General features: G+C 40.2%; 4 protein-coding genes across 10 annotated transcripts; 2 read left to right on the top strand and 2 right to left on the bottom strand.

Moving 5' to 3' along the window:
• Nucleotides 1–6518: 6518 nt before the first annotated feature.
• On the bottom strand, nucleotides 6519–42029 carry LOC124150649 (organic cation transporter protein-like). Of its 5 annotated transcripts, none has more exons than XM_046522613.2 (12): nucleotides 41870–42029; nucleotides 22782–22933; nucleotides 21465–21717; nucleotides 19511–19614; nucleotides 18702–18856; nucleotides 18022–18187; nucleotides 17156–17371; nucleotides 15848–16074; nucleotides 9547–9728; nucleotides 9033–9184; nucleotides 8570–8662; nucleotides 6519–6747 (listed from the first exon to the last, which is right to left on the bottom strand). In XM_046522613.2, the coding sequence occupies exons 2-12, from the start codon at nucleotides 22925–22927 to the stop codon at nucleotides 6660–6662; spliced, it is 1782 nt and encodes a 593-aa protein (XP_046378569.2). In that variant the 5' UTR covers nucleotides 22928–22933; nucleotides 41870–42029; the 3' UTR covers nucleotides 6519–6659. The 5 variants fall into 5 exon arrangements, with proteins under 5 accessions (XP_046378569.2, XP_048239734.1, XP_046378568.2 ...); XM_048383777.1 differs by lacking the exon at nucleotides 41870–42029 and adding an exon at nucleotides 40088–40162; XM_046522612.2 differs by lacking the exon at nucleotides 41870–42029 and adding an exon at nucleotides 23672–23995.
• Nucleotides 42030–47051: 5022 nt separating this feature from the next.
• LOC124150650 (methyltransferase-like protein 27) lies at nucleotides 47052–60199 on the top strand. Of its 3 annotated transcripts, none has more exons than XM_048384600.1 (8): nucleotides 47052–47232; nucleotides 49201–49289; nucleotides 50195–50248; nucleotides 53808–54751; nucleotides 55199–55327; nucleotides 56688–56823; nucleotides 58341–58439; nucleotides 59245–60199. In XM_048384600.1, the coding sequence occupies exons 4-8, from the start codon at nucleotides 54602–54604 to the stop codon at nucleotides 59433–59435; spliced, it is 705 nt and encodes a 234-aa protein (XP_048240557.1). In that variant the 5' UTR covers nucleotides 47052–47232; nucleotides 49201–49289; nucleotides 50195–50248; nucleotides 53808–54601; the 3' UTR covers nucleotides 59436–60199. The 3 variants fall into 3 exon arrangements, with proteins under 3 accessions (XP_048240557.1, XP_048240558.1, XP_048240556.1); XM_048384601.1 differs by lacking the exons at nucleotides 47052–47232; nucleotides 49201–49289 and adding an exon at nucleotides 49460–49585 and having other exon boundaries at nucleotides 53808–53963; nucleotides 54589–54751; XM_048384599.1 differs by lacking the exons at nucleotides 47052–47232; nucleotides 49201–49289 and adding an exon at nucleotides 49460–49585.
• Nucleotides 60200–65937: 5738 nt separating this feature from the next.
• LOC124150651 (beta-1,4-N-acetylgalactosaminyltransferase bre-4-like) lies at nucleotides 65938–100672 on the bottom strand. Its single transcript, XM_046522621.2, has 7 exons — nucleotides 100370–100672; nucleotides 87776–88008; nucleotides 75996–76183; nucleotides 74893–75015; nucleotides 69390–69494; nucleotides 67796–67934; nucleotides 65938–67660 (listed from the first exon to the last, which is right to left on the bottom strand). Exons 1-7 carry the CDS (start codon nucleotides 100632–100634, stop codon nucleotides 67649–67651), a joined length of 1065 nt encoding a protein of 354 aa, XP_046378577.2. The 5' UTR covers nucleotides 100635–100672; the 3' UTR covers nucleotides 65938–67648.
• Nucleotides 100673–108419: 7747 nt separating this feature from the next.
• On the top strand, nucleotides 108420–118634 carry LOC124150654 (glucose dehydrogenase [FAD, quinone]-like). The gene is made up of 11 exons (XM_048384212.1): nucleotides 108420–108560; nucleotides 108977–109185; nucleotides 110490–110679; nucleotides 111235–111363; nucleotides 111683–111804; nucleotides 112567–112734; nucleotides 113469–113619; nucleotides 114230–114372; nucleotides 115299–115470; nucleotides 116680–116902; nucleotides 117365–118634. Exons 1-11 carry the CDS (start codon nucleotides 108425–108427, stop codon nucleotides 117492–117494), a joined length of 1773 nt encoding a protein of 590 aa, XP_048240169.1. The 5' UTR covers nucleotides 108420–108424; the 3' UTR covers nucleotides 117495–118634.
• The last annotated feature ends 25545 nt before the right edge of the window (nucleotides 118635–144179 follow it).

Below are 144179 nucleotides of genomic sequence, written 5' to 3'. Positions count from 1 at the left end.
TCACGCCAAGATTGGCGTTTATTATGTTTAAAAGTACGCCTGGCTTTAGCATTTGAAATTTTAAAATGATTCAAATTATGGACCATCGGATGGCGACGGAAATAACGCTCAGCCTTTTTCCGTGCCTTCCTAGCTTGCCTGCAGTCATTGTTAAACCATGGTTTACGGATGTGTGGATTTACAGAGGACTTTGGAATACAATCATCAGCTATTTTGTACAGTTCATCAGTGAACACCGTAATAGAATCAGGAACATCAACAAAAAGATCAGTATGTAATTTGCTCGTACAAAGTAATTTGAACAAAGGCCAGTTAGCCTTTGTTAAGTTCCATCGTGATGATGGAGGAACATCAGTTGGAATTATTGTTTGAAGAATAGTCGGGAAATGGTCACTTCCACAAAGGTCGTCGTGGACTGACCATTCGAATTCATTCAACAGATCGGAGTTGGTAAGTGATAAATCAAGAGAAGAATAAGTGCCTGTTCCAGGATGTAAATAAGTTTTAGAGTTATCATTAAAGATGCATAAATCGTTGTTCGAAATGAAATCTTCTAATAGCTTACCTTTACTGTTCGTGTCAGCACTACCCCAAAGTGAATTATGCCCATTCAAATCGCCCATAATGATACAGGGCTTGGGGAGCTGGTCATAGAGTGCCTGAAGATCAGTTTGGTGAAGAGTAGAAGATGGAGGTACATAAAGCGAACACAATGTGAAAACAATGTTGAGGCTTAAACGGACTGCAACAGCTTGAAGTGGAGTATTAAGTGGAACAGGGCTATGTATGACACCCTGCCTCACCAACACTGACGATCCTCCAGTAGCCCTAGGTCCTGGAGGAGAAAAGAAGTTATATGCATCATATTGCCTCAAGTTGATTTGATCATTATCTTTAAAATACGTTTCTTGTAAACAAAATGCTGATGGTTTAAAATCCTGTATCAATAACTGTAAATCATTAAAATTATTCTTTAGTCCCCTGCAATTCCACTGAATAAGAGTATTGGAGCCATTCATGGAGGCTCAACTGGAGTTCTTGAGTGAGAGGGAGGTCAACTCCCATGAACCGGGAGTGAGGGACTGACCTCCATCGCTAGAGGCTCAAATGGATTATGAACCTCTACTGTGGTGTCAGCAAGAGAAGGCAAATCCAAGTGCTGGAGAGCCCTTATATTTTTTAACTTCTTTTTTTCCGTTTTAGTCAGATGGGCTTAGCCCTGAATGTTTTTGGTGACTTTCACATGGCTGGGTTCTGATGGAGGTACCGTTTTCTGAGTTTGCAGAAGCTGAGGTGCTGATGTTAAATGGTCTGTCTGGGAAGCTGAAGTAGACTTCATAGATTGAGATGTCTGTGCATCGTCGATGGTAAACTGGTCATCTTTTACCCAAGAGATCAAAGTCTGGCAGGATGTAGAGGCTGTAGTAATTTTGAGAACTGGCGGCGGAGAAGAGACTGCAGCTGAATAAGTGATATTTGCGGGTGATTTTGATGGAAGTTGTACCAATTGTTTGGCAGCAGAATAAGAAATATTTTGCGTGTGCTTCAGTTTTAAGATCTGTGATTCTGATACGAACACTGGACATGATTTGGATGAGGCCACATGCTCCCCATCGCAGTTGGCACACTTGACATCATCTGTGCACTCGGAACCTTCGTGAATTCCACTGCAACGGAAGCATCTGGCCTTGCGAGTGCAAGTTTTTGCCCCGTGTCCAAACTGTTGACACTTGTAACACCGGAGAGGATTTGGAACATAAACCTCCACTCCGATGTTAAAGTAACCGGCTTTAATAGAATTTGGTATTTTAGCAAGACAAAAAGTAAAAAGATATGTGTTAGTTGGGATAAATTTTCCATCTTCTGATTTTCTACTGAACCGCTTAACAGCAGTGACCCCTTGATGTTTCAATTCAGCAGCAATCTCTTCTTCTGCCATGTCAGAAAGACAGCGTGCGCGGTCCCTGACAATGCCTCTACTTGAAACACCGAAACAACAACCTGGGTGTTAACAAACTGCTGTAGACCCAGCAGATTGACAGATTGTTGTCTCCGTGCACATTCCACAAGGATGGAACCAGAACGAAGACGTGTAACATTGGTAACTTCTCCACAGGCACTTTGAATGCCTTTCGAGATAGCGAAAGGATTTAGTTTTAAAGGATTGCCATCAGCAGATGCGATGACAATGAATCTCGGCCAAGAATCTGCAATCTCAGTTGATGTTTCTTCTTCGTCAGACGTTAAAGAATCGACATGACGACGTTTATTTGTTTTGAAAGAACCAGATAGATTGTGGTGAGCCATGGTGTTATGTAGTGATTCAGCACCCCTGCTCCCCACCCGCCATCGAGTGTCAACAAGGACGATGTCACAGTGGAAGCCAACCTGCAACACCAGGGATACAGAGGTGCTATACTCCAGAAAATATAGACTTGAAAAGCTATGAGATCAAAAAGAATAAGCGTCAGGCTGGTTCGGCCCATAACACTTTCCCCAAGAAACACAGAATTCAGAGGTCTCTATCTCCAGATTGGCCCATGAGCCACCGCCTTCTGGCATACGACTCTAGGCAAACAGGAACAAAACAATGATTTTGACAACAAAGTTTAGCGTGCAATTATATTCTTAATAATATAGCCATGTATTTCATGCTAGGGCATGACGTGACCAGCCGATTGATAGAATCGGGCCAATTCTACCACCCGTCTAGGCGAAGTAAGGGTCGAAGTGGTGTGTTGGGCAAAAGGAACACTTGTTCCTGGCTCCAATGCCCTCAACCACCAGAATCCCGTCCTCCGCCGACACAGGGGCGCAACCCACGGCAAACGGGTTGCCCAATTTGGTCGCCTTTTACGACCAGCAATGGGGTGCTGTGGACAAATTCTACCCCGAGTCCACACGGGGGAAGAGCTATTAGCGTTACCCAGCACTCACCACGGGGAGGTTGCTCTTCACGAGTGCCTAATGGTGTTAGAACCTACACCGAAACCATCGCTCCTAATTGTAATAAAGAAGTTGTTCGTCCATATGTCTCATCCTTACTCATTACAAATTCAGTAACATATTCTATCATAAACTGCAGATGGAAAAACAACTACAGTAATAACTTTTTTTAGTGCTGCAATTAGGCCATTTACAAAAAGGCCCAGTGAACATAGTTCACAGGAGCTAATGCATTGCACACACCCGACATGTCATATTGGCGGGGGATGTGAGTATTTCATGCTTGTTTGAATTGTTTTGAAGTGTTAACTATATTCATGTTATCTTCATTTAAGCATTTTCTCACGGTTATGATGTTATCTATTCATTGAACCTGAACGATAATTATTTACCGTATTAATATTTTCTTTGTACATTTCTCCATCAGGTGAGCTCGAGGTGAGGTGAAATTGGGTTTAACGTCGCGTCCAAGATTATTGCATTTATATAGCGACGTGCATGCACGTGTCTGTGTGGCTGCTTGTACCAGTCCAGACTGATGCCGATTTATAGTGCTAGCACACTGAGATACCATGCCGCAGTTTAGCATGAATACTCCACTCAGACACAGTATACTGACTCCGAGCCGATCAGTCCTTGTTTTAGGTCCTTAATGCCGAGCGCCAGACATGGTAACAACAAGTACCATCTTTTAATGTCTTTTGGTATGACGCGGCCAGGTATCGATCCCCGGACCTTCCGCTCTCCGGGCGGACGCTCTACCACATGACCACGGAGGCGGTCATTTCTCAATCAGAATTAAAAAAAACCGCAACAGTTCACATTTGAAACATAGGTTTAAAATCATCCCTTAAGACATCGAAACAATATTGATAATTTCTTTTTTAAATAAATAAGAAGGTGACACAAATAAGAAAATAAACAAAAATAAATAACATAAGAGTCATAATTTTGACACCCTCTGTGATATTCTTTTGTCAAGCGATTCCCACATCGAATGGAATTAACATTGTTTGTCGACATATAAGTTGTGAACCGATCTTAATGAAGCATTGTTTTTTTACATAGAAGTTGTGAACCGATCTTATTGTAACTTTGTTTGTCGACATGTAAGTTGTGAACCGATCTTAATGTAACATTGTTTGTCAACATAGAAGTTGTGAACCGATCTTAATGTAACATTGTTTGTTGACATAGAAGTTGTGAACCGATCTTAATGTAACATTGTTTGTCGACATAGAAGTTGTGAACCGATCTTAATGTAACATTGTTTGTCGACATAGAAGTTGTGAACCGATCTTAATGCAACATTGTTTGTCGACATAGAAGTTGTGAACCGATCTTAATGTAACATTGTTTGTTGACATAGAAGTTGTGAAACGATCTTAATGTAACATTGTTTGTCGACATAGAAGTTGTGAACCGATCTTAATGTAACATTGTTTGTCGACATAGGAATTGTGAACCAATCTTAATGTAACATTGTTTGTTGACATAGAAGTTGTGAACCGATCTTAATGTAACATTGTTTTCTCACAAATTACAATTCACCCGACAACTGCTCGCAAGTTAAACTTTTCCATACTGGTCTCTCGCACATTGTCCAATGGAACCTGATAATCGAGTCTTATTTTATGTATTTATATATCTACACAGGTATTTCAGACAACCTCATTGCAGTGCATGGGGTGTTGTCTTGTCCTCGGCCTGTTGTTTTCGGTGGGACAGGACACGCTCTTACGCTCTTTGCCCTTATCAGAAGTGTTTATGCTTGCTTTTGCATCTCGAGGCTTCATCAGGGCAAGTTCAAATTATTCAGGATGTTATCTTTCTGGTCACTGTTTTACATGGAGGAACAGATATCGTGAGGTTCCTTAACAAATATGTTAGAAAACATTGTGGACGTTATCATATCTGTGAATGTGAATGAATTTGCTTGTTTAAGACTCGATGCACTTTGGTGATTGCATGTCATCTTGGTATGGGGGGAAGCCCACTTCAACATACACCTCATTCCAGCATCATAACAATAATTGTTTAAAGCAGAATAGTTATACATTAACCTTCATGTCTCATGTTTATGTAACATGCATGTTGTTCATTATTTCGCCATTGAACACGTGCGCTTTATGACTTTATAGAGATTTGCATCAATAGGTAGGTATACTACAAAAATTCTTTCCGCCGTGTTAATCCTCTGGATCAAAGTGATCGTGTCTCTGAATATAGAGTAAATAATGATCGTCTCCCCTTTACAATTGCGCTATTCCAGAACTAGCAAACAACACTTACCAAATCCAGAACGAAGACAATGAACGGCCTTTTTTTCATCCATTCCGGGTAAGTCACACCATAAGAACAGCAAAGAGTATTACAAAGACGAGCTGTATGCTTCCATTTTGATTATATTACTTCGTTGCGTCATTAATTATGATCATAACCCATGATCATGACATCACTCATCTTCCAGAGGCAAGGGAGTTAACTGACTGTAAAAGTCCAATTTCCACCCTTGCCGAACTAGATTGGAATTTCTGGGTTCGATCGTAGCGCCACCAGTGGCTATCACGAGTTATGTCTCTTCTGTGTCACTCCTATTGACCAATCAAATTCCACCTCTAAAATCACTTGTATTTGCTTCAAACAAAATGGCGGCTTCCATGACAGTACATGATGCCAGACATCCAGGTCACACCTTGCCAGCTTCGCCCGTCGACTCTCATGCTGCACATTCCTAGGGGAACTGGGAATCGAAGCACCAAACAGTGATCACAAGTTGTCATTCCCTTGACACATACATAACGATCATTCGAAAGCATATTGAACAAACGGAAATGTTTAGTTGTCTCAGAATTGCCTCTTTAATGATCCTTTGGCACAATTTCCGGGCTGATTTGTTTCTGCAAAATGTGGTGGTAGTCATCCCTGTTGACTTTCCACCCACATTTGGCTGTCAGATGATACTAAAGCAGATCAAGAAGAAACACTTTCTCTCGATATTGTTGACCTAGTGAGTTTACACATATGATATTCAAATGGAATTTTCACGATATTATTAACAAAACAAGTCTTAACCGTTCGTGCATTATACTGTTTGGATACAAAAGGATATTTGTTGAATGTTATTTGCTTATTTAGAGGCTCTCTACAACAGGCCGTCTTGCCAGCCAACACCTGCCGATGTTGATATATGGAGGTATGGTGACCTTTTTCTGGTAATTTGACGCTGATACTGCCAGAAACACTCCGAAAAACACTTCCAGAAACCATAAAAGCGCCGAGATGCTCGGCATGTGAGTATTAGCCTATAATCTACAGTTTCATGGCTGTGTGTGGTCAATATGTATAACAAATCTCAGTCCAGGATTTCATCACAATTCGATGGCAATTATAAGATCGTTGAAAGTCTGCTACAACAGTGCAACTGCTAGCAACACTTTGATATCAGTTATGGTAATTGGGTAAACTTTTAATAATATTGTAAAACCTTACAAAGAAGGCTGATCACTGACAACTGCAGTACTCTCCAATCTTGAATCAGACCAACAGCAGGAAAAGACAACAAACAAGAATGACAATGAAAATGATATAATATGAATAGTCGGCAAAGATGGAAAGTCCATTCATCAAATAGTTTAATGTATATAGTTTAAATATGAACAGTTATATTCAAATGATAAGTATTCATACATCTACAATCTGTGTGTATGCCTTCATAAGAAAACATCCGGTTCCATTTCGCGTGGTCTCTTGTCCTTAAAACGAAGACTATGTGCGTCCCTGTCGGTTGTATCTCCACATCTGATGAATAAAGAATAAGGCATAAAACGTGTTCTTCCACGTGTACTTTACGGCAGAAGCTCAGGCTATATTATTAGCTTTGCAATATATTGAACAGTCTTCTAAAAGCAGTTTTCTCATATTATCTGATAGTTTGTCCTGTTTACAGGCCATCAAAAATCGAAAAGTGGATCATCCATTTTTAGCTGACATTTTAAGATGTCATCTCAATTTATCCGTAGCTGGAAAAGATATAATTTTTTGTTGGCTGCCCAGTCATGTTGGCATCAGTGGTAACTGTAAAGCAGATTCTTCGGCAAAAGCCGCTCTAAATAAACAAATTTCAAACACAAACTTCCCTTATTCTGATCTAAAACCTTCCATCAGACAATATGTGAATGACCATTGGCAAAAAAGTTGGAATACCAAGACTATGAACAAACTTCATGCTATCAAACCACAGATTGGAGGTCACGCATGTTCTGGTTTACATCGTCATGATGAGGTTGTTTTACAGCGGTGCCGAATTGGCCATAGTTATTATACACATTCGTTTTTATTGAAGGGTGAAGATCCACCTTTTTGTATACCTTGCCATAGCCCTCTTACTATGAAACACATTCTGCTGGAATGTGTTGATTTTGCACTTGTCAGGCAACGTTTTTATGATAATGTTCGTACCTTATCTGAACTTTTTACCACAGTTTCTAATCACTTGATTTTAGCGTATTTAAAGGAAATCAAGCTCTATGATAAAATATAGATTTTTACCTGAACAGTCAGTTTTTTACCTCTGAATGTGATATATGACTGAGATTTTAGTGATTTTCAACATCACTTTTATTCTATTGGTTGATATCTGATTATGAAAAGACATTTCTCGCCGCGAATAGCTGCAAAATTGCTGATGCGGCGTTAAGCAATATTCACTCACTCACTCACTTCCACGTGTACTATTCTTGGCTAGGTTTCTCAGACTGGTGTTTGTCAAAGTTTAGATTGAAGCACTGCGACCTTTACGCCGATGGGAATTACATTCACTAGTCATTGATGTAATGTAATCAGGGCCATCAGACAGTTCCATGTAAATGTAAAGGTTCTGACTAACTGAACAACCACAGAACCACTTGGATTTTAAAACCACACAGCGTGTGGACATGCAGGGGATAACATGTCATGCATACCTTTATAATATATGTGGGATTAATGTTCTGACACATTGATCAGTTATCTGAGGGTCATCCCCGAGGTCCAAGAAAAAATGTTCGTTTAAACGATAACACAAGATTTATCTATAATATTTCCATGACACTTTAACATTCGTGAGACAGGGCTGCGATCTGACGTGGTTGTGAGTGACCTATGTATAACGTCAAGGCTATTCTAAAAGTATGCTTGCCGTTTTCAATGGTCAGCATTTATCTATACATTAAATCTTATGTATGTAGTGGTTATATATTTTGAAGTATGACGATGATGACTGGCTAATGATTTCAGTGGAAAATCACTGTGACCTTCTGTCAAACAGCCAGTGCATATATCTTTCTCTCTAAGGTAGCTGGATGGACCTTATCTTTAAAGGATGTTTTGCATTATACATGTTTCTTTCCAAACCAGGAAATAAAGCTATTAAACTAGAAGTGAATTCAACTCTTGTTAATATAGCTGTTCAAGTCGCACTGCACATGGCAAGTCTTTTCTTTAACAGGATGTAAGGTCATTGAACCGGTGTATTGAACGTTCTGATGAAGATAGAGGCATTGGGTTTTCTTTATTTCTTTAAACATTCCTTAACATAGCAAAACGTAAGAGGCGAATTTGCTTGTCGTAAGAGGCGACTAACCGGATCGGGTGGTCAGCTCGCTGACTTGGTCGATGCGTTTCATCGTATCCCAACTCCGTGGATCGATGCACATGTAGCCAATCACTGGATTGTCTGGTCCAGACAAAAATAACATGGCAATAATTTGCATAGAGTACCACTTGAAGTATCAAGTATCAAATTATTCACAAGGTGGCCCAGTCGGGTAGCTCAGTCGTCTAAGGCGCCGAGATTCGCTGTGCAGAGTTGCTAGAAACCTATGATGTCTGGGTTCGAATCTCGTTCGCCCCGATTATGTTTCTAGGTTTGTCAGCAACATACCCGTACTCGTTGGTTTCACCGAAGTGGTAAACGTCTGAGACCTGCATCACTTCGGGCTTTTCTCTCACATTAAGTTGACACGCCGCGATATAACTGGAATACAGTTAAAGCGGCGTTTTACCCAATTCACTCACTCACAAGGGGTAAAGATTTTGCAACTTACGTCACTATGTTTTCAGCGTCCTGTATTGTTTCCGGAAGCTTTCTATTGAGTGTTTCCGGGAGTCGCAATGCGAGAACACCAGCCAAGGCAGTGATGCTCCCAAAGATGAGCAAAGGAACAATGTTCTTGTATCTGCCATCAATATGCAGTACCTGTCGAGGTATAAATATAGGAAAGTCGACATTCAGTTGAAGATTGGATTGGAGACGTTGAAAGCGTTGGTCCTTCACCGAATCCTAAAACTATTTTTAGCTTATTAAATACCATATTTGGGATACGAGTTTATTGTTCACATTGTCCACAATGATATCCCTTGTTGTTTTATGATATTAGAGAATTTAACTATTATAACAATACCGTAATTATATATAACCAACTAAATATTTCCAATCAATGATTTCAAGATTTCCGAATTATCAACCAAGACGAAATTAATATTAAATTGGCGCATTGGTGACATTCCGGAAGAACAAACAGATTTATGTTCAATGGAAAAAGGGTAAAGTTAATTCACCAAGTCATTGATGTAAGGTGACACCAAGCTTCCAACGCGGCAGCACATGGAACAGAGGCCAATGCCAGAGTTCCTGGATGTCGTTGGCAGCAACTCCGCCGTGAAAACGTACAACGCCGCAAACCCTGCTGACACGCACGTATTACCCAGGCAGGCCAGCATGTTGATAATCCATTGCTCAGCTGAAATTATAACAATCTATACTTAAGAACAGAACATCTAGTATTTCACTAATATTACAATTTGTCAGCTTTAACTTGGAAGCCGGATGAAGACATGACATGGGTTTGGTGCTGTGAGATCAATGTGGATTCAAATGGTTGATCAATGCACGATAAAGGGACACACCTTCCAGAGAGACCATTTAGAGTGAGTGAATGAGTGAGTGAGTTAATGCTTTACGTCACATCGGCAATATTTCAGCCATATCGTGACGAGAAGTTAGACATGAAATATACATATATTTAAACTTTATAAAAATCTGTCATCGAAGGACAGTATGATAACTAGAATATCACAGATAAGATTTAAAACTAGTTGTGGAACATTTAAAAGCATTAAGGATTAAGGAACAACACAATATAAAAATGGGCTAGAGATCGTCAGAGACCATTTAGAAGTTAATGCACTGCTTAAATATCAAATGACGTATAGGCAAAGTTCCGAGTCACACTCTCGCTGGGACCATTGGAAGGCTTTGCAGAAAGTTATGTACCTTACCAGATGTGACTGATTGGTTTATTGGCGTACAGAGACCATAAAACATTTATATTTCATTACAATCATTTCTTGACAGAACCCGAAATACTGTTGCACAACACACACCATTGTTTTGTTTATGTTAATAATAAAATATGCAGTGATAATGTCACTAACATTTAACCATTTTGAGAGATAAAACTGATTTACAGTTACGGTCATTTCTATTCTGTGATTTGAATCACAATGCTATGCAGACAATCATCGGTTACCATGACGTCACAATCAAATGAAATAACTGATCTCTTGGCCACTGAAACTTGTTAGCTATACATTGTACACTCAATACCCTAGTTAATGATGTTTCCAAACTCGAGTTCTTTGAGGTAGAATGCCTGATGACAACTGTACCCCAAAGTACTCAAATTTGGTTAGGTCTCGAGGTTTCGAGTTGCATATTCTGAACTTTTCATAATTTCTTAATTTGCCAGTATTTCGTGAAACTATCACATTACACGTATCAGTATTGATTTACAATAATAATTACTTTGTATCACTTACTACATAATAACAATATCGTCAGCAAATAATAAAATATTCTCAATGTTGACCTTCATAACTTAAAAGAACAACACCATCAATTTATGCATCGAGAACAAATTCCTCCTCTACATTCTGAAGAGTAACGCAATACGATAGACAGAATCAAACGCCAGGGAATAACTAGTCTCGATTATCTGCAGGAACAGATTTCTTTGGGCGTAAAAGGCAAAATAGTGGTGAAAATGTAATGAATGGATCACTGAAGATCAGTGATGTATCAGCTATTCGCGAAACGGGTAAGCATGTTCTGCTTTACCTGTAGCACCCAGCACTCACACAATTTGCAAAAAAGTAAGCCTTTGTTCGCTGACGCCGCACAGCTCCTGCCATACTGTGGCGGCCTGTATCGAAACAGATTATTTGATGATCCAGCAACTCCAGTCTAGATTTATTTAAACTATAAAGGATGTGTTAAGTTTGAATTACGTCTGATGTTTAATAGTGCAGAGATTCTGCTGCGTATAAGGAAAGAAAAACATTTAAGAAAAATACTGAACCGCAAAAGAAACGTCATTCCCAAGTAACATTGCATGAAAAGGGGTCATTTAAATATCAGGGTAATTTTTGTCAAAGTTTCTATAATTCAACATTACCTTGTCCGAAAAAAATGAAATTTGATGATAAAAAACAAAGCGGGTGACAATGAAACCGATCGCCCAAACGCATCACAGCAACGGCCATGGTAAGCTGATTCACGTGAGTTCCCCCATTTCTTGCCCTGTAAAAATCCACCCAGATCGGATAGCATTCATTCGTTATTGAATTGCTACCACATGCAAAGATTGACAAGAAATCAGCGACACCAAGCCCTTGAACGATTGCAAGCTGGACAAACCGCCCGGCAAGTAGCCAATGCATCAGCAACGGTACCACAACACCAACAGAACAGACGACCGACCACGTAGTTGAAGACCAAGGGTCACCACCCGACGTCAGGATCGTCAGATTGTGCGACAGCACCTTCAAGATAGCTTTGTTACTCCTGCGGAAAATGCTCGACAGACCATGGGGACATACCAGCCACACATTAGTGCGGACACCGTGCGTCAACGATTGACGAACAGACACGTCCACTGTCTAAGGCCACATCGAGGACCCATTCTGACACCACGTCATCGCCGGGGCCGTCTTCAGTGGGCAACACATCACTAGCATTGGCGCCAACAGCAGTGGAGAAGACTACTCTATTCAGACGAGAGCCGTTACTGTATCTCAACAGCAGATGGCGCGGAGAGAGAGAGAGAGAGAGAGAGAGAGAGAGAGAGAGAGAGAGAGAGAGAGAGAGAGAGACGCCGTAGGGAACGTTATTCGGATGCTTGTGTTGTTGAGAGAGACTCGTGGGGTGGTCGGAGCATCATGGTGCGGGGTGGAATTGGTCTTGCACAGAGGGTCGGCCCTGTGGTCTTACAGAACATCGGTCCAGGGAGAGGCAATGGTGCAGCTCGGTACGTTGATCAAGTCTTGAGACCACACGCTATACCTCATTTGGCACGCTGCCGCAACCACGAGTTTCAGCATGATAACGCCCGTGACCACACTGCGAGCGAAAGAAGACACTTCCTCCAGCAGAATGGCATCAGAACCATGCAGTGGTCTGTGGGACTAGATATAAAGACGGCTGAACTGCAGCTGAACAACGTCTGGCGTTCCTCAGAGTGTGGGCTCAAGTGCCCATGGCCTTCATCAACCGCATCACCCATCTCATGTATCGACGTTGCACGGCAGTAATCAACGCACAATGCGGAACTCGAGATACTGACTTGTGATGCCATTTTCTCAGAGACTGGTGTTGTGTTTCACTTTAAGAACATTTGACGCTTTAATTTCAACTTAGCTATACTTTGAAGGGATATCCCAATTTGCCTTCTTTCACACTGGGAGAATTAGGAGATAAACATACTGTGTTTTCAATGTAGAGCTAGGTTACCTGTACATTTAACCCCGCTAAATTGAATTTGGAATCGAACGCGCAGCGTGAGGTTTCAAATGTTAAATTTAGCTCGGTTAAATCTACAGGTAACCTAGCTCTACATTGAAAACACAGTATGTTTATCTCCATTCTACCATGACTAAATAAAACGCGAACTCTTTAATGTTAGCAAATATACTGAGTGAAGCGGCATGGGTTGGGTTCAGTCTTTTCAATGGGTTATCAATCTGAATAACGGAATCACCGAACAAAATATGGTGCTGTATATACTCAAGAAGTTTGCTTACACCGTAATACTTCACTCGAACATATGACAGGCATTGAAAGCATATAAGCACGGCAAATTGGTAAGCTAGTAAGCGAACATGAGGTGGGCATCCCTAAAGAAAACAAAGCAAGCTTTGCAAGGCTTTCGCTCTACATCGCGCGTCACCATTATGACGTCATATCGCTCATTGTGACGCAAAAGATATGACGTCACAGTCGTATATAGAAAAAAGCCCAAATTCCAAGCTCTCTGTTGTCTCCAAGACGTAAATACATTCCCTTTGTAGATTTCTATCGTGTTTTCTGCACGAAATGTATTACCACACATCCTTTGAATATTGTAGTAACCGGATCTGTGCATTTTGTAGATATAATTATTTAAATATGCCTACCGACAATGACTGAAAATAGTACTATTCTATGAATATTAGCTTCCGCGGTGATGCGGTCGTCAAACCAGCTGTTTCAATTTCAAAGCTGTTTTTGTGATTTAATAGCCTCTGATTGACCAATCAGAATCGAGTTAATTCCAAATTCATGGTAGAATAGTTCATAAAATCACTTTTTTAGTAAATACCTTGTATCAGTTTTGTAATGAATATTAAGCGAAAGTGGAAATGGCGTTTCAGTTACCATATGCAAAACGGGTTTACTGTCATTTTTGTGAGTTTATCAGTGAATAAGCTAACATAATGATTTCTTCGCCATGCTGCTGTGTTTAGCTGCTCGAGTTGTGAAACACGCGTAACGTAACCACCGGCGTGCATTCGCTTAACAAGTCAACAAGTTAACTACTTAGTTTGCATTATCAACCTTGAAATGTCATTAGTTGTAAACTAAAGTTATATATTACCTCAAACATGTAATATTATTATATGAACACCAGAGACCCAGCACCCGCCCACGTGGCCCAGCTTGGGGTAGCTCTTCAGGCGCAATGGCGGGTAATACCAAGGGCAACCATACGTACTGTGACTCAGCAGTGAGCCATTAAAGTGGTGGAGACATTAGATTTTGATCTACACGCCCAATTAATTTTACAGATATATATCGGCATTACACCTTCAATGTTGTTTCACCAGTGCCCTTGTATATATGTATTTCTAAATTTTGCTGATGAAAAACGTTTCGCTGTGAAGACTGGCTACAGCAGCGGCGCTGTTCGACTGTACATGGTCATTGACGATCGGGATGTAACAAGGAGTCGGATCTTTCCTACAGGACCAGAAAATACCCCTCAGAACCAATCTCATTAAAATCAGATCTTACTTTTCGCTACCGCTAAACAAAGATCTGAGGACATCCCATTACGGGTCACGTCAGAACGACCTTTCGCGAATTGTAACCGACCAATGAAATGACTGACAAGAAATCGACATTTGCCAATAAGAAGGCAGCTTTCTCGAGCTTTACGACACTAGTTTCAAACTAGCGACTACGATTCGAAACATATTTTGACGTATTCTCGATTAAAAAAAATTAAAACTGATAAGAAGAACATTCTTAAATGGCTTATAGATGGCCAAGATTGTATTAATATAATCATAAAACCCGTAACTGTCGTTCGGAATATCCCGTGTTAAATATTTCGTGGTTGCATGATTAGAAACCACATTCCGACTGTCACTTTCATGATCTGGTAAACGACGGTCTGATTGGTTGGATGAAAGGTTTTTCTGACGTGACCCTTAATGGGATGTCCTCAGATCTTTGTTCAGCGATAGCGAGAACTAAGATCAAATTTTACTGAGATTGACCTCAGAACGGACAAGTCAACTCCTTCAAGCACATCAACTTTGAACATCTGACATTTGACATCGACATCAAAGATAAATGTTGCATGTGTTTGGAGATAAGTAAAGAGTTAAAAGGGATTTAACGTCCCGTTCTTGATGATTGCACTTTTCACTTACAAGCACCTGTGTGTGTGGTTGCTTGTAAGAGTCTGGACTTTTGCCGGTTTCATGCTAGCCTACTGCTATGGACTCCCCACGAAAACACATTATACTGACTCCGCCTCGACCAGTCCTTGTTTTATCCCCATAATGCCGAACGCTAGACAGGGATGAAACAAGTACTTTTAACGTATTTTGGTATGACGCTGCCAGGGGATCGGAACACAGGGCAGACACTGTATCTACTAAACCTCGGAGGCAGTCAAATATTTGATGCAGATTTAAGAGTTTATTCTTATTTGAAAAGTAATTTCGGTCCGAGGTTTAACTGATTTAAGAGTCAAATGAAGCCCGGGTCGAAACAAAGGAGAAAAGATTTTGTGTAAATATTGGTAAGTTAACCTACTTAATGCCACTTAAAACAGCGACTAATAGATATTTTGCACAGTTACTTCTGCAAATATCTCCATGGCTTCACACACAAACAAATATTCCAAACTAAAAACGTTTAAAGGTTATCCTCGAAATGCAAATTGTTGAGTCATTTCAAGCGATACTAGGGCTGTCCGGTAACCTAGTGGTGAAAGCGTTCGCTCGTCTAGCCGAAGACCCGGATTCGATTCCCGACACGGGTACAATGTGTGAAGCCCATTTCTGGATATTGCTGGAATATTGCTAAAAGCGGCGTAAAACTATACTCACTCACTCACTCAAGCGATACTGAATCGGTAATATGATGACAACTTCAATTGATAACTGTTTATGATAAGGGAGTCAATCAAACATTGTTAAGGGCACCTTGGAATATAATATGCTGGAACATAAACTGCTTGCAATATGTACGACCTATGTATGTTAAGCTTAACGATACGACTAATTGTGAAAAGCAGGTAAGCTTCACACTCACGATTGTTTGAGAGTAGCAACGGAAAAAAGGAGAGAAGGCAAGCGACGCCCCCAGCTATCATGGAACCGCAGAGCATCCACTTCCTACCAACTCGATCCAACAAGAGCAGACACAAAACGTAGGCGCACGCCTCCACGGAGACAAACAGGAAGAAGTTGAGGTAGACGTTGCCAGAAAGGTTGGTGACGTTCATGCTAAGGCCGTAGAAGCACATTCCAACTGCAAACCTGAGTAGAAATACTATGTTAGGTATAATATTTATTGTATATAACTTCTATTTCGAATTTATTCATATATACAAATGAAACTTAATGTCAAATCCACAACATCTCAGCGACGTGAACAAATTATACATGGTAAAAGCTCCCAATATCGACAGTAAAGTAAATATCACAGTTTCGATACAAAACACACACAAGTTTACAATACAGTTGAACTACAATCAAAACATGTAATTCATTCACAAATTTAAATTAATCAATCAATATCAGAGATAGGAAGAACGGTACTGAAAAAAATTCTTCTACAAGGATTATTCTATGACATTTTAGAAACCTGTAGAGTCATTGATCCACCAGCGGTATCGAACAAACTTGACGTACAAATAGTTGGTGTGTGTATTGTTACATTCAACATTGAATCCTGCTTACACGATTTCTGGACCTTTAGTGTTTCGTTTTAGTGGTTTAAGTATTATGGAGAAAGTTATGGTTTGGATACACGAAAGCAAACAAATATGCAAATAAGCAGATATTCATGAATTCGCCCTTTCAACTTACTGATTCGGGTCAACCGATGCTACATCACTACTGATTTTCGCTATCACCAAACTGTTTGCCTTGGTATTATCATTGTGTAATGGTAGTGTAAAGTTTTCGATCTTCGCTTCAACACCTGTAATGTTTTCAACTTCGATACCTCACACTATGACGTTGGTAATTTTGAGATCATTATGTTTCTGAAAAAAAGTGTCAACTACGTGCAATATTGTGCGCTAGTCGATATTGTACAAATGGGGAATACTATAACATTCTTCTATCTTAAGGTAAATAAAAGCAACAATAAACATTTAAATTATCAAAAGAAGTCACAAAAACCAGAGTCAATTGTAAGATAGTCTGAGTACTTCATAAACATGTATCACTATCAAATAACGATGATACCAGGAGTGCGAACACAATCAAACACGAAATCATAACACAGAAACATCAAACAAATAATGTACATAACGACTGAAATTGTTTAATTAGGTTTGAGTCTTCTTGGATATGTTGAAAATGTTGAATATAGCTACTATTGGCACTTTACCAGTTATAGAATAGAATCAGCATTCTTCGTAACAAGGTTGGTGATTTAATGAGCTCCCAAAAATATTCTATCTTTGATTCTTCTTTTGTTGTGATACTCTCTAAATCGTTTTCATGGATGATAACTCCATTTGATTTTGCAATCTTCAGTAATGTTGTCTTTGCTTTTTCGGTCTTGCCCTTACTGAGAAGCCATCTGGGAGATTCTGGTATAAAACTGAAATATATAAGTAAAGATATGCATGTACAATGACGCATTCTTTGGATTCCGGTTTCTAACGCTTACATTGGATCCTGTTCTAGAACATCCCCAAAATATAGAGAATGTATGGATACTGTCCAAATATATTTTTGTTTCACGTCACTTCTTTGAAATTTATCCTTTCACATGCAGATTGCTAAGTTGTTCATTTATCATTATAACATTCCCTGCATCTTATGGATTTGAATGTGAACATTTACAGTCGTTGATCTTTCCCGTTACATTCATACCATCGTCAACAGTGTTGTAATCAATATACAGAACAGTCTTGTAGTTCCCTCATCAACGCAGCACATGTCTGTATTTCGATAAATACTGGACAACATTAAGGTACTTACAGCAAATATAGAAATAAAGAAAGATGGCACACTCAGCACCAGTTGCCTTGTTTTCAAGTCTCTCAGGATGAAGGCAGCAAGAGCAACTATCTCGAGTATTTATAATAACATTCATAGCATTTTGAATGTAGACATTTACATTCACTGAAGTTTGTCATGTTTCACCCTCAGCCTCGTCTACAGTGTTGTAACCAACATAAAAAAAGTCATGTAGTTCCCTCATGAAAGCAGCACATGTTGGTAGTAGGGCAACATTAAGGTACTTACAACAAATATAGAAAAATGAAGGATGGCACACTCAGCACGAGCTGCCTTATTTTCCAGTCTCTCAGAAGGAAGGCAGCAAGAGCAACTATCAAGTTGCCGATGCTCCAGAAAAAGTTGATGGCTACCCCCGCCAGCATTCTCTTTGAATGACCCACCAATTCCAGACCTTTCAACAATAAACAACAACAGTATTGAAAGTACATTGATTCTAGAACAAATAAGTGTAACGTTTACGAGTGCACAGCAGTCTGAAGTATTAGTAGCGATCGTCGTAGAGAGTTGGGTATTACGCCGCTTTAGCCATATTGCAGCAATAGTACGGCGGTGGAAACCCTTTCACTGATGTGGTGAATAGAACCTGGGCCGTTTTATTAACCGTCAAAATATAGTAACCTCCTGAGAAATTAAATTGAAGAAATTTGACAGACGCGTACCGAATTCTCATGTGGTGGCATATGACATGTGAGGGGGAGTGCATGGGTGCGCGATTTAGTTTTAACGCGGCTTTTCATAAGTGAGCGGTGACCCGTGATTCGATCCCAACGATCAGCAGATCCTGATACATTTACGCTACCTGAGATAAATGCACCCAAAAATCATCAAAACGCCTCAATATGCCAGAAGCTTTAGTTGTGCAAATTCAAAGTGCAGTGTTTGCAGATGTGGGAAAAGACAGTCACCGAAGACGAAGCTAGCCAGATACTGAGTGCTTGAGCACGCCGTCATCAGTATGATTACAGGGACCAAGACATTGAAACTGGTGACCCATGGCAGCAACACGCTCAAAACTGTGGTTAGAACCATACCAACGACAATGACAGTCTTGCGGCCAAATCTGTAACGAAACGAAAAGAGCTATCCAGGCCATGTTAGAACATAATGAGTATTCCTACCAGTGCTGAAGAAAATAAGGATCTGATAATTCGTCTTCACATGCTTATCATACAAGCTAAACCTAATTGACGGGACCGACCATGGGACATTTTTCGAGTATGTCTGAGAAAGGTTTGTTTGGTTTGTTTGTTGTTTAACGCCGCACTCAGCAATATTCCAGCTATATGACGGCGGCTCTGAGAAAGGAGCCGGATAATGTTCATGGTTTTGTTGGTTAATGCAGCACCCAGCTATTTTTCAGCTAAATGACGGCGGTATGTAAATAATGGAGTCTGGACCAGACAACCCGTTCCCGCTAGCCGCCTCTTACAGTCATTGGTTGCTGAAGACCAAACCTAACCAGCAGTTGTTTTTTCACAATATAATGTTTGCAGTTATATCTTATACCAAATAACTTTCCAGCAGCTCCCACCCACCGAGAATATGACATGGTCGGTCCCTGATAACACTGACCACTATATTCTGTATCAGAGTGTTATGTAGGCAGTTTATCCGTACCAAATTCGCACTCAAGCCGAACATATACTCGAGTGAAACAAAATAACATTGGCATTTCATAATGATATTTATTTCACATAAAAATGCGCTGACATACATGTCCGAGAGAACTCCACTGACGACGGCGCCAATCACTTGTCCCGCCATGTTCAGCATCTTCCCGTGCGTCACGTACGATTTCTTGTCACAAACCATATTCATCTGCAATCAATCATACTGAAAAACCTATACGTTAATGGTAAGTGATGGATAGATGATGTGCTTGTTGTTTTACGCCACAGCTCAGTTGTTCCAGCCATGTTATGGCGGCATGTAAATACAAGGAACTGAATCTTGGCCCGTCCAAATAGTGCTTCAGATCCCAACCTCCCAACCACCACCAGCTGACGGGTCTATAGAGGTTTCTGGGTACATACTCTAAAAAGCGTCCCCACTGGTGGTGATTAATTAAAGCTGCTAATACAGGGATTTCACTCATTGGGGGATATTGCTGTATCTGGAATTAAACTAAATCACCATTCACGGCAATAATTCGTGTATGTTTTGAAAATTTACTATTGGATATTATTCGGAGAGTTAGAGTACGAACATAGCACATTATCGATTATGGGGATCTGTAATTTATCACATCACTAATAACCATTCCGAAAAGTCGCCAAGAGACCGAAACGGGTTTGCGCGTTTTGGAAAAATATTTGAACACGAACGCTGAAGTGAACTTTCGGCCATATTGGATAGTGATTACAAAAGAAAACATCACGTTTCGCGTTCGCCGTTATAAGACATATATTGCATCCCATATATTTCAGTAACTCTGTTGCGATACACACATCCCGGAATTCCTCAGACATTTTAAAATCAAATGAAATGCCCGCCAATGAAACTGAAAACGCTTTACATGCTTGGAAACGTTGACAAAGCAAAATTCAGATTTACGCTTTGTAGCATGTTCTCCTATTTTGATTGGTTGGTTGGTTGGTTGGTTGCATACATTGCCTTACATTACTGAAAATATGCCTTGGGTGGTGATCATAGCAGGAATCGGGGAATCGAAAATAGATGCATTACAATAAGTTCGTAAATTTAACAGACATTGTCTGTGTTCAGTTCCGCGGGACGCCATTTCGGACACAACTGAACGCACACCGGCGGAATTTATCTGCACGTCCGATACAGTCTATTGGAAACAATGGAAACATGAAAACAATACGCAGATGTCTTTTGCGTTTATGGAGGTATAAACGTTTCAACCGAAAAAGTTGAAACACTGATTTTTGATGATAAATAGAACCTCACCCTCGTGTCTTTTCTACATGTATGTCGGATATATCAGCGGACGAATAATTAACCGATTAACACAATTTAAATGTCGAATTTCGTAAATAGTTTGCTGAAACAGTCTTCCATGATATAATATGTCTTTGTTGTTTTTCTTGTTCTTTAACGCTGTACTCAGCCATATATACCAGTTCCTGACGACGGCATGTTAATAATCGAGTCTGGACCAGACAAATCACTGACTGATCTTATTGGCATGGCGAGGCTAACTCGCAGAACCGATATGGTGCTGACAAATCACGGATCATAATCATGACTCACGACCAGTGAGTCCTGAGTGATCATGAGTGAGTGAGTGAGTTGGGTTTAACGCCGCTTTAAACAGTGTTCCAGTTATATCGCGGCGTGTCAGCTTAATGTGGGAGGAAAGCCCGAAGTGATGCAGGTCTCGGACGTTTACCACTTCGGTGAAACCCACGAGCACGGGTATGGTACTGACAAACCTAGAAACATAATCGGGGCGAACCGGGATTCGAACCCACAATCATACGTTTCTGGCGTGCCCAGGGGACGCAGCTCTGCACAGCGAATCGCGGCGCCTTAGACGACTGGGCCACCCGTGCCCCCCAGTGAGTCCTGACATGACCATAGGACGAAATTCGACATAACCAGGTGCAATATGTGCTCATTACTATGCTTGAGCAGATCGAGACTAATTATTGACCTTTATAAATGGGCTGATATATTGATGATATAAGATGGCATATACATACAGACTGTGCAATAGTCGTGTCGAAGGTACTCTTATCATACACCCAGGAATGACATGTTTCTGTGTATCTGCTGGAGCGGGTCGTGTGGTTATCATCACTATTTAAGGGCACGACGCTGGGATGAGCGTACATTGTACACGGCGAATAAGAAATGTTATCAGATGCCAGTCGAGGAATGGTGAGGTTGATTAAGTATTCATGAGCTTTGTCCTGAACTTCGTATGTATCATTTTGAACACCTGGAATTGCGCATCTGAAACATATCCGGAACATATTAAGTGAAGTGAGTGTTCTTTCAATACCGCATTCAGCATTATTATAGATATTATGATGAGACTTTATAAGACAGACCGGTGGCTAAACAACGATTCACGCCATCGGGATACAACAATACATCAGCTAAGTCACACATCATGTCCAGCCAATCCTCATTTTACGACTAGCCGGGGATCTGTTCTGGGTCGAATCCTCATTTCGTACAGGAATCACATCCATTTAATCATAAGTATGACATTACAACGTCCTTACGTTAGGGGCATACACACTTTCCTTTATTAAATGTTGAGTAAAAGAGCTTTGGATTTAGTTATTGCAGCAATTCAGGTGTTGTGTGCCAATACTCAAACCACAGCATGAAACAATAATGGAATGATCACATGTCGTTCAATAAAAGTCAGATAGTCAATTCCCTTCAGCTAGTTTACCCTTCAGCTAGTTAACCCACATGAACCAGAAATATACGGGACAAATGTAAACCGCCATATCTGTTTCTCATTAAGAGCTATGCATTCACTATCACAAGCCTGTATAACAAGACTGCATGCCCTGTGTGAGGAGCAATATTCCAGCCTTTGTTGTGCCTGCAGTTCACATTTTTTTAGATACAATAAAGCATGCTCTTTTTACGATGATTTCAAAGAACGCTATACCACACTTACTCAAACGCTGTTTGATATGGTTATAACATTCAAGAATTCAGTAAAGCTTTCAAAACGTTTTTTGGCAGACATTTCGAGGACATTTCCAAATTTTACGCATCGCCGTCCATCATGATGTCCAATGCAATTCTATATTTTGACTTGTACCATATTTTTCCATGTTAATCTTCAAGTGAACAATTGACTTGCCATTGCATGTATTTATGACGTGTGTTACCGGTCGGACAGTATATGTTTATTTTTCCATCATCACTATTTGAAAGTTATTCATAAACACATGTATATGATACAGCCGGATTTCATGTGAGTTCTTATGGAGAGAGTTGTGTAGGTTATATGTTCTTATTGAACAACAGTATTTCAAACACATGTTTCTTACCGGTGCTCGGGAACAGCAAAGAGAAACACGACCAAAGATATGCTCTGGATACCGATTGATATTGCAGGCAGGCACAACAACACATATAGACGCCTCTGATAGGGTCCAAACTCTCCAATGGTTCTCAAGAGATCATCGAACTGCATTTCCCACTGCAACAGAAACCACAGTAATTATGCATATTGATATTGGACCATTTCATTTCGAGTGATGTAACATGAAACAGTCAACTGAATGTAACAGAAAAGTTTCACTCATGAAACACCACAGTATCATCACTATTGATATAGTGATAAAGATAAACAAATACTTATCATATAGTCGGAATCGCACAATGGAATCTACTTTTAGCAGATATTTTTTATGAGCATGGAATGGGCTTTGTCACTTTTATTTTAAATTTTGACAATGAATGGTCTAGAATTTCACCACGATTTAAGACAAAACGGTTTGTGTTACCGTATGCAGAGGCGGACAAACCACTAAAAATGGTGCAAGATGCCTAATATGAATATGCCAAACAGCGTGGTGTCCATGTGAGTTACGTTCGTATGTTGAGGCACTGGGAACGCTATATTCGTACGTACATGTACACACGAAGAGTGAACATAGGCAGTAGGACAGCAGAACAAGTTACTGAGAATGAAAACTTCTGGTCGCCAAATGAAACTTGTCGGGAATTGATACCACAGTCATACAGAAACAGCAATGATTCACGCTCGTTTTACCCATCTAAATGATAACGTTGAATATTTATTTCCATGCTTAGCGTTGGCACATGGAGAATTCCCTGAGCCTTATACAACTCTAGGCATCTGAATAAGGTCGCTGACCAGTGTGATGTGCTGAGTTTAGAAGTACACTTGCTCACAGAGAACACTGCAACCTACCTGGACAAGATGAGAGACAAGCTTGACTGTCCTGTTTGGATTAGGTGAAGTAGCTATTCTAGTGAAACATTTTGCGAGAGTAGCTATGTATGCGTACGTGACGGTACATGTGATGACGTGATAGATGTGACCATATCGATATCTCAACTACAATGCCTAGACTTCTGTATAGTTTGCGCTTCACCCCCTTCAACAAATCACAATATCAGCAAATATGCAGAATGCTTGAATAGCGTATTCGAAAAAAAACACAAAAAAAACAAACACTCAGGCTGAGACTATCTTTAATACCCAGCAGTCTACAAGGATCAGTTCTGAAAATATATGAATAGTACGGAGCTTTTAAATATTTCTGACCACTATCTTGTGATACTAACGTTTCTTGGTGACATTTTCCTTACTGGTGATAAACAGTGGCTTCTACAATTGCAGTCCAACTCAAACTGTATGACACAGGAAAAGACAAACAAAAAGTTGATAAAGACGTTACATTAAATGATCACACAGAAAGTGAGTGAGAGAGCCACAAGAGCATGTGCTTAGGCGAGACGTACCATTGATTCTAATGGAAATATTGGATTAAGAGGTGTGGGGCTAAATCCACTGACAAGTATTTTAAATATGGAGTCATCTTATTCTCCTAAGCAACTTCTATGAACTATGGGCAAACATATATCCAACAGAACTCCGTGAATTAGAACTACTGCAACCCTACTTTGCCAGATCAATACAGAAGTTCCGCAACAGATCAACAAATTACTACAGAAACTCTTGGTCTCTGGACAGTGAAAGCACTGATTGACAAGACTAAATCTGCCTACCTTGGTGGACTCTACAGATGTAAAGCAGATTATTTTGTTAAAAACCCCATTTTACGTCAGACTAGGACAGTACATAAATAACTGTCTCAGACAAAATGTTATCCATGATCTAATGATCTACTAGACATTGCTAAGAAATTCAAGCTCTTTCAATCCACAGAAACGTATTTCACTGAAGACAAAATGGAAAAGAATCGACTTGAGATAGAGATAGAAATGGATGGGAAAGGTGTCAACTCGCCTAGACCATGATACATGAGGTCGATCACTTCTTCTCCCAAACGTGTCAGAACACACAATAAACTGTTTACAGGGTGTCTTACAGATCTTGTGTAATCGTGCTGCGCTTCCAATGATATCAATTATATGGAGCTGAAAGAAGCTAGAAAGGGACGTTGGGGTCGAAAGGATCAACTGTTGGTTACAAAAATTAGCCTTGAAGAGGCCAAAACTTACCATCATAACCTCTCAATGTGTTGGATAGACTACAGAAAAGATTATGATTCTGTACCTCACGAACGGATTGTAAAGTCACTGAAATGCATTGACCTCTCCGAGTGACTACTTGTTTTACTCAAGTCTTTAATGAATTGCTGGTCAACAACTAAACTTGAGATATATTCTCAGGGGCAGGTGGGGAATATTTCAGGGGGATTCTTTTTGTCCTTTCTTTTTCTGTTTGTCACAAAATCCATGAAGCGTTTTGCTCAGAGGAAGGTTGTCATCATGGATCCCCTCAGCACAGATCCCCAACACTTCTTACCCACCTCCTTTACATGGATGACCTTGAACCTCTTGTCACAGGAGAATCCACACTTTAAAAATGATTATCCTTGTCGAGTTCTTTTGTAATGATATTGGCATGTCCTTTCAGCTCGACAAATGCAACATTCTTCATCTGCAACGTGGTAATGAAGACGAGAGTGTTACTGATCATCCTGTGGCCATCTCAGGCCTATCTGTACTTAGGGATGCAGGTTAGAAGCAAACTCCAGAATGCCCATATCGGTGACAAACTTCGGGCAGAATACTAATGTGGACTTGAGCAAAACTGGAGTTCAGAGCTAAACGCTCTCAATAAAGTCAAAGCCACAAACACGTATGCTGTTCCCGTCCTTTCGTTTTCCTTTGGTGAATGGACGAAACAAGAAATTCAGCATATTGACAAACTAACACGAACAATCATGCCAGATAACACATCCCACCACCCTTGCTCTTCCTTAGTCACCTATATTTACCAGTTATAATGGGATGGCTTGGTATAAATAACGTGGCCATATATGGAGGCTCCTCGTGATAGAACCGTATTGTGCACTTTTGCACACATTTATTAGTCTGATGATCCTCTTGTGAAGCATGTCAAGACTCATGATGAAAACAAAGCATTCCACATATATAATCCCAATGTCCGTGTTTTATATTGATGATGTTTCTGTACTGCTGGACGGTACAGCAATGGGTGTCTATTAAGCGATGTGTCATATCAAATCAGCCCAGACTTAGGTTTTCAAGGAGAGGCTATCTGAACGACCATCGAGCCTGCAGAGTCCTTCGCTTGGATGGAGTCAGCTGGCGCCTGAAAAGTGAAACCAAAGGCTTTCTGTTTGTTGCTCAGGGCCATTCATTTCCCACTGGCAATCGTCAATGTGTGATTTTGCATCAAACTATAAATATGAAATGTAGATTTCAATAAGACTGTCCAACACATTATCAGTGGACGTCCCACTTCGACACAAATACAGTATCTTCAGTGACATAATGGAGTGGTTCGATCATTTTATTACCGTCTTCACCATGTTTTGGGTTTTGACACAGGTCCATCCATGGTACGACCCAGAATATGTAAATGGCGTCATGTAAAATGATATATATACAATTTTTTAGAGCAGGCCTGTATACAGCCTCAGACTTATTCAGGCCAACAAACCTGATCTTGTCCTTGTTGATACATCAGAAGACATCATTTATATCATTGAATTTTCTGTCCCTTTTGAAACTAGTGTGGTTGCCAAAATTGAGGAAAAACATGGCAAACATGCAGACCTCGCATTCCAAGTACCGACTCCCAATTGTTCTCGGTGCCTTAGGTTCTTTTTTACCTCCAAATCTGTTGACTGACATTGGGAGAGTACCCGGGTTTGCTACCAGGAATACAACCCTTCTGACAATCTGGGTAATGCAGACTCCTGCAATGTTGGGGAGTTTTCACTCCCTCCGAAAGGTTCGGGGTGGTTTCCGTTAGGCAGCGCTTCCTGGGAGAAGTCCCATTCGCTGTCTGGGCTGCGTGTAGAGGGGGCAAGGGCCCTGAGCTGATGATGAGCCTAACCAACTTGACTGTGCCAGGATCACCCAAACCCTCTTTGCTGCACTTTTTTTATATTTCAATCTGTTAATCTGTATATCCATGACATTCTTAGTATATATATATACTCTTCAAAAAAGGAAACTTGACATAGATGTAAAACCACTTTTTGCCAAATATCTAAAATAATTACATTAAATAAGAACCAAATAAGTCAAACAGAAAGATGATGTGTCTATAATTCGCGAAAACACATGCAAAGCACATAAACTTAGCGTTTGGGGATCAATTTTACAGCTTCATCCAAACGCAACCGCCTGTAAAAACGTGCAGCACAGGATCCTGCATTTATGCATGCAGGCCCCCCTGCTGAATGGGTATAAAAATCCACATCAACGGCTGTTCATACAGTCCTTATAACGGCAGTAGAGGCGGTGACAGAATGCCACGACTGAATGCAGCTCAACGGAACAACGCCATTGGGAGATTACAAGCTGGAGCAACTCAGCAAGAAGTGGCCAGGCACTTTGGCGTATCCAGACAGACAATCTCCGCACTGTGGACCCGATACAACACCAACAGAGTTGACGACAGACCAAGGTCAGGAAGACCAAGGGTGACAACCCAAGCACAAGATCGATACATCCGGCTGCGACACCTCCGAGACCGCACTACCACAGCCACGTCTACAACCACACAGATCCCTGGGGTACGCAGAATATCAGATCAAACGGTACGCAACAGACTGAGGGAGGCTGGACTTTTTTCATGAAGACCTGTCCGACGTCATGTATTGACCCCACGTCATCTGGCGGACCGTCTGCTTTGGTGCCAACAGAGGGTTAGATGGGCACGTGCAAGGTGCAGAATGGCATCAGAACCATTCAGTGGCCTGCCCTCAGTCCCTATTTAAATCCCTTTGAGCACCTTAGGGACGAGATTCGAGTGAGTGAGTGAGTGAGTTAAAATTTTAAGTCACATCGGCAATATTTCAGCCATATCGTGACTATCAAAAGTTAAATATAATACATATATTGAATCGGATGTAAAAACCTGCCAACGAGGGACAGTAAAACAACTAGACGTATCACAGCAATAAAACTTAAAACTAGTATGTAAAAATAAAATCAATAGCACTATACATATACATTACATTTTAAAAACAGGCTATAGATCGCCATCAACTGAAGGTAGATCACCATACTAGGGACCATGGGGACTTACAGTACCTTTGCTACCTGCATGGACCCTAGCAGGATTTACATCATCCCTTCAGTCGCTGGCGATTGTACATAATTATAGCCACAATTAAAATGACAGAAATTCTACGTTTAAAAGCGTAGTAAATGGAAATATTCTGTGAATGACAGGGACTTACGATACCCTCTCAGGGGGACAATAATTTTACAGTACTTTAACCCCCTTCAAGGATACTGCCACTAACAATCTCAGATATAAATTCATTCTACTAATTTTTAAAAAGTTATTATACACAAAACATATTAACAGAATTTATGATACAGTTCAATTTCTTTTAAAAAACCAATAACTAAATGAGTACTTATAGTATTAAAAAGATCCTTTATAGTTTTGACCTGGAAATATTTATCCCTTGTGATGGAAAAATCAATGCAGTCAAGCAGGACATGCTTGACTGTGATTCTTTCATCACAAGGGACACAAAACGGAGGATCCTCACCTTTTAATATAAACTCATGTGTATATCTACTGTGGCCAATACGACATCGTCGCATTATGACCTCCTCAAATCTGGACTGACAGCCCAAGTAGGTGTAACCGATTGTTGGTTTAATTTCATGTAATTTATTGATACCTACTTGAGTGTCCCACTTCTTTTGCATTAGATCACGGATGTAAGATCTAATCACGGGTTTATAATCACTGTAGGGAAGAAGAAGTGGTGTCACAGATTTGTTGAGAGCTGCTTTTGCAGCAGCATCAGCCATCGTGTTACCAGTGATTCCAACATGGCTAGGTAACCAACAGAAAACGATGTCGTATTGGCCAGTAGCAAGATCAGTAAACAATTCAACAATTTCCATTAAAAGTGGATGCGTGGAAGACATGTTTTTAATAGCTTGAATGCAAGAAAGAGAGTCTGAAAAAATAATGAACTGTTTATATTTAGTTTGGCTGTGGATGTATTTTAGAGCTGTTAAAATAGCATTTGCCTCTGCTGTGAAAATAGAACATTTAGCTGGTAAGCTGGTTGAGATAGTCCTGGATCCAATGACGGTTGCGCTGGCAACAGCGTCACCATCCTTGGATCCATCTGTAAATATAGATCTGTGAGTATCATACGTGTTACGTAATTCATTATATTGCTGTTGATAAATTAGTTGATTTGTGTCCGATTTTTTTAGTTTACTTAATGTCAGGTCCACCTCAGGCTTAACTAACTGCCAAGGCGGCGAAGTGAATAGCCGAGTGGGGGCTATGGTGTCAAGATCGATTTGGGCAGCAGAAACATCAGATTGTATTCTTATTCCAAGGGGTGGAATAAGAGATGTCTTTTTATTATAGAGATTTTTGTACAGAGGATTAAAAACACAGCCATATGCTGGATTTGATTTAGTGGAACATAATTTAGAGATATACTGTAAACATAATTTAATGCGTCGTTGTTGAAGGGATGGCTCATCAGCCTCCACATACAAACTGTGAATAGGTGAAGTTCGGAAGGCTCCAAGACAAAGCCTCAGGCCTTGGTGATGAATGGTGTCCAATAATTTTAAATTGCTCTTACAAGCCCCACCATAAATGATGGAGCCATAATCAAGTTTAGAGCGTATGAGAGCTCGGTATAGCTGGAGGAGGGTTTTCTGATCCCCTCCCCACTTGGAATTAGAGACAACTTTTAACAAATCTAGGGCTTTCAGACATTTGTTCTTTAAGTATTTGATATGAGGTAAAAAGGTTAAATGATGATCAAAAATTATACCCAAAAACTTCGCTTCTTTTACAACTTTAATGGGGGTGTTATCTAATATTAGTTCAGGGTCTTTGTGAGGTTTATATTTTCTGCAAAAGTGAATACAGTTAGTTTTAGATTTGGAAAATTTAAAGCCATTTTCTAAACACCATTTATGGATTTTATTTAAACACAGTTGCATTTGCCTCTCAATCGTATGCATGTTCCTACCACGGCATGAAACATTAAAGTCATCCACAAACAACGATCCATCAATTGAATCGTTTAAAACTTTTGCTAAACTGTTGATTTTAATACTAAACAAAGTGACAGACAAAATACTGCCTTGTGGGACACCCTGATCCTGATTATAATGATCAGACAGGGTGGAACCCACGCGGACTTGAAATTGCCTGTCAGTTAAAAACTTGGATATAAATTGAGGCAAACGGCCTCGCAATCCAAAATCATGTAAATCTTTTAAAATACCGTACTTCCATGTAGTGTCATATGCTTTTTCTAGATCGAAAAAGATAGACACTGCATGTTGTTTGTTTATAAGGGCATTCTTAACGAATGACTCCAATCGAACTAAATGGTCAATGGTACTGCGATTTTTACGGAAGCCACATTGAATATTTGTGATTAAGTTATTGGATTCCAAGTACCATGTTAATCGATTATTGACCATGCGTTCCATGGTTTTGCAAACGCAGCTAGTCAATGAAATGGGTCGATAATTGGAAGGAACTGTATGGTCACGTCCAGGTTTAGGTATTGGAACAATGATAGCTTCACGCCACGAAGAAGGAAATTCTCCTGACGTCCAGATTTTATCAAATAATATCAAAAGGGTTTCTAAACAGGATTGCGGTAAATGTTTTAACAGTTGATAATGGATAGTATCAGACCCTGCAGCAGTGTCATGAGCCTGACCAAGTGCTGTATTGAGCTCATGAATGGAAAAGACTTCATTGTAATCTTCCCCGTTATCTGAATTAAAATGTAAAGGTTTCTTTTCCTGCAGCTTTTTGAATTTTTGAAATTGAGGGACATAATTAGACGAGGAAGAATGTTGAGCCAGAGTTTCACCAAGTTTATTTGCAATATCTGATGTATCAGTTAATAATAGATCCCCATCTTTGAGATGGTGGATGCTTGATTTAGAACCCTTACCTTTTATTTTCTTAATCATGTTCCATACCTTGGACATTGGCGTCCGTGAATTTATCTTGGATACATAATTTTGCCAAGATTGACGTTTGTTTTGTTTGAAAGTGCGCCGGGTTTTAGCATTTACAATTTTAAATTTATTGAGATTATGGACCATTGGATGGCGTCGGAAATATTTTTCAGCCTTTTTCCGTGCCTTCCTAGCTTGTTTGCAATCAATGTTGAACCATGGTTTACGTATGTGAGGATTTGAGGAGGACTTCGGAATACATTCATCAGCTATTTTAGTGAGTTCATCGGAGAACAGTTGTATAGAGTCGGGAACATCAAGAAATACGTCAGGAGTTAGTTTGTTAGAACAAAGGACTTCATATAATGCCCAGTTGGCTTTAGTAAAATTCCAACGTGAAGATGGGGGAACATCAGATGGAGTCACAGATTCTAAAATGGTTGGAAAATGGTCACTTCCACAGAGGTCATCGTGGACTGACCATTCAAATTCACTTAGTAAGTTAGAATCTACAACTGATAAATCCAGACAAGAGTAAGTACCAGTTGCTGGATGTAGATAAGTGGTTGAACCGTCATTAAAAATGCATAAATCATTATTTAAGAAAAATTCCTCAAGTAATTTACCTTTTGTATTGCTGTCAGTACTACCCCAAAGTGGGTTATGGCCATTCAAATCTCCCATGAAAACACAGGGTTTAGGGAGTTGGTCATAAAGTGCCTGAAGATCGGACTGTCGCAGAGAATAAGAAGGTGGAATGTATAAAGAACACAATGTAAATACAACATTCAATGTGACACGGACTGCAACGGCCTGAAGAGGAGTATTCAGAGGAACAGGACTATGAATGACGCCCTGCCTCACCATAACAGAAGATCCTCCAGTAGCTTTATCACCCAGAGGAGAAAAGCAATGGTAGGAATCATACTGTCGTAAATTAAAATTATCTGTTGATTTGAGGAAAGTTTCTTGAAGACAAAATGCTGATGGTTTTAAATCCTGAATTAATAGCTGAAGGTCGTTAAAATTTGTCCGAAGTCCTCTACAATTCCATTGGATTAAAGTTGGAGAACAAATCATGGGGGCTCAATTGGAGATCGTGAGCGGGGGGAAGGTCCTCTACACTGTAATGGCAGCGATGGAGCAACCTCCATATCCAGAGGTTCAAAAGGGTTATGAACCTCCAGAGGAACAATCAAGGGCAAAGGCACCTCAACATGTTTAAGGGCCCTTGCTTCTTTTTTACGTTGTTTCTTTTCACTTTTCGAAAGCGGTCTATTTTTTCTCAAGTCGGGTACAGTGTCTGGTTCAGTGTCTGGTTGAATGGTAGGTTCGGGCAAGGTTACAGTTTCCGGCAGCAGTTCAGTTTGGGAAGCTGATGAAGAGGAAGTGCTGGTGTCATTAGTATCAATTTGGTACAGTATTTTTTGAACATTCGACACCCAGCTTAGAGCTGTTTGACAACCAATATCAGCTTTGATAGGAGAAGATGAGATTGCAGCAGAATAAGTCAATGAAGAGGCAGAAGTGGTAGGTTCACTGGTTACCAGTTTCTTTGCGTCTCTAAAGGAAATATCATTGGTGTACTTTATTTTCAGAATTTTGGTTTGTGTTATAAAAGATGGACATGATTTGGAAGTGGACATGTGAACACCACTGCAGTTTGCACATTTGATGGTATTTGTGCAGTCAGTGCTATCATGAGACTCACTACAGCGGGAGCAAACTTGGGTGTGATGACAGGATCTCGCTCCATGTCCAAATTGTTGACATTTAAAACAACGGAGTGGATTTGGTATATACACATCCACTCCGATGTGGAAATATCCTGCTTTTATTGAGGATGGAAGCTTTGCAAGATTGAACGTAAAAAGGTACGTACTAGTTTGGATGATGTTGTTACCATCTTTCCTGCTGAACCGTTTAACTGAAGATACACCTTGAGGTTTCAATTCTGCTACAATTTCATCTTCTGACATATCTGAGAGGCACTTCGCACGGTCACGAACAATGCCTCTACATGAATTGAGTGTTTTATGCACAGAGACAACAATCTCTGTATGTGCAAAATGATCAGCATTGAGTAGATTCAGAGACTGCTGTCTCCTTGCACACTCCACGAGCAGTGAACCGGAACGAAGACGAGTGACATTTTTCACAGTACCACAAATACCTTCGATAGATTTCGAAACTACAAAGGGATTGAGTTTGAGAGGCTCACCATCAATCCCTTCCACAACCAGAAATCGAGGCCAAGAGTCAATATTTTGTACAGAATCCTCATCAGAAGATATTGCAGGATCTGTATCAATATGCCTTCTTTTGTTTTTTTGTCGAGAACCAGTGATCTGTTGGGTAGCCATAATGGAAAGAGGATGTTCGACACCCCTGCTCCCCACCCACCGTGGAGTGTCTACAAGGACGGTGCTGCAGTGGAAACCGACTACAAGCACCAGGGTTACAGGCATGCTATACTCGAGCAATACAGACACGGGAAGCTAAGAGAGTCAAACAGAATAACGTCAGGCTGGTTCCGCCCTTGACAATTTTCTGAAGACAAATAGAACCCGGAGGTCAATAATGCCAGATTGGCCCATGAGCCACCGCCTTCAGGCATGGGACTCTAGGCAGATTTAGAACATACAGTTTTTGATGTTTTCCAAAATAATTGTGTGGAATATCAGTAAATATACAGTCAACATCAAATCGGACCATGCACAGGGCATGGCGTGACCAGCCGATTGATAAAACCGGGCCCATTCTACCACCCGTCTGGGTGAAGTTAGGGTCAAAGTGGTGTGTTGGGCAAAAGGAACACTGTTCCTGGCCCCCAGTGCCCTCAACCACCAGAATCCCTTCCTCCACCGACACAGGGACGCAACCCACGGCAAACAGGTTGCCCAATTCGGTCGCCTCGTACGACCAGCAATGGGGTGCTGTGGAAATATTCTACCCCGGTTCCACACGGGGGAAGAGCGATTAGCGTTACCCAGCACTCACCACGAGGAGGTTGCTCTTCACGAGTGCCGGACGAGATTCGAAGACAGCTGAATGACGTCTGACAAAGGCCGACAACTACAGCTGAACTGCGTCAAGCGTTCCTCAGAGTGTGGGCTCAAGTGCCTATGGCCTTCATCAACCGCCTCATCCATTCCACGTATCGACGTTTCACGGCAGTCATCAATGCACATGGCGACAACACGAGATACTGACTTGTGATGTCATTTTCTCAGGGGCTAGTGTTGTGTTTTACTTTAAGAACATTTGCCACTTTACATTCAATCTTGATGATCAGTTTTGAAAGTTCATCTTTTTAATATGTCTCAAAGTATGTTTACAGTGTTTTGACAAATGAGGTTTCTCATATCCATGGTGACGTTTCTTCTGAGGTTCAGTATATATGTCTCTATATTATTCCACAAACGCGTATAGTAGCAGTGGAGTAGCTATAACAACTATGCGATTACGAGTTTGATGTCCGGACCGGTTATACCGTTATGAAATATATCAAATGCATTGACTTTGTGCAATTTGTTAAGTTCAGATTTTTACACGACTCCCAGATATGATACCATGACTCACAGAACGTAAGCATAACTTGAACATGTTTTCATCTTGACATATTTCATAGTGTAATCTTTGCTATCCTCTTTCTACATGGAAATAATTTCATGATATATGATTGGTTGACCAAATGCAGAAAAAAAGTATATGGTACCGATATCAGTGCACTCCGTTGTTGCGTTCTTCATTTACATACATTATGTAAATCTGTAACCTGTGCATACTCTGTAGAAATATCAAATTACTTCAAAGTACATACCATAACAAACAAACTATTTGGTTCTGCTCTTCCCTGCAATACTGTTTATATAAACGTCTTGTACATAAGCTGTCACCAAATGTATACGCTGTAAAACAACAATCCCAAAATCTAAGTATGTTTTGAACGGAAATTGTATACAATATACACAGAGAATTTAAGCACCATGGCCCTCGAACAAAATTCTGGCGTCTTATCAATAATATTGGAAATAGAAATGTGATCTTTAAAAATGAGTCCCCCGAAAACCAATAACACACATTATGCTGTATATGTTCAATAGTTTCGTAGTGTAATAGCCAAATTTCCACAGTGCTGTATTTGTGTCAAAATTGGAATCAGTTGCACTGTGGATCATTAGAATAAAACTATATGTTGAAATTGACTATTTTGGTCCAAAAACATTTTATTTTTGTCTCGTGAAGGGATGTCAAATAAAAACGGCTGTGGCGTGTGTAACCCGCAACATGCCTTGATGACAACCTGTACCCTACTGTGCATTACCAAGTGAGATGCCTAATAGGATCAATAGGTAGCTACTGTCGCGCCCATTGTAACGCAAAGCTGCCATATCTTCCTCAGGTGGGTCCATTGCAAGCACATAACGCCCAATAATGTTCCAAACATGTTCCAGAGTATTCAGGTCAGACCATGACAAAGTTGGGGTGGCGCTGCTCTGCCGAAACGCTGTCACAGCACGGGAACGATGGGGTCTGGAGTTGTCATTCACAAAAACAGGTTGAGGGGAACAACAACTGTATTGGGGGTGTTGTGGATGTAGCCATCGCCGTTGAGATCTATCTGTACTCAGTCCGTGACGATGTCAAGTTTACAGTCATGGGAAATGGATCCCCACAATATGACACTGCCTTTACCATGCGGTACAGTGGGTTTGATATTCCGTTGTGTATATACAGTGGTTCTGTGCCTCAAAACCCGCAAACGCCCATCGGTGACGTGCAGAAGGAATCGACTCTCGTGAGACCAATGCATCTTTCGCCATGTTGCCGGGTTGAAGTGTTGTCGTGCCAGGTACCATGCCAAATGATGTCTCTGGTGCTGGGCACTCGTGAAGAGCAACCTCCTCGTGGTGAGTGCTGGGTAGCGCTAATAGCTCTTCCCTCGTGTGGACTCGGAGTAGAATGTGTCCACAGCACCCCATTGCTGGTCGTACGAGGCGACCGAATTGGGCAGCCTGTTTGCCGTGGGTTGCGCCCCTGTGTCGGTGGAGGAAGGGATTCTGGTGGTTGAGGGCACTGGAGCCAGGAACAGTGTTCCTTTTGCCCAACACACCACTTTGACCCTTACTTCACCTAGACGGGTGGTAGAATGGGCCCGATTCTATCAATCGGCTGGTCACGCCTTGCCCTGTGCATGGACAACATGAAGTTTGGGAAAATTATTCCTTAGAATTCTATTTCACACTGTTTATAATCAATGACTTTTGTGTTACATCCAATACCAGAAGGCGGTGGCTCATGGGCCAATCTGGGTATACGGACCTCTGAATTCTGTGTTTCTTTGGAAAAGTGTCATGGGCCGAACCAGCCTGCCATTTCTTCTTTTAGTCATCATAGCTTTTCATGTCTTTATTTCTGGAGTATATCATCCCTGTCACCCTGATGTTGTAGGATGGCTTCCACTGCAACGTCGTCCATGTTGACACTCGATGGCGGGTGGGAAGCAGGGGTGCTGAATCATATTAAATCAACCATGTCTCACATCACTTCTTCTGGTTCTTCAAAGAATAAACGTCGTCATGTGATGCTTTATCATCTGATGAAGAAGTATTTCCAAATGTCTCTGATTCTTGGCCTAGGTTTATCGTCATTGCTTCTGACGATGGTAATCCATTAAGGCTAAGGGCATCAAAGGTGCCTGTGGCGATGTTACAAATGTTACACGCCTCCGAGGTGGTACTATCCTAGTGGAATGTGCACGGAGGCAACAATCTGTCAATCTGCTGTCCTTACAGCAGTTTGCTAACACAAGGGTTGTTGTCTCAGCGCACAAGACGCTGAACTCATGTCGAGGAATTATGAGAGACCGAGCTCGTTGTCTGTCAGACATGAGCGAGGAAGAAATCACAACTGAACTAAAAAGTCAAGGAGTTATCGCTGTCAACCGATTTACCAGAAAGCAAAATGATGTTATAATCAAAACAAATACTTACCTGTTTACTTTCTGTCTTGCAGTTCTACCAAAGTCCATTAAAGCTGGGTATTTCAACATCGGAGTGGAGGTTTATGTACCAAACCCACTCCGGTGCTTTAAATGCCAGCAGTTTGGACATGGTGCCAAAACGTGCCGAAACAACACGGTATGTTCCCGTTGCGGTGGGGCTCATGAAAGCCCCGAGTGCACAAATGCCATCAAGTGTTCTAACTGTAATGGTGAACATTTGGCATCATCAAAACAATGTCCATGGTTCGACCGTGAATCAAAAGTTCTAAAAATTAAATACACTCAAAACATTTCTTTTTTGGAAGCCAAAAAACTTGTTCCTGCTCCATCTAAAACTCCTTCTACATTCACCTTTTCAGCTGTAGTTTCTTCCCCAACTCCGGTTGCTGAAGTTGCCAAAACCTCTATTGGATGTCAGACATCAATTTCTTGGGTGATTAATCAAGTCGTACTTGATGAAAAAGCCCAAATGTCACATGATCAGGCACCTACATCATTGTCTTCTACTCAGACAGTGGCCTTGTCGTTACAACCACCTTCTGTCGTGAACCCTGAGCCAACATCAGAGCCAGAATTGGCGAATGATATTGAAGAAAAAGAAATGAGACATTTGTCCAAAAGTGAAAAGAAAAAAATTTAAAAAAGGACCAGGACCCTCCAACACGTGGAGGTTCCCTCCTCCCAGTCATCCCCTGTGAAGGTTCATAATCAGTTTGAACCTTTAGAGATGGAGGTCAGTCCTTCACTCCCACTTCATGGGAGTGGACACCCATGCCGGTCCCGATCTCCAATAGAGCCACCATGAACAGCTCACACACCCTTATTCAGTGGAATTGTAGAGGACTAAAGAATAATTTTAATGATTTACAGTTGTTAATACAAGATTTTAAACCATCAGCTTTTCGTTTGCAGGAAACATATTTTAAAGGTACAGATCAACTCGATATACGACAATACAATTCGTATAATTTCTTTTCTCCTCCAGTGCCTGAAGCCACTGGAGGGTCTTCAATCTTGGTGAAGCAGGGTGTAATCCACAGCCCTGTTTCTCTGAATACTCCACTACAGGCTGTTGCTGTCCGTGTGACATTGCACATCGTTATTACTTAGTGCTCTCTCTATGTTCCTCCGTCTTCTTCTCTACAGCAGGTTGATCTCAAGGCACTTTATGACCAGCTACCTAAGCCCTGCATCACCATGGGTGATTTGAATGGCCACAACCCTCTATGGGGTAGTACACATTCTAGCAATAAAGGTAACGTACTTGAAGATTTTATTTCCAACAACAATTTATGTCTTTAAACGATAATTCAAACACTTATTTACATCCTGGTACAGGTACATACTCTTCCCTGGATTTGTCCATTACGGACTCTGATCTGCTGAAGGAGTTTGAATGGTCAGTCCATGATGACCTGTGTGGAAGTGACCATTTTCCAACCATTCTCAAAGCTGTACTTCCATCCGATGTTCCTCCATCCTCACGATGGAACTTCACTAAAGCCTTTATTTGAACTTCTTTCATCTGACAAGTTAAAACCTGATCTGTTTATCGATGTTCCTGATCCTGTACAACTGTTCTCTGCTGAACTAAACAAAATAGCTGATGCATGTATCCCTAAGTCCTCTACAGTTTCACACATACGTAAACCATGGGTTACTGCTGACTGCAAACAAGCTCGGAAGGCTCGGAAAAAGGCTGAACATTATTTCCGTCGCCATTCTATGGTACATAATTTGAATACTTTCAAAATTTTAAATGCTAAAGCCAGGCGCACCTTTAAGCAACGCAAACGCCTTGGCGGGCTTATGTTTCAAAGGTTAACTCATGTACGCCTATGTCGAAAGTATGGAACATGATCCAAAAAATCAAAGGTAAGGGTTCTAAATCTAGCATTCACCATCTTAAAAATGGGGATGAATTATTGACGGATACTTCAGATATTGAAAAAACACTTGGTGAAACTTTGGCTAAACATTCTTCCTCATCTAACCTTGTATCCCAATTTCAAAAGTATCAAAAACAGCAAGAAAAGAAATCTATTAATTTTAAATCTGATAATGGGAAGATTATAATGAAATATTTTCAATCCATGAGCTTCATACTGCCCTTGGGCAAGCTCGTGATACTGCTACAGGAGCTGATAATATACATTATCAACTTCTGAAGCACTTACCAGAAACATGTTTAGAAACCCTTCTCTTAATATTTGACGACATTTGGACATCTTGAAACTTTCCATCATCATGGCATGATGCCATAGTTGTTCCCATACCCAAACCCAAATTATAGACCTATTTCGTTGAGCAGCATGGTCAACAATAGAGTAACATGGTACTTGGAATCTAATTATCTAATTACTAATATTCAGTGTGGATTTCGGAAAAATCGAAGTACTGTTGACCATTTGGTTAGATTGGAGTCATTCGTTAAGAATGCCATTATTAACAAGCAGCATGCAGTGTCTATCTTTTTCGATCTAGAAAAAGCATACGACACTACATGGAAACATGGTATTTTAAAAGATTGAAATGATTTTGGATTGAGAGGCCGTTTGCCTCAATTTATATCCAAATTTTTATCAGACCGACAATTTCAAGTTCGTGTGGGTTCTACCCTGTCTGATCATTATAATCAGGATCAGAGTGTTCCACAAGGCAGTATTTTGTCAGTCACGTTGGTTAGTATTAAAATAAATAGCTTATCTAAGGTTGATGGATCTCTATTCGTGGATGATTTTAATATTTCATGCCGTGGTAAAAATATGAACACTGTCGAAAGGCAACTACAATTGTGTCTAAATAAAATCCATAAATGGTCATTAGAAAATGGTTTTAAATTTTCAAATCTAAAACGAACTGTATCCACTTTGCAGAAAATATAATCACATAAAGACCCAGAACTAGTTTTAGATGGCACTCCTATTAAAGTTGTAAAGGAGGCCAAATGTTTGGGCATAATTTTCGATCATCATTTGACCTTCTTACCGCACATCAAGTATTTGAAAAATAAATGTCTGAAAGCACTTGACTTGCTTAAAGTTGTTTCAAATTCCAAGTGGGGAGGAGATCAGACAACCCTCCTCCAACTGGACAGAGCACTTATCCGATCTAAACTGGATTATCGCTCCATCATCTATGGTGGAGCCTGTAAAAGTAATTTAAACTTACTGGATACAATTCATCATCAAGGTCTAAGGCGTTGCCTTGGTGCCTTCAGAACTTCACCCATTAATAGTCTGTATGTCGAGGCTGACGAGCCATCCCTAAAACATCGTCGCATTAAATTATCTTTACAGTATATCTCGAAATTACATTTTAATAACTCGAATCCAGCATATAACTGTGTTCTTAATCCCCTTTACGAAAATCTCTACAATAACAAATCATCTCTTATCCCACCACTGGGAATAAGAATACAATCTCATATTTCTGCTGCTAAAATAAATCTTCAAAATATAGCCCCCACTCGGCTTTTGTCTTCTCCACCATGGCAGTTAGTGAAACCAGAGGTGGACCTAACCTTAACTAAACTTAAGAAATCTGAAACAAACCAATTGATTTATCAACAACACTATACTGAATTAAGAAACTCATATGATACTTACAAATCAATCTTTACAGATGGATCTAAGGATGGTGACGCTGTTGCCAGCGCCACTGTCACTGGATCCAGGACTATCTCATCAAGATTACCTGATAATTGTTCTATTTTTACAGCTGAAGCCAATGCCATTCTAGTAGCTCTCAAATATATCAGTAAACAGTCAAAATATCAAAAGTTTAACTTTTTTTCTGATTCTCTTTCGTGCCTGCAGGCTATTCAAAACATGTCATATAAACATCCACTTTTAATCGAAATTATTGAATTGTTTAATGCTCTTGCTACTGGACAATACGACATCGTTGGAATAACTGGTAACACAATGGCTGATGCAGCTGCAAAAGCAGCGCTCAACAAATCTGTGACACCACTTCAAATCCCATACTGTGATATTAAACCTGTAAGGGGGTTAAAGTACTGTAAAATTATTGTCCCTCCGAGAGTGTATGTAAGACCACATCATTCGAAGTAAGTTTGTTCCTACTACCATTTTAGTCTTAGCATACTTGTTTGTTTTAATTTGGCTAAACTTGATGATAATCGCCAGCGGCTAAGGGATGACGTAAATCCTGCTGGGGAACCGTGCAGGTAGCAGAAGTATTGTAAGTCCCCACGGTTCCTAGTATGGTGGCCTACCTTTAATTGCTGGCGATCCCTAGCCCCGTTTTTATACTGTATTGTTATTTATGGTGATATCTTTTTATGGTTCAATACTAGTTTTAAAATATACATCTGTGATAATCTAGTTATTTTACTGTCCTTTGACGACAGGTTTTATAATCACATTGTATGTATTATTACTGTCTAACTTGATTTAGTCACGATATGGCTGAAATATTGCCGATGTGACTATAAATATTCACTCACTCACTCACTCACTCACTCACTCACTCACTCACTCACTCACTCACATAGTCTAGTTGTTTTACTGTCCTTCGTCGACAGAATTTTATACAGTTTACATATATATTATTAAAGTCAAATTTTGTCTCGTCACGATATGGCTGCAAATTTTGCCGATGTGACGTTAAATATTAACTCACTCACTCATTATTCAAATGCGGGTAAATAGATTGAAAGGTTGTACATTTTATCATCCTTAAAGAGGCTGTACATAATGTTAATATCTCATATAAGACATAATAACGAGTGGGTGTTGTTTTTCGTACAATCAAACACAGAATGGAGAATAAACCATAAGGGGCGCAGCCCCTCGTAGTTTATTCTACCTGCAAGTAAATAAATAAAATACTAACCTCTCACCGTGTAAAACAAATTTTATGAAACTCGTAATATTTAACCAGCTCCTGTGTAATACATATGGATGTAATATTTTCAACTTTACTTACATCAGCAATGAAAACACTTCAATCTGTTCCAAGAATAAGTCACTATGAGCTGACGGGTTGCAAAGTTGACCGAAACTCGAAAGTATTGTTCGCAGCTGTTCTTGGTTCCGCATACAATCTAAATAATGTGTTGAATCTCGTTTTGATGTACACTTGAGTACTGACACGTCTCAAATGACACTTGAATGTAATAACATTTACTATGTATAAATTGACATTTAGTCAAACCAAACAATTGAAACAGAGATATCAATGCATTTCAGTCAACCGTGTTACACCTCGTGGCGAAAAAATTAATTATATTCGGTTATTGATAAAAGCAAACTATACAGAATATTTTTTTATGTATTTGCAAACAAGTAACTAACATATAACATTTACCAATTGTAACACCTTTTAGAAATAAACTGAATACTATTTTTAAGTGGGCCACGGGGATGTCAGTGGGCGGAAGGTGGTTCGTGGATGGGAGGGGGTCAGTCGTTTGAGGCACTGGAATGATGGATAAGACAAGCGTGTTCGGGAATGAAACCCGCACTGTTGATTGAGAATTATCAGACGGTACAACCACAATCCAAAAAACATGCAAAACGCACGATCGTCGCACGAGTTGCATGTCGTATGCGTGAACGTTAGTGTGACTGGTTATCATTGACGGCAATTGTTAGAACATATGAGAAACATAATACATTGGCTGGTTGGTTGTTTTGTTGTTTAACGCCGCACTCAGCAATATTCCAGCTATATGACGGCGGTCTGTAAATAATCGAGTCTGTACCAGGCAACCCACTGATTGATATCATGAGCATCAATCCACGCAATTTGGATTGATGACATGCATCAACCAAGACAGCGGGCCTGACAACCCGATCCCGCATAATACATTGGATTTGAAGAGGTCTAGGGAAGAATTTGAATTAAATACAACTTTTATTCCAAGATTTTAAACTGTCAGAGCTTTTTGTCTCCAAGAAACATATCTAAAAAACACAGATCTATTTGATATCCGTCAGTACAGTTCTTACCACTCGTTTTCCCCTCCTGGTGATAAAGCTACAGGAGGTTCTTCTATCCTGGTGAAACGGGGCATAATCAATAGCCTTGTACCACGCAACACTACTCTACAAACTGTTGCTGTCCGTGTTACTTTGAACATAGTGTTTACACTGTGTTCACTGTATCTCCCACTTTCTCAACTATCCGTCAATCAGATCTCCAGACTTTATAAAACCTACAGGGGGCGGTCGGGTAGCCTAGTGGTTAAAGCGTTCGCTCGTCACGCCGAAGACCCGGGTTCGATTCCCGACATGGGTACAATTTGTGAAGCCCATTTCTGGTGTCCCCCGCTGTGATATTGCTGGAATATTGCTAAAAGCGGCGTAAAACCATACTCACTCACTCACTCACTCACTATAAAACCTACATGACAATTCTATGTGTGGTATGTAGCGCCTATTTGGGTTACAACGGTAAACCATTTATGGCTATTAACATTAAATGAAAATAAATACGTGGAGCATATACGGTAGTCTGCGCAAACGGTTCAGATGAGGAACATGACATGTACTTCTGAAAAAACGGTGAACATTCATATTTGTAGTTTTAGTAATAACTTTCACATCATAATAATTTCGGGAAATAAGGAAGGTAAATATTTCATCCAAATAAAGATACGAATGCACACGGTAGAATATATAGCTCGGTTTAAGTTAGTGTAATTATTAGTTTTATTAGTGATTATTTTGGTGACTATGGTAATGTATCACGACGCCGAAGTTGCTACTGACGACGCGCATTTCCTGAATATATACGGAGCTAGACGACAAGGGCTAACGGAGTGAATACGGTAATTGTATACTTAAACGGTGCGCATTTCAATGCACGTTGTTATGTAGTATAAAGGATGACCATAACTGTATTTAAATTTCTACGGTAATGAAATTGTTGTATAGGCTGTGTTGTACCGTATACAACTATATCAGGGACGGGTCTAGTTACAATATATTCAAATACTTACTTCATGAGGATAAAACTTCAGAAATATGGAATGCGTCGTTATAACCTATTCTGTAAGGGCGCATGGGCGGTAAAGCTGCTCATATAACCTTTGATCGGTGGACTGTCGGAGAGTATGGAATAACCGACCTACGTATAAAATACATCTTGCTTGAAACAGTTGTGTAAACTCAAGTAACCGTTTTGTGACTAGGCTACATGTACGCTACGCTACTGCACGGAAATATAAACTGTATATGCATCTGGCATGTTGAACAGATAATGATAGACGTAGAAGGCGACTATAATCATGGATGTCGAAATATAGGAGAGAAATATTGGTTTCTCACATTAATGACACATCAACTGGAGGAGCCCACCACGCATTACACTTCATGCATCAGTGGATAGTGCCTGAGATATCACGGTAAATAATATATAATGAGCAGTCATTAGAACTTGTACACAGTAGATAGAGGGTTACAATATGGCAGTAATGATTCCACTTAACTATAATATTTTCTAGACAATAATAACAATGAAATTAGAAGTTTAGTCATAAAATAGGAATATTTAAATGTTTCTTACATTGAAGCGAGCTGTGAGGTCCTTATCAAGGAATTGTGCCGAGGACCAACACCCAAGCAGTTACCCCCCACAGCTATACTCGTATCGCATTAACAATTACTGATCATGATGTTGTCATTTCTGTCTATGTAATCTGCCATTGGCAGTCAAATTTGACTACACAAAACAGGTGGTAATAGAACATTTCAGTTTTCCCTAACAATTGTCGATTTTAATTACAGTTTTAGATGATAGTCAAAACCTGCGCCCGCTGGTAACAAAACATTGATCAAGAGAACAAAGGCCGGGGCGGACGTACGCACTGAATTTATCTATGATTACGAAATTAACTGTTCGCGTGAACGAGCTCGCCAGGTGACAGCCGTCATAGCAGACCAGCGGCGATAAAAACGAGAAATACTGGTCTAGCGACTTTGGAATTTTCGAATTTAAGAATTTCCTAGGTTGTGAAAAATATGAAAAAGTATAATGAAATATGTGCACTGTAATAGAACTTTACAAAGTCCAATTGGTCGTTATTCCAAACACTATGTACTGCAAAATTAAAACCCGACAGTTTCAGGAATGTTCCTGATCCTATACAACTTATTTTCAGATATATTAAATGCTATTGGAGATGAAAGCATTCCTAAGTCCTCTGCAAACGTAACCATGGTTTGATGATGATTGTGAACAAGCTAGGAAAAATAGGAAGAAAGCCGAGAAATATTTCCGACGACATCCAACTGTCCACATCTTGAATAACGTTAAAACCACGGGCGCCAAAGCGAGGCATACCTCTGAACAGAATAAACGTCAATCCTGGAGGAACTATGTATCAAAAGTCAATTCCCGCACATCCATGTCCAAGGTGAGAAACATGATTCAAAAGATTAAGGGTAAAGGATCTAAATCTGGAGCTACCATCTCAAAGATATCTGGGAATCAATTATTTATATAGTAGAATAGGGATGGTTATTTTTAGGGACGTTTAATTCGAACTCTTACCGACGCCTAGGTGGCGAAATGGTCCATGGTATTTGTCATAACAGAATTGAGATATACTCTGAGTGTTGCCGACATCTTATACAAATTTAATACCAAAAATGATCTGGTATTTTCTGCATAGGTTGGGATAGATTTGTGTGGCAAAAATGAGGTACTTCAGAAATTTGGGGAAGAGATGGAACAATCGCAAAAATGTGGCAGAGTGATATTTTGTACATACAAGTTAGGTGAGTGAGTGAGTTGTGTTTAACGCCGCTTTTAACATTATTCCAGTTATATCACGGCATGTCAGCTTAATGTGGGAGGAAAGCCCGAAGTGATGCAGGTCTCAGACGTTTACCACTTCGGTGAAACCAACGAGCACGGGTATCTCGGCCCCTTAGACGACTGGGCCACCCGTGCCCCCCTATACAAGACAGGTTTTAATTCTCTTTTGGCCATAGTTTTATACACATTCTATTTCCGATTTGAATTAAGTACATAGTTTATTTACTTTGTCTTACTTTTGCCATATAATTGTATTTACGTTTAAACATTAATACCATAGCTTATCTCTTTCATTGAGTCTATTATTTATCCAGCCTTGACCAACCATACCACTGCATGCTTTTCACCCACAGCACTTAGTATCTCACCCCGCGCTTAGGCTAGTCTATTGCTCTCTGTGGTCACTCACAGCTGACCACAGGTACACCTTTGTTTTCTAGTGATCTGGGGCAGTTGCTAGATTACACTTGATGGATGTACATCATAGTCATTTTGTGTATATTTTGAATGGATCTTGTGTTCAGAATGTTATTCATGGATCCAATGGATGTGTTAATTTCATGGATTTGAAGGTTAGTTGTAGTATATTTCTTGTGTGATGCTTTATATGTATTTGTGTATTTCTAATTCTTAAAGTTAGAAAAAAGTTGTGCTATGTTTAAATTGATTATAGGGTCATAAGTATATATGTTACTGTATCATTGTGCAGATTACTTATTACATGAGTAACATAGGTTTCTCGCTTTTTCTCGCTTTTTTCAAGTTCATATAATTGAATGTCTATTACATTTAAGGCCATTATAACAATGTCAATGTTCTATGTCTTTTGTGCAGTATGTCTTATTATTTATACATTGTTTCAGGCCGTATTTATTCGCCTTTCTCTTCTGAGAGAATAAACATCCATCAGCTCACAACGTTTGTTTACCACCTCGACAACTAGGTGCTACTACAAAAACACAACCACGTTAGCGCCTTGCGCTGAAATACGGCGGAACATGACGTTGGGTTTTCATTGCATGCCATCACAATCTTACAGCAAGTGAATAGCGAAAACATGCCACGACTAACGAAAGCCCAATGCAACAACTCCATCACCCCAAAGCAAACAGGAAAATCATCTTCATCTGTCGCCAGGCTTTTCCACGTGGCATCAAGCACCATTACAAGACAAGTGGAACCATTTTCAGACACACCGGGCAACGCGGGACCTTCCCAGATCCGGTCGACCACGTATCACTAAAGGACAGATTCACAGGGCAACGTCACTTACTTGAAAGAACCACCACGCCCACATCTACTGCTTCGGCAATACCAGGATTGCGTAGGATATCAGCCCAGACAGTGAGGTACACTTTACACATTGAAAGTATTCGTGCTAGACGACCAGTTCGAGGTGTCATTTTGACGGACCTGCATCGTCGGCTGCGATGTCAATGGTGTCATAGAGTATGGCCATAACTGCGATGGAGACAAGTTGGTTAAGTGACGAGTTACAATAGTTACCACGTGGTCCTGAGCCCTGTGTAAGTGTTTAATTTGCTATATCTTTCTTATTTGTGATGGAAATTGACTTTAAACGTTGCATATTTATTGACAGTAAAGGATTTCATGTTTTCAGCTTGAAATATTGTTTGAAAAAAATTAAATGATTTTTTAAATATTGTTTTGAACGTCGGATTGTATGCATTTGTTGATATGAGTGTGTGCAAGCGCCATATTTAGTCATATGAGTTCCAGTATGGTAGAATTATGTATCACTACACCTGTTGTGCCTCGTTTTAGCTCACATGATCTTAAAATGGCCAAACTTGAAACCTTTTTAAACTAATACAGAGACAAATTTTCTGAGCATTCAGTGAGAAACGAACAAAATAGCCAGTGTAAAATCTGGTCTGAAGCATACCCCAATAGGTATGGGGTGATGAGATATCACTACTCGATATCTAACAAGTGGCATACCATAAATGCTCACCCGTGAAGATCCGGGATAGAATAGGTCTTCAGAATTGTTTTCCCTAAGAGGGTATGTAAGCCCCCAACCATTCGTAGTATTTTTATGCATACCAGACTTTTAAATCGTAGTATATTTGTTAGTTTTATTCAATGGCTAAACTTGTATATAATCGCCAGCGACTGAAGGGATGGTGTAAATCCTGCCGGGGTCCATGCAGGAAGCAAAGGCACTGTAAGTCCCCATGGTCCCTGGTGTGGTGGTCTCCCTTTAGTTACTGACGATCTCTAGCCCATTTTTATATTGTGTTGCTCCTTAATACTTAATGCTTTTAAATGTTCTGCAACTAGTTTTAAATCTTATCTGTGATATTCTAGTTCTCATACTGTCCTTTGATGACAGATTTTTATAAAGTTTAAATATATGTATATTTCATGTCTAATTTCTCGTCACGATATGGCTGAAATATTGCCGATGTGACGTAAAGCATTACCTCACTCACTCACTCACTCAGAATTGTTTATTAACTCCCATATACTCATACCAAACGGTCCTTATTCTCTCTACATGTATATGTAGACTCATCACAACCAACACGTGTCAGGTAAGCATATTTAGTCAGATTCGATAGCAAACATTCATGAGAAAATAATGTACTCGATGAAGACAACTGAGTCTGTTTGCAATAAAGCCAATACCATCCGACCGCCCGACCGCCCGACCGCCTGCGTGGTTTAGTGATAGAGCGTCCGCCCGGAGAGCGGAAGATCCGGGGTTCGATCCCCGCCCCCGTCATACCAAAAGACGATAAAAGATGGTACTTGTTGTTACCCTGTCTTGCGCTCTGCATTAAGGGGCTAAAACAAGGACTGGTCGCCTCGGAGTCCCTATACTGTGTCTGAGTGGGGTATTCATGTTAAACTGCGTCATGGTATCTCAGTGGGCTAGCACTATAAATCGGCATCAGTCCGGACTAGTACAAGCAGCCACACACACACGTGCATGCACGTCGCTATATAAGTGCAATAATCTTGGACGAGACGTTAAACCCAATTTCACCTCACCTCACCCATCCGATCGCCCAGCACATGTGTATTATGACATAAGGAATTTATGAGAAAAAATGAAATATTGTTTCCAATATATATTCCTTCATGGCCTGTACATTAAAAGGTTAATTGCACATTTTTAATTAAATTAAAGTTAATTAAATAAAACCAAAAAAAATAGTTATTGAAGGCATGGTTGTTGTGTGTGAGGCCAAATGAATGTTCCCAGCATTGTCTGGAATTAATTACTTTGCAATAGTCAACATTTCCTTTGTGTCGAGCAATATTCCTGCAGGTGCAACCTTTGGTGTGTACATTTCATATTTTTTAGATACAATCGGGCATGCTCTTTCCACACAAAAATAAAAAAACGGCTTTCCGGAACTTCATGGTATACATATGGAGGACAAATATGACGCATCGGTGTCGAAAACAATATCCGATGCATTTCCCTATTTTAACTTGTGCCATATGTTTCCGTGTTTGTTTAGGTAAACACCTGACTCGTCTTTGCATGTGACGGATGCCAACGATGGGGCAGGATAAGCTCACCTTTTCGCAAACACCTTGTGCCATCACTGTAAGATCGGAATTCATAAACGTACATGTATGCATATGATATTATGGTTGATTCGGCTGTTAGTAGAGATGTCTTAAGATAATGGAATGGGTTTTGTCGCTTTCATTTGTATTGTCCGTCATGCAGCTATATGACCAGTGTGTGTGCAATGACATTAATAGGAGAGGACACGAAGATGTTCATGCATGGTTGTACATTATTAACGTTGGTTTCGTATTGACTGGAAAACGTCTGCTACGAAAACTGTTAAATACATCAAGAAAACTGATTGTTAATATTGCAGAGCTGTGGTGAAGGTAACGTGTTACTTCAGTTACAAATGTATTTAATATGTATGGTCAAGATCTTCCACTGGCTACAAATTCCTGTGAATGCTCACACATTCTGTTAGAGTAGGTGACTGCAGCGTTAAACTCAAAGCAAACTTAACCCGGATCCTATTAATTATTTTTGAAAATAGTAAAAAAATTATTATAACATAGATTATGTGGCTGTGCATATTATCACTATTCTAGCTGTGTAACAACATATGAATAAACAATGACATTCCAACATTTGTGCAAGAACACATGTAATCCAAGGCAAAGTTATGAATGTTTTAGGGGGTGATTTCTAACGCTGTTATTTCCAATTTTTGATGAAAAAGCAGATGATTATTATGTACTATGGTTCTTTGCGTGTCACTGGATTATCTGATCCAGACTCGATCATTTACAGGCCGCATTGCTTGGCATTTTGCTATCACAGCGTTAAGCTATAAACAATGGAAACAAGCGAATGTTGTACATATCGCTTTTAGCTAACTTCAACACATGATAGAAAAGGTTGAATTACATGTGTGTGCGCGACAGATGGTGTGGTTCAATCAATTAACAGTGAATATCTGCACTCATGTTTCATTACAGTCACTGCACATCCAGTTGTTCGCTGAGTTGGCTAACACATAGAAGCAAGAACAGGTATGTGTTACACCATTTTAGCTCACGCGTCATGGCCTGCTTGTTGGGCGTCGTCGGCGTCTGCAAACCCTACTGCTCTTCAGAAACTACAAACCAATGGTGACTATATTTGTCGTATAATGCGACTAACGGGATCGGGTGGTCAGGCTCGGTGACTTGGTTGATGCATGTCATCGTATTCCAATTGCATGGATCGATGTTCATGATGTCAATGTCCGGACAGTCTGGTCCGATATCCTTCTCAAACCAGGGATGCGTCCTGCAGTCTCCGTAGCTGTGGCATTGCGATGACGTAGGTAGGACAGTCGAATGTAGCGATCCTGTTCAGGGGTAGAAACTCTTGATCGGCCGGTTCTCGGACGGTCTGCAGTGGAATTGAACTGTGTGTATCGGTCCCAAAGGCGGCAAATGGTGCTGTGGTGGACGTTGCAGTGACGTGCAACAGAAGACTGTGATTCCCTTCTTTGGATATTTCATATAGCAGGTTCCGATCGGCAGCGCTGAGCCTCGGCATTTCTGAACTTGAAAAATGTTGACAATTGAATGCCAAATGAAATGCCTTATGCTTGCCTTTTAATAGCCACGACCACGAGTTACGAATGCCAAATGGACGTGCATTTTGCTTTACTGTTTTCTCCATGACATATTTGTACAAGTGTGAAAACAATGCCGTTTAAGACATTGCAAATCGACAATGGCGGGGTTTTGACGCACCATTGGTCGAATATCAGGCCACCAACATTTTCCAATAACATATATCCAATTTATATAACGGATGTTTTGTGTAGTCAGGTTCAATGAGCTACATACTACCCGTGCGTTTCTTTTTTTTGAAGAGTGTACTTCTTTGGAATGTAATAGTCAGTATTGTAATTTCATATAAACAGGTTAATGATTTTATTTTAAAACCATAACTGAATATATTACTTTAACAAAATGGATAAGATTTTTGTTAAAATATATACACAATTTTAGAAAAATTATCTTGGTCTTGGAATTGTTTATATGACGTTATTGATATACAGAAAGGTGATACCTGAAGACTCGCCAGGTGTACCTTATTTTCACAAACGATTCATGAATTATTCCTCTCGTTTTGTATCATATAATCAATGGGTTCACCATTTTTAAAAAAACATTGTGATCACAGGATTTTGAACTATTTACTTTATTTCTCGGAGAATTGTGAAAATAATAAAAAATATAAACCGTGTCTTATACGATTATCCTGATAATTCTATATCAAAGGAACTTTCTTCGCATCTTTCACTGTATAGTTCCAAAACGAGATGAAGAGAAAAAATCACATGATAATGAACAAATACAAGTCCAATATTGAATATACTTTTGGTTGTTTTGAAATATTCTTTGGGGTTTTTGATTACGTAGAATTGATACAAAAAACAGGTGCGTGTCTTGTCCAATGAAGGTACACGGTAAAGTTTGTAATTGTTTATATATTCAAGACATTATATAGATTGTAAAAGCAGTCATTTATGTTGAGTCGAAAAAGCGTCAAATTCCATTTTATAAATCGAGATTGTCCATACCACGAATATGGCTGAAATATTGCCGATGTGACTTAAAAAACTTAACTCACTCACCATACCACGAACGAAAATGAGGGGATAAATATATATTAATCAAATTACCTGTGTCATCCTACTCCGACGTTGTCAATGCAATAAACAAATAGAATGGTGTCATGTTTTTAGTAATTCACTACATTTGGTGAATAGGCTAGTGCTCCATTAATAATGGTGCAACATCAGTCAAATTACACTTGCACAATTAGGAGAATGTTGGAATCTAAGAACTAATTTATAGATGAGATAGGGCCATCTATTCCGCTTTTACTTCCTCTTTTATGAAGTACGATTTCATCATTTCTTTATATTTTGTTTATGCCTAAACGTATAGTTTCAATATCGATATTTGTGTTAAAATAGTTTGCTTCCTCGTGAACAAATCAACACGAAAATATGTTGTCTTATCCACAGCTAATTCTAAACAAGTGACCTGAGTTTTGCCCCCTTGTCTCTGTACGTGTGTAACCATTGTCTCTGTGCGTGTGTAACCCTTGTCTCTGTACGTGTGTAACCCTTGTCTCTGTACGTGTGTCTTTTGACGTCATAGAGGAAAATCAGTTTTCATCATTTACGGCAGGCTATATTTTGTATTGAATGTATAACGTTATACATATTAAGCATATAAATCCATTTGATATATATTTATGTCGTTCAGATATAAGGCAGTATTTTGTTCCACCACAGTTTCTGTAAAACTGCTAAATAAAAAAAAATCGTCGCACAGTACTTTTGTAGGTGTACGATAAAAAGCGGCGAAATGTTCTGTTTTTCAACGCAGAATAAATTCTCGGACAGCACTTAGCAGTGTCTTTTTTCAAAACCGATTTAATATTTGTAGTTAAATTTACACCATGAGATAGGAAATTTAATATTCTACATCAATTTTATGGATCCAGTGCCGGTTGAGAGCAATTCTCGTCCAACCGTCACTTTTCAGATCTTAGGAAAATGTCCGTCAGTAAAAAAACCTCGGCATCCAGCGGGTTAAATAACCATATGAACGATGAATGATTTTTTCCAAGCGAAAGCGATTTTTCTGATACAAATTTCGTCAAAAAGGTGTGTTAATTACTTTGTAATGATGATTTTGGCGAATGCAACGAGATAAAATCAAATTCACTGACCAAACAGCAACCCCGTTCTAAATATTGATGGATATCCTTACCACCCTGATAGTGAAACCAATCGTGCCCTATAAATTGACGCTTTATTGGAATAAGTTATCACAAGTGACACTTTTGTCAATTAATAATAATTGACAAAAGTGTCCCTTGAAATTGGATGCTTTCAATGCAAACTTAATGGTCTAAAAGTGTCCCCTGTCTGTCCCTGTATTCGACTTTTCATCCAGCACATTGTATGACATAAAGTTTTTCGAAGCACAATTCATAAATCACGGACATGGAAAGTTTTTTCCTTGAGAAAGAAGCCCTAGTAAGAATCTGTTTCAGATTTTGGCTCCGTCTTTTACATTTGATAAGTTTATTTTGTGACATTTTTAGTTTTAATTCTTTACACTTATTAAAATATATGCCTTGGCGACACGCGGCAATTTGGGCATTAAGCATAAAGCCAGGATTACAACAGTTAGGGGGACGTCAATTTTTCGTGTCAGGTGAAGGCCAGTATATATGGCGAATAACTGTAAGATATTCGATTAAATAAGAACTATTCGAACAAGAACATGACAACCCTTGTCTGATTTTTTGCACTGGCCCAAGCACGGGGGAAATGAAAGATTCCGTGTATTACGGGGGTCGGATCCAGTTCGCATCTTTGTCTGTCCTTCGCACTCTATAGATACTAGATACTCTTTTCCATCAGTGTACGTTTTAATACTTATACACCCACCCACATCCGGATGCCAGCATGGATCATATTTAGCGACCAGAGGTAATATGGCTTCAGATTGCTCCTGCCCAACTGCCCCGATCACCAGATATTAACCAACCTACTTTCTCATTTTTCAGGACTGATTGGTTGGGTAAGGTGCCTTTAACATGTCTCTTTAATTGTCTGTTAAGACAGATTTCATTTGCTTGAAAACGTGGTCAGTAGAGAGGGCAAAACCCGCAAGAATTCCACGTTATGTAGCAGGGGGATATTCGTCACCATTGCTTCCTCTGGTACTTCTTTGACAGTTTTGCATTTAATTCAGTGCGATGGGTATCTTGTCTTTTCTGTCATAATGTTTGATTGTGCTCATGTAGGATGCAAAATTTAAGTTGAGATATTTTTGGCAGTGATTTCATTCTCATTTAATTAGTCAGCAATTTCTGTGCCAGCCACATCCAAATAATTGTCATTTAAACGTTCAGCTGGTACTTGCTGGGGATACATGTGTCACACTGCGAAGTGACAGTTTCTGGTATTCTCTGTAGCCTGTATCATGGAAACTGTCCAATACCATCATTAGTTTGGACAACAAAAACATTAATAATCGTGTTTTCAGGGACTGAATGCTCTTAAGAACTCTTCCTTTTTTAATTGTTCATCAATTTTAACGAGATTGTTTATGGATATTGTTTTATTTGACGGGTTCGTGAATAAGGTTTGTGTGAAAATATATCTTGTGTCATAGTTATTCCTCGATTAAGGTTTTGTTTGAAAGAAACATGATTTTTGTCTACTCTGTTATTTGCTTCCAGGTTAATTATAATTGATTTTTTGAACACTGCAGTCTAACTTCTATAATATTAAACTATTCTCTATACTAACCGTGAGCCAGTAACAGCCAAATTAAGTCTTCAGATTCAACAGAAATATGTGTGAGAAAGCAACAGCAACCACAACACGGAAAGAGATAGATTTTAAGGAAGCAAAGAATATTCTTCATTATTTGTGTGGAGACGACGAAACAAGCACGGATGACATCATTGACCGTTTTTCCCAGATTAGCCCCAAATATGACAAGGTTGGTATATCTTGAATTCATATTTCATTTTGGAAATTGATAGAAGAAAGAGTTATATATGTCAATTCACCCGCCGAAATATATATCATCTAGCGCAAATTTAAAAAAAGCAACAGCTTTAGTATATCACAATAATGATGCTGATATATGAGTATATAAGAATATTGCTGAGGGCGGCGTTAAACAACACACAAGCAATATACAACTTGCATTGGCAACCATGTTGCCAAAGGCAGTTTGAACATACATACATACATACATACATACATACATACATACATACATACATACATATCTTTCATCCGTCCGGTCCGCCGTCATATAGCTGGAATATTGCTGAGTGCGGCGATAAACAACAACACACCAAATCACCCGTCCGGTTCACCTGAAGCTGGTCATGGCGATGGGAAACACAAACTCACATTGATGGCCTTGTCTTTATTTAAGATCTTGGAAGCAGTGAGCTATGATAGCCCGATGCAGACTGCCCAGACAACTGCAGAATTGTTCCCTGGCAACAGAGAACATATTTATATTCTCGATGCGGCGGCTGGAACTGGACTTTGTGCAGAAAAGGTCAGCAGACAACAATATAAAAAATCTCACCCGAGCGTCTTTTGATGTTAAATGTTTCGACGGGTGTTAATATATTCGATGTCAAAAGACACCTGGGTCAGATTTCATTTACCATCCAAAATCGTTCTTGCGACTCATTTCCGTAAACCGTAATTACCACTGTCATGATCGTATAAATATAAGCGACAAAACACTTTCCATATTCATAAGAAATCTCAGTAAAAGAGTCGATTGTACGATACCTACTATATCATGAGCATGTGGTCATAAATCACTATCAAATAGTAATGACACCAGGTGTTCGCTAACCAGCGTCAGTGACAGCGAGAATAGTGCGGTCGTTTGATTTTGACGTTATGGGAACCAGTAACGTCACAATATTTGCAAAGGAATGTAATGCAATTTCATTTTAGCGGAGATATCACCCAAGCAACATATTCATGTCGAAACCAATTTTGGATGATCATGAAATAACTCTGTACATTACTAATGTGCACCATCCACCAGTGTAGAACGTGCACTATTAGGTAGTAATGAAATATTGTACATTTCAGACATTAACAATAAATGGTTCACAGATTGCAGACTTAAACTCATAGCAGTCGCAATCGATATATTGACCTGTGGAGATCCGGGGTAGAATGGAACCCATGCTTGCCGTAAAAGGCGACTATGCTTGTCGTAAAAGGCGACTAACGGGATCGGGTGGTCAGGCTCGTTGACTTTGTTGATGCAGGTCATCGATCCCAATTGCGTGGATCGATGCTCATGATATGAATCACTGGATTGTCTGGTCCAGACTCGATTTCTTTTACAGACCGCCGTCATATATAGCTGGAATATTGCTGAGTGCGGCGTAAAACAACAAACCAACCAACCAACACCAACCCAATCGATATATCTCTATATTACGATAAACTTAGTTTACTCATTTGTTGCACATTTCGGTATGGAAACGTGGTCTGGAAGCATTCTAACTTACTCTGATAGAAAATATTCGACACATTGTATGTGATGGATAATTCCATATTTCTTCTTGACTAAGATCTGAGGATTAATGTATTCTCAACCAATTCATGTCTCAATCGTGGTCATATCAATGAATACTCCTCAAAGTAGCGTTAAAGCCAGTGTATTTATATGTATCCATGACACAGCAGAAGTCGTTGTATGTGTTTGAGATTAATTGATGCCACCGGTGGGGCAGGATGCACTTACCTTTTCGCGAACACCTGGTATCATCACTATTTATTTGTGATAAACATAAACACCTACTTGGGATATTGTAGGAATCGTACCATAGACTCTACTAAAATTTAGAAGAGATTTATCATGGAAATTGTGTCGCTTTTATTTACAGCTTTTCTCTTACGGTTTTCGTAAAATGGATGCTCTTGAACCTTCGAGCAAAATGCTCGAGGAGGCAAAGACGAAAGGGCTCTATCGACGATACTTCATAAACGGATTAGGAGAAAATACCCTGGGAATTGACGATGGTAAGCAGTTATCCTTGTTTGCTGGTTATCATTTGACTATGTCTCTTGGACATGCTTGCATGATAGTAGTGGTCTGTTTGCTATTCTGGTGTCAACCGTGAAGATCCGGGGTAGAATAGGTCTTCGGCAACCAATGCTTGCCGTAGAAATCTACTATACTTGTCGTAATAGGCGACAAACAAGATCGGGTGGTCAGGCTCGCTGACATGGTTGATGCATGTCATCGTATCCCAATTGTGTGAATCGATGTTCATGATGTCAATTACTGGATTGTCTCGTCCAGACGTGGTTACTTACAGACCGCCTTCATATAGCTGGAATATTGGAGTGTGGCGTTAGGAAACAAACAAACAAACACACAAACAAACAAAACTGTTCTGATGCCGGGTCAAAATAAATGCCCTGTACCTGTGTCAATACAGCTGACCAATCAGGTGGTAACTAGGCTCTGTGACGAGGATGAGTGTGTGTGTCATCGTACCAAAATGGTGCATCGTTGCTTTTGTTATAGCTCAATGGTTTGATCGGTAGATACTTAATTGTTTTCACGGCGCCCTGAGATAGACTGCGGCATTACACTAGTGTTATTCACTTACTGGACCCGTGAAGATTCCGTGGTAGAATAGGTCCTCAGCAACCCATGCTTGCTGTAAAAGGCGACTATGCTTGCCGTAAGAGGCGACTAACGGGATCGGGTGGTCAGGCTCGCTGACTTTGTTGTTGCATGTCATCCATCCCAATTGCGTGGATCGATGCTCATGATATTGATCACTGGATTGTCTGGTCCAGACTCGATTATTTACAGACCGCCGTCATATAGCTGGAATATTGCTGAGTGCGGCGTTAAACAACCAACCAAACAACCAGTTATTCACTTACAGTTTATAAAATTTATGGATGTGTAATTGTATCTCTCATTTACAAGGGACAATAATATTATTTGCATCTGATGGTACAAACTACCATTTTTTTTTAAAAACACCAAAAACAACTTCCAATTATTTCTGACAATATGAACTTGATGTTCGAATGTATTACATGCAAATATATATGACACTGGATTGAATGTTGTTTTGCGCAACCAGTCAATATTTCTGCTATCTCACGACGTGTTGTATTATCGGGTCTGGGCCATGCACAAAACGCCATCCTAACCGGCCTCTTAACGTGACAAGAAACAGAATGTCGTGAATTTATGCCAATCCCGATCCCTACGTGTGACATGAATAAATATACTCTTTTAGGACACAAGCATAATTGCCATCATTATGCAGATGCATATACTCAAAGACAGCTGTTTGTGTCAATTCATAGGGTCGTCATGGACCAGCAATTTTGGAATAGAATTTCACATGAAATCTCAATAAAGATATTGGCAGGAGATTTTAATATACACAAAATATATTAAATATGTTCTCCGTCAGCGAAAGAGCACATTTAGAGATATTATTGTAACTACAAAACATTTATGGTAGCATGGTGCTGACTAGATTGGCATATATAGTTTAATATTTCAGAAACGTATGATGCCGTGACCATTTGCGCAATGAGCACAGTGGTCATGAAAAAGCTGCCTATGAAAGCATTCGAGGAGCTCATCCGCATCATCAAACCAGGTAAGTATACATCATCGATTCACTTGAAATTCTCTAAGATATAAGGAAGAAATGGCTTCTTGTCCCTCAAGACTGAGCGAAAGGGTTTCTCATTTGATGACGGATACACCAGCATACTTCACAACTAACTTCTATTCTCTAAGGGGGTCCTTTCACAATCTGTATTTAAATGTAAACATCAGACGTAGATTTCGATTGAGGGTGTGCATATTACTCAACGACACATCAATAGTTTTCATCTATGTCAAGACCCGTGAAGATTCCGGGGTAGAATAGGTCTTCAGCAACCCGTGCTTGCCGTAAAAGGCGACTATGCTTGTCGTAAAAGGCGACTAATGGGATCGGGGGGTCAGGCTCACTGACTTGGTTGATGCACGGTCATCAATCCCAATTGCGTGGGTTGATGCTCATGAGTGCGGCGTTAATCAACCAACCAACCAAGAAACGGGAACATGATTATGTAGCTGATATTTTTATCAGCTGTGGTGATGAGAACGAAAGGAAAAACACTCTTGGAGGTCTTTCATAGTGAGTGAGTGAGTGAGTGAGTTGGGTTTAACGCCGCTTTTAACAGTATTCCAGTTATATCACGGCGTGTCAGCTTAATGTGGGAGGATAGCCCTAGCTGGAATATTGCTGAGTGCGGCGTTAAACAACCAACCAACCACTGAATTCCATTGATAATTACGTTGAACATAAAGGCTGATATTTCTCCTTTAGTATGCGGGGTGCTCTGAAAATTATTCTGTCTCAGATATCCCGGATTAATTCGTGTTTCGCACATTAGTATCTAATTTTCTTTCAGGTGGTTACATTATTAATACCGCTTTCTACTGCCTGTTCCCTGAGGACGGAGATGACCACGCACGGTTGTATAGAGCAAACGTGAAGACATTGGAATGTCACGGGAGACTAAAACAGGTGGAGCTCAGACGCTTTCCTCAAATTGGCTTTGATGCAGATGGGGCCGTTTCAGTCCACAAAGTCCTTAAATGAACTCATGGAAAACTTGAGGAACTTTCCATTACCTCCCAGATGCGTGATTTGTACAAAATTGTAAAATATCGCTCTATCTGTATTAATTTAGATATGTGAAAAAATGAAACTTATACTGGAATATTTAAAGTCAAACATGGGCCAAATACGTGTGTTTGGGTTGTTCTAGTCATCCATTCACCTGTCGATCATATGGACCAATCAAAATGCTGAAATTTCCTCCGTTTTGATATCAGCCATGTCTCCTGAGAGTGCCTGCCTGCATTTATTGTCAATTAGCCAAACCATGAGAGTTAAAACTAACAAACCTTACCCCTAAATACATGTTTTGGCGATCTGTTATTGAATGTGCTTTTGCAAAACGCTGACGTCATTTGTTAGCGATAGAATGCGACCAAGGATTTATCGTTCCTTAAAGGGCCCATCGGTCTCTGGAGAGGATGTATTTGTCTTGAAACAAATTTTCATTTCGTCAGAAAGTACAAGTACATACAGTTTGTAAAAGAACTTTAAATTCGAGATAAACTGAGAGCTTCAGAAGCAGAGGAAAGAGGGAAAATTGGAATTCTTTGCGCGGCAGTACACTTTTCAAAGTTAGCAAAATTCAAGAAACGGTCCAACTTATCTGGGGGCACGTGTGGCTCAGTCGTCTAAGGCGCCGCGATTCGCTGTGCCGAGTAACGTCCTTTCGGCACGCCAGAAACCTGTGATTGTGGGTTCGAATCCCGGTTCGCCCCGATTATGTTTCTAGGTTTGTCAGCACCATACCCGTGCTCGTGTGTTTCACCGAAGTGGTAAACGTCTGAGACCTGCATCACTTCGTGCTTTTCTCCCACATTAAGCTGACACGCCGTGATATAACTAGAATACTGTTAAAAAAGCGACGTTAAACCCAACTCATGATCACTCACTCACTCCAGCTATTCTGCAGTTGAGATGTATCTCTGCCTGTAAAATTCTCCGACATTAAAGGCTAATCTTCCATTTTAAAGTCAGGGGTAGAATTTTGAAAGTCGCCAACTTTCGACAAACTGAGGGTGGTAAGGACAAAGAAAAAATATTTTCGTATGGAGGCTATAAATAGTATAGGGTGGTCAGGCTCGGAGACTTGGTTCATTTTGATCTCAAATGCGTAGATCAATGCTCACGATGTCCATCTCTTATCAAATGTTCGATTGATATCGTACTTGAAGTAATGGGCAAAGCTTGTCGTAACATTCTTGAAGCAATAGATATGCTTCTCGTAAGAGGCGATTAAATGGCTCGGGTGACCTGCTACACACGAATCTCGTCAGAGTGTTTATTGACCTAATGATATAACCAGTCTTGTGTACAGATGGATGGCACCCTAACTCGGAACATACATTCATGCATGAACGTAGATGCCCAATCTCTCTAAACAGGTGGTAGGAGCATCCTAAATTCTTTGGACAGATCTTGGTAACCTAAAAACGTCAACGCCAACGTCTCTCTCAGTTATCAGCCGAAACAGATTCCATTGGGCGTAAATGGCAAGACAGTGATGATAATTTTAATGAATGAAAATCTGAAAATCAGTTATGTATGGACTACTACATGGGACATTGTCGCGTTCTCGCATTGACACCCTTGCAAAAACAAGCAAAACGTGTAAAACGTAACGAAAGTGCGACAATGCGACATTTCAGCCATTTGTAGCACTGTCGCGTTGTCGCGCTTTGAATAATCTTCTTTATTTTAGCAAAGCGCGACAATGTGACAACACAACATTTTTCAAGGTAAACAAATGTGGCGTTGACGCATTGTCGCCCCATTAAAAATGTTTTAAAAAGGCGTTAAAATGCGCGACAATATTCGATAATGTCGCGTTGTCGTCCTTTTCGTGCGTAGTTCGTGAATTAACCTACTCATGCGCCGAAATGGTTATACTCCTTTTCCTCCCACATCAACCTGATACGCTGTGAAATAACTGAATGCTTGAAATAACTGAATAACTTCTAGCACAGCTTAGGTCGTAAATACATATACTCCTTGGATATGAGAATGACGGGGGTAATAATGTGCTTTGAGCATGATATTCAGCATGAGTAGTATAAGTAATGACAGTTCTCCCGCAAATCCACTGGAGCCAGATTTATATACGTATACTGCTACTGCAGAGGTATTTTTTTATGCAAAAATGATGATGTGATTCAACGATCGTCATGAGACTAATATTCTCTATTATTTTTACTCATATGCATGCCATTATTTTGAACAAAGTGATATTCAACATTTTTACTAAGCTCTTCGTTCATTTTACAAGGTGACCAGACTATGACCGTATTTGGTTGGTTTGACATTACTTTTATAATATATACCCTGTGATATTTCTCGCCATTTTATAATTTTGTCCCGTAGCATAAATGTTTTTGTTGACATTATTATAGACGTATGTAAGCATTCGTTTAAATGTGATCCAACGATAGGAAACAATCTATTTTTAATCTTCAACCAGTTCTTTGGTTTTGGCACGGAATAACTGACGCGCTTGTTGTCTCCCCTGTTCTATGATCTTTTTTTCTCATCTTCGCTAATACCACTGGTCTTACGAGAATTGGATCGAATCTCCTGCTTCATTGCGTTGTATTTGGTTAGTTCTAACAACAAGTAACGAAACCCCTCATCGTATATCTTACAATCAGCCAGTGTTGTTGAAATATGATCCTCAATGCTGTTCAACAATCTGCATCACCACCCGATAGTGTTCAGGCACAGACTCAGACTCCTTCTGAAGAACCAGTTGTTCTGGACCGAAAATTATCACACAAACAAAGAAAAAAGTTCAACAGAAATCAGACACCCAGTACCCCGTCTCCTTCAGATGTATCTCTCCACAACTCCTTCAATGCTTTAGACATGGAGGTGACTCCTTCGTCAGACAGTAGCGGTAGGAGGTCTTCTTCCTCACGTTCACGTGAGAGATCACCCATTGAGCCACCGTGACTCAATCATCACATTTAATACAATGAAACTGTAGAGAGCTTAAGAATAATTATAATGATTTACAACTTTTAATTCAGGATTTCAAACCATCGGCGATTTGTCTACAAGAAACATACATTGTATTACCAGGACACTGAAAATTTCGATATAAGAGGTTATACCTCCTACAATGTCTTTTCACCTCCAGGTGCAAAATCTTCAGGTTCTTCAGTATTCCTGAAACACGGAGTTATCCACAGCCCCGTTCATCTTGCTACTCCTCTTCAAGCTGTTGCCGTCCGTGTAACTTTACACATAGTTTTTACTTTGTGTTCGCTCTATATTCCACCATCTTCTTCCCTTCGACCGTCTGAACTTCAAGCTTTATGATCAACTCCCCAAGCCCTGTATCATTATGGGTGACTTAAATGGGCACAATCCACTCTGGGGTAGTGTTCAGATAAATAACAAGGGTAAAATTTTGGAAGGTTTCATTTCGAACAACGACTTGTGTATCCATAATGACGGTTCAAACACATATCTACATCCCGGTACAGGTACCTACTCTGCTCTTGATTTATCACTCACTCTGATTTATTAAACGAATTTGAATGGTCCGTCCACGAAGACTTCTGTGGCAGTGATCATTTCCCAACCATTTTAAAACCCGTATTACCTTCAGATGTTCCTCCTTTAACAAGATGGAACTTTACTAAGGTCAACTGGCCTTTATTTGAAATGCTTGCATCCAATAAATTAAAACCTGATCTGTTTCTTGACGCTACTGACACTGTACAATTATTTTCTGATGAATTAAACAAAATTGCTGATGAATGTATTCCTGAGTCCTCTACAAATCCACACATCCGTAAACCATGGTTTAACAATGACTGCAAACAGGCCAGGAAGGCACGGAAAAAGGCTGAGCACTATTTCCGTCGCCATCCCATGGTCCATAATTTGAATAAATATAAAATCTCAAATGCTAAAGCCAGGCGTACGTTTAAACAAAATAAACGCCAATCTTGGCAACATTAAGTTTCCAAAATAAACTCACGAACGCCCATGTCCAAGGGACCCGTGCAGATTCCGGGGTAGAATAGGTCTTCAGCAACCCATGCTTGCCGTAAAAGGTGATAATGCTTGTCGTTAATTATAAAGGCGACTAACTGGATCGGGTGGTCAGGCTCGCTGACTTGGTTGATGCATGTCATCGATCCGAATTGCGTGGATCGATGCTCATGATATTGATCACTGGATTGTCTGGTCCAGTCTCGACTATTTACAGACCGCCGTCATACAGCTGGAATATTGCTGAGTGCGGCGATAAACAACAAACCAAACAACCAACCAACCTTGTCCAAGGTATGGAATATGATATAGAAAATTAAAGGTAAGGGTTCTAAATCTAGCATCCGTAATCTTAAGAATAGGGATAAACTATTAACTAATAAATCGGATATTGCAAATAAACTGGATGAAACGTTAGCTTAAAATTTGTCTTCCTCAAATTATGTCCCTCAATTCCCCAAGTTTTAAAAACTGCAGGAAGGAGAATTCTATAAATTTTAGATCAGATAATGGGGAAGATTATAATGAAATATTTTCTATCCATGAACTTTATACTGCTCTTTGACAAGCTAATGATACTGCAACATGAGCTTATAATATACACTATCAACTCCTGAAACACTTACCAGAACCGTGTTTAGAAACCCTTTTGTTAATTTTTGATGATATATGACATCAGGTTAGTTTCCTTCTTCCTGGCGTGATGCCATGCATAGTTGTACCCATACCGAAACCTGGACGATAACAGTGATCCTTCAAATTATAGACCCGATTATGTTTCTAGGTTTGTAAGCACCATACCCGTGCTCGTGGGTTTCACCGAAGTGGTAAACGTCTGAGACCTGCATCACTTCGGGCTTTCCTCCCACATTAAGCTGACACGCTGTGATATAACTGGAATACTGTTAAAAGCAGCGTTAAACCCAACTCACTCACACACTCAAATTATAGACCCATTTCATTGACAAGTTGCGTTTGCAAAACCATGGAACGCATAGTCAACAATAGATTAACATGGTACTTGGAATCAAATAATTTAATTACAAATATTCAGTGTGGCTTTCGTAAGAATAGAAGTACTGTTGATCATTTAGTACGGTTAGAATCATTTGTGAAAAATGCAATAATTAATAACCAACATTCAGTGTCTATCTTTTTCGATTTAGAAAAAGCGTATGACACTACGTGGAAAAATGGGATTTTAAAGGATTTACATGATTTTGGATTGCGCGTCCGTTTGCCTCAATTTATATCCAAGTTTTTAACTGACAGACAATTTCAGGTCCACGTGGGTTCTACCCTGTCTGATCATTATCGTCAGGATCGGTAGTCCCACAAGGAAGTATTTTGTCTGTCACTTTATTTAGTATAAAAAGAAATAGTCTTTCTAAGGTTTTAAGTGATGCAGTAGATCACTTTTTGTGGATGATTTTAATGTTTCTTGTCGTGGAGAAAATATGCATACAATAGAGAGGCAACTACAAATCTGTCTCAATAAAATTCATAAATGGTCCCTTGAAAACGGGTTTAAATTTTCCAAATCAAAAACTAACTGTCTTCATTTCTGCAGAAAATATAAGCTGCATAACTATTTTTAAATGGCACCCCTATCAAAGTTGTAAAGGAGGCCAAGTTCTTGGGCCTTATTTTCGATAGCCATTTAACTTTTCTTCCACATATTAAATACCTTAAAGCTAAATGTTTGAAGGCACTCGATACATTGAAAGTAGTTTCCAATTCAATGTGGGGAGGGGATCAAACAACCCTCATACACTTGTACAGGTCACTCATCCGTTAAAAAATTGATTACGGCTCCATCGTCTATGGTGGAGCCTGCAAAAGTAATTTACAAAAACTAGATACTATCCATCATCAGGGCCTGAGGCTTTGCCTTGGAGCCTTTAGAACGTCTCCCATTCACAGTCTGTATGTAGAAGCGGATGAATCAGTCAAATCCAGCTTTTAATTGCGTCTTTAATCCTCTTTACCAAGATATTTACAATGCAAAATCATCTCTTGTTCCACCACTTGGAATCAGAATCCAGTCTACCATGTCTGCTGCTAATATTAAACTGCAAGATATAGCTCCCTCTCAGCTGTTTTCATCTCCTCCTTGGCAAATGGTAAGGCCAGAGGTAGACCTCACATTAACCAAATTAAAGAAATCAGACACCAATCAATTAATTTACAAACAAGAATACAATCAATTCAGAGACAAATATGATACTTATAAATCTATATTTACTTATGGATTCAAGGATGGTGGTGCTGTTGCTAGTGCCACTGTCATTGGATCCAGAACAATATCCTCACGATTACCTGATAATACTTCCATCTTTTCAGCAGAAGTGAACGCCATTTTTACTGCACTAAAATATATCAACAACCAATCTGAATATAAACAGTTCATTATTTTATTCATTTTTATTCATTATTATTCGTTAGGCAATTAAAAATATGTTTTCGAAATATCCACTTTTAATCCAAATTCTTGAATTAATTAATGATCTTGGTATCACTGGTAACACAATGGACGATGCTGCTGCAAAAGCAGAACTCAACAAATCTGTGACACCACTTCTGATTGTCATACTTTGGAAATTGAGAATGGACGTCATTATAAAATCCCAAGAAATTTAAGAAAATGCAAACTTTGTAAATTAGACTGTGTTGACACCGAGTACCACTTCCTGCTTATTTGCCCATCGTATGTCGGCAACTATATATCAAAGCAAAGTTCTATTGTCATCCTAACGTTCATAAATTTAATATGCTTTTGTCGTCACCAGATACATATATTATTACAAATCTAGCAAAATATCTATATTATGCAAATGAAGTAAGAAATGCGAAACTGAAACCTGTCTGTACACAAAGGCCTGTGGCCTATACGTATTGGAAATAAAGTGAATGAATGATCCCATACAGTGATTATACATGTAAGACTAGTATTAGATGTTACATCCGAGATCTAATGCAAAAGAAGTAGGACACCCAGGTAGGTATCAATAAATTACATGAAATTAAACCAAATATCGGTTACACCTACTTGGGTTGTCAGTCCAGATTTGAAGAGGTCGTTATGCGGCGATGTCGTATTGGCTATAGCAGATATACACACGACTATTTGTTGAAAGGTGTAGACCATAGCATGGGGATCTCTCTTCAGTGGCTGGCAATCTATAGCTCATTTTTATCTTGTATTGTTACATATGATGTTATATTTTTATGGCTATCTACTAGTTTTAAATAAAATCTGTGATAAATCTAGTTATTTTACTGTCCATCGTTGACAGGTTTTTATTTGGTCTAAATATATGCATTATTAATGTACTTCTCGTCACAATGTGGCTGAAATACTGCCGATGTGACGTTAAATCTTAACTCACTGATTCACTTTCGGGTGTCAAATGCGACCCTATTACAGTTACTGAAAGTATTGCCGTTCCTGGTCTTCATGGTCAGTTAAGCCATGACTTGTCAGCATCGGCTCAGCTCAGTCATTGATCTAACGACGCATACTCTGAATTATCTCCATCAGAATTTATACTCGCATAATAAAGAAACGCAACACCAGCTTTAAACTCACATTAGTTGTACTTACTCTCAGTCCATGTATCAATACACGACAGGGTCAGACCGGCCAGGATCGTCACTAAATGGAGAGAACTTAGATCGATCGGTATTCGACTTGATCGACTGCAAACCACGCTCTCTTTTCCTTATGTTGAAGGTATCGGGCCTGGCCTGTCTTTGTCACATGTCACAATACCTCAGTTTGATTCATTAAAAGTTAGATCTGACCATGAACTCATGTGTGTTGTAATCGGAAATGTACCGAAGCCTACGTGCCAGATTGATCATCTCTCTATTGATTTTGTGACTCACTCCGGATGCTACAAATGAAAAGTATCTTACCTGTTTGCTTGATTCATTAACATGGAACCAATCCAATGATAAATATGTAATGACCATTATACTCTTGTGATAAATGTGAAATGTCTTTTCTCTAGACGCATCTTGATCTTTTAACAGTAATATGAACACTTTAGGCCAAGCATACATGTAAGCACAATGAGCTTAAAACAAACTTCAACAGTTGTTTTAACTTTTATATTTGAAACATTCCTTCTCAGTGATTCCTTCTCAATAGAGATGACTAGCGTCACACGTAGATGTTAATGTTCCCCAGCATTCAGTCAATGATGACTCTGGAACAAAAAGATACAGTGTAAAGGCGACATCAGCTCATTCTAAAACAAACGTTAATCCAGACTTAAAATTGAAGAGGGTGGAACAGCTAAAATGTCAAAAAGGTATATCCTGTTTCAGTTACAGGTTCGTACCTTTGTGTCCCCTTCAACAGGTATGCGTACAAAAATGTAAGCAAATAATGGCCGATATTCCCTTTTAAGAACGTCATACTTCAGTGAATTCAATCCATCACTTTTCATCCGTGTCTTCATTCCTTTTAAGAGCTTTCCTCTGCAATGAAGATTTGTGTGGGGTTGAATTAATAGAATCCAAATCCATACATTCACCCTTGATACTTTGAGACTGAGATTATTGTATCCTTCTACAAAAATCTCTTTGGGTATAAATGTACATAATTTACACACCGAGAGCATTGGTATATTCGTTATAGGGATTGTGAAATTCTGTATGTTTAATTGTTTATTGTTTCACGCCGCAATCAGAAATATCGAGGTCCTTAATGCAAATACTGCATTTATGATTCTGTACGGACCGGTAATAGTAGCATATGTGCCTTACCAGAACACCCATATCGTAAAATCTATATTGACATACTATTCGCCCATTTCTCGAAAGTAGCATTATTTTCTTGCTCCTGTGGCACCAGGGCAAACGCGTACGAAGGCAAATCATGATTTCACCAGAACAAAGACGAGAACCTGTGGTACAAAGCCAAATAGAGAAATGCGTCGATCATTTTTTATGCATAAGAATTTCTCAATACAACATTTTAACAGCTTTACAAAGGCCCTGGATACCGTAACCCTTAATAAAGACCTTTAATTGGCCTGGAGAAGCGGGAATATTGCTCGAGATAAAGGGAAAGTTTACTATTGGACGTTTTTCATACATTCTTGTGGATACTTTATTGTTAATCTGAATCTTTATCCATAGATCTGGATATGAGACAGATGAAACGTTTTCATTGATCTCATATATTTCTGGTTCAGGTGGATAAATCAGTGGAAGGGAACTGGCTATTTGATAATGATTGAACAATATAAGGTCATCAATATACTAAGCTTACTTCTGGGCCTAATTGCTGAACACCTGGTGTCTTACCTGATTTGGACTGGGGTCTTGTGCAATTGCAAATCAAAATTGTACTTGACCCGTTTGAATATTATTTTGAAGCTTTGATGACTTTACAAACATGTAATGTGGAAATGGGGTAGTACAATTGTGCAGTTGGCTTTTGAAAAAAAGAACAAGTATGGCCTCTTTGACACAAGAAACCAATGAAGTGCGTCGGGCTTAGATAAATCATCGATGCCAGACATGCAATGATCGTGTCTAAGCTACACAGTCAGAGGACAGTTCTTCTCCAGGCAATGAAGCATTCAGCATGAAAACAGGGACAATTTGTCACCAGATGTATTGATTCTTTGTTGAATGGATAATGCCCAACATATATCGAGTTATACAAAATATCAGTTTAATTTCTAATATAACAACAACTCACAAGAGTCAACCATTTTGTAATATGAAAGATAATCACCAGATTCTGTCACACGCTGTATATATCAGCTGACATGCACAAATTGTAACTTGTTTCAAATCAGTAATCTGAATAACATTCATAAGTCCATAACAAAATTGAAAATGTTAGATTACATTTTCGGGTTGTTTTTTGACACATGATACCTGTAGAGCAGACATTTTGTTTTTTTCATTAATGCGTCTTACCTGTACTTGTTCTTTTGGTTTGTTTTATCTCGTATATGTTTTATCATCTTATATCGACCTATTTCTGCAGGCCCTCGTGACACTTTCAAACCATTTAGATGAATTCTGCGAACAGAAATATATGTTCATACATTGTGTGGATTTGATGGTTAATTGCTTCAGTTAGTGTGATGTATCGGTAAGATTATGATCAGTCTTGAGTTTTCGAAGTAACGCTAACTGAAGCAGTTAACCACATTTTACTCACTCACTGATTATTATATTGTGATGAAGCGGTTTAATTCATTTGATTTTGGAAATTATTAGAAGCAAGGAAAAATTAATGTTCTGAGATGCCCCAGTTAACAATGTTCCAGCCTTATCACGGCGGCGTCTTCATAAATGTGTCTAAAGGCAGTCACTGAAAACGCAAATTGCAACACCGTCGGGTGCTATGGCACACTAAAACATTAAGTCACCGAATGACCGACTGATTTTATTTAGTAGCCTCTTAGAATAACAATTTTGGCATGTATGGGATCCCCATGCAGGTTCAGCCTTTCAGTCCCTTTACAGTAAGAGAAGACTCAAGTTGGGATAGGCTGGTTAAATGCAGGGGTTAAGGCTCTCAAGCACTGAGACATTCATTTCAGTTTGCCTTGAGAATATACGCGATAACTCCCTTTCCATACGCACCAGAAATTTCTGCTGAAAACTAATTGTACGATTCCTACTATATCGCGAGCATGTGTTTAGTCATCACTATGAAATAATGATGGTACCAAGTGTTTGAGTAAAGGCACTCGTCACAAAGACAAATCAATAATCATTGTTCTGAAAATATAAATTGCCAATGCAAGAGAATAATCAGACTAGATTATCCGCCGAAACAGATTAAAATTTGTCATAAAGGGAACAACAGCTGGACCACTGAAAACCAGTGATGTAACTAGGTGTTCACGAAAAGGGTAAGCATGTCCTGTCCTTTGGGTAGCTCCCGCAATTCACACAATTTGCTTTAAAGAGTATTTTTGCCTGACGCCGGACATCGGTGCTCCTGCCATGCAACGTCAATCGGTACACGGATAAGTTATATAAATAAACAATTTATTGTAAAATTTACAAATTTTTAAATTGATCATATCTCACACTATGCATGTATCCCACGGTTGGAAGGTGAGGTGCAACTCCCTAGTCTATCTATAATGACAACTGAAAGATATACACGAGGACGCTGGAGCTCAGTGATACAAAACCATATTAAGTAGCACTGTCTAGTGTCATATGGCAAAGCCCGTGGATAGGGATCAAACACTCCCAAAGAGTGTTGTGACCCTGATACGTGAACAGAGGAAAGCACATGAAGTCGGGTACAATAAGTGTAAAATGTTCGCACGTGACTGAGCTAATTGTAATGCCAAACAAATCAATGTACGACTTGTAATCGATTCGGCATGTGTTTGGCCTATCGATTCTACCAGACAGGTGTATCACTTTCTCTCATGGAGGATGGAACCAACCAACTTGGCATCTCTTTAAGGCTTCGTGGAAAAACTCTATCACTGTCTCGGTGATTGAATCGAAAGGTTAAGACGAAAAGAGGAAAGATCGACGATGCCATAAAAGGATCGTCGACCCACTACCCAACAACACATGCCCAGTGCAGAGGTGAGCGGAATAGGGATCGGGGCATTGACATCTGGCCGCTTCAGATGAAGACCGCAATGCATCATCCGTTCAAATACTCAGTCTGGGAGAACGCCCCAAAATGCAACAAACTTAAAGAATCATACCAAGGTATATTTTGTCTAGAGAGAGACGTCATACAAGAAAACTGGATCGAGTGCAGGTGTCACACTCTCTGCGCATGTGTCTTAGAGACTTGTGCAAGAGCCAATAGCCCAAATTGGTGCAGACCTTGGACGTCAGTCATAGAGATGTCTTGGCTACCCTTCTAGAATAATCCTAGATGAAATCTTCTGTCTGTGAGTTGGATGAGGGTGGTGAACCAAATCCATGTTGGTCAATAGGCCGCTACCTAAAATATTGTGAAGTGACTGGTGGACGTTATCTTCTGAAGGACCCGAGGTTGAACATCTTTTGGGGGAAAGGCCTAAGTGTGTTAGCCTCCCACGAGATTGCTAACTGAGGATCTTGGATAGGAGATATGAAGTGCGATAGCTAAGTGTTGAAGCCGGTTGCGAAGAGATCGACGTCAGAGCACTGACAAATCCACTGGAAGATCATCGGATGTGGGCGCCATTCCATGGGAGATGGTTTGTGGGTTCGGGACTGGGAGTCGGCTATGACTTTGGAGACGGCGGTATGTGTTTTGCCCGAACATGGATGTTGAGAGAGTCTATCAGTTGAAAAAAGTCGAGCGCCAAAGACAGAATGACAACGACTTGTTTATCTTGTTTATGTACTCGGTGATGGTTGGTTGATTGGTTGGTTTGTTGTTTAACGCCGCACTCAGCAATATTCCAGCTATATGACGGCGGTCTGTAAATAATCGAGTCTGGACCAGACAATGTAGTGATTGATATCATAAGCATCGATCCACGTAATTGGAATCGATGACATGCATCAACCAAGTCAGCGAGCCTGACCACCCGATCCCGTTAGTCTCCTTTTACGACAAGCATAGTCACCTTTTACGGCAAGCATGGGTTGCTGAAGACCTATTCTACCCGGGAATCGTCACGGGTCTACTCGGTGATGGATAGGTTGTCCGAGTGGATCATAAGACTAGAGGAGTGTTGCCCAATGTGACATTACCAAAATCACTGCTTTGAAATCTAAGCTGTTGATGTGAAGATTGCTTTTTTCGAGAGACCACCGCTTGCAACTTGTAGTTCCTGACAATGAGCTCCCCATCCCACGGTTTAGGCGTCGACAAAGAGATGTAGAGTCGGGATAATCTGCCACAAGGAGACTGCTTCTCAAACGTTTGACGGAACAAGCCACCATTGAAGATGTGTCCGTAAGTGGTTCGACAGGGAGATTACAATCTGACAAACGTCGTTCATGGAGAAATGGTTTGAGAAAGCACTGAATTGGTTGAAGGTGGAGAGCCTCTACTGATGTCTCGGTAAGTGTTAATGGAACCAGGTGTTGAATTTTCCTCCAACGATCCATGGGTAGGAACATCATTCCCAGGCGTATAAACTGAAGACTTTTAGTTGGAATCAATTCGGATATTTTGACAGTGACAATCCAACTGCGTTGATGAAGAAGACGGTGAGTGACGCTGAGATGTAGGAGAAGAATGCCTGGATCTTGATTGGCGTGCTTCGCCGAACTTTTTTACTTTTTCACTAAGAGTTTTCTTAGTTTTTGTTGTTTATCCAGCACCTTTCTTGCTCTCGGCGCCGACATTTTTTAAGGTTAATACTGAAGGTTTCTTCAGGCACATTAAACGCATAGATCATAGCGCATAGATGGGTACAACACCCACGACAGTCGAAACAAACATCTTGCGGGTCGGATGGCGAAATTACCGGTCTGTCAGAGAGACCCGTGGGATGACGCTTGGACTGTTCGTTCTTGATGAACACCGACTTAGAAGAAAACAAAAAGAGAATGAGTTGGCTTGGGAGACCAGGTGTTTAGCGTGTGTGGGTCAGCCGGAAGGAAAAGCATGCATGACCTAGATTGCTGAGAGGTGACCATGGTGACACTAGGTGTGCGCGGGTGAATTGCTTTTTAAGACACTGGAAACCTTTGTTTAGGCACCTTTCCAGTTGGGATTAAAAGAAGAAAGAGAAATGCATCGTGTGAGATAGGCTAAGTTTGGAAATGGCATTTAGGGTAAATTTGGGAATTGCATTTGACATCATTTTGGACGCTGATACCTCACATTTCGAAATATCCTCCAATTGTCTGGAATATCATTAAAATAATTTTAACTTGTACTGCCGTAACTTGTAACACTGATCAAACAACGTTTGAGCAAGAGTCGTATGACGTTACTTGATATCATCGTGGAAAGGGCATAGAGCTTATATTATTGACATGGTTGTTTGATGCTGATGCCATTTTTAGTTTTTGTTTGTATGTCGTGTAACGCAACAGTCAGCAAACGTCCAGCTATGTCAAGTTTCGAACAAATAAACCAGGTGTCTATATTATCAGCAATACCCCTCGCCGTCGGGTTTTTCGTTATATTCACAGAAAGTATTTGAGGCAAGTGGAATTAATACCATGTGAATTCTCAAAAACATTTTGCAGCCTCAGAAAAAAGCCAAGTTCCATCCTGTCAAAACATTTGATTTTTTAACTTTGTACACCACAATCCCACATGACAAATTCCATTCCGTGATCCATTTGGCTTTTTGCTACAAAATGTGATGAAAACAGATACAGTTACGTATCTATATTCAGAGATTCAGGACAATTTGAGAAAAACGAAAAGCAAATCTGAAGATTACTGGGAAAACTGTATATGAAATGCTGGACTTCCTCATTGATAGATTCTACGTTATATGGGGGTAAGACATTTAGACAAGAATGGGCACCAATTGTGCTTCCCTTCTTGTGGATCTTGTGGATCTTGTGGATCTGTTTCAGTATGCATATGAATCGGAATTATTTCTGCTTGGATTTGGCAAAGTCAAAACAAGGTTATTTCGCCAAGAAGTTAAACTTAATGAGCTTCAGGTATATCGATGATCTGATATCGTTCAATAACAATCAAATAGTCCATTCCCTTTCCACTGATTAACCCATCTGAACTAGAAATAAAGGAGACCTGTGAGACCGCCTCATCTGTTTCATATTTAGATCAATGCCTAAAGATTCAGAGTGACAAAACACTCACCACAAGACTGTATAGCATAAGGGATGACTTCATTTTTTCAATAGTCAACTTGCCCTTCATGTCGAGCAATATTCCAGCAGTTCCAGCCTTTGGTGTTTACAATTCACAACTTTGGAGATACAATTGAGCAAGCTTTCTCTACCAAGAATTCAAAAAAGCGTCATACGATGCTTGCTCTGAAGTTGCATGATCAAGGTTACAACATTCAAGGCCTCCGTGAAGCTTTCAAAAGGTTCCATGGTAGACATGTGGAGGACATTTCCAAATTTGACGCACCAGTGACAAAAAAGATGTCCGATGCAATTCCCTATTTTGACTTATACCATATGTTCCCGTGCTTTTTCACGTGAACAATTGACTTGACTTTGCATGTGTTTGTGACGGATGCCACCGGTAGGGCAGGATATGCTCACCTTTTCGCTAACACCTGGTACCATTACTATTTGACAGTGATTCACAAACACATGCTAATCATACAGTTGGAATCGTACAATCGAATTTGCGTCATTCAGATATTTATATTGTTATATGGAAAGGCCATTGTCGCTGTATTTATTTGAAGACACCCATTCAATCAAATAAGCCAGCCTGACCACCGATCCATTTTGTTTAGTCCCATGTGTTACTTGATACTAAATGTAACCTAGCGTTCCCACTGTTATTTAACATAATCGTTCAGTGGCATACAATGATTGCAAATCTCACCTCCGATATAAATCATCATCCTCGCAGCCCCATCCAAAGTACATATTCGACCAGCCATTTACTTTGATCACATGATCCTTAGTCAATGCCACCACGCCTCCGAAGGCGCTTGGGTAAGGAAGCCTGAGGTCAGTACAAACAAATAGAATAAATAGTAAATAGTTTGATTAATATGTCCTAGGTATGCTAATTATCTAGCAAACCTATACACAGTTGTGATACTGTCATGATCATGATACTGCCATTGCCAGCAGTGTTGGTAGTTTTAATATATTAGTCATAATGCAGCCCGTACAGCAGTGTTGGTAGTTGTGATACCGTCATTATACAGGCACAGGGAACAGTGTTGGTAGTTGTGATACCGTCATTATACAGGCATAGGGAACAGTGTTGGTAGTTGTGATACCGTCATTATACAGGCATAGGGAACAGTGTTGGTAGTTGTGATACCGTCATTATACAGGCACAGGGAACAGTGTTGGTAGTTGTGATACCGTCATTATACAGGCATAGGGAACAGTGTTGGTAGTTGTGATACCGTCATTATACAGGCATAGGGAACAGTGTTGGTAGTTGTGATACCGTCATTATACAGGCACAGGGAACAGTGTTGGTAGTAGTTGTAGAGTCGCGATACAACCATTGACAACAGTGTTGGCCCTTATGATACAAAACATGACACATCCACTTACAGCCTTGTTTATCATCTAGCCTTCTCCATTAGTATTAAATGTGATACACTCAAGATGATGCCACTTGCAAAATTGTTTGCATTTGTTATAGTGGCTTCATAGAGCCATTATTATTATTATCATTATTATTATTTAACAAGAATCACCCGACTAACATTTGTTTCAACAGTGTACTGTAATTGTGATATTATTTAGATTATATTTCAAAAGAGAGGAAAGCATAACCATTTCCATTTTAACAAGAACGAGGTCTACTGTGAGATTGCACTTGGACTTTTGTTGAAGTCATTTAATTTTCGCTTACAAGACGAAATACGGCATCAGAAGTATTTGTGTTCAATTAGAAGAAAATATTCAGAGGGTGTGATTAGTTTTTCCTAAACTCTTCTACCTAGCTAAAACATAACTCACTTGTAATTATTCTTGTCGACGGAAACTGCCAGATGACTTGGTGAACGTTGACAATTGTACAAATTTAGATCGTTTTCGGGGACATGGTCAACATCGTGGAATATAAAGCATTGGAAGTCGTAGTCCTTCAATGCCTCTGTGTAGCCGATGTTCATCAGGACTGCTCTGTTGAAGGTGGTGGGCATTGCCTGTAACACAACACCATTGCAAAGACGAATAATCATACTAATTACAACAACAATAATATATTTTTTTTATTAATATCATCTGTTTTTAAGTCAACATCTTGGAAGACAACGCAGTTGAATATAAGACGTCAGCGCCAAATAATAATTACTCACGATTATCTGCTGGAACAGATTCCAGAGCGCTTCAAAAGCAAATGAAGATGACACAAGGTATTTGCAAAAAGACTAAGCATGTCGTGCTCTAATGGTAGCCATACTCATGTCATTGGTCGGTGAGACCCAAACTTAGAAAAGCATTCTCCTGCGCGAAAAGTGTACACACTTAAAAATATAGATTTGACCAACAAATTACAAACGTTATCAAAACGTAACTGGGCTGACAACAGTCGCCGAAACATTGCAAACAAAGAACTCTGATACCCGTATCAAATACATCACCACTGAATAACCATTTCTTGAATTGTTAGGCAGTTAGGTAATATAACGACCTACTTCAAAATATACATGGTTAGGGCGTCCTTACTTTATTTGTGTGTTTCTCATCTCACGCCGCCTGCAAATTTTCCTCCCGCCTAATTAAAGAATAAAATTTTCATCCTGAATTATCTGCCGTCCATCTGTATTAAAGTGGGTATTCCGCTCCTTAATAAAGTTTCACAATTAAAAAGTGTTTAAACCATGGTCGTATATACAAATAGCAATACGCGTTCTTTAAGTGAACTGTTGAAATTTGGAATGGAGGCAACTCTCAGTTACTTTTATTTCTGTGATGATATATATGATCCGTTTTAACTATAGTGCATATATTAAGCGTGGAGCTGCCTTGATGTTTGAAAACCTGAGACAATGCACTCACACATACGGGCCTCTCTGTTCTTTGTAAAGTTCGGAGTTAACACAACCTTGGTCGTTAAATCAGACGTAACACAGCCTGTTCTACATTCCTTCCACCAACCTATACGCCTGGTTGACTTGTTGACTGCTTCACGAAATCGATAGCCCAAAACGCAGTGCCCTCTATTTAAAATAAACACCTGTGCGTACTTTTTTTCAAGGACATTTAAGACGTTCTGATTTATTTATGTTTTTGAGAAAACCTCAGTTTAATTAAAGCTTAATTACAATATTATGTATCTCTGGTATCTATGAGATATAACAAATGTTACTAAGTTGACCGCGATTGTCCTGTTTTCGTTCAGCTACATTTTATATAAATATATGAAAATATTGTGGGAATTTATTGTATGAATTGATGCTTTAAAATATGAAATCTGCTTTATTTAGGAAAGGATATTTTGCAATTCGCTGTTGTGAAATTTACGATTTATTGAATCAGAGAGATCAGGTCTATCTGTCAGTCTAATTTTATGAATAAAAAATATATTTAATAAACTATCTTCATCTAATCTCTGTAGAAAGCTGTTCCCTTGTTCGTAAATTTACAATATAGTATTCGGTTCCATTTTGCCTGAGACTGCATGTCAAAGGATACATATTTCTTTTGAAATTAAATTTAATAAGAGACTTTCGAACCGATTCAATTCGAAGTTGTGTTTATGCCGAATTTATGACTTGAAAGAGGTTGAAGTTATAACTTATTTAATTAAAATATGACAATTAAAATATGACTTAATGGTGATGGTCGCTTGTTTCATCATCTCTTCGTTATTTCCTTTTATATTCATTTGCAAATTGCGTTTAAGTTTCGATTTTGCATTTTCTCCCATTGCAGTTCTCTCAATAGTCGATCAAACATGGGTTTAAATTGTCAAATATTTGGTCTAAACCATAACGGCCTTGATATTGAACGTTAGCCTTTCGGCTTCACATCGTAAGTTTTCACCTTCTGGAAGAGACATTCTGAAATAAAGAACAATTTTTCTTCTCTTTTTTTACTTTTTTTCCGACAGACCGCCGTCCTCTGGGAAAACGTGGAGATTAGAAACACAAAAATAACAAAGAACGCCCTGTACATGTTACAACCCCTAGTGTTCACCTTAACCTAAGTGAAACTATGAACCCTAACGGTTTAAACCGCAACCCCTAGGATAAACACGTGAATACTGAAATACTTGGGGTTGATATTGCAACTGCTATTGTTAACATGTGAACACAAAGGGGTAGTACTGTGCATAAATTTTGTATTTGCAACCCTTAGAGTTCACATGTTTTTCAGATGAGGGGTGAAACTAGATTTCGTGAAATATGGACCTTATAAAGCAGATTACAATGCAATAATTCACTTTCTGTGTTGGGAAAAATTACCAAAAGGCCTTAGTATTGGTATTTCATGTATCACTGCTCAGAATACCTAAAATATAACACTCGTCATTTGTACGTTTTTATTTATGTGTAAAACATTTTGAAATTGTGAATTTATTTTGATAAAATGTGTGTATAATATTCTTAAAACATACCAATCCATCTGTTCGAAATAATAACTGCATCCCAAAAGTCTGTTAACCTGCTTTTGATATCATCGCTGCACTGAAGTTACTAGCCCAGTTATTCACTGTTTATGCTTTCTGCCAAATAAGAACTGATCATGATCATAATATTAATACACGAATGAAAGAAATTGGCGTCATTATACAGAAAAATCCTATATGACCATTTGTTTTTTTAACCATTCCTCACTTCAGGCTTGGTCAAATTTGTTCTGCAATATGTTCGTTAATGCGGTTCCCGGCAGGATTCTGGAAACCATATGAACACTGTTAGTTGCAGTATAATTCCTTAGTGTTCACATTTGAAATGATTGTATTATTACTTAGTCTCTTTTCAAAAACAAATACTATCTAGAAACACAAAAATGCATAATTTTCTGTAGAGAGATATCAGATCAACACTAAATAAACACTAGCAGTCGCAAATGTAATCTCTAGTGCTCATATGATGACGTTATGGGTTACATTTGCAAATGCTAGTGTTCCTTTGCCCAAAATGAGTCTGAGTTTGGTTTATGCCGCTTTTAGCAATATTCCAGCAATATCACGGCGGCCGCCTTAAATGATATATACTTTCTAATATCTCTATATAGAAAGTTATGCAATTATGTTTTGAAAACTTGTTTAAAAATTATATTTCTTTTGGAAAATAAAAAACCTGCTAGTGTTCATTTGCCAATAATGATCAAATATCTCAATTGAAATCTATACAGTTGTGTTTTTGAAAACCTTTTTCAGAATAATATTTGTTTTTGAAAACAAATATTCATTGCTGACACTAAGAGTTACATGTGCAGCTTCTAGTGTTCATCTAATGCTCAACATACGCAATCCGAAATCTAGACCGAAAGTCAAATTTACAAAGTTTGAACAAAATCCAATCAATATCTACAGAAAGATCGGTTTGAATTTATATAGCGCTGAGCTAACTTATAATACTCATGGTTACAAAATGACAAAATTACGAACTGATTATTAGCCTTAGCTATCTTGATGGCAACACATGCTATTTTGCTAACCCCACTTCAAAATGGTGCTTTCCACTCCTGTATCAACTATTTTCACAAGATACAGTAACATCCCCTTGCGAAATATAAAATATTCAAAGAAAGACTCATAAAACATCTTTACTAATTTCTTACACTTGTGTCTTTAAAAAGGTAGGTTTGAAGGATTTTTCTGTGGCATTGGTGAGTGAGTTAAAATTTAACGTCGCATCGGAATTATTTCAGCCATATAGCGACACGTTGGCATCATATAAATCGTGACCTTGGCCTTAGATAGTTGACGTAGGAGTTTCAGTGTATCCCTAATTTTGTAGTAAGAGTGTGCATTGAATAAACATTTAAGTAACTATCATCATTAAGTTAGAACAATTATTTGCTTTGACATACATATACAGCGGAAGCATGAAAATAGGGCAAGGTGACATTCATTCCATATCAATAATACTTGTTTACTAAGATACATGTACTCGCCAAGTTTCATCAAGCACACAAATATAAACATGTCACAGCAAATGTCCCTATTATGACAAAGATAAGGCTCTCTAATGACAATGACATTGAGTGCTCATATACATAAAACTAAATAAACCGAGACCTATAAATATCAAAAAAATATCTTCATAATTAAGAGGTTTAAAAGAGTTTTGTGTATATATTTTGTAACCCGTGACTTTGATCTCGGATGCAAGATTTAACAATTTAAGTGTAATCCCAATTTGGCAGTCAGTGTTTGTTCAGCGTATGCATGTTTAAGGGAACATAATGATATAGGTGGAGTAAGTATCAGCTTTGACACACTTACACAGCTGGAGCATGTAATGTTGGTAAAGATGGCCTACTTTTCATATCAATGACATATTTCTCCACGATCGAAATTTCAATTTAGGACTAAAATATAAGAGTTACAAAAAGGTTCTTTCAATGACAAACTGAATGCTTTTTAGTGACTTTGACAATGGGCCCTAATGTGCCAAAAACTAATCAATCCGACTCCCCTTGGTTACATATATGGCATACAAAGTTTCAGTGCTAGGATCCTTTGCATGAAGAAGCTATCGCAACATCAAAAACGGCAACTGGAAGAGTCAGGAGCGTGCAAATTCAAACAAACATTAAAACAATTTTATATAATCTAGGTACACACGAAACCCCAAACCGTCTACCAACCCCACCCTATCGAACGCTGTCAACCCCCTCCCAAAATCGCCTCCTCCCCTCTCCCCCACACCCTAAGCCAGTAGCTTGCTAAGGCCGCACTTTCTTATTCACAGGCAGAATAAGAAACTGGCCACTCGCCCATGCAGAATAAGAAACGGAATACACCGTGGTTCAATTCCATGTTCAAAAATGAAAACATTACACAAAAGCCAGAAAATCCACATTGATCTCCATCAGTAATCTCGTCATAAAGCGCAGGTGTTGGGTTAAAACAGTATCCCTTACACTTGAAATTAATGCCACATGGAATTCTCTTCTCAGTGTGAGATTTTTATAGGGCAAGAAAGAGGGGGACCCATGTGCATTTCAATTTGCACGGAACTCACGTGCAGCAGGTTACCATGGCCTTTGCCGTGATGCGTTTTAGCGATCGGTTTTATTGTCATCTGCTTTGTTTCTTTATCATCAAATTTCATTTTTCCGGACAGGGTAATGTTAGATTTTAGAAACTTTGACAAAAATTACCCAGATATTTCAATGAAAACTTTTCATGCAATGTTACTTGGGGTTACGTTTCTTTTGCGGTTCAGTATATTATTGTAGGTACTTACATTTGGGATAATATAAGATAGCTGCGCGATAAATCGCAAAGAACAATGAAGAAGGAAGCGTGGTTTGTTTCACGATAAAACATAGTTCTATCATGTCGTAATTTCTGGAGATTCGAACATGTGCTCGCAACCTGAAGACGTCGTATGTTTGACGACGTTATTTTTGAGAGGGGAGTGTCTGGTGAGTTGTTCCTCATAGATGTAGCAGGGATGGCCGAGCGATCGCATCCAAAACATGGAGAGATATGACAATTGGTATTGGGAGAAAAGGTACAGGTAATCCACGTTAGGATTGTGAGAACATGCGGGAAATACCCACCTGTGCATAAAATGGACTTGTCCGACATTGCCGAGGTCGGATTCTATTGAGGGAGTCATCATTATTTAAATAGGAGGTTAATATCTTTGAAGCTTGTAGATTTTAACAACATCCTTAAAGAGGCTGTACATAATGTTGATATCTCACATAAGAAATAAACACAAGTGGGAATGTTTATCGTAAATAAAACACTGCAGGAAGAATAAACCATGAGGGGCGCAACAGTGTTTTATTGTAATATAATCAACTCCCACTCGTCGTGTATCTATTAAATATGAGTCACGATATGGCTGAAATATTGCCGATGTGACTTAAAATTTAACTCACTCACTCACTCACTATTAAATATAATCTCCTGAAGGGTGCTCTCCTGAACACCATTGTGTGAGAGGAACTGGTGTTCAGGGGAAACTGCCAATTTCGTAGGCCGAGTGGTGTCCAGGAAAGGACTGCCATTTATGTGTGTCGAGTTGTGTCCAGGGGAGACTGCCAATTACGTGGGCTGAGTTGTGTTCAGGAGAGGACTGCCAGTTACGTGGGCCGAGTGGTGTTCAGGGGAGACTGCCAGCTACGTGGGCCGAGTGGTGTTCAAGGGAGACTGCCAATTACGTGGGCCGAGTGGTATTCAGGTGAGACAACCAGTTACGTGGGCCGAGTGGTGTTCAGGGGAGACTGACAGCTACGTGGGCCGAGTGGTGTTCAAGGGAGACTGCCAATTACGTGGGCCGAGTGGTATTCAGGTGAGACAACCAGTTACGTGGGCCGAGTGGTGTTCAGGGGAGACTGCCAAATACGTGGGCCGAGTGGTGTCAGGAGAGGACTTTCAATTACGTGTGCCGAGTGGTGTTCAGGTGAGACTGCCAGCTACGTGGGCCGAGTGGTGTTCAAGGGAGACTGCCAATTACGCGGGCCGAGTGGTGTCAGGAGAGGACTTTTAATTACGTGTGCCGAGTGGTGTTCAGGTGAGACTGCCAGTTACGTGGGCCGAGTGGTGTTCAGGGTAGACTGCCAAATACGTGGGCCGAGTGGTGTCAGGAGAGGACTTTCAATTACGTGTGCCGAGTGGTGTTCAGGTGAGACTGCCAGCTACGTGGGCCGAGTGGTGTTCAGGGGAGACTGCCATTTACGTGGGCCGAGTGGTGTCAGGAGAGGACTTTTAATTACGTGTGCCGAGTGGTGTTCAGGTGAGACTGCCAGCTACGTGGGCCGAGTGGTGTTCAGGGGAGATTGCCATTTACGTCGGTCGATTTGTGTCCAGGGGAGACTGCCAATTACGTGGGCCGAGTGGTGTTCAGGGGAGACTGCCAATTACGTAGGCCGAGTGGTGTCCAGGAGAGGACTGCCATTTACGTCGGTCGATTTGTGTCCAGGGGAGACTTCCAAATACGTGGGCCGAGTGGTGTTCAGGGGAGACTGCAAAATACGTGGGCCGAGTGGTGTTCAGGTGAGACTGCAAGTTACTTTGGCCGAGTGGTGTCCAGGGGAGACTGCTATTTACGTGGGTCGATTTGTGTCCAGGGGAGACTGCCAATTACGTGGGCCGAGTGGTGTTCAGGGGAGACTGCCAGCTACGTGGGCCGAGTGGTGTTCAAGGGAGACTGCCAATTACGTGGGCCGAGTGGTATTCAGGTGAGACAACCAGTTACGTGGGCCGAGTGGTGTTCAGGTGAGACTGACAGCTACGTAGGCCGAATGGTGTTCAAGGGAGACTGCCAATTACGTTGGCCGAATGGTATTCAGGTGAGACAACCAGTTACGTGGGCCGAGTGGTGTTCAGGGGAGACTGCCAAATACGTGGGCCGAGTGGTGTCAGGAGAGGACTTTCAATTACGTGTGCCGAGTGGTGTTCAGGTGAGACTGCCAGCTACGTGGGCCGAGTGGTGTTCAAGGGAGACTGCCAATTACGTTGGCCGAGTGGTGTCAGGAGAGGACTTTTAATTACGTGTGCCGAGTGGTGTTCAGGTGAGACTGCCAGCTCCGTGGGCCGAGTGGTGTTCAGGGGAGACTGCCATTTCCGTCGGTCGATTTGTGTCCAGGGGAGACTGCCAATTACGTGTGCCGAGTGGTGTTCAGGGGAGACTGCCAATTACGTAGGCCGAGTGGTGTCCAGGAGAGGACTGCCATTTACGTCGGTCGATTTGTGTCCAGGAGAGGACTGCCATTTACGTGGGCCGAGTGGTGTTCAGGGGAGACTGCAAAATACGTGGGCCGAGTGGTGTTCAGGTGAGACTGTCAGTTACGTGGGCCGAGTCAATCAACCAATCAATCAATTTATCAATCAATCAATCAATCAATCAATCAATCAATCATATATTCGTTATAGGGGTGGGGATGGGGGAGAGGGGGAGACTGTTCCATATTTGTCCGACTTCCTCATTTTGTGTGACATTTAGAGTAGGTCTTTGTGGTAAGAGACGACGGACGGGAACGGGATTGTGTGGTCAGCTTCGTTGTCGTGGTTGATGCATGTCATCGTATCCCAATTGTTTAGATCAATGATCAGGTTGTCAAATACTGGTTTGTCTGCTTCAGATTCGATTATTTACAGATCACCGTCATAAAGTGTTACATTCAGTATATAGAAACACTTTACTCGACCCAAAAATAGTACGATGTGGAATGTTTGCAATATCTGTCACACGCATAGCACAGTTGAGATTAAGAAGGTTTAACTCTTCAGAAGGTTGTAATCACTCTAATCTGGGAAACATCTGTAAACAACGATCTGAGTTAATGATTTTATTGATTTTATCACAATATGTGCCTGAAACGTTCGATATTTATGAAGGATGTATTGTACGCCTTTAAAACAGTTTGCCTGCATTAAGTACAATACTTTCATACATTGCACATTTTAACCAAATACACAACCAGGAATAAGCTTGCTACATCAGTGGGATCCACACACTTCAGCATCGGTTGCAAAAGTATTGAATAATACATAGGAACCACCTCCATCAACTCAGTACATCACAGTAATACGTTCCGAACTGTTCAGCCACCTCTGTACCAATTCCCTTGTATTAGCCATGAGCACCTACTGGGACACCAGTGAGACACAATGACATATACGTGTAGGAGTGAGTGAATATTGTTTTACATTTCAACAAGGGGATACCAGAAGAAAACAAAGTCTTCAGAGGAGTTACAGGATTTCGACAATCTGTCCAATGACCATATACGAAAAAAAACGACGTTTCCGTGTTTGCAGTGTGAGATCCTTCTAGAACGATGAAGACAGGGAGACATATTGGTTCAACTACATGTACTTGCAACCGATCGTCTTGAGCAAGACGTATGGTCATGCTACCGTGAACAACAGATGTGTAGAAAGGAGGATGGGCGACAATCAGCTACCGTAAACAATATACAAATAATTACTCTTGACGAGGTCAATATGCGAAAACAAGGACCGAGGACGCCACCCCTGAGGTGGTCCGACTCCGCGGCCGCAGGCCAAGATCCGGTCAGACCGCCGCGGGGTCGGTTACGAGGGTCCCTGTTTATTGCATATTGACCTAGTCAAGAGTAATCATTCGTTTCGTTATACCGAAGTTCACTGTAAAGATTATGAAAAACTTAACCTGTTTCATTACAGTAACTTAGTTGCGAACCGTAAAGTGTAAGTCTGCCAGACGCCGTCGTGTTTTCCAGCAGACGAGTCAATATCCATCACGTGATATGTAATTACTGATCATAAGACGATATTCGATATTCGAGGTCAGTGTCAGTCACATGATTTGGGAGTCTACATTGAAATGTATATTTACGTCACGTGGTACGGATTAACCATTGGAATGAAAGATTCTTAATAGAGGTTTGACAACAGCAGCCGTTGACCCGACCCGACAACCCAACGAAATTACGTTTAGAGACTAGATATGTTTTTAGCTGCAACTGCTAAACTAGATATATATTTTAATTAAAACTATTTTATATCTTCTTATAAAAAACATCTTGCAACAATGTATTTAGGGGGTAGAAAATTTCCTTTTTGTCAACAGTTTTAGTTGCCAGTGGGGCTAAAAGCCGCATCATATGATTTGTGGACGTGCAATCGTGGGCCTAGGCAACGGCGACAAATGCCTCAATTAACTAATACATATTTTACAAATATTCGTATAATCCTTTGAGGCTGAGGCAATCGAAAGAGGCAACTATGCGTGCCGTAAGAGGCGACTATGCTTGTCGTAAGAGGCGACTAACGGTATCGGGTGGTCAGGCTCGCTGACTTGGTTGATGCATGTCATCCTATCCCAATTGCATGGATCGATGCTCATATTAATCCGTGGCTTGTCTGATTCAGATTGTTTACAGACCGCAGTCATACAGCTTGAACAAGGCTGAGTGCAGCGTTAAACAACAAACACACAAACAAACAAACATACAACTTTACAGATGCAGTGTTGGGTAAATACATCGCACAATGTTCATTATTCCTTATATATTTAGGTTGTTGCGTATGTTCAAATGAGATTATCGAGAATTTCATTGTTCCATTCTTCATCTTGGATTTGGTGGTCATATTGGATATTTTTAGTGGCCCCATATCTGAAAATATTTGGAATGTCATTACCTACAACTTTGCAAAATTGTATGCTTTTATCACAAAGTGCACAATTGACTCCATATCTGTCACGAGACGGCTGCACTATATGTATTATATTGGATTATGCTGCCTAGAATGATGTGAATATTTAATTAATTAGATAACGCTATGATAAGAAGAAACATAGACCATATACCGACATATGCCGTCACTTTATTGTCACTGGAAAAAAATAACTACAAACACAGGACAACTTATGTACCCACATTATGTATATTTCATATAAGCCCCGTCAGCATGTTCTTTAAACATGCAGACTATTGGTTGGACAATCGTTTCAAGTGAGTGAGTATGATTGTAAGCCGCTTTTAGCAATATTCGAATCGAGATTCGAACCAACTATCATACGTTTCTGGTATACGCACAGCGAATTGCGGCGACTTAGACGAATGTGGAACCCGTGCCCCCTTAAAGCATTGGAACAAAAAGAACATTAACATGATGGACAGGAACACTAAAAAGTAATACGTTTCTGTCTTAATGGATTCATGTTAATATTTATATAATATATGACTTTCAGTTTTAATGCTATATTTTACTTTCAAATGCAGAAGCTTTATGATCCGAAACCGGATATGACATATCTTGAACCGGAAGTACTGTTTACTTTGTGCTTAGAGTAGCTTAAACCATTAATAGTTTTCTGTTTAAAACGCAGAAAACGCATTTTCGGAACCGACGTGGTCATCACTTTGTTACAACCTTGGATCGAGCCGTTACATTTCTTGGCGAGTTCATGACGTTGGACATAATGCCGTAATGCCACGATTCTACATTCTGAGTTAGAAAAAGGATGATCTTGGCTGTAATTCTTGCATTACGCCACTGTCAGCAATATTATTGTTATATCACGCCAGAAAATAATCGAGTTTGGGCCAAAGGGACTTGTTTCTTTTGTATTTCCATGCCCACTTGCAGCTATGCTTCAAGATTGTTTTAGGTAGAGCGAAAACAAATAATAAAACGTTACAATTAGGCCCTAGGTGTGTAAACTATTAAAACACAAATGGAGTAATTATACTGTTATTTAGGGTCACGCGATCATTACTAACTGTACGTGCACTCGGGATGCTTGCCGGAAATGTGAATTTAAAGTAGGGCCCTAAGGACTTCTTGATGACATCGGATCTGAGTATCCCATTCTTGCCGTAAGAGCCTTCTAAACTGAGGATCTAATGGACACAAGGTGTGACATTGCTCATGGGACGTGGTCATTCGCCTCGTGTTACCAGCCACATACTTCCACATGATATATATAGAAACAACATTCAATCATCTATCAAGGAGTTAAGATGCAGCAGAGTTTTAACCATAAGCAGTTGCATTTATAATATGGTATAACAAAACACATTCTATCCTGACCCCCGAAAGAGGGACGACATCATAAACCAACACGAATGGGGCCACTTGTTTATATCTGTTTGAAAGACGATGTCCTTACCATTTCCACGACGTAGATTCCATAGTCTAGTTGCTGTCGTTCCAGCATGGGGAGAAGGTTTTCGAGGAGGATCTTGAGGTGGGACTCTCGGTCGCGAAAGGGCACTATGATGGCCACTCGGTGACGGGATTTACAATCCAGAGGTTGGAATCTACCGCCAGGTTTGATGTATGGATGTCTATTTTGTATTTCCTCGAATGACTCTGGTTCCATGTTGACGAAGAACGCACCAGCTGAAACATCCAGGAATTTATCATGTGTACATGTATGGTTGTGCCCCTAAAACTGCACTCAAATGTAATGAGTGAGTGAGATGGGTTTAATGCCTCTTTGAACAGTGTAAATGTTATATCACGGCCTGTCAGCGTCATGTGGGAGGAAAGAGTGATGTGATGCAGAGTTTAGACGTTTACCACTTTTGATGAAACCCCCGAGCACGGGTGTTGTGATAACACAAGAGGTAACAGAATGACGGCGCATCAGAGATTCGAACCCAAGATCATAGGTGTCTTTATCTGAGGGATCTCTTTAGCTGCTGAATACAACGGCGCCTCAGACGACAGGACCATCCATACTACATTATTGTATTGATAACTGATAGATGGTGATGGTTATGATTGTGTATACCATATGGCGTTACAGACTGATTTCTGGGTATGAACACAGCAATCATCTTGTCAACTATACCAGGGAGGCAGAGTTGTTTTAATGCTTCTACGGTTCACATGGAATGTCTTACATCTTAGTGATATCTAAATGGAATGAAAACAAACGAACATTTCACAATAGTGAATACCAGTACACCTTCCAATTTGAGAACAACAACGAGATCAAATATGAGTGATCTCTAAACGGCGATGATAAATATACCTGCTGTCGTGAAAGGTTCTACAATAGGTTGATAAACATAAGGCATCGAACGGAATGCCCGAAATTACAAGATCTTTACTACCTTCGAGATTTATCAACAAACTGATGGCCCCATGAAAACCATAGGATGACGTTTCTAGAGATTTATAGGTTTATTTGGAATGTCAATGGGATTCAAGGCAACCGACTGACCAGTCACATCAGAACATTTTCCACAAGTATGGTTGTTTTTAACAACATTGCTCTTTAGATATGTGAATGAATGGGCACAGTTAAAAAAGAAGAATGTTATGACGGATTATCTATTCAATATTTATGTCTGATTCAAGCCATATATATTTCAGGCTATTGACTTTTTACACGGTGTATTAAGCAACATGTAATGTGGTTGCAGCGTGCGGTAAAACTGGATGATAAACGACATTGATTAAACAAATTTTAAACAAAGACTACATTTTACTTAACAAGAAGAGAAATAAGCTGAACACACCAAGCATAATCAGAGTAAGACAAGGCGAGGTAAATGTGGAGGTAAGGTGAAATTGGGTTTAACGTCTCGTCTAAGATTATTGCACTTATATAGCGACGTCCCTGAACGTGTGTGTGTGGCTGCTTGTACTAGTCCGGACTGATGCCGATTTATAGTGCTACTGAGATACCATGGTGCAGTTTAACATGAATACCCCACTCAGACACAGTATACTGACTCCGAGCCGACCAGTCTTTGTTTTAGCCCCTTAATGCCGAGCGTCAGACAGGGTAACAACAAGTACCATCTTTTTAGGTCTTTTGGTATGACGCGGCTGGGTATCGAACCTCGGACCTTCCGCTCTACCACTAGGTTAAGGCACGATTAAGCACGGATTAAGCAACATGTGTTTGCAGCGTGCGGTAAAACTGGATGATAAACGACATTGATTAAACAAATTTTATCAATACCACATTTTTCTTAACAAGAAGAGTAATAAGCTGAACATACCTAACACAATCAGAGTGAGACAAGGCGAGGTAAATGTGGAAGTCATTTAAATGACTAGGAAGAAACATAAATATATCATTGCCTGAAGGTTCGACTTGCGCTTAAATTAACTTCATATGGACATCTTTGCACTTCTATATATTCAACTGACAAGGGTTTTGAGCACTTTATGACCTTCGTGATGGCGGCCCCAGCTGTAGGCGCCTGAGAGAGCTTTCCCAAATGTATGGATTTTTCGTAAATCTTACAAAATCACTAACATAAGAGGAAGCACATATGTCTTCCCATGGGAACTGAAGAGCGGTATAATTGTTGCGGTTGTGCATTTGTATGTTGAAGTACAGAAGTGAACCCATTATCTCGACATAGAAGTGGGTTTAGACGTTTACCATTTTGGTGAAGCCCCCGAGCACGGGTGTTGTGATAACATAAGAGGGAACAGAATGACGATTCGAACCCAAGATCATAGGTGTCTTCATCTGAGGGATCTCTTTAGCTGCTGAGCGAAATACGGCGCCTTATAATTAGACGACAGGGCCATCCAAACTCCATTATTGTATCGACAACTGATAGATGATGATGGTTATGATTGTGTATACCATATGGCGTTACAGACTGATTTCTGGGTATGAACACAGCAAACATCTTGTCAACTATGCCAGGGAGGCAGAGTTGTTTTAATGCTTCTAGGGTTCACATAGAATGTCTTACATCTTAGGGATATCTAAATGGAATGAAAACAATCGAACATTTCACAATAGTAAACACAGCAGCATTAACACTGATGCACACATATTGTGTTATATTCTCAACTTGCAATATGTTTGCCAAAATGGGATATTTGTAACACAAGAAATGGACATTATGCTCCTTTTCCTATGGAATACTGTAAGGGACATTCTCGCGATCTCGCATTCTCGCGCTCTCGACCTTTGGAAACGAGGTAAATATGCCCCAAACACGAGAATGCGAGATCGCGAGATTTAGCCGAAATCTCGCGTTCTCGCATTCTCGTGTTTTTGGTACATAGCACTTTTTGTCAAAAGTCGACAACGCGAGAATGCGACATTTGGACATGATGCAAAATCTCGCAATCTCGCAATCTCGACTTGTCAAATTAGGCCACAAAATAACGAAATCGCGAAAACGCGAGAATGCAACATTTCATTTTCTCGCGATCTCGCGTTCTCGTGTTTTCGCGTTTTAGACGCTGTCCGTGCGCATGCGTAATATCATAAGGTCAAGCGCATGCGCACGTTAGTAGTCCTTTGGTCATGCTTCTTTCATGCTCTTCATTCTCCAAGTAGCATTTAGCAAACTTATGACTTGAGCTTGAAAATGCTATGTAATTTACATACACAATGTCTGAGTCATCTCCCGTTGTTACAGTTTCCAATGAACTTTATAATAAAACCCTCGACATGCTCAATATAATTTAACAAAACAAATTGTGTACATGAATGTCCAATGATAGTGAAAACATTAATGTGTCCGAAAGCTGGAAACTATCACCGTCAGTGAGTGAGTAATATTGCTTAAAGCCGCATCATCAGTACTACAGTTACAGAAATAATCACAGGCCAGTGAGTTTCTCCATGAGGCAATTTTATACACGGCTAGCATATTCAGGAAAGACAAAATTCTCATAGACCAATTTGAAATACAAAATTAATTATCATATTTTCATCCGCTCCAACCTGACTACAAAACATTGCTTTTTACATTATTTTATAGTTAAAATGGATAAAATTATCATTAAACCGCCCGTATTTTATCATAAATGTGCGAGGGCGGTCGGGTAGCCTAGTGGTTAAAGCGTTCGGTCGTCACGCCGAAGACCCGGGTTCGATTCCCGACATGGGTACAATGTTTGAAGCCCATTTCTGGTGTCCCCCGCCGTGATATTGCTGGAATATTGCTAAAAGCGGCGTAAAACCATACTCACTCACTCACTCACTCATAAATGTGCGGGCCAGTGTTTAAGAAATAAACGACGAGTAGGGGTACAATACAACACTGCAGGGAGAATAAACCATGAGGGGCGAGTGTTTTATTGTACAATAAACAACAACCACGGGTCGTTTAATGATTATATGAGATATCAACATTATGTACAGCCTCTTTAAGGATGTTGATAAAATGTACGAGGTTTAAAAATATTTACCCCTATTTAAGGTGGGTATTTCCCGCATATGCTCACACAATCCTCAGGTCGATTACACGTACCTTTTCTCCCAAAACCGATTGTCATATTGTAACCGGGGATTGTGATGGAAAATACAATTTCAAACATAGGCTACGGGTGTGAGTGTTTATTGCCAGAGTAGACAATGACATTCTTTGATGTACAAAACAATAACATTATAAAAACAATAGTGCATAGGTTTCATACACATACATATTCACACCTTCATTCATTTCATATAAACATACGTCTATATTCTGTACATGAACATGAACTTAATAATCAATGATATACAAAATCATTATCTTATATTTTAACCCTATAATAAACAAACAATTCATCAAGGGCGATAACTCGATCCCGACATCACTCATAAGATACAATATAAACCTGGTCCATGTTGTAAAGTACACTTAACATTATAAATACAATTACCACTTTCTTGAAACTGCTGTATTTATTCAGAAACTCACCATATATTTTGCACGATACACTATTTACAATTCATATTTCGAGACACGACAAAAATGTAAATTACACGTACCATGTGGGTGACACTGGGATGTTTATCGTCTTCATGCAGCCGCCTTCACGAAGGAAATGCCTCAATATCTATGGAGAGCAACCTGACGGTCACTTCCCTCTCAAAATTAACGTCGTCAAACTCCCTGCGTTGTAATGTTACAAGATCACATTCGAATAATCAGAAATGAGATCATGATTAATCGTATAATACACCCCGCTTCGTTCTTGAATGATCTAAGCGATTAAACGCGTAGTCAACTATAGAGTAAGTGAGAGAGTTGGGTTTAACACCGCTTTTAACGTATTCCAGTTATATCACAGCGTGTCAGCTTAATGTGAGAGGAAAGCCCGAAGTGATGCAGGTCTCAGACGTTTACCTCTTCGATGAAGCCCACGAGAATGGGTATGGTGAAACAAGAAACATAATCAGGGCGAACCGGGATTCGAACCCACAATCATAGGTTTCGGGCGTGCCCAACTGACGCAACTCTGCACAGAGAATCGCGGCGCCTTAGACGACTGGGCCACCCTAACGAGTGTTGATATATTTGATGTCAGACCGCCGTCATATAGCTGGAATATTGCTGAGTGCGGCGTTAACAACCAAAAACAAACCAACAAAATCTTTCTGAAAAGTACCATTAGGCATCCATGTTGGTTATTTGACTGTTAGTTGTCAGACAATATTTGTCAAATTCAGTCAGTTCACAGGCAAGAAACGGAGCGTGTTCTTGACTTTATTATGTTACCAGTCTACATATATATTTCTGTAAAATCAAAAGACTTGGAAAATTTGCATTCTGACATTGTCAAGAGTCACGTGATTTTGAGCAGCCATTTTGAAATAAACTGCATTAATTTGCAAAGCAGAAATTTCTATGAATGTTGTGGTTTATCTCGTCGTTTTGATGTCAAAAGACACGAGCGTGAGATTTTATTCATCATCCAACATCATTCTTCCAACTTTTTCAGTTTGTAGACAGTGATAAGCAGTGTCTTAAAGATATTTGATACAATGGTTCGTGCGCATCTCAGTTCACGCCGTTGCACGCGAGTTTACCGTGACGAACTACCTTACAAAATAGTTACATATAACTGTATAGGCAATTAGCACAAAAACACGAGAACGCGTGATCGCGACACTTGACAAATGTCGCAATCTCGCGATCTCGCGTTCTCGCGTTCTCGTGTTTTTGAAAATAGTACATATAACTGTATAGGCAATTAGCACAAAAACTGTGTTAAAAATTGTGCTAATTGCCTATACAGTTATATGTACTATTTTCAAAAACACGAGAACGCGAGAACGCGAGATCGCGAGATTGCGACATTGGTCAAGTGTCGCGATCTCGCGTTCTCGTGTTTTTGTGCTAATTGCCTATACAGTTATATGTAACTATTTTCAAACACACGAGAACGCGAGATCGCGACACTTGACCAATGTCGCAATCTCACGTTCTCGTATTTTTGTGTTAATTGCCTATACAGTTATACGTAACTTTTTTCAAAAATACGAGAACGCGAGAACGCGAGATTGTGACATTGGTCAAGTGTCGCGATCTCGCGTTCTCGTGTTTTTGTGCTGATTGCCTATACAGTTATATGTAACTAATTTCAAAAACACGAGAACGCGAGATTGCGACATTGGTCAAGTGTCGCGATCTCGCGTTCTCGTATTTTTGTGCTGATTTCCTATACAGTCATCTTGTGGCTCAGTCGTCTGAGTTGTCGCAATTCGTTGTGTAGATTTGCGTCCCTTGGATGTGCCTGAAACCTACAATGGTACTAGGTTTCCTCCCATTTTAAAGGGGCACTGATCTACAGCAATGCCCCGAGACTGGTTGTTGCCTTTGTTATTGTTTTCCCCCCGTGAGTATCCGGATGATATAGCAGCTGTCAAGACTAGTTCGCGACCTGTGCTGCGCCATTCGTAAGCGCATGTATCGCTTTTATTGATAGTATTTCATTGTGGGTATATTGTTTAGCCAAAATGTATAAAGTTTCACGAAGACAATTTTTGAAACGCCTAAATATTTAGTTATTTTACAAATTGACTGAAAATCGGTCAATTTATGTTATTGTTATTACGAATTCCAAACATGTTTATGTTTTAATTTCATCACCCAGTGACTGAAAATGATAGGATTAAAAGAAAACGAAATTCAAAGTACGTTTCTATAGTTTTGGCTTCTAATACTAGCGGGGCGGTCGGGTAGCCTTGTGGTTATTGCTGGAATAGTGCTAAAAGCGGGGTAAATCAAACACACTCACTCACTCTAATACCAGGATGAATAGTCTATTTTTAAGCCCTTTTGAAACTCTTAAAAATTGTTAGTCAATCTGGACTTGGATTCAGTCAATTTGTATATTACTGAAATATTTAGACATTTTATAAATTCCCTGAGTGAATCACATATTACACATTAAGTGTAACATACATGTATACACGCCTACAGGTACAAGAGGAACAAAAATGATTCTATCCAATGCAACAGCAAATGAATGAAAACAAAATGCAAATATCATAATTACGACCCACCGAAGTTTTATGTATACATTTGGGCAGCTTCCTTGTTCGAGGAATGTATCCGTGAATATTCACATATAGGAACAATATCCCATACGTCTGCAGCTGTAGAAATAAACTTATTCGACGTCATATGGCTCTGTTACATTCAAATATTTTAAAATATATACATATAGCATTTTCCTGGATATTATAACCCGTGTTCGTTTCTCAACTGATCACTAAGTTTGTTTCAGATGTTTCGCAAAGGTGTCAAGTCTCATCGGTCAGCTAAGATAGCACCTGTGACAATTATGTTCATGATGTCCATGGTGCTTTTAAAATATCCATGGAGTTAGAAAGCAATGAACAATCAATAAACGTATTATCGGCTAATCCTTTTGAACAAAGTATGTTGTTTTTACATCGGCACTTCACGCCATGATATGAGTGTATTCCGTCTGCTTTAGTAAACCTACACATGTAAACACTTACAAATCCACTGTGCAAGATAACAGTGATTAATCAATGAACGTATTTTCTTTTGATTGCGAGGAATGATCCGTTTACAAAAAAGTAAATGAACTGATCACTCCTCGTGCTGGGCTGCGACGTGAATATTACATAACATACATTTCACCTCACGTCAAACCTGGATTCAGATGAAATAATTACCCCAGACACAAGACATACCAAATGAGAATCGTTGTCAGGTAATCTGAGTAGTGCTACCACTAACTATACCTGTAATAGGTTCATAACTGAGCTTTTAGTGAATGGCAACAAAGACACAGGTGTAGGGTTATGCCAGAAAACGTGGATGACAACAAGAGATAGCAATCGTATTATCCGCGCAATCCAAAATTCCGAAAATGCTTTCACTGCTAGGATACCATTTTTTTCAACTATAAAAATAAACTGACGGCCAAAAGAAACGTTACCAACGATATTTCTAGGATAAAATATGACCAACACAAATTGAAGCAGCAATAACAATTGTATTGTAGAAATTCATGATTCAGAACAGTAAAATGCGAATTTACTAATTCAACAACAAAGTCCTTGACCTCCAACAGGGACATTTCTTGACAAGGGACCATTCGTCCAGTATTCGATCAACAACATTGGTAACAACTTTAAGGTGACGACGACCCAGACCATTCAATACGGGATATGACCTCCATGAGCAGCAATGCATCTTCGAATGCGGCGTCGAACTGAGTAGACAAACGTCCTCACATCGACTGCAGGTATCCGATTCCATTCCTCACGGAGGGCAACGATCAACGCTTGTCTCGTGAAGGGAGGATGTTAACGTTTCCGAAGACGACGCCCCAGCTGGTCCCAGAGATGTTCTGTGGGTGACAGATCTGGTGATCGGGCTGGCCACGGCAGGACAGTCACGTTGTTGGCGTTGAGGAAGTCTCTAGTAATACGGGCTTTATGGGGTGTGGCGATATCTTGTTGGAACACCGTCCGTTGTTGACGCTGGATGAAAGGAAGAACCACTGGCCGTAAGCTATTGTCAATGTAGCGTTGTGCTGTCAGATTGCCTTCGATGATGACAAGTTCCGTCTTCTCGTCCCCGCCCTTGCCGCCCCAGACCACCACACTTCCGCCCCTATAAGGTTCAACCTCCTGGACACAACAGTGTCAGTACGTTCACCACGTCGTCGATAAACTCCCATCTGCCCATCAGGTTTGAAGAGTTGGAACCTGCTCTCGTCACTAAACAGCACTCGCCGCCATTCCCTTGTTGCCATCGCTGAGTTTGCCTGCACCACGTCAATCTGGCACGTCGGTGTTGACGGGTCAAGGTCATGCCCTTGAAAGGGCGATAAGCCCGGAGACCATAATGTCGTAGTCGTCTGGTCACTGTTTGTTTGCTGACCGGATGTCCTAAGCTGTTGCCAGCTGATGACGTCACAGTAAGAAATATGTTCCTCAGATGAAGTACCCGTAAAAAGCGGTCATCCTGCGGGGTCGTGACCTTTGGTTTGCCACTCCGTGGTCTGTCTGCGGTTCTGCCAGTCTGTCGGAGACGTGCGACCAGACTGGTAATGGTCATCTTTGAGCAGTTCATGTTAATTGCAACCGCTCTCTGTGTCGCTCCCATCTGCAGCATACCTATGGCTCTCTCCCTCTGGACAGCGGCCAGTCTGGGCATGTTCGTTGGTGTTAATCATCGCAACCATTGATAGGGAACAGATCCGCGCGTTATTTATACCCGAAAATTGCACGGTAATTTGGGAAAGAATGTTTTAAAAAATTGCTGAAAAACACCAATATTTCCCAAAACCCACAAAGCACGTGCAAAGAACGACAGAGAACATGAAAGCTGTATTCGTGAAATGTGTTCTTTACTGTTTTTGAACAGGTTGGCAATCTTTGTTTCAAAGTGGCAAATCAGTTAATGTTGGTAACGCTTCTTTTGGCCCTCAGTTTATAACCATCTGGGGTATTTCCAAATAACGACATCCGATGAGCTTCCATCGTTCTTTTTGTCCGTTTGATTAGGCTGAAGAAATTAATTAACATGCGCCCTTTGTCTGAGATTCGGAGATTACAGGTAACCAATCAGTGTTCTTGAACACGGTAGTCCAGTCTCTTGTCACGCTCAGTTGCGTCAGCGAGCAAATCGGCAGATAGTGAGCCCCAGCTGGCAGTGTTAGACAGCCGAGAAGAAGATTAGTGCCCCTTTAAACCGACAAGCCGGGATATAACTGAAATATGAATACTGTGCAAAGCAGTGTTAAGGCAAACTCAATCACTTATTCAGAGCCATGCCGATCCCCCAGGATGGATATTGAGGGTACTTTTCCAGTATAAGCATGCCTGTCATTTGGATGTTAAGGCCGCAATAAATTAATAGTTACAGTTTGATTGATTTTTTAAAAACATGGGAGACAGGAGGCATTTTATTTTTAACGTTCTATTTTGTTCTTATAGACCTACTTTAGGCATATGTGTACAATTGCTGTCGACGGGTGCGATTCACATGCATCATGTGTGTTCAGTAGGGCTACGTGTATGGAGTATTTTATCGGGTAAAGAAAGTAGGAACACTCATATTAACGATACTTTTATTTCTAGGTATTTGAGGGCATTAGAATAATGTAAGGCAGGATGTTTTGTTGTCAGGCGGGAGCGGATGAAAATCTATTAATTAAAGTAGCGAATATGGTATCGTATAAAAAACAAAACAACAACATCGGACAATATCATTTTATCCGAATGCTACAAATTGGTCTGTGAGAATTTTATTTTAATGAATATTCTAGCCGTGTATAAAATTGACTCATTGAGAGACTCACTGGCTTGTGACTATTTCTGTAACTGACAGTGTAGCCGCGAATAGCTGCAATACTGCTGATGCTGCTTTAAGCAATATTACTCACTCACTCACTGACGGTGATAGTTTTGTTTCCAGCTTTCGGACACATTAATGTTTTCACCATCATTGGACATTCATATACACAATTTCGTTTGTTAAATTATATTGAGCATGTTGAGGGTTTTATTATAAAGTACATTGGAAACTGTAACAACGGGAGATGACCCAGACATTGTGTATGTAAATTACATGGCATTTTCAAGCTCAAGTCATAAGTTTGCTAAATGCTACTTGGAGAATGAAGAGCATGAAAGAAGCATGACCAAAGGACTACTAACGTGCGCATGGGCCTTGACCTTATGATATTATGCATGCGCACCGACAGCGTCTAAAACGCGAGAACACGAGAACGCGAGGTCGCGAGAAAATGAAATATCGCATTCTCGCGTTCTCGCGATTTCGTTATTTTGTCGCTTAATTTTACAAGTCGAGATTGCGAGATTTTGCATTATGCCCAAATGCCGCATTCTCGCGTTGTCGACTTTTGAGAAAAAGTGCTATATACCAAAAACACGAGAATGCGAGATTTTGGCCAAATCTCGCGTTCTCGCGATCTCGCATTCTCGTGTTTGGGGCATATTTACCTCGTTTCGAAAGGTCGAGATCGCGAGAATGCGAGATCGTGAGAATGTCCCTTACAGTATTCCATATTTTCCTTGCTGCTGATGTTGTAATATTTTACTATTCTGTAAATGGTTTGCAAAAACAATTGAAATTTAAAGTGGTACATAAAAATAGGCACTACTTGGTGAACTGGCCGTAGTAATAGTTTTGTAGCCAGCCAATTAAGGGTAATTAATTACTCAGAATGATGCCTGATAGAGGGTCATATCAATGTTTCAAATTGTTAAGGTACTTGATGATAATGGAAAAATAATTGGGTTTCAGATGTGAGAAATCTATTATTTCTTAGTGCCTTTGCATATGTATGGATTTCCAAAGAGAGATCCACAGTTATTTTTATATGCATTCAAGCAAAAACTAAAGGATATATTTTATCAACAGTGGCACCAAAGTATTTCTGTATCACTTTATCTTAGCAATTACAGCAAAGTAAAATCTTTGTTACAAACTGAAAGATATTCAATTTGTTTAAATCAAATTATTATCAGAGCTTATCGTAAATTTTAATGTTCATGTATGTAGCAGGTCCAAAGACGGTGATAGTGTGAACTCTATTTGTAAAATTTGTTCATCCGGAGAAGTAGACGATGAATAACATGTCTTACGTATTTGTGAACCGTATTCTTATTTAGGGTATACATTTCTCCCCATGTTGCAGGGTATTTTTAAAGCTTAACTCTGGAAATTCTGATGTGTTCCATGCTGTTTCTGTATTTTTAAAACATGTCTGTATAATGAGAAATGTGTCATTTGATTGAAAATCTAATCGTGAACATGACGTGACAAATGTTAACATGCAATCTGCATAGTACTGTGGGCCGTGATGCCTAAATTACTGGATAAACTGTCTGTTTTTATCGCTGATTGTCATCTATTCAGTGTTAATGTGCATTTCGTTTTCGTTTATAGATCCCTATAAATTGCAACCTTACTTGAATATGACCGTATACATGCAGTCAGGTGAGAGTTGCATTCTGCATCACTTGACGCGCTAAAGTAGGCTCTTTACACTTCCTGTAGGAAGTGATGTAATTACACTTAAAGGTAAAAGTTAAGTTGACCATTTACTGATAACACACACAAAAAAGTCTATTTCTGAGGACATGTGCTTAATAGTCCTACAAATGGACAAAACAATTTAATGAAAAGGACAGATTAGAGTTTCAATGAGTACTGGGGTCACACATAACCAAGTAATATTTTCCTTTTCAAACATATGCACCTAACAAACAGAGAACTGGAGCAAGTGACATACACCCTGTTGCGACTAACAGGAGCCGAACAAGTTTTAATTTATTTTATTTAGGACATCCAACAAACAGTAAATGTTTTGTAAAACATGAGGGAAAAAATATTATTTATTCTCAAAATATTCTTCTTCTCAACACAACCCCCCTCCCCCCTCTCCTCGTTAGATGGCGGGTCCCTGGTGCACTTCTAAACATTCACAATGAGAACCTGATCAGAATGGTATATAAGCAAGATCAACTGCTATATGAAGAGATACTTACTAAGATTTGGTGGCACTTTCGGACACAGGTTAACTGTTTCATTATTATCGTTCCTCGTTGCTTGTTCCTTCACAAACGAATGCTTCACGTGTATTGCCGGGACAGTTACGAGTTGTCTTGGGTGATCTTTAGCGATACCAGCCAATCTTGCCAAGATCACCCTTCTCTCATTGACAACATGCCTTAAATACGATAGAAGTAATATTAAAACCAGTATTGACACTGTCCATTTTCTTATATTGTGCAATTTTCTACATTGCCCCATGGTGACGAGATCAGCCCTTCGACAAAGTGGGTAGTGATCCTCGCATGTTGTCTGATATGTGTCATGTGACGTTGTATCGATTTGAACACATAAATCTTTGCAGCAAATCAGACACCTGTTGTATGTTAATCTCTAACCTGATGCTCACTGTCCACAATTTATAATTTGTGACAACGTACATGTATATACTATGTTAATTTAAATCGACCATTGTGTAGGGGCTCGATCACAGAGAAACACATGTGGCGTGGCTCCTATTCGAGAGGAAACCGGTCGGTACGAAGGTGTACCTGTCCACATAGAAAATGTTTTCACTGTAATGACAGCGTAGAAGACGAGGTCCATGTTTTGTTTCACTGCGTATTACATGACGATATCAGGGCAACTCTTTTTTAATGAATGTATAGCTAAATCTTATAAGGTTTTAGATATACCTGATATCGACAAACTTTGTTTAATTTTCATAGACTCCAGTGTGTGTTTTATACTTGCCAAAGTCTGCTTTTTAATTCTTAATCGTAGAAAACAGCTTTTATATGGATAACTTTTTACTATATCCTTTCTATATCATTTATGTATACATTTTATGATAATTAGTCTCTCATAATTCTATTGAATGGTTCTGTACATTCAATCTATGTCAAGTTGTACAAAGCTGTTTCATGTATGTACAGAACTGACACGTTAATTAACTATTGTCTGTCTGTCTGTTACACGTGGTGTCTTCTAAGACAACACTTAGTGACTTTGCTCTGAATATAACAAAAAATCAAGTTACACCAATCGTGGACGCATGGTGCACTACGAGTGAGCCTTTTTCACTATTTATATTGGAAATACAAACGTGCTTGTCAATGTCCACGAACGTTTGCAATAACACTGCTTGATATCTATTAATTAAAACTTCGTACCTGATTTTGCATACCTTTTGCATATTAATTAATATGATTGCTTGAATTACGTGTGTTCAACCTAATGAATGCGATTGCGATCCGGGATGACTAACTCCCCTTAATCGTACGTCACGACACTGAATGTGTGCACGTGTCCGAGGCAACCTGATGCTCATGGGCAAGACGGTATATTATTTACAATGGTGTGGAAAGTATAAAGGTTGCCGAAGGGGACAGACATAAGTACTGTGAAGTGTTTGCCATAAAATTATCGATTGAGCTAAGATTGGCGAATCTGCTTTGAAAAACACGAAAAAGTGTACATCAGTCAAATGAACGGTCACGTGATTAGTTTTTGACATCTGACCATGTCGTGTACTACTACGAAACATGACACGACACAAATGGGTTATCAATTACTCCGCTTAACAACCGTGTATATGCAGTAAAGATTTGTCAGATATGGCACTGTTGAAGTCCGAAATATTGTGGAAGTTGTAAACCGCAACTGAGGTGAGGTGAGGGTTCAACGTTGCGTCCAAGATTATTGCACTTATATAGCGACGTGCATGCACGTGTGTGTGTGGCTGCTTGTACTAGTCCGGACTGATGCCGATTTATAGTGCTAGCTCACTGCAGTTTAACACGAATACCCCACTTAGACACAGTATACTGACTCCGACCCGACCAGTCCTTGTTTTAGCCCCTTAATGCCGAGCGCCAGACAGGGTAACAACAAGTACCATCTTTTAACGTCTTTTGGTATGACGCGGCCGGGGATCGAACTCCGGACCTTCCGGACGCTCTACCACAAGACCACAGAGGCGGTCTGTAAACCGCAACTGATCACAAGTCATAACGTTCCAATGAAAGCATTAACAAAGTGTTCCAGAAAACGTTTCCAGACAGTGACACAGTTAGAAGAGTATCGTGTGGACAGAAGAAGACCTCCTGTTTCTGTGTGTTAGGGCTGGCTCAACGTTGCACAGATGTGTTACTTGATCATGAGATATTTAAAGGACCAACTGTAAAAAAAATCCCCGAAATCCTGTCACATCATTCCGATCATAAATTCCTTCCTCGGATTTCTGACAGGCAAAAGAACGATGCAAGATTCGTTGCATATACTTTTGATTATCAGTATATACTAAGATATTTTCCAAATCTTTTCATGTTTTCAATCAAGGTGCTCACGTGATTTGATGCACTTCGCGAAGTAAGACGCGTTTCATCACAATATAGATCTTGATTATCGTTCAGATCGTCTTGACTGGGCTCCACCATTTTGTTTGAAGCAAATGCAAGGGATATGAGAGGTGAAATCTCATTGGTCACTAGGAGGGACATAGAAGGGATAATTATTTTTTTGTGCAGATTAAAAAAAAAACAAGGCGGTAAACAGGGTTTGGGTGATCCTGGCACGGTCAGGCTGGTTAAGCTCATTATCAGCTCAGGGCCCTTGCCCCCTCTACACGCAGCCCAGACAGCGAATGTCACCTCTCCCAGGAAGCGCTGCCTAGTCAAACCCAGCCAGAACTTTTCGGAGAATGTGAAGTCTCCCCAACACTGGAGCCTTCTGCATTACCCAGATTGTCAGAAGGGTTGTATTCCTGGTAGCAAACCCGGGTACTCTCCCATGTCAATCAATAGATTGGAAGGTACCAAACCTAAGGAACCAAGAACAATGGGGAGATTTTTTATTATTATTATTATTATTATTATTATTATTATTATTATTATGATTACAGAATTAAGTATATAATTGATTATAACTGCATATGTATCTTAATATGTTTCTTGCATGCAATGTATTTTATCGTTCATTATATCTATATATTTGTAATGTGTATAAATGAATCAACGCGTGCCTGATATTCTGCAACAGACTATAGTCTAATCTTTATTTCACATACTGAAGAGGCCACAGGCCTATAGTACAAGTTGAAGAATATACAGTTTTATACAATTTATGTACATATCTCACCAGATCACCTCACGTCATTCCACCTCGCATTTCAACGCAGTCACATAATTTCACACATTCAGTACAATACCATACCCTGTAATTTCATAGTTTCTTTATTACCATATCACAACTTTTTATATCATACAACATATTCTATAACATCATATCATATTGTATCATTATTATAAGATCATATTATATAGTATTATTTCATATAACATTATCATAACATACTACACATACCATCGTACCATATATCACAACTATATTGTATCACATTTCAACATGTCATATCACACAACACATTAGCAATGTCATAGTTCGTCCCATCATATCTTATCATATCATACCATATAATGCCATGTCATTCCATGCCAATTTATTTCATATCAATCAATATTTATTCAACACTGGAAGACCGCAAGCCATATAATATGTACACTAAAAAACAGTATTTACACAATTTCTATAATACACATAATATATTGCAATAGTCAGTCAACCTATTGTCTCCCAATTTTCCATGACTGACTGCACTTTTACCAAGAACAATAGGTGAGGGCACAGTGAGGCGTCCCCTTCGCGGACACTTGGAATCATAACTATTTGATACTGATACATACACGCACATGCTTTGTATTACTCAAAGTGTGCTAAGGATCACCACTTTTAAAGGTAATAGTCAAATTTTATTTATGTTCATCTGACGAAATACCCTAAAACAATCTGCTTGAAGACCTGTTTGATGAACAAAACTCTGTTGACATGTGCTACACAATGTCAGCAAACAACATTTGACCTATAATCAGTCAGATCACACGTCAAAATGAGAGTATCTGACTAAAACTGAATCGTCAAAAAATCACTAAAACAACTTCATTGTCTGAAAACACTCTCGGTTACGCACATGTGATCCACGTGACGCCTGGTACCGTCGTATCATGCTGGCAATACGTGTCTGGATGGTTGTCAAGTGAAGATTGGGCCCCACTTTCCCATTTTGTATTCCGAGCTGCGTGTGAAGCTAGATGAGAATATCAGCAATGTTCTTAGCAGTTTCGATGCCTTGTGCGTTTTCCTTTTAGGTGAGATCAGGCCAAGACAGAAGTCTCCATTTAATTCTACTGTCTTAAATACCACACACAGGTCTACCGCAAATCATATTCTCAATTTCCAGACCATAATTATAATCACATTGTTCTGCAATACATCTCAACTCAGCCATGTATGCTGCAATAGACTGGATCCGTGAAGATCCGGGTTAGAATAGGTCTTCAGCAACCCATGCTTGCCGTAAAAGGCGACTATGCTTGTCGTAAGAGGCGACTAACAGGATCAGGTGGTCAAGCTCGCTGACGTGGTTGGTGCATGTCATCGATCCCAATTGCATGGATCGATGCCCATGATATTAATCACTAGATTGTCTGGTCCAGACTCGATTATTTACTGACCGCCGTCATATAGTTGGGATATTTCTGAGTGCGGCGTTAAACAACAAACCAACCAATAGACTGATCCGGTCGCCGTGAACGCGTGTTGAAATTCAACCGTTGCATGATTTGCAGAGGGCTTCGATTTTCAATAACTCGTATGAGTTAGTTGAACGACTTATTCAAAAGTTTTGCCAGAGACACAAAGCTTCTCTAAAGGTAATGCAAACGTTTCGGGTCCGATAATACTAATAAAGACAGCCCGTTTCTACTTGCGGGCAGCACTATCGTTGGCTTAACAATAAGCAGAAAGTCTGTTGGTATATGCGACCAAAGATTCCGTTTCAAGGTGGTATACATGATCATCAATTTTGTCGTAAGCAGACATCTTCCGATTCAGGATAGATTAGGAAAGAGTTAATTACACGTTCGTCGGCCAAAACAGACCACCCCACCATGTATTGGGGCAGGGAATGGATCTATAATTGCGCTCTGGGGAACATTAATTTAATTCGTCTGTAGACGATACTTGACAATATATACATCCTCGCGTATTGTGTTTTCGAGCCCCTAAGAAGTATTCCCTATTACAAGTGTCATAACAATCCCAATCAACTAAAATTGAGTCTTAACTTTAAGAACATTTATTTCTGTTAAGATTATGATGGTCAAATGTCCATGTCTTGTTTGGTTTACAGTGATAATGTCTCGTCGAGACGAGTCCATCAGGCGCCATCTTGTTTACTGTCACGTGATTTCTAGTCCTCCATTACAGTCAAGATAAAAATAGATGCACACCATGCTCAGTCATAGTCCTGATATTAGTTTACAAACAGAAGCCGATACATCCTCGGTGCATACGATTGTCCTGATATGCAATATTATCATCAGATCAAGTTTTCTTAAAATGTTCATTTGTAAAGAAAGTAAGGTTGGAGGTATGGTTTCATTATTTCTTACCTCGTGGAGCTTATAGTTCGTAACATAACTTCAGCGGCAAGTAACGAAGACCTTGATAGCGCACGGTTCACCAAGTTCATGTAAACAGTGACCTGCTACGATGACCTGTGAGCCTGTGCAGGTCATGTTCTCTTGTTATTCAGTAGTATGTGATAGAATTGAGGAGATCAGAAGAAAACACGCTTGTCTTTGTCAACGAAGCAAAATAAGATGTTCTAATCTCTATGAGTATCTGCTCATGTCACTGATCTACCTAACGCAAACGATGGCTACCTAGAATAGGATTATACGTCACTTATGATTAACTATGTTGAAAAGAAAGTTAAAGTTTTCGTTGCATTTGGCCATAACGAAGTTGGAAGCGTGAAATATATCGACCACTAACGCGTCTAAATATAAATTTTCAATGCAAGAGAACAAAATGGTTCTATGTACAATGTACAATATGAGAGAGGTAGATGTAGAGTTACAATTATCCTTTTACGTTTATGTTACGTGAAGCTGGAATACCCCATCAGTGTTTCAAAAGTAATGAGCCAAGATAGCAATACACCCCCAAAATGGTTTACATCAGAGACCATCTTCAAAAAGCAATTATGTTTGTAGGACTTTCGGCTTAATGTCTTGCCGCTTGCCTGTATACAATATTAACAGTTTTTATGGCATTTTAAAAAAAGCCAACTTGAATCGTCTTGTATGCATTGACGTGTTCAGCATCACCGATATTGCAATGGTAAAGAAAGGGAAACTGTTTGACTGCGGGTATGACAGCTTGCGAAATTGATCATGGGTCTGACAAGGATGTATTGATAATGTGTGTGTGTGTGTGTGTGTGTGTGTAAGATGGTCTTAAAAGACATGGTTGTCAAAGAAGTATACAATAACTGTATATTCAATATATATATACATCAACAACAATGCTTCAGTTTGGCTTTATTTATTCAACAATAGTACTACAGTTTGACTTGATTAATGCAACACCCATACCAGAGTGTGACTTTACTCAACAATAGTACCTCTGTGTAATTCGATTAGTTCGAAATAATTCTAAGTGTGACTTAATATATTCAACAATAATACCACAGTTTGACAGTTTAATTCAACAACAGTACCTCTGTGTGACTTGATTTAGTCATTGATACTAATAAAGTGTGCGTTGATAAATTCAACAATAGTACCACAGTGTTACTTGATATATTCACGTGTACTACCACTATGTGACTTGATCTATTCAACAATAATATTGCAGTGTGACTTTATTATTCAACAATAGTACCACAGTGTGACATGATTTATTCAACAATAATAGTAAAGTGTGGCTTTATTATTCAACAATAGTACCACAGTGTGACATGATTTATTCAACAATAATAGTAAAGTGTGGCTATATTATTCAACAATAGTACCACAGTGTGACATGATTTATTCAACAAAAATAGTAAAGTGTGGCTATAATATTCAACAACAGTACCACAGTGTGACATGATTTATTCAACAATAATAGTAAAGTGTGGCTATATTATTCAACAATAATACCACAGTGTGACATGATTTATTCAACAATAATAGTAAAGTGTGGCTTTATTATTCAACAATAGTACCACAGAGTGACATGATTCCTTCAACAATAATAGTAAAGTGTGGCTATATTATTCAACAATAGTACCACAGTGTGACATGATTTATTCAACAATAATAGTAAAGTGTGGTTTGATTAATTGAACTACAGCACCACTGCGACTTTATTTATTCAACAGTAGTTCCACGGTTTGACTTGATAAATTCAACAATAATAGCAGAGTGAGACTTTGTCCAGCAATTACACACGTGTGATTTGATGAATTCAACAATAGTACTCCACTGTCTAACAACAGTAAAACAGTGTGACGTGATTCGATTGTACACTAATACCACAGTTTGACTTGAGTAATTCAACAATAGTACCACTTTGAGATTGATCCATACATCAATAGTATACCAGGGTGTAATCCGCCTACGTTTCACTACACCAACAGTGTAAAATAAAAATTGTAGATATATTTGTGCTCAAAGTAAAAGGAACAAGGCACGAATATCCTTGTTTTTTATCTACCATACACGTGTGTTTGTGAACTACCAAGTACTATCAACCAAACATGGAACTACGATATGGCATGCCTGTCAGAGAATGAGTGAGTGAGTGTGGTGGATTTAACGCCGCTTTTAACAGTATTACGGTTATATCGGGGCGTGTCAACTTAATGTGGGAGGAAAGCCCGAAGTGATGCAGGTCTCAGGCGTTTACCACTTCGCTGAAACCTACGAGCACGGGTGTGGTGCTGACAAATCTAGAATCGGGGCGAACCGGGATACGAACCCCTAATCATAATTTTCTGGGTTACCCGTGCCCCCTGTCAGAGAACGAATTTCGTTCGTGCAGTATTTTGCTCACAAACCGTCTGTTGAGTTGATATAAAAATTCGTATGATTGCCATGAAACAAAATACAATAAACTGATCGAACTAATGGATTCATTCTGTGTTGTTTTCCAAGATGACAACAATGCCGTCAGTGACTTCCACAGTGTTCATCCTTCTGATTGCTGTCATTGCCGTTGGAATAAACTTTTATGTCTTGCCGGTTCCTAACACCAATATTCTCTCACCCGAACTGAACACAACGTATGACTACATCATAGGTAATGAGGACACGAATACAGTGAGAGGAAACAGGAAATGTCCGACTAGGAAGTACATGAATAATTTATCAAACACTGTAATACTGTACATTGTCCACCCTAGAGGGGATCCGCTTTTGTAAAAGTGCCGAACCCTCTATTGTTCATCGTGCAAGGAGACTAAGTTGGATCGGCACGTTGCAGAAAATAACAACCAGACATGTTTTCTAAGCCATTCCAGATTATTTACAGGGCTGATATATTGCTTTTTGGGTGTAACACACCAAATAGATTGTTCAATGATTGTTCAAGTTCCTGCTCTTATCACTAACCAATCATTATACTTTTTTACCGCGAATCCATTATTTCTAGTTGCCAAATGTAATTGCAAGTACACATTTCAACTCACTTTGTGTACGACGCAATATGTATTCAAGTAGGAGCAGGATCCGCCGGGTCTGTTCTGGCGTCCCGTCTGTCCGAAGATGGTCATGTGACTGTCCTGCTGATCGAGGCTGGTGGCGATGACCGGAACCAGAAGACGCTGGACATCCCTATGATGGCGCCGCTAAACCAACAGGGGATATTCGACTGGTCATACACAACTGAGCCTCAGGAACAGTCACTGAAAGGCCTTACAGAACAGGTACCAATAATTGCTTGTAGGGTGTACTCACACACATACCAACCTGAGGGAATCAAGGGAATAATAGATACCATGCTCTTTATTAGGACCCCTAAAATAGGGATGCTGCATCCTTCTGTGGCTTAGATTAAATGAAGACTTCTTGATTGCAGTTTCGTCATTCTTTCACTGCATGAACCTAGCATCTCTACCGAAACGTTGATTTGAAAGAATAAAGAAGCTGAAACTCATAGCTGAATTGGTAACGAGGTGTGAAAAGAATTTTGTGATTGTATGATTCGGTGTTTGTGTTATGGAGCATCGGTTATGCCAGTTTATAGATGGTCGAAATAGATTTTGAAGATAAATAAATGCAAAGTAAAGGAATGGATTATTCAATTTAAGATAAATAGACAACAAACTGTAGAACACAGATATTTCATTCATAACGTTAAGGCTATATATCTAAAACAAATTCGGTTGGAATCCCGGTTCTGTAATAAGGTTATAGAAAAGACCCCATTCAAGATTGTGTTTGGCTAATCCCCTAGAGACAAAACAGACAGTGATGTAAGTGTAAGTAAAATTACAAATACAACACTATTTATAATTAATTGCAATTACATATTGTCAAACATGCCACTAAAGGCATTTTCACTTGAAATACAGTCAGTGTAAACATGATAGTCACTCTGCCACTTTGGGGCTGGCGAATCCGATTGAAATGTCTCTGGCAATTGTCTGTTGAATTTCACATTCACCTGTTTTATGCTTAATTGTCTAATGTCTAATTTCTTAGTATGTATGATTGTATCTGAGAGGGAGGAATGATGTAAGGGAGGTAACTCTGAACCCGGAAGTATTTCTATAAATAGAACGCAATGTTAACGAAGTTTGGTATGGTTGTGTGAGTGTTATGATGATGTCATCATAGTAATGCCGTTGATTGTCAGTGATTGTTTTGATCCGAACAAGTAAACATCGTTTCAGTTTTCCGGGCGACTTGAGTCTTCTTTCAAAATATATGCCCCAGGCACCTATGCTTGTCGGGAGAGGCGACTAAAGGATAGTGTGTTCAGGATCGTTGACTTGGTTGTTTGTGTGTCATAATGTATAACGCCTGGTTTACGGTATACCGTTGCTCATAATATCAATCATATATTGTCCGGTCGAGGCTCGATTATTGACAGTCCGACGTCCTACAAGTGGACTATTGCTGAGGGCGGTTGTAAATTGACACAACAAAACAATACATTCTGTAAATGCTAATTACACGATGCACTCATCATGTCACAAATATGCTGCATTTTGATTTCTTCGATCAGAGGGCGATTTGGCCACGTGGTCGAGTCATTGGAGGAACCAGCCAATTGAACTACATGATCTATGTCAGGGGTCATCGCCATGACTACAATGGTTGGGCATCCAGTGGCTGTGAAGGATGGAGCTACAACGACGTTCTTCCATATTTCAAAAAGTCGGAGGATATCAAAATAGAAAACTTGTCAAAATCAGGTACCACTAGCGCTCGATTTTATAGATGTCGCTTGTTAAGCTTGGATCTCGACATTCTCAATAAAATAGTCTACTCCATTTCAATACCAGCATCTGACAAAACCTCCAGTGAAGCATGCCTGGAGTCTGGAACTAATCAGCCCCTTCTCATACGGATTCGTGTGTCTGTTCCTAATTGTTTTTAAAACACACAATACACAAATGTTCCCTTGATAGTTAACCCTTTCAGATGTAAATGGCGTAGGACTTAGAAATGACAGGGTTTAAAATATTCACACCTAGGCGTGGTCATTACAATTCCTCAATCAATACCAGTTAACATTCGTTTAGGAAATACAGAAATCAGATGTGAAAGTTCGGAATTGAAGGAGATAGATCAGATGTCATGGTTTAGTTACTCCCGTCATGACATTCTACTGACTTGTCACGATTGAAAAGGTTCCTCATCTTGTTCCTCATATTAATGACAAAGTTCACACTGCATAACTCATCATCATGACCTAACTTGGTACACTGTTCAGAAATATAACCTTCTCATTTTCTATTTGCCGCTAGACTACCATGGCAATGGAGGTCCACTGACTGTGACTGGGGTCTATTCCATACCCGTCTCTGACCATATCATCAGGGCTGGGGCTGAGATTGGCTACAATGAAACAGACTTTAATGGCGAAAACCAAGAAGGTACTCGATACTTTCTCAAGTATTCATGAAATCCTGTTCTTTCATATAATACGTACACTGATGAATCTCAATCCGTGTGTATAGTTTGATCTGTCCACGACGTACACGACCAACAAATACTGTATCTAAAAATTCAATATAATCTATCAACCGCCCACCACCACCCCACTCCACGCCTACACACACACACACACCCTCCACCATTTCCAACCCTCACCATCACCCCCAACCCGTCCCCAATTTCGACCCCTACACCATCTCAGCCTTACTGCATTGGTAAGCCTCATGGTGACTATTCTATTATTTGCAATTATTTAAGGATTTAGCAGGGTACAAACAACAATCAAGAACGGAGAACGTATGAGCACATCCAAGGCGTTCCTGTGGCCAGTGATAGACAGACCCAACCTGCACGTCCTGGCCAACAGTCACGTCACGAAGGTAAGATCCTATCGTTACACCTGAGATGTAAATTATTATTTTATTGTTCGTATGTCTTCAACCTCAGATTAATGAGATTTGTTTAACACCGCTGTCAGCAGTATATCATGGCCTGTCAGTTTGATATAGTTGACAACTCGAACTGATACGGGACTGAGCCGTTTACCTCTACACTGTACCCCATGACCACAGGTTCTAAAATCACGGACCGAGAACAATTATCAGGGCAAATCTAGAATTCAAAATTAGATTACGGACACACCTAAGGGAATCAGTTCTGCATCGATGCGCATAATTAGACTACTGTGATATGCGTTATATTATCCCCCGCTACGAAGTGGAAGAGGGATATAGGAATGGGTGCTCTCCGTCCGTCGCGTTTCGTTTTAGGAGCAGAGCTTAAAAACTACATAAGATATCTTAACCACACTTGGTACATAGATAGGTCTAGTGGTGAGCCAGTGCCTTTTGATAGTTTCGGATTTTTGCACCCAAAAAATCGAATTTCCATGGCAACGACTTTGACTTAGTCTGAAAATCGTTTATGGAGCAGATATTGAAAACCGTCCAGTATTTCTTCACCAAACGTGGCACTAGATATGTCCAGTGGTAAACTGGTGTTTTGTGATAGTTTGGGATTTTTGAAAACAATATTTTTGAGTTTCCATCGCAATGACTGTGACTTGGACAGAATATGACGGTATAGCTCATTTCCGGAACAGATCTTGAAAACCGTACTCAATATTTCTTGTACTAAATCAGGTAATGATAAACCAGAAGAAAGCAGTTGGCGTCGAGTATGTTAAAGATGGCCGCCTGTACAGAGTGCGAGCCTCAAGGGAGGTAATCCTGTCAGCTGGTGCGGTAGGGTCGCCACAGTTGCTGATGCTGTCTGGGATCGGGCCAAAGAAACACTTGGAGGAAATGAAGGTAAGAATAGGAATATTTGGTACCATGATGTCGAAAGACGAAAGGGTATCGTTACCCTTTGTGAGTGAATGATGAATATAACTTCGATTACTCATGTATGTGTGTAGTTCAACATTAGTGAGTGAGTGAGTTAACGCCGCTTTTAACAGTATTCTAGTTATATCACGGTGTGTCAGCTTAATGTGGGAGGAACGCCCGAAGTGATGCAGGTCTCAGGCGTTTACCACTTCGGTGAAACCCACGAGCACGGGTATGGTGCTGACAAACCTAGAAACATAATCGGGGGAAACCGGGATTCGAACCCACAGTCATAGGTTTCTGGCGTACCCAAGGGACGCAACTCTGCATAGCGAATTGCGGCGCCTTAGACGACTGGGCCACCCGTGCCCCCAGTTCAACATTAATACGTATTTAATGAGTGGCCCAACAGAGCATATTTCAGCTAAAAAGTACCTTAAAAATATACGGGTCTGTTTTTGAGACAGATATCACATATGCACTTCAATACATGGAATAAAGATCAACAGAGACAATTCAGGACATGCTATGTAAGACACTTTGGATGTTGGAGAGCTTACGATATATCTCCATACAGGGTTATGAGTGGACTTCATTGTAAAATGTTTTTTTTCTAATAAATGTTTAGGTAACAGTTATTTGTCTCCAGGTTTTTCAAATTCTTTTTTTGTTATTACGTATCGAAACTGAAAGTATGTTTTCACTATAATTTTCAGATACAGGTCCTCGTTGATCTCCCTGTGGGTGACAGGCTAAAGGATCACATGGTTTTACCCATGGAATCGACAATCAAGTATCCAATATCTCTCACTGAAAGGAAAATTGAATCACTAAGTGCATTGGCCGAGTATATGACACTGAGATCAGGTCAGTCTCTAACTGTGTATCAACATGTTAATTTCTGTTGTTAAGTTGCAGTGTATCCAGATAAAAATAAGTCACAGTAACAATGCGATCAAGCGACAATATCACATTAATTTCACAATCGCAATAAGTTTGATTTACATTATTGAAAAAAAGACTGTTCATGCTCTATTTTAACACAAGGTAATATTCACATTCAAAGGTTGTTATCCATTTCTGGTGTCCTTGGTGTGATATTGCTGGATTATTGCTAAATGCGGCGTAAAACCATACTCACTCACTACAAAAGTTGTCATTCGTGGTTCTACATATTGCACAAATCAGGATGATATATATAGAGGTTACACACGAACTTGAGCAACGAGTTCAGAGGAATTTGAGGTCAATAAATGCTATCAGTTATTTTTTCGTGTCCAAATACATGTTTCCTTGCTTACAACACATAACTTATTTTCGAGGAGATGTTTCAGTAGGACGAACCCTGTGTCTGCTCAGTGTTTCCAGATCAAGAAAACAAAACACCAACAACCTTTTTATTTCGTATTAATGCCTAGTGTGATGCTTACATGGCACCCTCGTACTTTTGATGATGGTTTGTCTTGTTCTCTTTAAGGTTATCTGGCATCTGCAGCTGGTTCGGAAACAACAGCGTTTGTTAAAACGAAATCCGATGAGCCAAGTCCTGATGTTCAACTGCTATACATATCCTTTTCCATGAGCAGATCAATATCACAGGCGTTGAACATTGACCGTAAAGTACGAATTCAGTGTCCAATGTTTGTTTGTTATTTAACTTTGCAATCATAAATCAGGTGACGTGGGTTTTAACGTCACGTCCAAGATTATTGCACCTATATAGCGACGTGCAAGCACGAATGTGTGTGTGGCTGCTTGACAAGTCTGGACTAATGCCAATTTTATACTGCTAGCCCACTGAGATACCATGGCGCAGTTTAACCTGAATACCCCACTCAGACACAATATACTGATTCCGAGACCACCGACCAGTCCTTGGTTTATCCTCTTAATGCCAAGCACCAGGCAGGGTAACAACAAGTACCATCTTTTTGCGTCTTATGATATGACGTGGCTGGGGATCGAACCCCCGAATTTCCGCTCTCCGGGCGGACTTTCTACCACTAGACCACGGAGGCGGTCTCAATTCAAGCAATGTAACCACACCACTGATTAACCAACCCTCCAAGCCTGACCACCCGTTCTGTTAAAGAAATAACTGACAAAACGATTTACATAATCATAAAAACATTCTGCCAACAGCTAACGCTCTGCTGTATCACCTCCATCTTCCAAAGGGAGTTAACTGACTGTAAAAGTCCAGTTCAAACCCTTGCCGGACTAGGCTGGAATTCCGATATTACATTTTGGCTGGACTAACGAGTCTATGCACAGACCAATCAAAATCGCGTAACGAACTAGACATCTGGGTTAAAAAAAATATGGATTTCAAGGTGCAAATTTCGGTCACTCATTAACTTACAAACTCATTAACGCACCCACGCACCAACGCACCCACGCACCCACGCACCCACTCATCCATTCACCCATCTCCCCACCTACTCATTCACCTACTCAGCATTTACCAGAAACAGATTTATTCGGTTGTTTACATGCGAACGGTGTCATTTTTCATATACCCTGTTCATCTCATATCTTCTCTCCAGATTGTTGAACATTATAACTGGACATCAGTGGAGGGTTTCATCACACTTCCAACTCTCATCCGGCCCAAGAGCAGGGGGTCAATCCGTCTGAGAAGCACCAACCCCTTCGAGTATCCTGTCATCGACCCCAACTACCTGTCTCACCCTGATGATGTCAAGACTCTGGTCAGAGGTGACTATCAATGGCATGTGTCTAATGTCCACGTGTATACGTAATCTGTTCAGTGCTGAAGCAAACATGGGAGATCAACGATGCTAGCAGGACTTGGACAAAAAGTGATGTAAAAGTAGAGAAATGTCCATTCATTGTGTTGAATGGGACAGTCTAAAAGGTTTCAATCAATCTCCAAATCGTAAAGAGGAATGCATTTCCAGACTATCAGAATATGTATTAGGTACAGTAAACTACGGTTATAACGAACACGCTTATAACGAACTGACGGATATAGCGAACTTACTTTTTGGTCCCGACTACTTGCTGTAGTCATGCTGTATATGTACTTATAACGAACTACGGTTATAACGAACTAAAATTAGTAGTCCCTTTGAGTTCGTTATAACCGTAGTTTACTGTAATAATTTACGTCAAGCGATAACCTTGAAGCCACGCACTGATTTTAAAACGAATCCTTAAACACAGCAATGAATTGCTTTTTAGTAATGTACATTATGTACAGTTGTCCCTGTCCATCATTTGTTCCAATACTCCAAGGGAGCACGGGTGGACCAGTCGTCTAAGACGCCGCAACTCGCTGTGCAGAGTTGCGTTCCTTGGGAACGGCAGAAACCTATGATCGTGGTTCGAATCCCGGTTTGCCTCGAATATGTTTCTAGGTTGTCAGCACTTTACCCGTCCTCATGAGTTTAACCAAAGTTGTAAACGTCAGATACCTGCGTCATTTCGGGCTTTCCTCCCACAATGAGATGCAAGCCGTCATATACTGTTCAGCGCGGCGTGAAACCCTGGACACTGGACCTATATCTACATTTCAAAACATGAAGATTCATACTAACTTAGAATCATTCCAATACTTCAGCATCCAAAAACGATATTCCGTGGATTGTAGTTTCTTTGGAATCTATATCTACAGCAATAAAATAATTACGCCCAATGACGATCTAGATATCGATAAGAAGTGCGACTAACGGGACTTGATAATCAATGGCTTGGTTGATGCATGACCGATGTTCATGATGTCAACCACTGGATTGCCTGGAACATCCTCGAATATTTAAAGACCGCCGCTATATACTAGTACATGTTGCTTGAATATTGCGCAGTGTGGCGGTAAACAACAAACACACTCTCACACAAAATTAGAGTATATATGTAGCGCTGTATAGACTGGGTATTCAGTTGAAATATTGTATAATTCTTAAGGAATTCGACTGAACCAGGAACTTCATCAGACAAACGCATACAAGGAAATAGGAGCCAAGCTTGATGACACACCCTTCCCGACATGCACCACGATGCAGTACGACACTGATGCATACTGGGAGTGTTACGTCCGGGCACTAGCGACGACAGGCAACCATGCCACAGGCACGTGCAGGATGGGGAGTCCAAGTGACCCCACTACAGTGCTGGATCCTAACTTGAGGCAAGTTCAGTGTTTATATATCTGTTGTTTATTTTGTTTTTGTTCATCGACGCACTTGTTAATTTCAGCTCGCCGCGGACACGTGCAAACATTCAGTGCCGTGACGTAATACAAAGGGGAGTAACTCATCTCGGATCGCAGTATGTGAAGCCCATTTCTGGTGTCCCCCGCTGTGATATTACTGGAATATTGCTAAAAGCGGCGTAAAACATACTCACTCACTCACTCACTCATGGTGTATCACGGCGTAATTTCGGAGGGAAGCCCGAGGTACTGGCAACTAAGAAATATAATTGGGAGTATCTGAACCCACGAAGGCTCTGGTCATAGGCGGTATCACTTTGGTGAAACCTTCGAGGAGACCAAGGGTAAGAATGAAGCGGGTCCTTGGGTAAGAGAAACAACTTTGTAAACATAATTGTGAACTTTTCAATGGTAACTAATAGTTTTGTCCTTCTTCAGAGTAAAGGGAATTTCTGGACTGCGAGTTGTGGACGCATCCGTCATGCCAAGCTCTGTGTCCGGAAACACATACGCCCCGACCATCATGATTGCAGAGAAGGCGGCTGACATGATCAGATCAGATGTGTAGACGACACACCCGGTTCATAATATGGGTACCGGTAAATACCGGGAAGTATTCAGTGGGTAGGTCACCACACATGGGCCCTGAAGATGACAAGAGGATGTAAATCAATAAAGTGAAGCACCAGTATTTCGGCATGTCGGTGGTTTGATACTGATTCAGAAACACATGCCTATGATACAGTCGGAATTGAACAACAGACTCCACTGTTTCCTAGCGGAGATTCCTCATGACTAAATGTGCTCGGTGAAATCAGAATTGTTACTGCTAAACGAGCAAATTTTAGTTGCTTCCGCTTTGGCATTGACGGCGCTAAACCCCTGTGGTTTTAAAGTGGTTCAAATGGTGAAGAAAATCTTGGGTATCAAAAGTTATCTCCCTTGCATCCAAACGCGCGTGAAATGGGGATTTTATGAATGCTTAATATTCAACAAATCGATCGCTTCTTAAAGAAAGATGATCCGTTACAGACAACCAATTGTGGTTTCAAGACTGATGGAATGATGGGACATGGCAAGAACTCCGAATGTACAGAGCTTCATACAAGAATGGCAGTGAAATATCTACAGAGAACTGTGTCCAGACATAAGAGAAACGTACTTAATTTAGATGTGGTTCATCACAAGGCCGGTCAGGCCTTTAGATGCTCGACATGCGATGCTTGTACTACCCCGGAAGACGGAACTTCTTAACAGACTGTCCTGTGTCTTAGCTACTAACTGTTCAGACATCAGTGTATTCCGATTAACTTCACTGACCTTATCTGAAAACAATCAAGTAGACGTTTAAATAGCCGTGTATAAACGCAGGCATTACCTACTAATATAGGCAAATGTTATCGCGAAATTATTCACATGTTCGCGACAAGTACTAGTTATATGGCTGGTATTTTAGCTATGTATATCATGTATATACATGTATCGACTTTGTATGTATGTTTCTGGTGTATGTGTGTGGGACTGGGTGTTGGGGGAAGTGCCAGAAGGTTGGTGTGAGGGAGTGAGTGTGTCTACGGCGTGGTGAGGTGAGCTGAAATGGGGTTTAACGTCGCGTCCAAGATTATTGCACTTATATAGCGACGTGCATGCACGTGTATGTGTGTGTGTGGCTGATTGTACTAGTCAGGACTGATGCCGATTTATAGTGCTAGCACACTGAGATACCATGCCGCAGTTTAACATGAATACCCCACTCAGACACAGTTTACTGACTCCGAGCCGACCAGTCCTTGTTTTAGCCCCTTAATGCCGAGCGCAAGACAGGGTAACAACAAGTACCATCTTTGAACGTCTTTTGGTATGCGGCGGGTTTGGGATCGAACCCCGGACCTTCCGCTCTCCGGGCGGACGCTCTACCATTAGACCACGGAGGCGGTCTCTACTGCGTTGTAGAGTGACAAGATGTGTGTGAGCGATGGTTAGGGTAGTATATGGGGCCGTGTGGAGTGTGTGTGTGTGTGTGTGTGTGTGCGTGCGTGCGTGCGTACGTGCGTGCTTGCTTGCGTGCGTGTGTGTGAGAGAACGTCCATGTAGGGGTAGTGTCAGTTTTATTGAAGATTTGATGAATATTCACTGTAGACAATGGATATCGTGTCTTACTTAATATGTATGCTGAACTCAAAAAAACTGTATTAAATGTACTTTAGACCTTTGGTCTCCCAGTTTTATGAATAAACACTATTGGGCGTTGGCCAAATCTTCTAATAACGGAGAGGCGGTCGGATAGCCTAGTGGTTTAAGCGTTCGCTCGTCACGCCGAAGACCCGGGTTCGATTCCCGACATGAGTACAATGTGTGAAGCCCATTTCTGGTGTTCCCCGCCGTGATGTAGCTGGAATGTTGTTAAAAGCGGCATAAAACCATACTCACTCACTCACTCTAATAACGGATGTGTACTCTTCCTTATGAGATGGCAATGAGCAAAATTTAAAAAAATATAGAAACACGTAAATTTATTTCAGTAACTAAAAACTTTTGAAGTAAGCTTGTTCATATTGTGAAGGAAAAAATAAGTTATTGTCAGTGTGATGTAAAGCCAGTGTTGTGTCGTCAGTTTGTAAAGAGTGGATATATGTGTTGCGTTACGGACCCTCGAATTCCTGACCGCATGTATTGGGGGGCTCAGGATGTCAGAGAAAACGAAAGTACTTAACATATAGCACAGCAAAATACATCTAAAGATACATATAATATTGTTAATGAAATAGTAATAGCAACAATTAATACAATCAACAATGGACATTTGAAATGAGTGATTTCACAGCCCTTGATGGAGGAGTGCTCTGAGCTCAGCTTCGGGGTGTGATCTCAGCCTCGGTTCAAATCTCTCTTAATTCAGTGAGTGAGTGAGTGAGTTGGGCTTAACGCCGCTTTTTAAAAATTATTCCAGTTATGTCACGGCGTGTCAGCTTAATGTGGGAGGAAAACCCGAAGTGATGCAGGTCTCAGACGTTTACCACTTCGGTGAAACCCACGAGCACGGGTATGGTGCTGACAAACCTAGAAACATAATTGGGGCGAACCGGGATTCGAACCCACAATCATAAGTTTCTGGCGTGCCCTCTAAATTCAGATGCGAAGTGGCGCATTTAAAGATAGAGACCGGACGTTACACAAACATACCACCAGAAGAGAGATGTTGCTTTAATTGTACAGACCAGGTGGAAGACGAGATCCAGGTTTTACTTATCTGCCCTTTATCAGCTGTGTGGGCTGATCTCCTTAATCGCTGCAGTCTTAAATTTTACTAATTTTAATAATTACTCTTATAGTGAAAAGTTGACACAGATTTTATCAAACGTAGATTTTATTTCTTGCGTGGCCTAATCTTGCCATAACATTTTAACAAAGCGACGTTCCATTTTATATCATTGAGGTTAAAACGTATGTATCTTATCGCTGTGTGTTACTGTTTATTTTAAGGACATATTGTCTCTCGTAAGTAATCCAGCGACTGGTTGTAGAATTTTATGTTTATACTTCTCTTGATATATTGTAAGTGTATTCTTACTTACTTACTTATATTGGAGATTTTACGTGCGCTCTCCGACTGCAGCGTATTTCGCACATGGGCCCGGCCAAGCCACTCGTTGATCTACGAGTGAGACAAAAACATACCTGTCTGTCTGTCTGTTGAGTAATCTCCTAGGCCCAAGTCACGCTAGAGTGATTTGAGCCGGAGATTGAGCTGAGCCTCCAACACGGGCTGAAGGGATTAGCAGTTACAGCCGAGCGGTTGTGCGTGTCTGATGACACCCCGTGATATATTAGGCGATTGGTGAAATGAGTTCACTTGTACGAGTAAACACGTGTCATATGTAGGGCCCCCACATGTCTGTGAATTTAACTGATTGATGAACAGATTTATGTTACTAGCAACACTTATTGATCTAAACATGTATACATAAGACAATGTCAATAAACTATAAAAGACGTAGCAAAATGTATGTATTTGATACATGGCAAATGCACATGTAAATACACATTTCCTTCCAAATGGCTGCAGTGGTCAGTCTTTAATTCTCAGGGGGTCCAAGTGTACCTTTAAATGAAGTTGAAAGGACTGTAGGCGACAATCAACACCAAATGTGGCATCAACAATAGGGCTGGGACGAATCCAAATCTACTACCCGGGTACCCACTGCAAGTCTCAAGAGTAGGGAACAAAATGTCTGACTGGTAATTGTTTTACTGCAGCCCTGGCTAAAACTATTCAGATTATGCGTTCACTGAAGTTGACTGAAGATGTATCATTATCAAGGAATGTGTGCATCGTCAGAAAGAAATGCGAACATTAACCGCTTGTAGTGTAACCACTGAGCTATAGTGAGTTTTTGTCTTCAAACAATATAACAGAAGAAGAAGAAGAAGACAATTGTCACATTCTGCAGTACAAAATATATGGACATATAAACATTTCATTAAAAAACAGCACCCGGCCAGTTGGCCTACGAGACATAATGGTACATTTAAAATATAAAAAAGAAAAAAAAAGAAAAATTAGTTGTAACTTTTTATATTACTACACCCACACCCACACCCACACCCACACCCACACCCACACCCACATCCGCATTAAAACCCCGCTCAAAGCATACAAACAGGTAAGCAAACAGGACGCTCAAAGCAATCTCATACAAAATACTCACAGCAATCTCATGCAGAACATTCACAGCAGTCTCATACAAAACACGTGACTAACCACGGTACCCACCCGACCTACACAGGACCAACCCGACCCGAGTACCCGAGTTACCCGTCCCAGCCCTAATCAACAGGAGTGAGTGAGTGAGTGAGTTAATATTTAACGTCACATCGGCAATATTTCAGCCATATCGTGACGAGAATTAATACATTAATAACAAATAAGTATATATAATTTATAAAAAACCTGTCAGCAAAGGACAGTACAATAACTAGAATATCACAGAGTGTATTAAAACTAGTTGAGGAACATATAAAAGCAGAAAGAATTAACAACACAATATAAAAATGGGCTAGAGATCGTCAGTAACTAAAGGGAGAACACCATACCAGGGACCATGGGGACTTACAGTGCCTTTGCTTCCTGCATGGACCCTGGCTGGATTTATATCAGTCCTTCAGTCACTGGCGATAGTTGACCAGTTAAGCCTTAGATTAAAATGACAAACATACTACGTTTTAAAATTCTGGTATGCATAACAATACATTGAATGATGTGGGACTTACATACCCTCTTAGGGGGACAATAATTTTACGCTACTTCAACCCCCCTCGAGGGTACAGCCACTAACAATCTAAGTTATATATTAGCACTACCAATATATAAAAACATATTATGTACATCAAAATTTATGTATTAAATCAATTTCCTTTAAAAAGTGCAATACTAAATGAGAATTAACTTGACTAAAAAGGTCCTTCACTTTTTTGACACTATAATATTTATTCCTTGTGATGGAAAAATCAATACAATCAAGCAGGACATGCTTGACTGTGATTCTTTCATCACAAGGGATGCAAAACGGAGGATCCTCACCATTTAAAAGATACTCATGTGTATATCTTGAATGGCCAATACGACATCGTCGCATAATGACCTCTTCAAATCTGGACTGACAGCCCAAGTAGGTGTAACTGATATTTGGTTTAATTTCATGTAATTTATTGATACCTACTTGGGTGTCCCACTTCTGTTGCATAAGATCTCTGATGTAAGATCGAATCATGGGTTTAAAATCAGTGTATGGGATCAGAAGTGGTGTCACAGATTTGTTGAGTGCTGCTTTTGCAGCAGCATCGGCCATTGTGTTACCAATGATACCAACATGGCTTGGTAACCAACAAAAGACGATGTCATATTGGCCAGTAGCAAGATCATTAAATAATTCGAGAATTTCGATTAAAAGTGGATGTTTGGGTGACATATTTTTAATCGCCTGAAGGCATGAAAGAGAATCTGAAAACAGTATGAATTGTTTATGTTTAGCTTGATTACTGATATATTTAAGTGCTGTAAAAATGGCGTTTGCTTCTGCAGTGAATATGGAACTATTATCAGGTAAACGTGAAGATATTGTTCTGGATCCAATGACGGTGGCACTAGCAACTGCGCCACCATCCTTGGATCCATCTGTAAATATAGATTTATAAGTGTCGTAAGTGTTTCTTAGTTGAAGGTATTCTTGTTGGTAAATTAATTGGTTTGTAGCTGATTTCTTTAATTTTGTTAATGTAAGGTCAACCTCTGGCCGTACCATTTGCCAAGGAGGTGTTGAAAACAGTTGAGTTGGAGCTATATCTTGCAGTTGAATATTGGAAGCAAACAAGGCAGACTGGATTCTGATTCCGAGTGGTGGAACAAGAGATGACTTTTTATTGTAAATATCTTGGTAAAGAGGATTGAAGACGCAATTAAAAGCTGGATTGGACTGATTAGAATATAATTTATTGACATATTGTAAAGATAATTTTAGACGGCGGTGTTTAAGAGAAGGTTCATCCGCTTCTACATATAGACTGTGAATTGGAGACGTCCTGAAGGCACCAAGGCAAAGCCTCAGGCCCTGATGATGTATCGTATCAAGTTTTTTTAAATTACTTTTACAGGCTCCACCATAGACGATGGAGCCATAATCAAGTTTTGAACGGATGAGTGACCTGTATAAATGTAAGAGGGTTGTTTGATCCCCTCCCCACTTTGAATTAGAAACAACTTTTAATAGATCGAGTGCCTTCAGGCATTTAGCTTTTAGGTATTTAATATGCGGGAGGAAAGTTAAGTGATGATCAAAAATAAGTCCCAAGAACTTGGCTTCCTTGACAACTTTGATAGGTGTGCCATTCAGAAATAGTTCAGGGTCCTTATGTGGCTTATATTTTCTGCAGAAATGTATACAATTAGTTTTTGATTTGGAAAATTTAAACCCGTTTTCTAGACACCACTTGTTAATTTTATTAAGACATAATAATTGTAATTGCCTTTCGATTGTGCGCATATTTTTACCACGACAAGATAGATTAAAATCATCCACAAAAAGTGATCCATCAACTGAATCATTTAAAACCTTTGACAAACTGTTAATTTTTATACTGAATAAAGTGACAGACAAAATACTGCCTTGTGGGACACCCTGATCCTGATTATAATGATCAGACAGGGTTGTACCCACTCGGACTTGAAATTGCCTGTCCGTTAAAAACTGGGATATAAAATGAGGCAGACGGCCTCTTAATCCAAAATCATGAAGATCTTTTAAAATACCATGTTTCCATGTTGTATCGTAAGCTTTTTCTAAATCGAAAAAGATCGATACAGCATGTTGTCTATTTACAATGGAATTTTTAATGAACGATTCTAAACGCACTAAATGATCGATAGTACTTCTGTTCTTCCGGAAACCACATTGTATATTGGTAAGAAGATTATTTGTTTCCAAGTACCACACTAATCGATTATTTACCATGCGTTCCATCGTTTTACAAACACAGCTAGTTAGTGAGATAGGTCTGTAATTTGCTGGATCAGAATGATCCCGCCCAGGTTTGGGTATTGGTATAACAATGGCATTATGCCATGAAGGTGGAAACGTCCCAGATGTCCAAATATCATCGAATATATTTAACATAGTTTCAAGGCATGACTCGGGCAAGTGTTTCAGCAGCTGATAATGAATATTATCAGCGCCTGCTGCTGTATCATGAGCTTGCCCTAAGGCAGTATATAGCTCATGTAGTGAAAATACCTCATTGTAATCTTCACCATTATCAGATGTAAAATTTACCTTTTTCTTTTCCTGTTGGAGCTGATATTTTTGAAATTCAGGAGCGTAATTAGATGAAGAAGAATGATGAGATAAAGTTTCCCCAATGCTATTGGCAATGGCATATTTATCAGTTAACAAAGTATCGCCATCCTTCAGATGGTTAACTGTAGAATTTGATCCCTTGCCTTTGATCTTTTTTATCATGTTCCATACCTTGGACATAGGGGTACGAGAGTTAATTTTTGAGACATAAGTCTGCCAGGATTGACGTTTATTTTGCTTAAATAGACGTCTTGCCTTGGCATTTGAAATTTTAACAGTATTTAAATTATGGACAGTGGGATGTTTACGGAAGTACTTCTCCGCCTTCTTACGACATTTCCTAGCTTGTTTGCAATTAGCATCAAACCATGGTTTACGAACACGTGGGTTGACAGAGGACTTAGGTATGGATTCATTAGCAATTTCATTCAGTTGATCTGAAAACAACTGAATTGGGTCAGTAACATTCTGAAAAGAAGTAGGTAGTAATTTATCTTTGCATAAAGATTGAAATAAAAGCCAATCAGCCTTCACAAAATTCCATCGAGGTGAAGTTGGATCAACAGCTGGATTAATGGGCTTAAGCACCGTAGGGAAATGGTCACTCCCACATAGGTCATCATGGACGGACCATGAGAATTCATTTAACAAAACTGAATCCGTCAAAGACATATCTAATGATGAATACGTACCAGTTGCAGGGTGTAAGTAAGTGTCGGAGTCATCATTAAAGATGCAAAGGTCATTATCAGAAACAAAATCCTCGATCACTTTTCCCTTTTGATTAATGGTGGAACTTCCCCATAAAGGATTATGCCCATTTAGATCACCCATGATGACACAGGGCTTTGGGAGCTGGTCGTATAGTTTTTGTAGATCATTACGCTGAAGATTTGAAGATGGAGGAATGTATAAGGAGCAAAGTGTGAAGGCAATATGTAGTGTAAGTCTAACTGCAACTGCTTGCAGAGTCGAGTCAAGCGGAACAGGACTGTGAACAACGCCCCGCCGCACTAAAATAGAAGCACCTCCAGTAGCTTTATCTCCTGGAGGAGAGAAGGAATGATATGAACTATATTGCTTTAAATCAAACTTATCTGTATTTTTAAGGTACGTCTCTTGTAAACAAATTGCTGATGTATTTAAATCACTTGTTAATAACTGAAGTTCATGAAAATTATGCCTAAGTCCTCTGCAATTCCATTGCATTATATTAGACAATTGAGTCATGGTGGCTCAATTGGAGATCGCTCGCGTGAATGTGAGGAGGAACTACTCCCCCGCCTGTCCTGTGAGGACAGAGTAACCTCCATGTCCAGAGGCCCAAAGGAGTTCTGTAAAGGAACCTCTGAAGGTGAAAGGACAATAGGTGGCTGTTTTCTACTCAATTTCTTTTTCTCTTTTTTCAGATTTGCAGGTTGTTTCCCAGACGTTTGGGATTGTGTCTCAGACTGAATCTCAGTCTGAGATCCTGAACTTGATTGACTGATGGCAGGAATAGGTGTGGAAATAGTGGAATTTGGAATTGTAGCAACAGGTTGTTCTGACTTGACCCATGTCAAGTCAGTCTGACACGAAATAGATGATGTTGTTACGGGGCGTGAGACTGCAGCGGAGTAAGAAATAGTTGAAGTAGTTGTGGTCTGATCTTTCAATAGTTTCTTTGCATCCAGGTAGGGTATGTTCCTTTCACATTTCAGTTTCATTATTTTAGATTCAATCTGCCATACAGGGCAAGATTTCGATGAAGCAACATGTGGGCCAGAACAGTTTGCACATTTCAAATCATCTTCGCAGTCAGTGCTCTCATGGTTGGCACTGCAACGATGACAAACAATCGAGTTTCGACAGGATTTGGAGCCATGACCGAAACGCTGACACTTGTAGCATCGGAGCGGATTGGGGACATACACATCCACTCCGATGTGGAAGTAACCTGCTTTAATTGACTGGGGAAGGGTTGTACGAGCAAACGTTATTAGATACGTGTTTGTATTGGTGATGACACCGTCCTTCTTGAAAGTAAAACGTTTAACTGCAGTAACAGCCTGGTCTTCCAACTCCGTAGCGATTTCTTCTTCAGACATGTCGGACAGACAACGAGCCCTGTCACGAACAATGCCTCGACAAGAATTTAATGTTCTGTGCACAGACACAGCAACCTCAAGATTGGCAAATGTAGAGATAGATAAAAGATTGAGAGATTGCTGTCTCCGTGCACACTCCACAAGAAGCGAACCACTACGGAGACGGGTGACGTTCTTGACTTCACCGCAAATCCCGGACACAGCCTTAGAAACAGCAAAAGGATTCAATTTGATAGGTAAGTTATCAGTAGCCTCAATCACCAGGAATTTTGCCCAGGAATCAATAGTTTGTGAAAGATTTCCAGTTGAAATTTCAATTTCCTCTAGACGTCTCTTTTTTTCATTACGAGATGAACCAGATTGTGGGAGAGCCATGGTGAAAAGAAAATGATTCAGCACCCCTGTTCCCAACCCCCCATCGAGTGTCAACAAGGACGGTGTTATATTGCACCGGATATCCAGGATGCAAACACCAGGGATACAGGGATGGTATACTCCAGCAAATATGACGTGAATAGCTATATTTATCTACCAGATGTAGTGCCAGGAAGGTTCAGTCCATGACAAGAAACTGGAGACATACAGAATACAGAGGTCAACATCACCAGATTGGCCCATGAGCCACCGCCTTCTGGCGTAAGACTCTAGGCAATTTATTCAACCCAAAATGGAGAATTCACACAAGTTATTCACGGCCAAGACCAAAATATACATCAAAATACAACACAGTTGAGCATACACAATATTACGCACAGGGCCTGGCATGACCAGCCGATTGATAAGACCGGGCCCATCTTACCACCCGTCTAGGCGAAGTAAGGGTCGAAGTAGTGTGTTGGGCAAAGGAACACAGTTCCAGGAACCAGTGCCCTCAACTACCAGACTCCCGTCCTCCGCCGACACAGGGACGCAACCCACGGCAAACAGGTTGCCCATTTTAGTCGCCTCATACGACCAGCAATGTGAGGCTGTGGAAATATTCTGCCCCGGTTCCACACGGGGGAAGAGCGATTTGCGTTACCCAGCACTCACCACGAGGAGGTTGCTCTTCACGAGTGCCCTTAATCAACAGGAACAACCATATGTCTGATGTCAATGAACAACTTGTGGACAGCTTCCTAGCCGCCATATAGGTAACAGTTCGGGATGACAACAGGTGCCGGGGACGGTGAGTGAGTGAGTGAGTTGGGTTTTACGCCGCTTTTAACAGTATTCCAGTTATATCACGGTATGTCAGCTTAATGTGGGAGGAAAGCCCGAAGTGATGCAGGTCTCGGACGTTTACCACTTCGGTTAAACCCACGAGCACGGGTATGGTGCTGACAAACCTAGAAACATAATCGGGGGAACCGGGATTCGAACCCACAATCATAGGTTTCTGACGTGCCCAAGGGACGCAACTCTGCATAGGGAATCGCGGCGCCTTAGACGACTGGGCCACCCGTGCCCCCGGTGCCTGGTATGACTGGAAGATCATTATGTCACATTTGGAAATAGAAAATACCTAAAAAAGACCCTACTGTTTAAGAGGATTGCCAAGGCTCAATGACCTCTATGTCCAGGCATCACACTTACGAGTGCCTGCTATAAACTGAGCAGTGGAGTGCTGAATACAAGACTCAGTGAATATATGGAATCGAACTCACTTTTGCATGACAACCAAAATGCATGTAAAGATTAAAATGTTTACTGTTGTAGTTTTTATTTAACAACGTTCAGTGCTGAGTTCGTTTTAAAGGTTTATCCACTCCCTGGTTCGATGTTGAATGAGGGCTTAAATAGGAAATCAGTAAGTAAAAGAACTGGGAAACCAACAAACAACCAACAAATGGTATACAATTAACAAATGTATTAAAACATTCACTAAATTTACAAATCAATAAAAATTACAGCATGGCACTTGCAATGGCAGTAAACAATAGAGTGGTACCATATTCATTGCCAATACATAATATGATGACGGTGGTCAGTAGCAAATACAAAATTACAGCATGGCACTTGCAATGGCAGTAAACAATAGTGTGGTACCATATTCATTGCCAATACATAATATGATGACGGTGGTCAGTAGCAAATACAAAATTACAGTGGTGACAGTAAATAAACAGTGCGGCCTAAAATGCCTATGAGACACACTAATAAATTGATAATACAACAAGAGCACTCAACGTGCAGAAATATCAATACATATGAAATATAGTGGTTAAAAATATTTGCAGATACAAACATATCACGTACCACAACAACCTTATTAATTCAATAACTAAGGGTACCGTAATCGACACAATAAGCGCCCAGGGCGCTCTCAAAATTAGAAATAGGGGGCTCTTATTAGAATATTATTTTGGTGAAAAAACAGAGTTGAAAGATAAATTGCGTGGTTTATGCTGACAGCCTGAAATGTTTATATACGATAGATATAATTTTCCGGAATTTAATTGCCCATAATTAAGGGAGCTGGAATATTGCTGAGTGCGGCGTTAAACAACAAACCAACCAACCATAATTAAGGGTGCATATAACACACGAGTGCGTCTTATACGCGAATAAATAAATCTTGTGTACATTGATCAATCGGAAGGGTGCTAATTGGGATTGTTCACTAGCCATTATATTAGCAAATATCGCCGTGGACGCTTATTAGAGCGGGGAGCTTATTACGTCGAATACGTGTTAATAGTCTGAGAACTATTGAGAGTGATAATATTTCCTCCGCTTTAACACAGTGTCCACGACAGTGACAAAGACTAACGATAATTCATCACATTGCACTGAAAAGGCGATTTGAGCCATGTCAACAAACAAAGGATGAACTGGAGAGGCTTGATGAAAAAAACCCGATCTTATATCAGAATAGAATTCACATGTAACTAAAACATTAGCTTCATCTTTAACACTGCAGAGGCCACAGAATTTACAAAAAACAAAGAAGGGTTTGGGGGCGTGAGAAGCGCCCCAAAAGGGAGCGTATCGCAACGGAGCTTGGCCAGAGTACGATTCAGAATATTATAAAGTACAGAGGCTATATTTTAACACTATCTTAGTTTATTACTATTAGATTGCTCAGATATCATCCCACAGAGCACTGTACCAAATTTCATGATTAATAGTGAGTGAGTGAGTGACTATGGTTTTACGCCGCTTTTAGCAACATTCCAGCAATATCACGACGGGGGACACCAGAAATGGGCTTCACACATTGTACCCATGTCGGGAATCGGACCCGGGTCTTCGGGGTAACGAGCGAACGCTTTAACCACTAGGCTACCCGACCGCCCCTCATAATTAATAGCAATTTATCTTTCCTTAATACTATGGAAGTTTCTGGATGAGATATTGTAAACACCAGGAACTGATAACTACAAACTATGAGTTTCAACACAGTGTTGTCCCAAGGCTTTCTAAATTATATGGAGCATAATCTAACGGCACAGATCAATCGATCTGGAGACGCCATGTTCTATTGTATCCAGAAACGAACAATATCAACTTTCTGCTTTGTGATCGGCAACATCCACCAGCATCTCGCCCCATATAGCTAAGTTAAGCCTCCGTCACACAGACAATGTGACCGCAATGCAACCTCCTGGCGACCAAAATATACTGAACCGCAAAAGAAACGTCACCATGGATAGATATATGATAAACCTTATTTGTCCAAACACTGTACACATACTTTGAGACATATTAAAAAGATGAAACTTGGCAAAACTGATTATCAAGGTTGAAATTAAAGAGTCAAACGTTCTTAAAGTGAAACACAACAGCAGTCTTTGAGAAAATGGCATCACAAGTCAGTATCTCGTGTGTCCGCCATATGCATTGATGACTGCCGTGCAACGTCGATACGTGGAATGGATGAGACGGTTGATGAAGGCCATAGGCACTTGAGCCCACACTCTGAGGAACGCCTGACGCAGTTCAGCTGCAGTTGTCGGCCTTGGACGGACGTCGATCAGCCGTCTTTGAATCTCGTCCCACAGGTGCTCAATGGGATTTAAATTGGGACTGAGGGCAGGCCACTGCATGGTTCTGATGCCATTCTGCTGGAGGAAGTCTCCTGTTGCTCTCACAGTGTGGGCACGGGCGTTATCATGCTGAAACTCGTAGTTTCGGCGACGTGCCAAATGAGGTATGACGTCTGGTCTCAAGACTTGATCAATGTACCGAGCTGCTGTGACACCATTGCCTCTCCCTGGACCGATGTTCTGGAAGACCACAGGGTCGACCCCCTCTGTGCAAGACCAATTCCACTCCACATGATGATGCTAGGACCATCCCACGAGTCTCTCTCAACAACAAAAGCATCCGAATAACGCGTCGCCAGACTCTCTCTCCCTGCCATCTGCTGTTGAGATACAGTAACGGCTCTCTTCTGAGAAGAGTACTCTTCTCCACTGCCGGTGGCGCCAATGCTGAAGACGGTCCTGGCGATGACGTTGTGTCAGAATGGGTCCTCTGTGTGGCCTGTGACAGACCTCTGCTCGTCAAATCGTCGACGCACGGTGTCCGCACTAATGTGTCGCTGGTGTATCCCCATGGTCTGTCGAGCAGTCTCCGCAGCAGTAACAAAGCGATCGTGAAGATGTTGTCGCACAATCTGACGATCCTGACGTCGGGCGGTGACCCTTGGTCTTCCACTACGTGGTCAGTCATCAACATCAATTTTAATGATGGTGGTCTGGTACCGTTGCTGGAGCCTGTATATCGTCCTTACGTAGACTTGAAATGCATTGGCTACTTGCCGAGCGGTTTGTCCAGCTTGCAATCGCCCAAGGGCTTGTTATCGCGGATTTCTTGTCAATCTTGGCATGTGGTAGCAATTCAATAACGAATGAATGTTATCCGATCTTGGTGGATTTTTATAGGGCAAGAAATAGAGGAACGCATGTGCATTTCAATTTGCACGGAACTCACGTGCATCGGGTTACCATGGCCGTTGCCGCGATGCGTTTGGGCGATCGGTTTTATTATAATCTGCCTTGTTTTTTTATCATCAATTTTAATTTATCCGGACAAGGTAATGTTAAATTTTAGAAACTTTGACAAAAATTACCAAGATATTTAAATGACAATCTTTCATGCAATGTTACTTGGGGTGACGTTTCTTTTGCGGTTCAGTATATATATGCTCAGTGGTGCTTGGTTTAGCGCGAAAGCCATTCTGTTCTTCAGCTAATATCGCATTTGAGTCATGCCAATAGGTAAAACGGAGATTCAATAAATCAGAATATATAGTTCACGTGGAATAGATATAAATGATATTCCACGAAAACCAAAAGGATCCTTTACGTAAGTATCAAGTTTTCTGATATTATAGACGATGTTATACTCGTACTCCCCTTTTCTTGACAGATGTTATTATCAGAATAATATGTAAAAATATTGAACATGAAAGTAACACAATGTTGTTTTTCAGAGCTTCAACAGGACTACGATCTGTATCAGATGCTTTACCGCGTTAAGCAGTGTTGATAACATTCAGTACTTCCACGCAGGTTATCGGAGCATTGGATAGGTGAGTATATACTTATATTGCGACGTGCATGGACGTGTGTGTGTTTGAGTGTGTGTGTGCGTGCGTGTGTGTGTGTGTGTGTGTGTGTCTGCTTGTACTAGTCCGGACTGATGCCGATTTATAGTGCTAGCTCACTGAGATACCATGCCGCAGTTTAACATGAATAACCCACTCAGACACAGTATATACTGACTCCGAGCCGACCAGTCCTTGTTTTAGCCCCTGAATGCCGAGCGCCAGAGTATCAACATGTACCATCTTTTAACGTCTTTTGGGGATCGAACCCCGGACCTTCCGCTCTCCGGGCGTACGCTCTACCACTAGACCACGGAGGCGGTCCTATCGGAGCATTGAGACTACTGATGTCATAAGTGTCGGAATTGACAGAAAAAATATTGACAGCTTCCGTAATATTCTCAAGGAATTGTTCATCAAACAAACCAGCAGGGATGCTATTGTACAGTGAAGAACAGCCTGAACAACATCCTTTTCAGTTTCAACCACGCCATCCTTAATTACCTTCAATGGTATAGAACCACTTCGTTTATTGGCAATGCCAAATTTACCAACTGCTTTCCAACACTCACGAGAATCTTTAAGCTGGTATTTGTCTTACAGGCGCTGTTGTTCCTGCATTTGTTAAGAGCGTTTGGACTTTCTCAATAGCTTATAAAAGACTTTTTTTTTAAACATACTTTTGTTTCAGTGTTTTTTTAAAAAGGGGAAATTTACATTTTAACCACTTTCGCTCACACTCAGTAACCACATTCCAGAGGGACTGCAGTGCATCACTCCTGTAAGGCTTATAACATGACTTTCCACTGGCATTCTAGGTTTGTCTGGCAAACTACAGACCTCATCTAATTCCATATCCATGCATGACAAAAATATATTATGTGCAGCATTAATATCATGTTGAACAGAGACATGAGGTTCAATGTTACTAATAGTTTTTTTATCATTATTAAAGATTCTTCACTTAATTTGGAAACTTAAAACTGGCGAAACCTTGTCCTCTACAGACTTATTACATTCTTGATAGGTACAAAACACATGAATGTCACATCAGAACTGAATGATCGGGAACGACATCTGGAACGTTTGTGCCTTAGATGCACGTTAACATCTTTGATACATTATAGTTCGAAAAGCGAGATAAATCTTCATGGGCAGCAGCAATATAATCAAAGACTGGGCAGCCGTAGGTATAATCTTTCTTGACAACTCGACCGTTCAGCACACAAAGGTTGCTCTAAAGAAGATAATCAAGGATTGCCTTAAGAATTATCTTTGACGTCAATTACTTCTCGTTCACCTACAATGTCAACTCCCTCGAAGTAATAAATTTGTTTTTGTTCCAATCCCAACATATACAAATTAACCATAAATACATTTTTGCTAACTGTGTCTCGAAAACCTTTTGCCGTCACTTACTGAACAAGACGGTGATAAAAAAAACATAAATACAGTACAATTACACATTCCATATAAGCCTTGGAGACAACTTTAAACCAAATACTATCATCAGTATCTGAATCTAAACCAAAAGATGTTAAAAGATTGTACTTGTTGTTAACCTGTCTGGCGCTCGGCATTAATTAAGGGGCTAAAACAAGGACTGGTCGGCTCGGAGTCAGTATACTGTGTCTGAGTGGGGTATTCATGGTAAACTGCGGCATGGTATCTCAGTGTGCTAGCACTATAAATCGGCATCAGTCCGGACTAGTACAAGCAGCCACACACACACACGTGCATGCATGTCGCTATATAAGTGCAATAATCTTGGACGCGACGTTAAACCCAATTTCACCTCACCTCACCTGAATCTAAAGTCACAACATCAATGTGGGTAAAGAGAAAATTTATAAAACAAGACACCAGCACCACCCGACCCTCGTTTAATAACTTAACATTTCTTAAGCGCTGGTATCCAGTTAAGAAAACTGCCCAAACGCGTTGGCAGGAAACTCTAACCAGATGGGATTTTACAAGTAAGTGTTCCAGAAGAGGTAGGTCTTCAGTCTGCTCTAGAAGCTGCCCAGGCATCGGGAACTCCTGATGTCAAGTGGTAGGCTGTTCCACAACATTGGAGCTGCTGGTATAAAGCAGCGATGACAAAATCGGGTTGTTCGTGACGTGGATATGCACAGTAACTGTTGATCACCTGAATGCACATTGCGTCTAGGTTCATATTCACAGATCGTGTCCTTAAGCTTGATATATGCTGGTGCAAGACCTTGTCTTACTTTGTAGATCAATGCAAGGACCTTATACTTGATACGGTCCCTCACCTTGAGCCAGTGAAGATCCTTTAATATTGGTGTGATGTGATCTCCTCTTTTGGTCTTTGTGACTAGCCGTGCAGCGCAGTTCTGGATACACTGGAGTTTTGCTAAGAGATGCTGTGGTAGACCAAGAAGCAAAACATTACAATAGTCAAGATGTGAAATTACACATGCCTGTACTAATGTTGCAGCGGCAATGAATCTACGGATCTGGCTGATGTTTCTCATGTTGACGTAGGCCTTCTGGCATACTTTATTTATGTGGGACTCAGCTCTCAGAGTAGAGTCAAACACTCCAAGATTCCGAGCCTCCTCACCTGGTTTGAATACATGTCTTCCGATTTCACGGGCTGGAAGTGAGAATTTGTTCCTCGACAGTTAGTTGCTGAATACAAGGAATTTTGTCGCTGTTTAACTTTTTAAAAGTTGTTTGTCATCCAGTCTTTGATGTCTTCTGTGCAGCCAATCATCTGAGTGAAAATTGAATCGATTGATGAACGGCTTGAATGGTAGATACAGTTGAGTATCATCAGCGTATAAGTGAACTGAGAGTTGATGAAATCTGACAATGTCTCCGAGAGGGGAAGTATAGACAGTAAATAGGATTGACCCGAGTGCAGAATCCTCAGGAACTCCATTCTTCAAAAGATCTTTGTCAGATACGCTTCCATGTACTTTTGCAGCCTGGCAGCGGTCTGATAGGTATGAAGGAGGCCAATCAACTTTGATTCCAAACCTGTCCATAAGGGTTCTCAGTAGGATAGACTGGTCAGTGGTATCAAAGGCTGTCGACAGATCAAGCAGGACCAGCATTGCAGCTCCCTCTATGTCGACAGCCTGCATCAGATCATTCATGACTCCAACTGGCGCTGTCTCCGTGCTGTGATGGCGCCGGTATACTGACTGCATGACTTCTGCATTTCCGGTTCTCATGATGTGCTCTGTCAGACGTGCAGCTACAACCTTCTCCAGTATCTTCGAGACGAAGGAAAGATTGGATACATAGTGAATACTACACTCATTCTCATCAGATACCATTTTTACGAAACGAGTGTACTTTCTATGGTATCTTGCGAGGTCAAATACCATAGAAAGTTCACGAGTTTCAGAAAATGGTATCTAACGAGAATGAGTGCGGTATTTTATTTATTACCCACGTTAAATATATCAAACGGTCATCTTATCAAAACGAATCAAACGAGGTCAACCTTGTACGACACACGTGTGACGTACGGATTTAGTATCCGACCACTTGTATCCTCACCAAGTGGGTAATAAAGACCTGTAGTTTGTAGAACGTCTGGGTCAAGCTGGGCCATCATTATCACAGGTGTCACCAATGCTGTTTTTATGACTTGTGGTACAATAGCTACACTGAGAGATTTGTTTACCACATGTTTAGCCTTAGAATTAATACCATGTTAACCCTTTCACATATAGGTTTTCATGGTGTCTTAAACATGTTTCACAAACACCATAATTGTCACAATCTAGATGTTTAAGAAGCGATTCTAAATTGTTTATTGGTTGACTCAAGCCAACACCATCCGCCTGCGTTTGAAGCACCAAGCCGCAACTGGTCCTATTCTTTCATATCAACCTAGACGCTTACCATGGAAAAGAAGATTATTTCCTTTGCCGACCTCTGTGATTATCGTCTGCATATCAGATCGGGTGATACGTTCAACCTGAGACATTGCGCTGTCGAAGTATACATACGAGAAGTCTTTATTTTGACGACCCGTGAAGATCCGGAGTAGAACAGGTCTTTAGCAACTATGCTTGTCGTAAGAGGCGACTAACGGGATCGGGTGGTCTGGCTCGCTGGCTTGGTTGTTGCATGTCATCGATCCTAATTGCGTAGATCGATGGTCATGATGTCAACCACTGGATTGTTTGGTCCAGACTCGATTATTTACAGACCGCCGCCATATAGCTGGACTATTGCCCAGTGCGGCGTTCACCAATCACCCTTATTTTGACGTAAGTTATTTATATGCTGGATTTTCCTTTTCTGATCACTCATTCCAAGCACGCCATTACAAGACCCGGTTATTGTCGCATCGCTGTTTACATTCCGCACGCGCTGCACGGCCACCTGTCAATTTCAACCCGTCCCTAATAACGACTGGTCCAGACTCGATTATTTACAGACCGCCGTCATATAGGTGGGATATTGCTGAGTGCGGCGTAAAAAAACAAACCAACCAACATATCTGATCTGTCTGCGTTATTACATATTCGTGGCGAGCGATGTCCCCGACACAGTCTGTAAACATGGGCTGAGACATAACACTTTCTACAGATGATCCATCTTCCCGAAGCAAGTGAGTTAACCCTTGCCGAACTGGGCTGGTATTATGGAGTTAGATTTTGGCCGGACTAACGAGTCTATGCATAGTCAAATCACAATCGCGCAACGAAATCTAAAAATCCGGTTCGTAAACTGTCATTGCAGGATTTTTAAAGCATGTGCACCGCCAACTCGTTGTCAACTGATGTTTTCATCTTTTTAATCAAGGTGCTCACGTGATTTGATGCACTTCGCGACGTAAGACCCGTTTTATCACAATACAGATCTTGATTATCGGTCAGATCGTCTTGACTGGCGCCGCCATTTTGTTCGAAGCAAATGCAAGTGATACGATAGGTGGAATCTGATTGGTCCATAGGAGAGGTGTAGAAAGGACATAACTCGTAATATCCACTGGTGGCTCTACGATCGAGCCCAGGAATTCCAGCCTAGTTCGATAAGGTCGGAAACTGTGGACTTTAAAGGTCAGTCAACTCTCTTGCCTCAGGATGATGCAAATGATCTTGCTTCGTTAATTGCCTGAGACAATTTCTTGATACTAATAGCAATTGCAAATCACCTCAAACTAGGAAAATCTCAGGCTCAAATGTCACAAAGTGTTTTGTCAGTACATATATTTATAATATCAGATAATATTACCAAATGATGGCGGCGGTAAACGGAGATTTGCCTTGATTTTTGTTCTGGTGAATCGAGCCCATGTGAGGCACGGCTAGACCATCCAAGGGCAGGTAACTCTTTCCAAGTTAAGCAGGACTATACTGTCATGATTACGTCACCCACCCTACGCCCCGAGCCCATAGATTTGTTTCTTTGTTTCTTTGTTGTTTAACGCCCCACTCAGCACAATTACAGCTATATGACGGCGATCTGTCAATAATCGACCAGACAATCCAGTGACTGACAATATGAGCAATGATCCACGCATTTGGGATACGATGACATGCATCAACCACGTCAGCGAGGTTGACCACCCGATCCCGTTAGTCGCTTCTTACGAAAAGCATAGTCGCCTTTAACGACAAGCATGGGTTACTAAAAACCTATTATAACCCGGATCTCCACAGTCCCGAACGCATAAAAGCGAGGACAGGTCGTGTTATCAGTGTCTTCCCATTTTACATTGTCCTGTGTATAACGTTGAGCGACGTAGTCTCTGAAAAAAGCCTATTTTATTGTCAGATAATGTTTTATATCCTCTTTCCGACCAAACATGCAACGACAAGTGTTTTATGCAGCTGCATATTCTATATGCTAAAGATGTGACTACCCCGTGTAAATCTGAGCCACGGCGATATCTTTGTTTTTTTGTTGACTGTGATAGAGGCTAAAGTCGAGCAGGCAGCCGCGAAAGGGTTAACAGATACAATTTAGGGAGAACTCGGTGACTCGACGCAATTCATGTCAAGGACAAGCCGGTGGTGACCGAGAGGTAACGTTTATACAGCATTCGGGCGCTTTTTTATCGCCATCCTGTTTCCAAAATCTCCAAATTCATCTGAAGCCGTTTGCGCGTGGTTACTGTGCCAGCTCACGCGTGTCAATGTGATGAATATCAACGCTTATATATTGTGTGCTAGGTAATTGAATACATAACGAGAAAATGTAAATGGATGTTTGCCAGTAACTGTATATCGCCGACTCCCGCAGGGTCGAGGCAGCTCTATTTCACACGCTCAGCGTTAATAGTGCAAATGTGTATGTTCCCTAAGAGATACCTTCAGGTAGACTTATAAAATATTTGAAAAAATAAACAAGGACTCTTTGTAATGGGTATTGTACTGTGTGATCCCCCCTTACATTGTGCACATCGATTGTTTTCTTTGCTGTTTTCGCAAGTTGCTCTTTTCAAAGCATGTGTCAAGGCTCTTAACTGTGTTTCGAGGGGCCTCAAACGTGTACACTGTATGTTATCATTCCCTTGAACCTTTAGATAACATGCTGACGGGCAATATATTAGCCCCGAATGAGGTTATATATTGTTTCCCCTGTCTTTTTTTATTTAAGATGAACGTCGTCATAGGTCACATGTTGTAACTAGCAACGCGTACTCAAGTCATACGACGTGGGTTGAAGTCCAGTTTTCGAAACATACTTCCGACAAAATCTGAAAAAATACACTTGAATGTGGACGTAAACAAATTTCAATCAATGGCACATTAATTAACATTTGGGTTAAGTAAATGTAGAAATTAAGAAATGGCTAGCAACTGTCCTTTCCTGAGAAATAATCGATCGCCTTAATAGAGTGACGTCAGAAATGTGTTTTATTTTAGGGTTCAAATTCATGATTGTTTGAGGTAGCGTCTTTCTCTGTTACATTTTACCTAACGTTTTAAACTGGCAATCCAATTCTGTTGTACCGGCGTCAATCATATCCAACTCACATAAGTTTAAAATTCCACAAAGCATTCATCTGATATTTAATCGTGAGACATATAGACCTCATTTGTCTTAGTGAGTGAGTGAGTGAGCAATATTCCAGCAATATCACGACGGGGGACACCAGAAATGGGCTTCACATATTGTACCCATGTCGGGAATCGAACCCGGGTCTTCAGCGTGACGAGCGAACGCTTTAACCATCATTTGTCTTACGATACATTAATACAGATAAGGCAATTGCAATAAAGTTGAAGTTAATGAAGCACCGCTTATTGGTATAGTACATTTCCATTTAATAAAAATCATTTGTTTTGATTACTCGTACTATAACATTTCAACCGAATCGATTAAGTATTGACATATTATGTTACTCTTCCGTGGCAATATCCTCCTCTGTGGCTTCCTCTGCCTCTTCGCATACGACATGACCATTCCTTGTGACCATATGGAACAACATACTGATCTTGTACCATCTTTTCATCAGGTACCGTGTGGTTCTTTAACGTTCACCAAAATGAGATTAATGACACATTTCCAAAAGATGGTCACTGACGTTCCGAATACATTGAAATAAAGATAGGGTGGTGTTAACTATTTCCAGACGTATATTTACAATTTATCATCCAAAACTGGCTCCCGCGGGAGTTATTGCTTGGGTGAGATCAAGCGATATCTACATTGTTGATATCGCTGCAATGAAATTGCATCACAATGATTTGCAGACCAGTGTGACGTCCTTGGTTACCATGACGTCACAATCAAATGACATCACGAATGGCACTGCAACTGAAGCTGTCAGCAGTACGTTTTACACTTAAGACACTGCGTATTACTGTCTACAAAGAAAAATGATGTTGGATGATAAATCTCACCCTCGTGTCTTTTGATATATCAAATATATCAACACTCGTTGATAAAAGTGGAAAACTGTTTTCCACCCATATCAACTGGTGTTGATATATTCGATAAAAAAAAACACTTCTGAAGGTCAACTATTGAGCTTAAACCCCCTGGATGCCACAGGGACATATATGTCCCTCCTCTACAACCCTAACTTTGAAGTCGAATAAAATTCAAAATACATCATTAATACACTTCACAGTTTTGAATAAGGTGGGAGATTCCCTATTCTGTGATATCATCCACTGGCATTTATGGCTAAGCAAAAGTACTAAAAATGACCTCTGAAAATTAGGTACTTCGTAAATGTCGCCATTTTTTACACATTACTAAATCACAACTCACCGCGTTATTTACAGCATGTTTTGAAATCTAAATTTCGGATATTTACTCTGAGAAATGAATTTCAAAAATAGCATATTAGTGATCACGGGTATCTGTCTTTCTTGAAATCACCAATGATCATTCCAAAACGTCTCCGATAACCCTAGAATCGTTTAGAATGTTTTGGAAAATAGGCAAACATGAACGCCGAAGTGAACTTTCCGCCATATTGGATAGTGTTTACAAAATCACGTTTCAGGTAGACCGGTTACGAGGCGCCTGTAACATCACGTATATTTCAAACTTAGCTGCGATACACACATCCTTGAATTCCTCATACATTTTAGAATCGAATTAACAATGGTCTGTGTCACCAATAAGAAGTGGCTGGATGAAATCAAGCAAAATAAGTTAGGTGTGAAAACGAACGCTGTGCTCGAAAAAACTGCCCGTGTTTGAAATGTAAACAAAGCAAAATACAGATTTTACACAGTGTAGCATTTTCTCCTATTTTGAGCTATCCATTCGTCTATTCGTTCAATATATTGGCTCAACATTTTCAGAATATGCATGGGAAGAGAATCGTAGGAAGAATTAGGGAATTAAAATAGATACATTGACAATTTCTGTTGAAAATATCAAATCATTGCAAAGATACCGTCCTGTGTGACGCCATGACTGACGCAAAATCACGCACAACGACAACGGTATTTATCGGAATTTCTGACTATTTCGGTTTGTTTCAATGAAAATTATAACAACAAATAACAGTACATAGATTGCAGAATGTTTCTGATTACTTACATGTCACATTTATGTATATACGATCCCTGAATCAACGAAAGTCCCCTCGTAAAATCCCGCATACTGTTGACAGTGAACACGCCATTTTGTAAAAGCCGGTCACAGGTAGTGATGTCATACGTCAACATTGTTGTACATATTTGGTAATTTCTTTGAGGTGAAGGTCCTTGAATGAGAGTGCACACGATCATGCTGTTTACAGTTTCAGTTATGATGTAGATTTTGCATATCTTTTATACATTTTTTCACACAATTAATTTCACTTTGGACATTTGTCAATGTTCAAAACGATATCATATGTAAATATAGGCCACAACATGTATGAACGAACCTTTGATAATCTCCTGTTTGTTTGAACATTGTTTACATAACAATTGATATTAGGCAGTTTTTTGTTCGCTGTTTCCGTAACAGCTTCGAAATAAAAAAAATCGTCGCACAGTACTTTTATCGGTGTACGATAAAAAGCGGAGAAATGTACTGTTTTTTAACGCAGAATAAATTCTCGGACAGCACTTAGAAGTGTATTTCTTTAAAACCGGTTTAATATTTGCAGTTACCTTTACACCATCAAAGAGAAATTTAATATTCTCTATCTCCGCGTAATTGTATAGCCAGAGGTATATCCAGTGCCGCGTGAGCGCAATTCTTGCACAACTTTCACTTTTCCGATCTTAGGAAAATGTGCGTCAGAAAAAAAACTCGGCATCCAGAGGGTTAACATGTACCAACAAAAAACAACCTACAAGATATTTCAACTTAAATCATTTATTTTCCATTTGTCTCCGGTGCCACAACTATCATACTTATACTATCAACTAATTATATCAATGTTGGCTACTTCATATGTGCGAACACTGGGAGGGTTCGTGTTAGAATTGCTCCCCGGCAACCTATACTTTGTTTTTTGAGGTTGAAAATTGCTGAATGTGGTGTTTAACAAACACATCAATTATCATCTATCTGTTCAATCCAGCCACAAGAGTATGTGTATACTAGTATTTATTCATGAATACTTTTTCCGTACAAAGACTACCATGGACGGGGGGTGGGGGTGGGGGTGGGGGGTGGGGGGTGGGGTGGGGGGGGTGGGGGGGGTGGGGGGGGGGGGGGTGGGGTGGGGGTGGGGGGGTCCACTGACTGTGACAGAGGTGAACTCCATACCCGTCAGTGACTACTTTATCAAGGCAGGGCTCGAGAAAGGGTACAAGGAAACAGATATCAGTGGAGAACAACAGGAAGGTATGAATGCCAGTTCATGGGTAGCATTATTATTGAAAGTCCACACACCCGGGAAATTAATATCTTATCGTTCCCTGTGAAGATTCCTATGAAGGATAGGTCATTAATATATAGTCTTTGTCGAAAGAGCCACTTAACGAGTATCTATGTGGCCACTATGTGTGCCTTGCTTATTGTGTTGCATTAATATTTGTTACCCGACGAAACAAATTGTTTAACAGTCATCCCTGTAGAGATTCAACGTCAGATGGGATTCAACGTCAGATTGGTCCCCAGCAGCCCTTGCAGGTCGCATGAGATGATAGATCTGAGTCGGGTTGTCAGGCTCGGTAACATGATTGGTAACGTTTGCTCGTACCCCGACGGCGTTGATCGTTGCTCACAATATCGATCACTGGATTGTCTGGTCCAGACTCTATAATTTAGAAGCCGCTGTCATTTTAGCTTGAATATTGCCGAGTGCAACGTTAAGCAATATACAATAGAACAACAACCCGATGGGGACCGTATATATAAATCATGGCCTAACACCGCATTTAACTGGTCGGAGCGAGTAAGTTTGATCGGGATGTCAGACTCGGTGACCTGTCTGATTGCGTATCACCGTACCCCGACGGTGTACGACGTTGCTCATTATATCTACCACCATTTCGCTTAGTACTGTCCTTGTAAGGCCGCTATGATTTTGCTTGGGTATGGCTAACTGTGGCATGAAACACTTACAAACCCGTTCTCGCAAAGTCGCTTCCTGGGCCCACTTGCACAAAACGATCTTAGCGTTAAGACTATTGTAAGCCTAGGTTGAAGTATGGGAGTTAAGATCATCTTAGCGCTAAGATCGCTTTGTGCAAGTGGGCCCAGAACATTATTAGTTGCCCACCCGTCTCTGGTGACATGTCGTGTGACGTACCCTATGTGCGAGTCTATGTTCCCCGAGCCGGTACCTTGAACCATATATTCCGAGGTACCAGTTTACAACGTATTTATTTATCTTTTCGCCCATTTTTCTTTAATGTGTTCATCAGTGTATACCGCGAACCGTTTCCCGGACATCTTGGCATCTTGGCCGACGACATAAACACATCTAGGTTTATCGCCGTTGCAATACAATCAGATATATTCGGTTAACTTTGCTAAACGCATTTAATAGCTGTTCAGTTCCGAGATAATATAATTATATCATTGTATTTGCATTGGCATGATGGTCGGCATTTTCTCATATGAGAACTTTGTACTTTACCTGTCAGCAGGGTATATGGCAAATATGCCTATTTAGAGTGAGTGAGTGAGTATGGTTTTACGCCGCTTTTAGCAATATTCCAGCAATATCACGGCGGGGGACACCAGAAATGGGCTTCACACATTGTACCCATGTCGGGAATCGAACCCGGGTCTTCGGCGTGACGAGCGAACGCTTTAACCACTAGGCTACCCGACCGCCCCTGCCTATTTAGAAGGTTTAACCAATCAGATAGGTGTATTTTATGCAGGGTAAGATAAAGATGTAAATATTGTATATAACGCTTTGAGCAATCTTATGCTGG

This window comes from Haliotis rufescens, unplaced genomic scaffold (genome assembly GCF_023055435.1).
Source record: "Haliotis rufescens isolate VD_foot unplaced genomic scaffold, xgHalRufe1.0.p SCAF_5, whole genome shotgun sequence".
NCBI classification, from domain to species: Eukaryota; Metazoa; Mollusca; class Gastropoda; order Lepetellida; family Haliotidae; genus Haliotis; species Haliotis rufescens.
The sequence above is the reverse complement of the archived record's forward strand: the minus strand, read 5'-3'. Positions and strand labels throughout refer to the sequence as shown.

Excerpts from the sequence above, each read along its gene's own strand:
- LOC124150650 (XM_048384600.1), top strand. The coding sequence starts at position 54,602 with ATGTGTGAGAAAGCAACAGCAACCACAACACGGAAAGAGATAGATTTT. Across the intron at positions 56,824-58,340 it reads TACCCTGGGAATTGACGATG|AAACGTATGATGCCGTGACC; the intron begins GTAAGCAGTTAT and ends TTAATATTTCAG. Across the intron at positions 58,440-59,244 it reads CATCCGCATCATCAAACCAG|GTGGTTACATTATTAATACC; the intron begins GTAAGTATACAT and ends ATTTTCTTTCAG.
- LOC124150651 (XM_046522621.2), bottom strand. The coding sequence starts at position 100,634 with ATGGGGCAATGTAGAAAATTGCACAATATAAGAAAATGGACAGTGTCA. Across the intron at positions 75,016-75,995 it reads GTCGACAAGAATAATTACAA|GCTTCCTTACCCAAGCGCCT; the intron begins GTGAGTTATGTT and ends TACTGACCTCAG. Across the intron at positions 69,495-74,892 it reads GATGATGATTTATATCGGAG|AATTCATCTAAATGGTTTGA; the intron begins GTGAGATTTGCA and ends TTCTGTTCGCAG.
- LOC124150649 (XM_046522613.2), bottom strand. The coding sequence starts at position 22,927 with ATGCAGTTCGATGATCTCTTGAGAACCATTGGAGAGTTTGGACCCTAT. Across the intron at positions 21,718-22,781 it reads TTTGCTGTTCCCGAGCACCG|ATGCGCAATTCCAGGTGTTC; the intron begins GTAAGAAACATG and ends GATATGTTTCAG. Across the intron at positions 18,188-18,701 it reads TCTGGCTAGCTTCGTCTTCG|GTCTGGAATTGGTGGGTCAT; the intron begins GTGACTGTCTTT and ends TATTGTTGAAAG.
- LOC124150654 (XM_048384212.1), top strand. The coding sequence starts at position 108,425 with ATGCCGTCAGTGACTTCCACAGTGTTCATCCTTCTGATTGCTGTCATT. Across the intron at positions 111,364-111,682 it reads TAATGGCGAAAACCAAGAAG|GATTTAGCAGGGTACAAACA; the intron begins GTACTCGATACT and ends CAATTATTTAAG. Across the intron at positions 112,735-113,468 it reads AACACTTGGAGGAAATGAAG|ATACAGGTCCTCGTTGATCT; the intron begins GTAAGAATAGGA and ends TATAATTTTCAG.